General features: G+C 53.6%; 4 protein-coding genes across 5 annotated transcripts; 2 read left to right on the forward strand and 2 right to left on the reverse strand.

Moving 5' to 3' along the window:
- Positions 1-19,000: 19,000 nt before the first annotated feature.
- On the reverse strand, positions 19,001-48,014 carry CHMP4B (charged multivesicular body protein 4B). Its single transcript, XM_054391928.1, has 5 exons — positions 47,819-48,014; positions 25,044-25,221; positions 23,385-23,499; positions 22,584-22,710; positions 19,001-19,904 (listed from the first exon to the last, which is right to left on the reverse strand). The coding sequence occupies exons 1-5, from the start codon at positions 48,012-48,014 to the stop codon at positions 19,837-19,839; spliced, it is 684 nt and encodes a 227-aa protein (XP_054247903.1). The 3' UTR covers positions 19,001-19,836.
- An 8,120-nt stretch (positions 48,015-56,134) lies between these two features.
- ZNF341 (zinc finger protein 341) lies at positions 56,135-81,120 on the reverse strand. Of its 2 annotated transcripts, none has more exons than XM_054392038.1 (15): positions 81,090-81,120; positions 75,810-75,920; positions 73,927-74,114; positions 72,486-72,638; positions 71,320-71,559; positions 69,800-69,980; positions 68,581-68,665; positions 67,276-67,488; positions 66,335-66,509; positions 65,321-65,529; positions 63,416-63,512; positions 61,111-61,243; positions 59,499-59,610; positions 58,299-58,369; positions 56,135-56,640 (listed from the first exon to the last, which is right to left on the reverse strand). In XM_054392038.1, exons 1-15 carry the CDS (start codon positions 81,118-81,120, stop codon positions 56,135-56,137), a joined length of 2,505 nt encoding a protein of 834 aa, XP_054248013.1. The 2 variants fall into 2 exon arrangements, with proteins under 2 accessions (XP_054248013.1, XP_054248012.1); XM_054392037.1 differs by having other exon boundaries at positions 69,785-69,980.
- A 662-nt stretch (positions 81,121-81,782) lies between these two features.
- PXMP4 (peroxisomal membrane protein 4) lies at positions 81,783-85,183 on the forward strand. The gene is made up of 4 exons (XM_054392057.1): positions 81,783-81,910; positions 82,336-82,398; positions 82,977-83,175; positions 84,920-85,183. The coding sequence occupies exons 1-4, from the start codon at positions 81,795-81,797 to the stop codon at positions 85,181-85,183; spliced, it is 642 nt and encodes a 213-aa protein (XP_054248032.1). The 5' UTR covers positions 81,783-81,794.
- Positions 85,184-97,143: 11,960 nt separating this feature from the next.
- Positions 97,144-100,776, forward strand: E2F1 (E2F transcription factor 1). The gene is made up of 7 exons (XM_054392147.1): positions 97,144-97,344; positions 98,110-98,200; positions 98,781-99,000; positions 99,428-99,580; positions 99,736-99,850; positions 100,068-100,272; positions 100,526-100,776. Exons 1-7 carry the CDS (start codon positions 97,144-97,146, stop codon positions 100,774-100,776), a joined length of 1,236 nt encoding a protein of 411 aa, XP_054248122.1.
- The last annotated feature ends 5,476 nt before the right edge of the window (positions 100,777-106,252 follow it).

Genomic DNA, 106,252 nt, shown 5'->3' on the forward strand with positions numbered 1-106,252 from the left:
CAAGCAGGATGTGACCAATGATGTGACAGTGGCACAGACTGGGTGAGACCCTCCCAGCTCTGGCAGGAGGCTGCCTCACCTCACACCTGCCCTTTGCTCCAGCTTGCAATGGGATGTGATGGATAAGTGTTGAGGTCTGCCAGCTCCCAGGTCTGCCTGACACCAGGAGGTGGCTGCCCAGGGCAGGGGTGGAATTCCCATCCCTGGAGGTGTTCCAGAGAGGCAGAGCTGTGGTGCTGAGGGTCATGGCTTAGCACCAGCATTGGTAGAGTCTTGAAGGGCTTTTCCAACCCTAAAGACTCTGTGATCCTCTGAAACTTATCCAAAACCCCTCTTCCTCTGGCAGCAGCCTTCTGCTTGAGGATACTTGCACCAGACCAGGTTCTCAAGCAAGACCCCCACCATGACCCCTTCCATCCATCCCACACAGCCCCTTGACCAAGGAATGTCCCTGTGGGCAGCTCAGGGCCACCACCCCAGCAGCTGAGCTTTAAGCTTTCTCTTCTGAGAACAATTAAAGCCTGATTTATCTGCTCCAAACCAGCTGAGCTGATGGAAATTAAAGCCTGGAGCAATTCAGCTCAGGAGTTTTAGCAGGAGCTGAGCTCCTTGGCTGCTTTATGGCCATGCATAAAGAGGATGAGGATTTTTTTAATGCTGCTGCATTAAACTCCTGTGCTGGCTTGCCCAGGAGGGCAGTGATGCCATGGGGGTCACCCACCTGCTGGCAAGAGAAAGGAGCAGGAGGCAAGAGAAAGGAGCAGGAGGCAAGAGAAAGGAGCAGGAGGCAAGAGGTGCAGCACAGCACAGCAGAGCACAGCAGCCCCAAGGTGCTGCAGCAGCCTGGGCAGCACCACTGCAGCCTCCCCTCCCAAACCAGCACAGCTGCTCTGGGAGCACTGGGTGCTGCTGGCTGTCCCCAGGGCTGGCCTCTGAGCTGCCACATGGCTTCACAGCTGATAAGAACATGGGTTTGATGTCCCTGTCCTTCACTCCTTGCAAAGGAGCTGGGGCCAGCTGCTTCGTTTTTCCACCCCATGTTCTCAAAACACAGATAAACATATCTTGTTTCTTTACCCCTTCACAGAATCAGAGAATTGTTAGGGTTGGAAGGGAGCTCAAGGATCAGCCACTTCCAACCCCTCACACTAGATCAGGTTGACTCACAGCCACATCCAGCCTGGCTGCAAAAACCTCCAGGGATGAGGCTTCCACCACCTCCTTCCCTGGAGGTTGGATGTGGCTCTGAGCAACCTGATCTAGTGTGAAGGTAGAATGCCAGACTGGTGGGGGGTGGAAGGGACCTCTAAAGATCACCCAGCTGAACAGCCCTGCTAGAGGAGGATCACTGAGGGTAAAACACCCAGGAACATGCCCAGGTGGCTTTTGAATGCCTCCAGGGGAGACTCCACATCCTCTCTGGCAGCCTGCTCCAAGGGCTCCAGCACCCTCACTGGAAAGAAATTTTTCCTCATGTTCAGATGGGACCTCCTGGGTTCCAGTTTGTGCCCATTGCCCTTTGTCTCATTACTGGACACTACTGACAAGGGTCTGGCTCCATCCTCTTGCCCCCCAGCCTTTAGCTCTTGCTGAGCATTGCTCAGATCCCCTCTGGGGCTGCTCTTCTCCAGGCTCACCAGCCCCAGGGCTCTCAGCCTTTCCTCCTCACAGAGATGCTCCAGGCCCCTCAGCATCTCTGTAGCCTCTGCTGGACTCTCTCCAGCAGTTCCCTGTCTCTCTTGAACTGGGGACTCCAGAGCTGGACCCAGTACTGCAGATGTGGCCTCACCAGGGCAGAGTGAAGGTGGAGGAGAACCTTCTCTGACCTGCTGGTCACACTCTTCTGAAGTATTTTTCCTTTTCATTTTGGCCCCTTTGCTTCCCAGCAGTGACTTTCTGACAGCAGAGGAGGCTGCAAAGCCATCCCCTGTGCCCTGGCTGAAGCCTGGGAGGGTCACAGCCTTGAGACCATGCCCAAGCTCCTGCCCCAGCTCTGCACTTCTCCAAGCCATGAGCCTCCTTTCACCTCTCTCTTCATGTTTGTCTTGTCGTGGTTCTCATTTGTTAAGCATGAGCTGCAGCCTGGGTAATTACATTTGTCTTAATTAGTATGGATTGCCACACACTGCTGTGCTGGAGAGACTTCTGCAGCCAGCTCTCCCCACTGCTCCAACCTCACCTTCCCAGGGCTGCCAGCACAACCTGCTGAAGCCTTGCAGCCTGCTGCTGCTGGGCTGCTGGCAGAGAGAAGGTTAAACAGGGAAAGATTTTTTGCACATGGGCCCCCAAATCAGCTCTAAAGCTGGTGCAAAGCAGGATCCCCTTCTTACTGGTCTAACCTGGGGATTTTTTTTTTTCCTTTTCTTTTATCAGGAAAAAAAGGCCTCAGGAACAGAGAGGTTACCCCCATGGAGGAATGGTGCTGGATGTATCTGTGGTTCATGAGAACATTTCCAGCAGACCCTCTGCACTGCCTGCAGGTAGATCTCTCCCATCTGAGGAGCTGGCAGCTAAACCAACATCTTTAGAACAATCCCAGATCTCTCTGCTGAGGATCCACACATACCTGGCTTTGATGGTATTGATATTGAGGGCACATTTGGTAGTGGCACTGTCTCAGGACCACTTATTTCCAGCAAGTTTTTGTCTAGTTCTTCTTGTTCTAGTTCCTCTAATTCTGCCATGAGTTCATCCTAAGAGAAGAAAAAAAGACAAAAAGGAAGAAAGTTGAAGTCCTTTAGCTGGTCACAGAATGAAAGCAAGCACCTTAAATACACAGGAGCACAGCAAACTGAGCTGAGGAGTCTGAGTCTTCATCTGGATTCCTCTCCAGGAGCTCTTGGAGGGTGAGGAAAGCAGTGAAGGTAAGAAGAAAGTCCAAACCTTCTCAGATGAGGCCATGCAGAGCCTTCTCAGCATGAAGGCAGGGGCACAGCTGCTGGCAGCACTGAAGGAACAGCTACTAACAGGTTCCAGGAGAGGTTTGGGGTTTTTTTTGGACCTCTTCAGGAGTGAGCAACATCTGTGGGAGAAGTTAGAATCACAGAATTGTTTGGGTTGGGAAAGTCCTCTGAGATCATTGAGTCCAGCCATCAACCCAACCCCACCATGGCCACTAAACCATGGCCCCAAGTGCCATGGCCACAGCTTTCTTGAGCACCTCAGGGATGGGGACTCCACCATCTCCCTGGGCAGCCTCTGCCAATCCCTGACCACTCTTGCAGCAAAGGAATTTTTCTCATCTCCAACCTAAGCCTCCCCTGGCACAATTTCAGGCCATTTCCTCTCCTTCTATCACCTGAAACTAGGGAGAAGAGCCCTGCCCCTACCTCACTGCAACCTCCTTGCAGGGAGCTGTAGTGATCTGAGGCCTCCCCTCAGCCTCCTCTTCTCCACTCTAAACACCCCCAGCTCCTCAGCTGCTCCTCTCCACCTCTGCTCTCCAGACCCTTCCCCAGCTTGGTTACTTTTCACTGCAGAAGGCAATCAGTGCCAGGGCTGAATTGCAGGCTGAGCAAGGAGTGCAAGCAGTGAGACCAGGGGGAGGGGGCTGTAGTGTCTCAACCTGAACCCCATCAGACCCCAGCCAGAGCTTTCCATCTCTCAGCAGCACGAGTGCTAAATGTCCATTTCCATCCTCTCTCCCCAGAGAGGTTGTGGAGTCTCCTTCTCTGGAGCCCTTCAAGGCCCATCTGGATGTGTTCCTGTGTGACCTGAGCTAGACTGCATGGTCCTGCTCTGGCAGGGGGGTTGCACTGGATGATCTCTTTGGGTCCCTTCCAACCCCTGACATCCTGTGACCAAAAGCTGTGCTCCTCATGCAGTCAGGCAGCTGGGTTTGTGCCCTGCATCACCCACAGCATCCTCACCTTCCCCAGGCCCTGCTGCAGCACAGCCCCAGGGGAATGCTGCTGGGACACTGGGATGGATGTGCAGAGCTGGGGGTGATGGATGGGTGAGTGCTTGGCAGGAGGAAGAGGAAGCTGATTTCAATCAAGTGGTTAATGATTTTCTAGAGTCAGTGGCTTGTTGGCAGCACCTGGCAGTTCATCTGGAACAGCAGAGCTGCAGTGCTCAGCCCCAAAGCCAGCTGGAAATTCAGAGCCCAGAAGCAGCTCTGGGGCTGAAAAGGAGCAGGTCTGAGCCAAACTCTCCTCCTCCCTGCACCCCATCCACGCTCCACATGCTGCAGCCTTGCCATGCCCCAGCCCTGCTGGAGGAGGCTGATCTTCCACAGCCTCTTCATGGTGACATTAACCTGCTGGACATCCAAAAGACCTGGGGACAAATCTGCTTCAGGACTCAACACTCATTTTCACAGCCTCATAGAATGGGTTGGGTTGGAAGGGACCTTAAAGATCATTTAGTGACAACCCTCCCTGCCGTGGGCAGGGACACCTCTCACTAGAGCAGGCTGCTCAAACAGCAGAAGCAGGAGACCAGAGCCCCTGGGCACAGGGCAAACCCAACCCTGCCAGCCCCAGACACTTGGGAAGGAGCAGCCCTGGTCCCCAGAACCCCTCCCAGCCCCCTGTGTGAGCACACAGCCTCTTTGTCCTCCCATCCTTTTGCTCTTCTGATTTCACTTTGTGCTTGTGTCCCTTGGCTCCTGGCCAGGGGATCTGGATGGTACCAAGCAGGCTGCAAACCAAAGCAAGTCCTCAGGCACCCTGCCACAGGATTATGTGAGATTTGTCAATATTTGCCCAGGACTGAGGTGAAACTGAGCTGAGCAAGGCTGGGAACTAAGCTGGTGAAGGGCCTTGAACACAAGTCCTGTGAGAAACATCTGAGGGAGCTGGGGATGTTTAGTCTTTGGAGGAGGAGGCTGGGGGGGAGACCTCATTGCTCTCTGGAACTCCCTGAAAGGAGGTTACAGTGAGGTGGGGGTTGGGCTCTTCTCGCTTCCAGACAAGAGGAAATGGCCTCAAGTTGTGCCAGAGGAGATTCAGGTTGGACATTAGGAAAAAGTTCTTCCCAGAGAGGGTTCTCAGGCACTGTCCCAGGCTGCCCAGGTTGGTGGTGGAGTCCCCATCCTTGGAGGTGTTTCAAAGCTGCATGGATGTGGTGCTGAGGGAGGTGGTGCAGTGGCAGTGGCTTGGCAGCAGTGCTGGGATTGTGAGCTCTGGGGGAGTGCTTGATGAGCTCAAAGGTCTCCTCCAACCTCCCCAAGTTCTCTGGTTCTGTGATTCTAGGCAATGATTGTCAGGGAGTGGCTGACAGCCCTGGGGGTGAGACTGAAAAGCCTTCCTCTTCTTTTTCTCCCTCTCCTTTGTGTTTTACCTTTAGGTGAAGGGGCTGTGGATCACACCCTGCAAGTGATGATGGAGGCCACCAGCCCATCCTGTGCTCAGCAGGATCCATCCTGACAAGAGGCCAAGAGAGGGCTGGCACTGGGGGCACCACCACCTGCATTTCCTGCACCCCAACAGCAGGGGATGGAACCTGCTCACCCCTGGGCAGCTCCACACAAAGCCCTGCCTGCCCCCAGCAGTGATCAGGGGTTGGACAAGGTGACCTCTGAGGGTCCCTTCCAAGCTGATGCTTTCTATGATTCTGTGATCTCTGCAGCTCAGGCCTGCCCAGCTCCATGATCTGGTGTGAGGTGTCCCTGCCCATGGCAGGGGGGGTTGGAACTGGCTGAGCCTTGAGGTCCCTTCCAAGCCTGACAATTCTCTGATCTGCCTCTCAAGCAGCATGGGAGGAGTCAGACCAACCATAAAAGCAGCAGGTGAAAACCACAGCTTTAAAATTCCCACAATTCCTCCCCGAATTTGTCCTGAGTAAAGGCAAACTTACCTAAACCATCTGTTACAGCTGGGTTTGAGCTGCTCCTGCTCCCCTGGGGCAAGGGCCAAGAGCTGGCAGCAGCTGAGGCTCCCCAAGGTACCAGCTGGCCCTGCACAGATCCAGCACAGCCACCACCCCTCCTCACCTTACCAGGGAGCAAAGCCAGACCCTCCAGCACACAGGGGCTGGTGGAGGTGGTCAGATGCATGCCAGAAAGTGCTGGAAGTCACCAACACTTCAGCAGAGCCAAGAGCCCATGGTGCCCACTTTGACCTCAGGTGCTGCTCCCTGGTGAGGTCTTCTGACAAGGTTCAGTGCAGATGCCTGCAAAAATAAAAGTGGGGGCACATCTTGCAGCCCAGAAAGCCAATAACATCCTGGGCTGCAGCAGGAGAAGTGTGGCCAGCAGGGCCAGGGAGGGGATTCTCCCCCTCTGCTCCACTCTGCTCAGACCACACCTGGAGCTCTGGGTCCAGTTCTGGAGCCTCTGTTCCAGGAAGGATCTGGAGGTGCTGGAAGGTGTCCAGAGAAGGGCCAGGAGGATGAGCAGAGGGCTGGAGCTGCTCTGCTCTGGAGACAGCCTGAGAGAGTTGGGGTTGTGCAGTGTGGAGAGGAGAAGCCTCCGAGGAGACCTTCTGGTGGCCTTGCAGGATCTGAAGGGGGCTCCAAGAAAGCTGGGGAGGGACTTTGGAGGGTGTCAGGGAGTGACAGGGCTGGGGGGATGGAGCAAAACTAGAAGTGGGGAGATTCAGATTGGATGTGAGGAAGAAGTTCTTCCCCGTGAGGGTGGTGAGTTGGAGCTGTGGAAGTTTGGTGGCAGCAGCCCCTGGTGCTCATCAAGTGCTGCTCAGAATTGGGTCCTGCAGCAGAGCAGCAGCCCCAGCTTGCCTCCAGCCCCTGCCCTGCCTGGGTGCACCCCTGAACCCCTCTCACACCTCCAGCAGAGGCTTGGGTGCCCCATGGGAGGCAGCCAAGGGTCCTCCTTCCCCCAGCCCTGCACATGACTGCAGGACATCTGAGGTGAAGGAGAGCTGCTGCCAACCCTCAGAGCTGGTCCTTATCCCCATCCCAGCACTGCAGGATGTGGAGCTCCTCAAAAAAAAAAAAAAAAAAAAAAAAGAAAAAACTAGAAACCCCTGGGGTCCTGGGGCCAGCTGCTCCCCAGCAGCTTCATCCTGATGGCCACACACTTTTGAGAGGCTACCATGGCTCTGAGCCCCACTGCCCCCCAGCTGGCTGCTGGGTTCCCTTTCTGCACAACATCCTGACAGTGATCCAAAACATTTTGGTAAATAACAAGCCCCCACTCCTCCCCTTCCTCCCCCCCACAAAAAAAAAAAAAAAAAAAACAAACCAAAAAGCAGAAATCAGCTTTAATTATCACATCCAACCCTGCCTTAATTAGACAGCAGTGGCAGATGGCTGTGCCCCCACCCCGTGCTGTGCCACATGGGCACCTCCTGGCTCTGCAGGACACGTGGCAGCATTTCCTGCTGGGAATGTGTGTCCCATCCCTGGCACTTCCTCCCTGTTCCTGCAAGGGCTGAGGGAACAATTCCTGGGTGCTCCTGCACACGGGGTTCTGCCTGTGGATACCCAGCTGGGGCTGGGAGCTTTCTGTTTGACAGCATCCCAGCCTGGTGGGGGGTTGGAAGGGAGCTCTGGAGATCACCTACTCCAACCCCACTGCCAAAGCAGGGGCACCCACAGCAGGTCACACAAGGAATGTGTCCAGGTGGGTTTTGAAAGCCCAGAGGCTGCCCAGAGACTCCACAACTTCTCTGAGCAGCCTGCTCCAGGGCCCCAGCCCTTTCACAGCAAAGAAGTTTTTCCTCACATGGAAAAAAAAACCTTTTCCCTGTTCCCAAATGCCATCAGGCCCCTGTGGAAGCCACGACAAAGGTTTCTGTTCTGCACCTCTGCAGCCAGGGAGGAGCAGACTCAGGCAAGGACAAGGATGGACAGGCACTGCTGTCACCAGTGGGACTCCCAGACCCAGCAGGAGAGCTCTCTGGGATAAGGCAGGAAAAATGGTTCACAGAATCACACAATGGTAGGGGTTGGAAGAGACTTTTGGAGTTCATTGAGTCCAACCCCTCTGCCAGAACAGGGTCACCTCAGGCAGGCTGCACAGGAACACATCCAAAGGGGTTTTGGAAGCCTCCAGAGGAGACTCGCAGGGCTGCAGAAAGTCCCAGTGCAGCCAGAACCATCAGCTCAGCAATCCCTCCATCTGCCCTGATGCACACAGGAGCCCCAGAGCTGGGACACCCTGAGGATACCCAGAGGGACCAGCTCCATCCCTTCAGCAGACCCTCAGGGCCATGCAGCAGAGCTGCTGCCCTCCCAGGAGCTGGGGGGATGCTCAGCACAGCATTTATTGCCCCCAGTGCTCCACCTGAGCCAGCTCCACCTGATTTACCCCAGGAGAGGAGGCAAAGCCTCCCTCTTCCAGTCATGCCTCCAAGCCACACCACACCACAGAGAGCTCAGAGCCAAGCCCTGAGGCACAGAGCTGTACAAACCTCTGCCCCAGTCAAAGTGTCACCAAGGTGAGAGCCTCCTGCTGCCACAGGGTTTAAAACTGTTCCTTTGCAGCTGTAATGGCTCCAGATGCAGCCACATGCCACCAAGAAACCATATGGTGGCCTCCCAGCTTCTCATCCTCCAGCAGAGGTGAAGGAGGGAGAGGTCTGGGAGCACAGACTGAGTAATGGCAATGCCATGGGCACAGGAGGGATGTGCTGCCCATCAGGATGCTGATATTGAGGAGGAACTTCTGCACTGTGAGGGTGCCAGAGCCCTGGAGCAGGCTTCCCAGAGAGGTTGTGGAGTCTCCTTCCCTGGAGCCTTTCCAGCCCCATCTGGATGTGTGACCTGTGCTGGATTGCATGGTCCTGCTCTGGCAGGGGGGTTGGACTGGAAGATCTCCTTGGGTCCTTTCCAACCCCTAATATCCTGTGAGCCTGTGGAGCCTTCCAACCCCTAGTATCCTCTGAGCCTGTGAGCCTGTGTCATGGCAGGGGTTGGTCCTGTCCCAAAGGTACTGGTCACAGTTGTAACAATTACAGTGACCATAACCCATAAAAGACCACTGCAGACAACTGCCTCCCAGAGCAATTGCTCCACACCCACTGACCAATGCCCAGGCAGTGACCAGCTCCTCCTGACCAGCTCCCCCCAGTTTACATACTGGGCTTGATGTTGTGGAATATTCCTCTGGCTAGTTTGGGTCAGGTGTCCTGGCTGTGTCCCCTCCCAGCTTCTTGTGCCCCTCCAGGCTGCTGAGAAGTCCTTGAGTGAGCACAAACAGCACTGAGCAGCAGCTGAACAGCAGAGCCTTATCAGCCTTGTTCTCACAACCAACCCCAGACACAGCCCTGCACCAGCTACCAGGAGGAAAATTAACCCCAGCCCAGCCCAGGATAGCTACCTTCAGCCTCTCAGCTGCAGCTGCTGGGGCTGAGGACCCTTTGTGCAGAAGCTTCCCTGTGCTCACACCTCCTATGTCTGCTGGAACCCCACTGCCTTTTGCCCCTTCTCATAGAATCACAGAACTGTCAGGGTTGGAAGGGACCTCAAGGCTCAGCCAGTTCCAACCCCCTGCCATGGGCAGGGACACCTCACACCACAGCAGGTTGCTCACAGCCACATCCAGCCTGGCTGCAAAAACCTCCAGGGATGAGGCTTCCACCACCTCCCTGGGCAGCCTCTGCCAGGCTCTCACCACCCTCATGGGGAACAACTTCTTCCTAACATCCAATCTCAATCTCCCCATTTCTAGTTTTGTTCCATTCCCCCCACTCCTATCACTCCCTCACACCCTCAAAAGTCCCTCCCCAGCTTTCTTGGAGCCCCCTTCAGATCCTGGAAGGCCACAAGAAGGTCTCCTGGGAGCCTTCTCCTCTCCACACTGCACAACCCCAACTCTCTCAGGCTGTCTCCAGAGCAGAGCAGCTCCAGCCCTCTGCTCATCCTCGTGGTCCTTCTCTGGACACCTTCCAGCACCTCCAGATCCTTCCTGGAACAGAGGCTCCAGAACTGGACCCAGAGCTCCAGCTGTGGTCTGAGCAGAGTGGAGCAGAGGGGGAGAATCCCCTCCCTGGCCCTGCTGGCCACACTTCTCTTGCTGCAGCCCAGGCTCTGCTTGGCTCTCTGGGCTGCAAGTGCTCACTGCTGGCTCCTGCTGAGCTTCTCCTCCCCCAGCACCCCCAAGGCCTTTTCTTCAGGGCTGCTCTCCAGCCAGCACCTGCCCAGCCTGTATTGGTGCTTGGGATTGCCCTGACCCAGATGCAGGACCTTGCACTTGGTCTTGTTGAAGCCTGCCACATCCACAAGAGACCCAAGATCCCACCAGCCCCACACACATTCATCTCCTGCCCACTCCTCAGATGGCATTGGTGTGCCAAAGGGAGCAGCAGGTGGTCCCTGCCTGCTGGAAGGCTGCTCCTGGCTCTCCTGGTGATCCAGCTGCACAAACCCACCTGGGGTGCTTGCAGCCCACCAACAAACACCTCCCAACCTGCTCTGCTGAGAGTTTGGAGAGCAGTGTGAGCACCTCTTCTGCCTTGTCCTCAGGGGAACAGCAAAGCCCCAGCCCTGACATTCAAGAGCAGGCAAAGCACTCAGGATCTGGCCCACCATGATCTAGGACACCCCAGTCCTGTGGCTGCTTGGCCCCAGGGGCACTGCACAGGCAGGGAGGGAGATCCAAGCATCACCTCCATGCCTCAGGGGTGGGACAGGGAGGTGCTGGGCAGCCACAACCTGCCTGCCCCTGCCAGAAGGTGCCCTGCTGCCTGCTTCTGCCTGCTCCTGTCTGCTCCTACCTGCTACCTACTTCTGCCTATTCCTGCCTGCTCCTGTCTTCTCTTACCTGCTCCTGCCTGTTCCTGCCTGCATCTCCCTGCATCTCCCTACTCCTGCCTGCTCCTGTCTACTCCTCCTTGCTCCTGTCTTCTCTTACCTGCTCCTGCCTGCTCCTGCCTGTTCCTTTCTCTTAATCCCTGCTCCTGCCTACTCCTCTCTGCTCATGTCTTCTCTTACCTGCTCCTGCCTGCTTCTTCCTATTCCTGCCTGCTCCTGCCTATTCCTTTCTGCTCCTCTCTGCTCCTGTTTCCTCTTACCTACTCCTGCCTGTTCCTGCCTGCTCCTGTTTCCTCTTACCTGCTCCTGCCTGTTCCTGCCTGCTCCTGCCTGTTCCTGCCTGCATTGCCCTGCTCCTGTCTGCTCTGTCTTCTCCTGCCTGCTCTGCCTTCTCTGCCTGTTCCTATCTACTCCTGCCTGTTTCTGCCTGCTCAAGCCTATTCCTTCCTGCTCCTATCTGCTCCTGTCTGTTCCACCCTACCCTTGCCTGCTTCTGCCTACTTTTCCTGCCTGTTCCTTTCTCCTCCTACCTCCTTCTACCTCCTCCTGGGAACGCTGCCTGGGAATGCAGATGGAAGGAGCCAGAGTGACTGCGGTCCCAGCATGAGTCTCCTTCCCCTCCCACTCCGGACCAGTTTAACAGCCACTGAGGTGCGCAGAGGTGGAAACCCAGCAGAGGTGGAAACATAGCAGAGGTGGAAACCCAGCAGAGGTGGAAACCCAGCAGAGGTGGAAACATAGCAGAGGTGGAAACCCATCCGGCATTGCCCTCTGCTGGTGATCCCTCCTGGAGAGCCCTTTCCCTCCCCGGAACGTCCTGCGGAGCAGCCCCACTGCCTCTGGCTGCCCAGCCGGACACCCGCAGCACCCCCAGCGCCAGATCCCAGTGCCAGATCCCAGCGCCAGATCCCAGTGCTGGGAATGCTCTCGACCTTGCTCCCAGGACTGGCTGCAGGCTGCAGTTGTGGGTGTCACACACCTTAAATCCTGGGCTCAGTTTTGGGATCCTCACTCCAAGAAGGGCATTGAAGGGTTGGAGAGTGTCCAGAGAAGGGCAACAAAGCTGGGGAAGGGTCTGGAGAGCAGGGCTGGTGAGGAGCAGCTGAGGAGCTGGGGGTGTTCAGTCTGGAGAAGAGGAGGCTGAGGGAGACCTCATTGCTCTCTACAGCTCCCTGCAAGGAGGTTGCAGTGAGGTGGGGGTTGGGCTCTGCTCCCTAGTTTCAGGTGGTAGAAGGAGAGGAAATGGCCTGAAATTGTGCCAGGAGAGGGTTAGGTTGGAGATGAGGAAAAATTTCTTTGCTGCAAGAGTGGTCAGGGATTGGCACAGGCTGCCCAGGGAGGTGGTGGAGTCCCCATCCCTGGAGGTGTTCAAGAAAGCTGTGGCCATGGCACTTGGGGCCATGGTTGGATGGCCATGGTGGGGGTGGGTTGATGTTGGACTGGGTGAGCTTAGAGGACTGTTCCAACCCAAACAATTCTGTGTTTTTCCATAACTGCTAAGTAGTGCTGAGTCCCAAGGAGCAGATGCTCCACACTAGTTAGGCTTTGCAGCCTCCATCTCTGGAGGCTTTTAAGGCCAGGCTGGATGTGGCTCTGAACAAACTGCTGTAGGGTGAGGTGTCCCTGGCCATGGCAGGGAGTTGGAACTGGATGAGCCTTGAGGTCCCTTCCAACCCTAACAATTCTATGATTCTTAACCAGCTGCAGAAGATAAATCATTTCCTACTCCTCCCCATCAAGCTCCAAGGTAACAGGGGCAGGGAAACTTAAAAAACAAACCAGAACTCAAATATTTGGTGTCTGACTGCTTTTGAATATTCCCTATCAAAATATGTGTGAATAGATTTTTTTTTCCTTTGCTCTGTGTGCCCAGGAAAGCAGCAGAGCAACTGGAAAAGAGGACTGGAGTCTTCCAGGGACCACGCTTTATCCTTGGGGAAGTAGGGAGCTGGAAATTAAAATGGGGAAAAATTAGTTTGCAGCTGCAGTTGGCAGCCAGGGCCCCTGCCACAGCATGAAACTCTCAGTCTCTATTCCACAGATGTTTGAGACACTTCAGGAGTGACAGAAAAATTATTTGCTGGTTGCAGACCTCTTTTGGAGATGCTTTGCAGAGCAGGGAGCTAACTGAGCTGCAATCTGGGCACAGGATGAGGCTGGCAGGGCTGTGCTCAGCAGCAGCAGCAGCAGCATGCAGCCAGCCCAGGGCCTGCCCCTCTGTCCAGCAAGGCAGCTTTGCCTCCAAGTGTTCAAGAGGGATATTGCATGGACAGCCAGAGCTGCTCTCACCTCCTGCAGTGTGTGTGTGAGGACAGCAGAGAGGGGACAACCATGGAAGTGTGGAATCTGTTAGCTTGGAAGAGACCTTGCGGAGCATCCAGCCCAACATTTAACCCAGCACTGCCAGGGCACCCCCAAACCACGTCCCTCAGCACCACATCTCCACAGTCCCTTTGCAGTCCCTCCCAGGGATGAGGACTCCACCACCACCCTGAGCAGCCTGCCCCAGGGCTTGACCTCCCCTTCAGTGAAGAAATTGTTCCTCATGCCCAAAATTAGGGACAATTCAGGGCAGCAGGACAAGTTTTTTGGTTGTGCCCGTGCTTTATATCCCAGTCTAAACCCCACCAGTGCCTGGGACATTTGGGATCCTGAAGCCAAGGCCTTGCCTACCCAGGACCCAGTCAGTCCTAGAAGTCTCAGTTCCACCTAAACCCAAAGCCATCTTCTCCCTGAGTCCCTGGGACTGGCTGCCCCTGGCCAGGGACAAGAGCTGTGAGGGTTGCTGAGCTTGGAGAACTCACTGGAGGTGGGGAAGATCTGCCTGAGCCATTTGAACCTGCATGTCCTGTCCCTCCTCCCCACTGGATCCCCTCTGGATCCCTCTGCAGAATCATAGAATCATAGAATCACAGAATCATAGAATCACAGAATCACAGACTCATAGAATCAGTCAGGGTTGGAGGGGACCATAAGGCTCAGCCAGTTCCAACCCCCCTGCCATGGCCAGGGACACCTCACACCAGATCAGGCTGGCCAGAGCCTCATCCAGCCTGGCCTTAAACACCTCCAGGGATGGAGCCCCAACCACCTCCCTGGACAACCCATTCCAGGCTCTCACCACTCTCATGGGGAAGAACTTCTTCCTCACATCCACTCTGAATCTCCCCACTTCCAGCTTCATTCCATTCCCCCCAGTCCTGTCACTACCTGAACCTCCTCACAGCACATTCATGGATCCAGTCATGGAGAGGGGGGAACATCCCCCCCTTTACATCTGCAGGGAATGAGAGCAGGAGCAGGAGTGCAGGTGAGTAGCTGAGCAAAGGGCAGGAGAAACCCAGCAACATCAGAAGGGTGATGTGAAGTGACCCCAGATCCAGCTGGATCCAGCCAGCCAGCCCTGCCCCACAGCCATGGGACAGCCAGCAGGGCTTGCTCTTGGCCACAGCTCTGAGATGGCTTGCAGCAGGATGTCACTGGGTTGCCATCACACGGCAAAGGCAAAAGGAAACCTCCAATAATGCCTTAAAATGTGGCCTCAGGCTTCTGCCAGCTGAGCAGCTCAGGAGACAACCTGCAGAGCTGATACACATGGAGCCAGGGAAGGGAGGAGTGGGGATGAGGAGAAGGAGAGAAGGTTCCAGGAGATGCTAGAGTGGCCTTCCAGTACCTGAAGGGGGCTAGGAGAAAGCTGGGGAGGGCTTGCAGTGACAGGACAGGAGAGGCAATGGCTTTGAGCTGGGAGAGGGGAGATTGAGACTGGAGATGAGGAAGAAATTCTTTGCAGTGAGGGTGGAACAGGTTGCCCAGGGAAGTTGTGGATGCCTCCCGCCTGGAGGTGTTCCTTGAGCAACCTGGGCTGGTGGGAGGTGTCCCTGCCCATGGCAGGAGGTTGGAACTGGCTGAGCTCTAAGGTCCCTTCCCACCCAAACCCTTCTGTGATTCTTTGTCTTCTGCAGCAAGCGACATGTGACATGGTAATGGTTTTTACTGGGGTGAGCTGGGAGCCCCTCTGGAGCACTGGGGAGCACTGATCTCCACGGGGAGAGGGATGGGCTGCTGAGAGCCCAGAGGTCTGCAAAGCACCACTTAGAAGGCCCTTGCTGTCTGGAAATGAAGTCAAGAGAGCTCTTTGAGGGGCCACAGGGCTGAGCAGGAGCTGGAAGCCAGCAGGACTTGGACGCAGAGGAGCTTTCCAGATCAGCAGAGAGCAATTCTGTCCTGAGAAGCAAAAATAATGATCAAAATAACTGGCAGGGGAGAAGGGGAGAGTGGAGCATACAAATGTCAGCCTGCAGGGCCTTGGAGCAAAGCCCTCATGGAAGGGTTTAGCCTCTTTGTGGCACCTCTTGAGCAGGAGCTCAGCTAATGCCACTCAAAACGCTGTGATTGGAGGCTCCAGGAGGCTGATTTGGTTTAGTGAGCAGGGTGAGATGTAAAGAGAGATCACAGAAGCTCCCAGGATCACTGATTGCCAGCTTGGGAGGCACCCCCAGGATCAGCTGGTTCAGCCTTTCTAGGCAACAGTATAGCTGAAAGGAAATGGCTCAGCACCCTGGCCTGCAAACATCTGCAAAGGGATTAGGGAGCTGCAGATGGTGCTGGCATCACTGGGGATGAAGCCACATCACTCACCAGGCTGCCACACACTGAGGTACCCACAGAGGTGTGGTGAAGCCCACAGTGCTTCCCAGGGCACCAGCACCCCAGGGGAGCGTGGAGGGATGTGGAGCAGCCACAATGTGAGATGGTTCCTGGGGGGCTCCATGCCCAGCTGCCCCCCACAGTGAGCTGCTTTGCTCCTCCTGCACTGGAGCTGTGTGTGAGGCCACAGGCTCTGCAGCAAGGCCCTTGTGCCAGGGGAGTGCCAAAGTGTCCCCTGAGAGCCCATTACTGACATCCATTAACTAATGGGCTCATTTGCTTCCAGCTCATTAGTTAAGCAACTGCAGAGTGATTTGCCAGTGGCTAATGGAGCCCCTCTGGTTTGCTGCCTGGTTAACATCACACTGAAGGTTCCTGCACTTAAATGCATCTTGTGACAGTCCCAGAATGAGCACCTGTGGGGGAGAATACCAGGAGAAGCACAGAGAAAAAGCCACCTAGATGTCTGGAAGGGTAAAGGTGCAAGCAGAGTGAAGACCAATTTCATAGCTGGCAGCACTGGGCAGAGCCATGGAGTTCCATTATACTCCTGGGAGGGAGCAGCCCCCTGCCTGCTCTACAACCCAAAGTGCCCTCCAGCCCTGGGGCAGGATGTCCACTGAGGTTTCTCATCACCAGCACTGATTCAAAGCCACCCTTGGGGCCAGCTTTCAAGGGCTCTTCATGTGCTCACCCTGTTCCAAAGGTGATGCTTGGTGTGAGTGAGATGCTCCTGGGGAGCATTAAGAAGAGCGTGGCCAGCAGGTCAAGGGAGGTTCTCCTCACCCTCTACTCTGCCCTGGTGAGACAGCCTCTGGAGTGTTGTGTCTAGTTCTGGGCTCTCCAGTTCAAGAAGGACAGGGACATGCTAGAGAGAGTCCAACAGAGGCTATGAGGATGATGAAGGGACTGGAACATGTGTGATGAGGAAAGGGCTGAGACCTGGAGCTGCTTAGTCTGGGTATTAGGAGAAAATTCTTTGCTGCAAGGGTGGTCAGGGATTGGAACAGGCTGCCCAGGGAGGTGGTGGAGTCCCCATCCCTGGAGGTGTTGAAGAAACCTGTGGCCATGGCAGCTGGGGACATGGTTTGATGGCCACAGTGGTGTTGGCTTGATGGTTGGACTATGTGATCTTAGAGGGCATTTCCAACCCAAACAATTCTGTGATTCTATAAACTGGAGGGTTAAGAAACCACCTCACCATTCATTGACATAATCAGGAAAAAAAAGAAAAAAAAAAAGAAAAAAAAAGAAAAAAAAACCAAAAACCAAACATTTGTAAGAAAAGAGGTTTCTGGGTGTGAGGATGAAAGCAAACAGGACTCATGACACACACTCCTCACTGCCTCTCCCTGGTGCTGGGCAGCTCCTGTTCTGCCTTTAATTAAAGCACCTGGCTAAAGGAGCAGGGAAGAAGAGCACAGCCCAGGAAGCAGCTGGGCTGCCAGGTGCTGCCTCTGTCACTAACAGTTTCTGCCTTTCTACATCAGTAACCTTAAAAGCATTAACAGTGCTCAGGGGATTTCCTTTTCCTCCCCTAGCTACACTTCAGCACTTCTGTTAAGACACTTGGGAGGCTCACCCACAGCTCCTAGAATGCTACTGCTGTAAAATGCAACATCTGTGAGCACACAGCATGACAGCCACAACTTCCAGGACAAAAACTAAAGCCAAGGTTCCCAGCTCTGTCCCTAAGCCTGTTGCTTCCCCTGTTAATTCAGCTTTGATTTCTCCTTACTGTGAGGCTTTTGGCAGGGGAGACCAAAAGTGATCACAACAAGCAAAGAGCCACAGCAGCCCTCTGGCACTTTGTCTAAGCTGAGGCAGCTAAGCTACAGCCACAGAATCACAGGCTGGTGGGGGTTGGAAGGGACCTCTGAAGATCACCCAGTCCAAGCCCCCTGCCAATGCAGGATCACTCAGAGTAAATCACCCAGGAACACATCCAGGTGGGCTAGGAGTACCCTGAGAGAAGGAGACTCCACAACCTCTCCAGGGCTCCAGCACCCTCACACCCAAGTTTTGTGTTCAGATGGAACCTGCTGGGTCCCAGTTTGTGCCCACTGCCTCTTGTCCTGTCTCTGGGCACCCATCCTCTTGCCCCCCACCCTTTAGCTCTTGCTGATCATTGATCAGATCCCTTCTGGGGCTGCTCTTCTCCAGGCTCACCAGCCCCAGGGCTCTCAGCCTTTCCTCCTCACAGAGATGCTCCAGGCCCCTCACCCCCCTTTGCAGTCTGTGCTGGACTCCATCCAGTAGTTCCTTGTCTCTGTTGAACTGGAGAGCCCAGAACTGGACCCAGTACTCCAGATGGGGCCTCACTAGGGCAGAGTAGAAGTGGAGGAAAACCTCCCTTGAGCTGTTGCCCACACTCTTGTAGCACCTCAGGATTCCATTTGCCTTCTTGTCCACGAAGGTACATTGCTGGCTCATGGTGAACTTGTCCCCCAGCACTCCCAGGTCCTTCTCCCCAGAGCTGCTTCCCAGCAGGTCCCCCCTCACCTGTACTGCTGCAGGAGGTTGTTCCTCCCCAGGAGCAGGACTCTGCACTTGCCCTTGGTGAACTTCATGAGGCTTCCCTCTGCCCAACTCTCCAATCTGTCCAGGTGTTGTTTCATGGCAGCACAGTCTGATGAGGTGTCAGCCACTCCTCCCAGTTTGGTACCATCACCAAACTGGCTCTGTGCCTTCATCCAGGTCATTGATGATGAACAGGACTCGACCCAGCAATGACCCCTGTGGAACACCATTAGCTACAAGCCTCCAACTACACTCTGCCCCACTGACCACAACCCTCTGAGTTCTATGCTTCAATCACTTCTCAACCCACCTCACTGTCCAACCATCCCACCCACACTTGGCTCTGAAGATGCTGTAGGAGATGATGCTGAAAGCTCTGCTGAAGTCAAAACTAGACCACATCCACTGCCCTCCCTTCATCTATCCATCCAGTTATGAACATTGTCAAAGGTTGCCAGATTGGTCAGCCAACCCAAATTAGTGGAAATCATTCATGGAGAAAGAAAAGAGGCCAAACTGCACTTAGAGACATCACTCATGCAGAAAGAGTGATAGAATCATAGAATCACAGAATTGTCAGGGTTGGAAGGGACCTCAAGGCTCAGCCAGTTCCAACCCCCTGCCATGGGCAGGGACACCTCACACTACAGCAGGTTGCTCACAGCCACATCCAGCCTGGCTGCAAAAACCTCCAGGGATGAGGCTTCCACCACCTCCCTGGGCAACCTCTGCCAGGCTCTCACCACCCTCATGGGGAACAACTTCTTCCTAACATCCAATCTCAATCTCCCCATTTCTAGTTTTGCTCCATCCCCCCCACTCCTATCACTCCCTGACACCCTCAAAAGTCCCTCCCCAGCTTTCTTGGAGCCTCCCTTCAGATATTGGAAGGCCACAAGAAGGTCTCCTATGTCCTATGACATTCTGATGCCCCACGACCTCCTCCACCAGTGATGCCCTACGACATAAATCACAGCCAGAGCACCTCCAAACATCCCAAAGAAACTGACAAGAGAGCAGCCAGAGCTGAAAATTAATCAAGATATTTAATACAGTGCAATCCATAGTAGTTTCTTAATTAAAATAATTGTGTGCATGTATCTGAATGGGTTATCAACTATCACCAAAAAAAAAAAAAAAAAAAAAAGAAAAGGAAAAAACCCAAAGCTATCAACATTGTAGTGCTAGGTAGGAAAAAAATAAAATAAAACAAATGTACAACTGAAACTGAAACCTTCCCTCCCACTCCCTTCCTTCCCAGAGAGCTTTGACTGCCAATCAGCTCACCAGCTGCAATGGGGACAGTGACAAAAAGGCTGTGGGTGGTGACAGACATGAAGGTGGCCATGCATCAGGCCAGGGACATAAATAGAACTTGCCAAGAACTGAAAAATAAAGAAACCAAAACCTAAAAGCATTCTTGCACCTAAAGACAAGAAGAAGCCCCAGGGGTGGCTCAGGACTTTAAATGCTTTACGAGACTCCTAGACACACTGAAACTGACTTAAAAATGACAGAGGGTTGCTGGTTGGGTTTTGTTTTCAGCTGATTTCAATTCAACATGGCCCAAACTCTGCAGATGAAGATCCAGCAGTGGCAGCAGCACAGTCCAAAGGCTGAATGGTCAATTTCTTTCAGCAACCACCTCTTGTTTTGTTTTTTCTTTTGTTTTTGTTTTTTTTTTTACACAAATCCAACCGTATCACCTGCAGGCAAATCCTCCCCCTTGTGAGCAGGGAATCCCCCTGCTCCCCTTTTGTTTTTTTCTTTTTGTTGTTACCCTTCCTTTGGGCAGACCATGCTAATGCAGACAACAGCAATGCAGTTCCCCCCTTCCCCCACTGCTTTGGGTTAAAATTAAAGATAAAGACATTTTTGCTTATGCTTTCTCCTCAACACGAACACATTTGCACCCAGAACAGGTAATCAAAGTCTTGTTTTGTTTTGTGGTTGTTGGGGCTTGGGTTTGTTTTGTTTTGTTTTGTTGTTTTGCCAGCCACTCAATTGTTGTGGTTACATGGTTCCTGCCCAAGCTTCCAGCTCTTTCATGTCATCATCCTCTTCTTCCTCTTTCTTCTTGGCTGCAAAATATTAAAAGGAAAGAAGTTGAGAGGGAATCTTGACAGAACCCTGCCTTAGAATCATAGACTGGTTTGGATTGGAAGGGACCCTAAAGATCATCTAAATGTCAACCCTCCTGTCACAGGTAGGGACAACTCCCACTAGAGGTGCTCAGGGCCTTGATTCTTTGCAGGAGAGAATCACAGAATCACAAAATGTTAGGGATTGGAAGGGACCTCTGGAGATGATCCAGTCCTATACCCCTACCAGAGCAGGATCACCCAGGGCAGGTCACACAGGAACACATCCAGGTGGGTTTTGAAAGTCTCCAGAGAGGGAGACTCCAAAGCCTCTCTGGGCAGCCTGCTCCAGGGCTCCAGCACCCTTACAGTGGGTTTTTTTTTTCCCCTTGTGTTCACATGGAAAGCCTCTGTGGCACTGAGCTAAACAACACATTTCCAGCAGGAGCAGGGAGAGGATTGTCCCCTGGGACTCAGCTCTGGGGAGGCCACACCTTGAGTGTTGTGTCCAGTTTTGGGCACCTCAATCCAAGAGAGATGTGGAGGTGCTGGAGCCAGGGCAGAGGAGGGCAAGGAAGCTGGGAAGGGCCTGGAGAAGAAATCTGATGAAGAGCAACTGAAGGAGCTGGGGATGGTTAGAGTGAAAGAGAGGAGGCTGAGGGGAGACCTCCTTGCTGTCTACAACTCCCTGAAAGGAGGTTGGAGTGAGGCTGGTGTTGGCCTCTTCTCCCAAGTAACTACTGACAGGACAAGAGGAAATGGCCTCAAGCTGCACCAGGGGAGGTTTAGGTTGAATATTAGGAAAAATGCTTTTCATGAAAGGTTCTCAGGCACTGGAACAGGCTGCCCAGGGAGGTGGTAGAGCCCCCATCCATGGAGGTGTTCAACAAACAACTAGATGTGGCACTTGGGGGCATGGTCCAGTGGGCATGGAGGTGTTGGGTAGAAGGTTGGACTTGATGATCTTAAGAGGCTTTTTCCAACCTGAATGATTCTATGAGAATTTGGAGACCTCTAACTGCTGCGTTGGTTCAAACTTCAACCCCTTGGGAAGCAGCTCTGGGGAGGTGCTCCTCACCTCCTGCCACCCTCCCCACTAGCTGCTTGGTGGTGGATGTTCAGCAGCAGCAGGCTGCATGCTGCCTTCTTGTCATTTTTGGGGAGTAACTGCTGCTATTTGTCAAAAGCTGCCAAGTCCAGTTTTCTGGAGATGAAAACCATTAACTCAGCAGAAAGAAAGGAAAAAAAAAAAAAAGAGCTTTTAGCCCAGCAATAGCTGCAGTGATTGTGGAAAATAGCAAGGAAAAGATGTCATTGCCTCAGAGAGTGGTTTTGTTTCCAAGGGGGTAAAAGAGTCAAACAATTCACACTCATTCCAAAATAAACATCTCTGGAAGAGAACTGAGTCAGCTCTAAGGCAAACTCAAAGAGCCATCACTTGGCCAAGTTGGGAATTTGCTTTGCTATATTAAGCTCTCCCAAGCCCTGTTAAACAAAACCAGCTTTTGCCTGAATTTCTTCTAACAGCAACTTAGCTGACAGGCAACAGCAAAAACAACCAAAAAAAAAAATCTCATTTAGACTAAGTCAGGATGCAGAGAGCTGCTGAGATGGGGAAAAGCAGGGAAGCTGAGGCTCATTTTCCATTCAATGAATCCAAAGGAGGTAACAAAGTCAGCTCCAGCTCAGAGCACACATTATTGACTGCCAAAGTATTGAGCCTCTACCTGTCTTGTTAGGTAAAGCAGTGCCTCTGAAAGTCTGACCCATGAGGGACAGCAGTAAACTTTTAATCCCAGTGTACATCAAGTCAATTTGAAGTGGGAAAACAATTTAGGTTTAGAAACCAAACAAACCAACAAGCAAAAAGCAAACACAGAAAAAGGAAAACAAACAAACAACAACACAAAACCCCAAACCAAACCCAAACCAAACAAAACCAAACCAAACCCCCAAACAAACAAAAACCCCAAGCAAACAAACAAAATCCCCACCTGTCACCAACCCACAACCCCCAAGGTTTCCCAAGTGCTGCTCTGGGAAGCAGTTTTGTTTAAGGACCAAGCAGGTGCTCAACTTAAACCACAGAATCCTACAATGCTTTGGGTTGGAAGGGACTTTACAATTCATCTAACTGCAACCCCTCTGCCATGGGCAGGGATGCCTCTCAACTAGACTCAGCTGCTCAAGGCCTCAGCCAGCCTGCTCTTGAACAGGTCCAGGGATGAGGCATCCCCAGCCTCCCTGGGCAACCTGTTCCAAGGTCCCACCACCCTCATACTGAAGAACTTAAGCTCTATCCTGCTCCCCCTCAGTTTGAAACCATTCCTCCTTGTCCTATCCCTAGACACCTTTATGAGAAGTCCCTCCCCAGCCTTCCTGTAGGATCCCTTCAGCTATTGGAAGGCAGCTCTAAGGTCCTCCTGGAGTCTTCTCTTCTCCAGGCTGAACACCCCCAGCTCCCTCAGCCTGGCCTCATAGCAGAGGTGCTGCAGGCCTCAGGAACAGAGAGGTTACCCCCATGGAGGAATGGTGCTGGATGTATCTGTGGTTCATGAGAACATTTCCAGCAGACCCTCTGCACTGCCTGCAGGTAGATCTCTCCCATCTGAGGAGCTGGCAGCTAAACCAACATCTTTAGAACAATCCCAGATCTCTCTGCTGAGGGTCCACACATACCTGGCTTTGATGGTATTGATATTGAGGGCACATTTGGTAGTGGCACTGTCTCAGGACCACTTATTTCCAGCAAGTTTTTGTCTAGTTCTTCTTGTTCTAGTTCCTCTAATTCTGCCATGAGTTCATCCTAGGAGAAATAAAAAAGACAAAAAGGAAGAAAGTTGAAGTCATTTAGCTGGTCACAGAATGAAAGCAAGCACCTTAAATACACAGGAGCACAGCAAACTGAGCTGAGGAGTCTGAGTCTTCATCTGGATTCCTCTCCAGGAGCTCTTGGAGGGTGAGGAAAGCAGTGAAGGTAAGAAGAAAGTCCAAACAGGTTCCAGGAGAGGTTTGATATCCTACTACTACATCTAGACACACACAATATGTAGGTCTTGAAAGAAAGATCTCCCATGAGTCCCCATCCCTGAAAGGATTGGAAAGCTGTGTAGATGTGGTGCTGAGGGACATGGGTTAGAGGTGACCTGGCAGTGCTGCTTGGATTCAGTGATCTTGAAGCTTGAGAAGGGAAGACTTAGACTGGAGGTTAGGGAAAAATTCTTGGTGGGGAGACACTAGAACAGGCTGCCCAGGGAGGTTGTGGATGCTCCTTCCCTGGAGGTGTTCAAGGCCAGGCTGGATGAGGCCTTGGGCAATGAGGGCTGGTGGAAGGTATCCCTACCCCTGGTGGGGAGGCTGGAACAGGATGATCTTCAAGGTCCCTTCCAACCCAAACCATTCCATAAATCTATGAATCTCAGGGCTCCTTTCCAACCTCAGTGATGCTGTGAAATAAAGAGAGGCAAATTGCAAGCTTACCTCATCAAATTCCTCCCCAAATCCAACAGGTTTTGAGATGGCTGTTGAAATCTCATCTGCCAGCTCTTGCTGTTCTGCAATGTCCTGCATTAATTCATCTACTTTATCAATATCCCTGCAATAGAAAGGGAAGAATTCAATACAGTCAGGCACTTTCCCAAGCAACACTTCAGACTGGATCCTGGGGTTTGTAGGACTGCCACACCATGGGGACATTTACAAGGTCCTTTCCCAAGGTAATCAGCCTGGAGAAGAGAAGGCTCCAGGGAGACCTTAGAGCAGCCTTCCAGTACCTGAAGGGGCTGCAGGAGAGCTGGGGAGGGACTTTTTACAAGGGCTTGCATTGACAGGATGAGGGGCAGTGGATTGAAGCCTGAGGAGGGCAGATTTAGACTGAGATATGGAAGAAATTCTTTAGAGTGAGGGTGGGGAGACACTGGCACAGGTTGCCCAGGGAGGCTGTGGCTGCCTCCTCCCTGAAGGTGTTCAAGGCCAGGCTGGATGAGGCCTTGAGCAAGCTGGGCTGGTGGAAGGTGTCCCTGCCCATGGCAGGGGATTGGAACTGGCTGATCTTCAAGGTCCCCTCTAACCCAAACCATTCAGTGATTCTATGAATCCTTTCCATGCAAGCCTGAATTTTATCCCTCTGCTCTCCACAAAACTCTCCATGTGTTTTTTTTTTTTACTTTCCCTTACCAGCCCAGTTCACAGCACTTCCACCCTGAGACTCCAGCTGAAGAGGCTTTGTTCTGCTTTACTGCTATGAAGACTCATTTGCTCTCTTCCCTGCTCCAGCATTCTTACATCCACAATGTTTGCTTTTGGAGCCAGACTCCCACAATGCAGCTCACCTTTAATTACTGCTACAGACACAAGCTCCACTGCACAGACTGAGGTTTTAACTCTCCCCTTGAGGTTTAAAATTCTTGCTGCTGCTAGATGCAAGCTGTAAGTGATGCACCCTCCCATCTCCTTCAGACTACACTGGAGCTAGTCCTGTGATTCTGTGACTCTTTTGGACAAAGGCAGTGGCTCTGAGCCCTTTTAAATGGTGGCAAACTGGGAAAGCATCAATACCTGCAGGTTTTGTTCAATATTAAAGCATATCTAGCATTCTAGTTTCAGTCAGAGCCTTTTAAAACAAAAGATTTGGCCATTGTAGCTCTACTTTTGGTGGTGAGGCACCTGGAATTTAGCAGATAACCACATCACAGGCTGAGAGAGTTGGGGTTGGTCAGTTTGGAGAGGAGAAGGCTCCAAGGAGGCTTTATTGTGGCCTTCCATTATCTGAAGGGGGCTACAAGAAAGCTGTGGAGGGACATTTTTAGGGTGTAGGGTAGTGATAAGACTGGGGGGAATGGATCCAAGCTACAGGAGGGGAGGATTTAGATTAGAGGTCTGGAAGAAGTTCTTCCCCATGAGGGTGGTGAGACACTGGAACAGATTACACAGGGAGGTGGTGGAAGCTCCACCCCTGAAGTTTTTGCAGCCAGGCTGGATGTGGCTGTGAGCAACCTGCTCCAGTGTGAGGTGTCCCTGCCCATGGCAGGGGGTTGGAACTGGCTGATCCTTGAGGTCCCTCCCAACCCTGCCAGTTCTGTGGCTCTGTGATGACAAGCTGGAGGTCCCAGAGGAAGGCACAGAGGGAGAATAACTTACATGTTGTCATGAGCAGCTTTCATGGCTTTAGCAGCAAAGCCCATGTTCTTCAGCACTTCAGTGTTGGTGTTGGCATTCTCAAGGGCTTCCCTCTGAAATTCAATTGTGGACAAGGTGCCATCTATCTGTGCCAGCTGCTTCTCATACCTCTTCTTGCGCTTCAGGGCCTGCAGAGCAGCTGAAGAACAAAGCAAAGGGGAAGGGTTTGTGAGGTTTCGACCCAAAGCAGCAACTCCCGTTTTGTACCAGGCAAGCTGGGTTCTTTGCTGACCACTTTTCTTCTGAGAGAAACTAAGCTGCCCAAGCCTTGTGTTTGCCTCCTTCAACAGAACCACTGAAAGGTGGCCAGATGCCTACTGTCCACCACCTGCAAGCCAAGAAGCAACTGAAGTGAGTTCAATGAGTGGCTCAGGCAATCCTAGCTCACCACATACAACAAACAGCAGGCTGCAAGATGCAAAGATCCACATCTTTGTCCACCATCACCACCAATACATCCTTCTTCAGTGCAAGAGTTCTCAGGGATTGGCACAGGCTGCCCAGGGAGGTGGTGGAGTCCCCATCCCTAGAGGTGTTCAAGAAATGTGTGGCCATGGCACTCTGGGACATGGTTTAATGGCCATGGTGGTGTTGGGTTGGTGGTTGGACTCAATGATCTTAGAGAGCTTTTCCAACCCAAAGAATTCTAAGACAGGATGAGGGACAATGGCTTTGAGCTGGAAGAAGCTGGATTTAGATTAGCCATTAGGATGAAATTCTTCCCCATGAGGGTGGTAAGACACTGGAACAAGTTACACAAAGAAGTTGTGGAGGCTCCAGGACTGGAATGCTCAAAGCCAGGTTGGATGAGACCTTGAGAACCTGGTCTAGTGGAAGGTGTCCCTGCCCATGATGGGGTGGTGTTGGAACTAGATGATCTTTAAGATCCCTTCCAACCCAAACCATCCTATGAGTCTATGTGATAACAGTGTTCCTGCAACACAGGCAAAATCTCCTAAAAGCAGACTGATCCTGCAGGCACCTTGTGTACTCAGATGTCATCTTGGGAAGCTTGACAGCTCTTCAACATCCTGGGATCCAGAAGCCCAACATCCATCTCCAGTTCTACAACTGGTTATGAACATGCTGTGTGTGATGGCTTTCAAACCACACTCACCTGTGACACAACAAACAAGGACTAACTGAAGGTACAGCTGAGGCTGGCCAGCACACAGAGCAGCACAGGGCACAGCATCACAGAACTGTCAGGGTTGGAAGGGACCTCAAGGATCCTCCAGTCCCAACCCCCCTGCCATGGCCAGGGGCACCTCACACCACAGCAGGTTGCTCACAGCCACATCCAGCCTGGCTGCAAAAACCTCCAGGGATGAGGCTTCCACCACCTCCCTGGGCAACCTCTGCCAGGCTCTCACCACCCTCATGGGGAACAACTTTTTCCTAACATCCAATCTGAATCTCCCCACTTCTGGTTTTGCTCCATTCCCCCCAGTCCTGTCACTCCCTGACACCCTCAAAAGTCCCTCCCCAGCTTTCTTGCAGATCCTGCAGATCCTGGAAGGCCACAAGAAGGTCTCCTATGTCCTGTAACTTCCTGATTCCCTATGACTTCCTCCACAAGTGATGCCCTAGGACATAAATCACAGCCAGAGCACTCCAAGAAGTCCCTTCCCAGCTTTCTTGTAGGCCCCCTTAAGATCACCTCTCCTGCTCCAACAGAAGCCCAAGACCCAAACCAAGCCTCTGCACTGCCTTTCACTCCACCCACCAGTAATCTGCCACTCTTCTGGGGCCAGTCCAACAGCCAGGAGTGGGAACAGGACTGGGCTTTGGTGTAACACAAAGCACAGCACCTGCTCTGCAGAGTCAAGCACAACACCATCAGGAGCATTCCAGCTTTATGCTAGATGATGAAGCCAGGAGCAACACCCCACTGGGCTGCTCAGTCTGGTTCATTTTGTGCTGATTGTGATTTCATTAAGGACACTCAGCAAGATAAAACTGTGCCCAGGCTGTGAGTTTGTACAGCAGCAGCAGCAGCAGCTGCTGGGGAAGTGTCAGGCAGTGTCAGGACATTCTTTATGGAGGGGTTTGTGCACCATGGAGAACCAGCAGCAAAGCCAGAGCTTTCCAAAGCCTTACACAGCCCCACATAAAGCATCTCATCTGCCTGCTGGTCCCCACCACAGCCTGCTCTGAGAACACCTGAACCTTACCTACACTGCAGGCTTAGGTGGTTTTAAACTACACTGCTCAGCCACCAAACTGAGTCCTATAGCTGAGGAGAACATAGACATAGAACTGCTGGAGTGGGTCCAGAGGAGGCCACAAAGATGATCAGAGGGATGGAGAACCTCTCCTCTAAGGACAGGTTGAGAGAGTTGGGGATGTTCAGCCTGGAGAAGAGAAGGCTCCAGGGAGATCTTAGAGCAGCCTTCCAGAACCTGAAGGAGCCACAGGACAGCTGAGAAGGGACTTAGAGAGGGGCTGGGAGTGCCAGGACAAGGAGCAATGGCTTTGAGCTGGAAGAGGGGAGATTGAGACTGGAGATGAGGAAGAAATTCTTGAGAGTGAGGGTGGTGAGACACTGGCACAGGTTGCCCAGGGAGGTTGTGGATGTCCCCTCCCTGGAGGTGTCCAAGGCCAGGTTGGATGAGACCTTGAGCAAGCTGGGCTGGTGGGAGGTGTCCCTGCCCATGGCTGGGGGCTTGGAAGTAGATGATCTTGAAGGAAGTAGAAGATCTTGAAGGAAGTAGATGATCTTGAAAGAAGTAGATGATCTTGAAGGTCCCTTCCAACCCAAACCACTTCATGGTTCTAAGAATGACACTGGCTATTTTTTCTCAGGAAAAAAAAAAAAAACAAAAAAAAAAAACCACCTCAGTTTCCAGAATTTGAAGTAAATATGAGAGACAGCAGGGTCCAATTCTGTCCCCTGGCACTGCAACATGCAAGAGACAATGTGTGTTTGAAGTCCAAGTGTCACACAGCTCACCTCTGCTCCTTCATGAAGATTGCTATCACATCAGGGAGTGCTCAGGACACACACACCCTCTAATTACCCTCTAATGCTCCCAAGCCTGTAATTGCACAGGCAGGTAACATCATTTATAGTGCCCAGTCCTAAATCCTGTGCAGCTGCTTCAGCAGGACCTGCAGCCATCTATTAAGTTGGAACACCAATGTGCTCTGGTGGCCAAGAGAGCCAAAGGGATCCTGGGGGGCAGCAAGAAAGGTGTCCAGCAGGGCTGGGGAAGTTCTTCTCCCTCTCTACTCTACCCTGCTGAGACCACAGCTGCAATCCTGTGTCCAGTTCTGGGCTCCCCAGTTCAAGAGAGACAGAGACCTGCTGGAGAGAGTCCAAGGGAGAGCCAGGAGGATGCTTAGGGGACTTGAGCATCTCCCCTGTGAAGAGAGACTGAGAGCCCTGGGGCTGTTTAGTGTGGAGAAGAGAAGGCTGAGAGGGATCTGATCAATGTCTCTCAATAGCTGAGGGGTGGGTGTCAAGGGGAGGGGGCCAGGCTCTTTTGGGTGGTGCACAGTGATAAGCCAAGGAGCAATGGGTTCAAACTGGAACAGAGAAGATTTCATCTCAAGAGGAGGAGAAACTTCTTTGGTGTGAGGGTGACAGAGCCCTGGAGCAGGCTGCCCAGGGGGGTTGTGGAGTCTCCTTCTCTGGAGCCTTTCCAACCCCACCTGGATGCATTCCTGTGCAGACTCCCCTGGGTGATGCTGCTCTGGCAGGGGGGTTGGACCTGATGACCTCTGGAGGTCCCTTCCAGCCCCTGATGTACTGTAAGACTGTGAAGTTGAGAGAACTTCTCCTAGCCTAGTCAGACAGAGCCTGCTGGTGACCCAGAACCTGTTGCCACAGCGATCAGGAGCACATTTCTCTCCAAACAGCTGACCTAAGGGTTCCAACAGGGTGACAATTTCCTTATCTCAGAGGAAAAAGCCACACAAGGCAAGCAGATCAGTGGATCACAGCAGCTCCTGCACCGTGCCTGATACTCAGAGGCTCACCACAAATGTGACAAGTGCTCTCCCTGTGTCCTGGCTGTGTGCTTCTGCTGGAAATAACTGAATCATGGAACACTTTAGGGTGGGAGGGACTGTTAAAGGTCATCCACTCCAACCCCCCTGCAGTCAGAAGGGACAGCTGCAACTACAGCAAGTTGCTCAGACACCCAGACAACCTCACCTGGAATGGCTCCAGGCATGGGGCTTCTGCCACCTCCCTAGGCAACCTGGGCCAGGTTCTCATCACCCTCAGTGTCAAACATTTCTTCCTTCTCTCTAGTCTCACTCTCCCTCTTTCAGTTTCAAGCCACCCCACCTTGTCCTGTCACAACAGGCCCTGCTCAAAACCCTATCCCCAGCTTTCTTATCACCTCCTTTAAGCACTGAAAGGTCTCCCTGGAGCCTTCATTTCCCCAGGCTGAACAAACCCCAACTCTCTCAGCCTGGCCTCACAGCAGAGATCACCCCCTCCCTCTCCCACCCCCGGGTTTTTCCTTGTTATTTTTTTTACCTCAACCCTCCCACAGGTTGCACAGGAAGCAAATGCCAGCAGTTGCTGAACCATTTTACACCAAACTCAAAGGCTGCCCCTCCTGCCCTGCTGAACAACCCTGGACTGGAGAAACTCACACAAGGAGAGAAAAAAAGTGTTGGTGGGGTTAGATTTTACCACTAAAATAAAACCCCAAGCAGCTCTACAGAGGGACCTGGCCAGGCAGGATGGATGGGCCAAGGGCACTGTGTGAGACTCAACAAGTGCCAGGTCCTGCACCTGGGTCACAACAACCCCCTGAAGGCTCCAGGCTTGGAGCAGAGGGGCTGGAAACTGACCAGCAGAAAAGGACCTGGGGGGTGCTGGTTGACAGCAGCTGAACATCAGCCAGGGTGTGCCCAGGTGGCCAAGAGAGGCTGTGGCTGCCCCCTCCCTGGAGGTGTTCCAGGCCAGGTTGGATGAGGCCTTGAGCAACCTGGGCTGGGGGGAGATGCCCCTGCCCATGGCAGAGGGGTTGGAACTGAAGGTCCCTTCCAGCCCAAACCATTCTGTGAATCTAGGAATAAAAAGCAAAATTTTTTTCTGCTGTGTTCTGGAGGTTTGTTGGTTTGGGTTGGTTTCTGCTTGGATGGGTTTGGGTTTTGTTAGGGTGGTTTTTTTTTTTTGGTTTTGGGGGGAGAGGGTTGTTTGTTGTTGGGGTTGTTTTTTTTCTTTACAGCCTTCAACTGAGATATTCAAGGTGAAGCTTGACAGGGCTCTGGGCAACCTGATCTAGTTGAGGATGCCCCTGCTGGCTGCAGAGGAGGTTGGACTGGATGACCTTTGGAGGTCCCTTCCAACCCAGCCCATTCTGTGTTTCTATGATTCTATGATCATCAGCCTGAATTTCCTCTTTATTTGAATTCCTGTCTCCCCTAGAAATTCCACTTACCACTTGACTGTGGTGAATACCAAGCAGCCAGGGGTTTCATTACCATGCCCACCACAGCAGCACCACTGCTAAGCTGGAACTCCTGTTATGGTTTCCAATCATTCCTCCTCCTGACTAATGAACATTGAGGAGGGAAAAGAGTTGAGTCATTCAGCCAGGCTCTTCTCCTGTGTCAGCACTCACTCTGCAAAGCATGACTGCTCACCCAAATCATTTCACTTTGTTCTCCAGCAGTGCAATCTAAGAATTGAATTGCATCCCTTTTTCAAGTATTTCAAACCTGTAGCTGGCAAATCACTGACAGAGCTGCCTCACAAGCCTGCAGGTTCCCCTCACCAATATTTACAGCAGGCTGTTGGTGAAAGAAGGAAAATGTTCAGTGGTAAGAAGTAGCAAGGTAATAAAAATATTGTTTTATAAAGATAGGATCACACTCAGAGAGGAAGAAGTGGTTGTGAGCTTGCCAGTTAGAAAGCAGCAGCCCTCCTGCAAGTACAGCAACACCCACTGCTGCTGGGGACCCAAAGCCCTCTGCTGCTGGGGACCCAAAGCCCTCTGAAGCATTGGATGTTGGTTAGAAAAGTTCCAGCAAGCTTCTTACCATGCTTCTGAATGAATCATAGAATTGTTAGGCCTGGAAAGGACCTCAAGGCTCATCCAGTCCCAAGCCCCCTGCCATGGGCAGGGACACCTCACACCACAGCAGGTTGCTCACAGCCACATCCAGCCTGGCTGCAAAAACCTCCAGGGATGAGGCTTCCACCACCTCCCTGGGCAACCTCTGCCAGGCTCTCACCACCCTCATGGGGAACAACTTCTTCCTAACATCCAATCTCAATCTCCCCAGTTCCAGTTTTGTTCCATTCCCCCACGCCCCCCCCCCCACACCAAGTCCTGTCACTCCCTGACACCCTCAAAAGTCCCTCCCCAGCTTTCTTGGAGCCACCTTCAGATCCTGCAAGGCCACAAGAAGGTCTCCTCAGAGCCTTCTCTTCTCCACACTGCACAACCCCAACTCTCTCAGGCTGTCTCCAGAGCAGAGCAGCTCCAGCCCTCTGCTCATCCTCATGGCCCTTCTCTGGACACCTTCCAGCACCTCCAGATCCTTCCTGGAACAGAGGCTCCAGAACTGGACCCAGAGCTCCAGCTGTGGTCTGAGCAGAGTGGAGCAGAGGGGGAGAATCCCCTCCCTGGCCCTGCTGGCCACACTTCTCCTGCTGCAGCCCAGGCTCTGCTTGGCTCTCTGGGCTGCAAGTGCTCACTGCTGGCTCCTGCTGAGCTTCTCCTCCCCCAGCACCCCCAAGGCCTTTTCTTCAGGGCTGCTCTCCAGCCAGTCCCTGCCCAGCCTATATTGGTGCTTGGAATTGCCCTGACCCAGATGAACAGGCAGAAAATTGAGTTTTAGACAAATTGTAAGAAGCTTTCATGGAAGTTTGCACATGAGTTTTGTTCTCAGTTGTTTGAATGGCCAGGCAAATACTCTTATTTTTTTTTCTTACAGGAAGATCTCCTTTTCTTTGGTGCTTGTGCCCAAGATGAGTAGGCAGTACCACTGTGACAGGGCTGTGTGAAGGATGATAAAAGAAATCTATCTGTGCTATAAAAATAATTTCAGTCATTTCACTCTGTGGAGAAAGGGCTTTCCACCATCATTAGGTAACAGCTCCTCTAGGGGAAATAAAAAAAAAAAAACAAAACCAAACAAACAAGGGAAGCCATAATCAGCAAGTCTGACCCCAAATCCTTTCCTAGAGTTTGCTTCCTGTGTTCTTGGTTTGGAGTCTGATTTTGAACTGATAAGAACAGTTACAAGACTAAAGCTGAAGTTCTGACTTGAATCAACCTTTATCCCCTGAGCAACCTGCTCTAGTTGCAGCTGTCTCTGATGACTGCAGGGGGGTTGGACTAGATGACCTCTGAAGGTCCCTTCCAACTCCAACCACTCTGACTCTCTGGGCAGCTTCTAGACATGCAGAAGTCTTTTATGGGTTCTTGTGCATGCAGCAATTCTACTGAATTAATGCTTTTAATCATTAGCAGAAAAGCAAAGATCAACAGATAAAAACCAAGGAAGAACTTAAGACTGCTTCCTTCTTTGCAACTCCAGATATTCCTACAAAAACACATCTAGCAGGAGGAAGCAGGAGGACCAGTGACTTCAAGGAGCACTGGGAACAACTGGGAAAACTGACTCATACCAAAGTGCACGTTTGTGAAGCCACAGAATTTGTCCTGACTGGTAGCTCACAAGGCACATCTGTGCACAGAACCATGGAATTGTTCCAGTTGGAAAACCCCTCTAAGGTCATGCAGCCCAGCCACCAACCCAACCCCACCATGGCCATCCAACCATGGCCCCAAGTGCCATGGCCACAGCTTTCTTGAACACCTCCAGGGATGGGGACTCCACCACCTCCATGGGCAGCCTGTGCCAATCCCTGACCACTCTTGCAGCAAAGAAATTTTTCCTCATCTCCAACCTAACCCTCTCCTGGCACAATTTCAGGCCATTTCCTCTCCTTCTACCACCTGATCCTAGGGAGCAGAGCCCAACCCCCACCTCACTGCAACCTCCTTGCAGGGAGCAGTAGAGAGCAATGAGGTCTCCCTCAGCCTCCTCTTCTCCAGACTGAACACCCCCAGCTCCTCAGCTGCTCCTCCCCAGCCCTGTTCTCCAGACCCTTCCCCAGCTTTGTTGCCCTTCTCTGGACACTCTCCAACCCTTCAATGCCCTTCTTGGAGTGAGGATCCCAAAACTGAGCCCAGGATTCAAGGTGTGTGACACCCACAACTGCAGCCTGCAGCCAGTCCTGGGAGCAAGGTCGAGAGCATTCCCAGCACTGGGATCTGGCGCTGGGATCTGGCGCTGGGATCTGGCGCTGGGGGTGCTGCGGGTGTCCGGCTGGGCAGCCAGAGGCAGTGGGGCTGCTCCGCAGGACGTTCCGGGGAGGGAAAGGGCTCTCCAGGAGGGATCACCAGCAGAGGGCAATGCCGGATGGGTTTCCACCTCTGCTGGGTTTCCACCTCTGCTGGGTTTCCACCTCTGCTGGGTTTCCACCTCTGCTGGGTTTCCACCTCTGCGCACCTCAGTGGCTGTTAAACTGGTCCGGAGTGGGAGGGGAAGGAGACTCATGCTGGGACCGCAGTCACTCTGGCTCCTTCCATCTGCATTCCCAGGCAGCGTTCCCAGGAGGAGGTAGAAGGAGGTAGGAGGAGAAAGGAACAGGCAGGAAAAGTAGGCAGAAGCAGGCAAGGGTAGGGTGGAACAGACAGGAGCAAATAGGAGCAGGAAGGAATAGGCTTGAGCAGGCAGAAACAGGCAGGAGTAGATAGGAACAGGCAGGAGAAGGCAGGAGCAGGCAGGAGAAGACAGGAGCAGACAGGAGCAGGGCAATGCAGGCAGGAACAGGCAGGAGCAGGCAGGAACAGGCAGGAGCAGGTAAGAGGAAACAGGAGCAGGCAGGAACAGGCAGGAGTAGATAGGAACAGGCAGGAGAAGGCAGGAGCAGGCAGGAGCAGACAGGAGCAGGCAGGAGCAGGCAGGAGCAGGCAGGAGCAGGCAGGAGCAGGCAGGAGCAGGTAAGAGGAAACAGGAGCAGAGAGGAGCAGAAAGGAACAGGCAGGAGCAGGCAGGAATAGGAAGAAGCAGGCAGGAGCAGGTGCCATGGCCACACTTTCTCTGAACACCTCCAGGATGGGGACTCCACCACCTCCCTGAGCAGCCTCTGCCAATCCCTGACCACTCTCTCAAGAAAGAAATTTCTCCTAATCTCCAACCTAAACCTCCCCCTGGCACAATTTCAGGCCATTTCCTCTCCATCACCTGAAACTAGGGAGAAGAGCCTAACCCCCACCTCACTGCAACCTCCTTGCAGGGAGCAGTAGCGGTCTCCCCTCAGCCTCCTCTTCTCCAGACTGAAGAGCTGATTATCTAACTCCTGCTTCTCCAAACAGCCTGCTGAAAAAAAAAAAATAAATCACACTGATCCTCAAACCAGGCAGGCTTCTCATCCAGAAGAAGACACATGGGTTAATAGCTCTCATTACAGCAACTGAGGGGAAAAAATAACTCCAGCTCCCATCTAATTCTGCAATCTCTGGCAAATGAGAGCTGAAACAGCAGCAGCCCAGACTCCACTGCAAAAGGAGGGCAGCAGCTGGACTGATGTGGGATGAAACTGTTCCATAGAAACCTCCACCAAAGGTCAGCCACAACACAACAAACAGCACAAGATAGCAGAAAAGCCAGGAAGCAGAAAGCTTTCTCTCTCAAGACACCAGAGATAATCAACCCCACCATGGGTGAGTGCCTTGCACGTTATTTTGTATATTCAGCTGTGATGTGCTCCACAGAAAGAAGTGGCATTATTTTGGCTGCTCCTGAAGAACACCATCCCATCTTCCTGCTGCTTACCTCAGCAGCAAATTTAATCCCCACCAACACATCCTTACTGTCCTTGAAAGGGGAGAAACCAAAGGTAGGTGTGACTGGCTGCAGTAGAGTAGCTTGATGCCAGGCAGCCAACTGCTCAGCTCTCCTTCCACTGAGAATCAGCAAACTGCTGCAAATACCTCCACAAAACTTCCTAGGAAGTGAAAAAGTAACTTAAAATGAATCACTAAAAGAGCCTCCAATGCTGATAAAAAGCAGATTTGGATACAAATCCCACTGCCAAACTTCTTTCACATCATGGAGCACAGCCTTGAGTAAGTATCTTCCTGCTGGGATTTGCTAGCTCCAGAAACTGTTAACCAGCTGAACCCAAACCCAGCAGAAAAGCACCCAGAGAACATCTTGCCATCACAGATCTGCAGCTCAACCCAGAAGGGTGAGTCTGGGACAAGACTCTTCATTCTCTGTTCAGGGTCCTAGATATGGTAGATCTTCTCAGAGTACTTCCAAAACAGAATCACAGTATGGTAGGAGCTCATCCAAGTCTAACCCCCCTGCTGCAGCAGGGTCACCCACAACAGTTTGCCCAGCATCACAACATCCAAATGGATTTGGAGTCTCTCCAGAGAAGGAGACTCCACAACCTCTCTGGGATGCTTGTTCCAAGGCTCCAGCACCCTCACAGCAAAGAATTTTTTTTCTCCTGTTCAGATGGAACCTCCTGGGTTCCAGTTTGTGCCCACTGCCTCTTGTCCTGTCACTTGGCACCACTGGAAAGAGTCTGGCCCCATCCTCACAGCAGCCTCCTGCACTTTTCTTTCAGGAGGTGCTGTGCTTTTAGCAGGGAATTGTGATCAGAGTTCAGTCCTGGTCCTCCTCTTTCTGTGTCTGTTTACTGAACATCTAATGGAGTTCCCAAACCCCATCCTCAAAGGAAGACAACTATTCCCAGATCAGACTGACTAAAACTACTGCAATAAAGCATCCAAACTCAGGCAGAGAACACAAGAATGTTTCTCTCCTTTCTGTGTTTAAAACACAAGAATCCCCTTGGGCACAGTGCCCAAACAGTTCTGTGCACTGAACAGTTCTGAAGCACTTCTGGTCAGTAAATACAGACAGGCAAAACAGATAAAGAAAAATCATCCTGTGCAACAGCAAGCAGAGCTCTGATACACTCACCACCCAAACAACACAGCCACAAGCACCCTCAGACCACCACCCACTGTGCCCCTGCTCAGCAGCACCCTCAGACCACCACCCACTGTGTCCCTGCTCAGCAGCACCCTCAGACCACCACCCACTGTGTCGCTGCTCAGCAGCACCCTCAGACCATCACCCACTGTGTCCCTGCTCAGCAGCACCCTCAGACCACCACCCACTGTGCCCCTGCTCAGCAGCACCCTCAGACCACCACCCACTGTGTCTCTGCTCAGCAGCACCCTCACACCATCACCCACTGTGTCTCTGCTCAGCAGCACCCTCACACCATCACCCACTGTGTCCCTGCTCAGCAGCACCCTCACACCATCACCCACTGTGTCTCTGCTCAGCAGCACCCTCACACCATCACCCACTGTGTCTCTGCTCACTGCTCTGCCCAGCTGCACTTCACCCTTTGCAGCAGGAGCTGTGGATGCTGCTCCTCTAACCACACCCCAGAGGAGAGGAGGCTGTGCTTGAATGAGAAGACACTTCCCTGTCACACTCCCTTACTACTTGTCAGCCATAAGCAGACATCTCACATGGTGTGCAGAGTGTTTCTGAAGGTCAGAACCCCTGCCTGCAGTGCTGGTCATACCTCAGCCAGGGACCCACTCAGGTGTAAGTCACAGATGGAAGTAGAAGCAGAACCAGCAAGCTCAGAAACCTCCTCCTGGCCTGCATTGGAGGTGGGTAGTCAGACAGCAAGCAAGCCTTCAGCCTTGGAAGTGGGGTGGATTAGAAAGGATGTGGTCAGTAGGTCAAGAAAGGTTCTCCTGCCCCTCTACTCTGCCCTGGTGAGGCTGCATCTGGAATACTGTGACCAATTCTGGGTCCCTCAGTTCAAGAAGGACCTCAGGGAACTGCTTGAAAGAGTCCAGTGCAGAGCCACAGAGATGCTGCAGGCAGTGGAACATCTCCCTGTGAGCACAGGCTGAGGGAGCTGGGGCTTGGAGCAGAGGAGCCTGAGGGGTGACCTCACTGCTGGTGATACAGATGTGCAGGGCAGTGTGGGGAGGATGGAGCCAGGATCTGCTCAGGGATGTCCAAGGACAGGACAAGGGGCACTGGGGGCAAGCTGCAGCAGAGGAGGTGCCAGGGGAACAGAAGGAAAAACTTTTTTCCCTTTGAGGGTGACAGAGCCCTGGAGCAGGCTGCCCAGAGAGGTTGTGGAGTCTCCTTCTCTGGAGACTTTCAAAACCTGCCTGGATGTGTTCTGTGTGACCTGCCCGGGGTAGTCCTGCTCTGGCAGGGGGGTTGGACTGGATGAGCTTTGGAGGTCCCTTCCAACCTCTAACAGTCTGTGATTGTGTGTGATTCCTCCCCTTGGACATCAAGACAATGACCCTCTGGCCAATAGTCTCCTGTAGAACAATCTCTAGAGGAGTCTGGGACAATTCTGAAGGAAAAAAAAAATTAAAAAGGAAAAAAATGTCAACTTCAGTGAGATTTGAAGCCCCTATGAGAAATTCAGAAGAGAGCCCAATTACAGAGAAGTAACCAAGGAGTCTGTTCTACCCAGGAGCTGGATGGAGTCCAGGAAACACCAGAGCAGTCAAGCTCATCTAGGCCTAATGTTTCAAACCAAAACATAAAAGCTGATCCACTCTGGAGAATAAAAAAAAAAAAAAAAAAAAATCTGCACCCCTGTTTCACCTGAGAATTTTGTCCAGACACAGAAGGAGACAATTAGTCAGAACTCAACAGAAGATGAAAAATTTAGGATGGAAAAAAAAGGGGATAAAAAGCTGCTTCTTGGGATTCTCACAATTGCAAATACTCCCTGGGGGGTTTCTGCTCAATTCTGTGACTGCTGAAGGGATCTTGTTAAAGAGAATTCCAGTGAAAAATCTATAGTCCTCCTCTGGATCCCAGCCAGAAACGCATCAGGCTGAGGTTCAGCTCTACAAGAAGTAGTTCTTCTTCAAGTATCTCATAATGGTCTTTTCTCACAGGGAAGAAACACAACCAACTGAATTCCCCAAACTTGACAATATTTTGGTGATGAAGGCACAAAACTCAGAAGATTCTACCCTCAAGTGACCCATCTGGAGATCTTGTCTTCTTGGGGAATGACACCAGTGGGGGCCTGGGCAATGGATTATATCTTGCAGCTTTGGACAGGGGGATCAAGGCACCCTCAGCAAGTCTGGCAATGATGCTAAGCTGTGTGGTGTGGTAAACACACTGGAAGGAAGGGGTCCATCCAGAGGGACCTGGACAGGCTGGAGAGGAGGGCCCATACCAACCTCAACAAAGCCAAGTCCAAGGTCTTGCAGCTGGGTGAGGGCAAACCCAAGCACAGATACAGGCTGAGTGGAGAATGGATGCAGAGCAGTGCTGAGGAGAAGGACTTGGGGGTGCTAGGTGATGAGAAGCTCAACATGAGCCAGCATTGTGTGCTGCCAGCCCAGAGCCAGCCCTGTCCTGGGCCGAGCCCCAGCAGCGTGGGCAGCAGGGGCAGGGAGGGGATTCTGCCCCTCTGCTTCTCATCACCTGCAAGTTAGTTTGGAACTAGCAGGAGGAGCCCTTAAGGAAGATTCCCTAACCAGGCCTGAAGCTCAATGAGATACCAGAACCCAGCCCTCTAATATCTTTGGTTTTCTCCCTTGCTCTCTCCAAAGCCAGGGGCTGCACACATGCAGTTTCCCTTCTGACAGGGCCTGCCAGAGAAGAGGAAGAGAGGAAGGATGTGTTGCATCACTTAGAGTTGCCAAAACACATCAGGCAGAACCACAGGGGTTGTGTTTGTATTTATGCCACTTCTTAAAGCTGTTTTAAAAGGTGGGTTGGAGTCCCCTCATTCCTCCCCAACTGGGCTCTACTGCCAGCAATCTGTCTCTAAAATCCTTTGTTAAACATTGGCAGAGTAGAATTACAAGGGAGAAGTTTCCTCCTCTTTTTTAAGTTTAAAGAGTAATTATTCCCAAATCCCAGCATGGTGAGTGTTGGAAGGGACCTCTGGAAATCATCCAGTCCAATCCCCCTGCTAAAGCAGGGGCACCCACAGCAGATTGCCCAGGATCATAACATCCAAACAGGTCTGGAATCTTTCCAGAAGAGACTCCACAACCTCTCTGGGCAGCCTGCTCCAGGGCTCCAGCACACTCACAGCAAAGAAGTTTTTCCTCCTGTTCAGATGGAACTTCCTGGGTTCCTGCTGGTCCTTTGTCCTGTCACTGGGCAGCACTGACAGGAGTCTGTCCCCATCCTTTAGCTCTTGCTGAGCATTGCTCAGATCCCCTCTGGGGCTGCTCTTCTCCAGGCTCACCAGCCCCAGGGCTCTCAGCCTTTCCTCCTCAGAGATGCTCCAGGCCCCTCAGCAGCTTTGCAGCCCTGACTTTGTAGCCCCATCACCATCACTCTTCCCATACCAGGTGGTTAATGCTCAGCTCAGGGCAGATGAAGGCCTCAGGTCAGCACTGCTGTCAGTACTGCTGCACTGAAGCTCTGGCTTAGGGTAAAGCACCTGGATTTCAAAGATTTATTTTGCATTAGACTATGCTTGAAAGCACAGAGAAGGCAGACAAAAGCTACAAGAAGGTCTGGATAGTGTTTCCTGGCCTCCTGCTTCCTCTAAGGCAGCACTTCATGATGCCTGGATACAAAACCAGGTTCATGTTATTTGATTCCAGAGGGACAGATCACTTCTGCCAAACAACAAGCAGGCCTTCAAAACACATTCACAAGCAATGCATCCATGGCCAGGACCTTACACATATGGTCACAGGCCACAAAATGGTAAAGGAGGTTGGAAAGGACCTCTGAAGATCATTGAGTCCAACCCCCCCCTGCCAGAGCAGGATCACCTAAAGCAGCTCACACAGCAGAGGTCCAGGTGGGGCTTCAAAGTCTCCAGAGATGGAAACTCCACCACCTCTCTGGGCAGCCTGTGCCAGTGCTCTGCCACCCTCACAGTACAGAAGATCCTTCTCATGTTTAGATGGAACTACCTATGTTCAGGTTTATGTCCATTAGCCCTTGTCCTGTCACTGGGGAGCACTGAGAAGAGTCTGGCCCTATCTCATGAAGGGGAACTTCTTCACTGTGAGGGTCCCAGAGCACTGGAACAGGCTGCCCAGAGAGATTGTGGAATCTCCTTCTCTGGAGACTTTCAAGCCCCATCTGGATGTGTGACCTGTGCTGGATTCTATGGTCCTGCTCTGGCAGTGGGGTTGGACTGGAAGATCTCCAGAAGTCCCTTCCAACCCCTAACTTTCTCTGATCCTGTGATCTCCCTGACACCCACACCTTAGGTATCTGTAACCTCACCTTCACCTTATGGTTTTGCTCACTTGAATCTTCACCCACACCCAAGCCCAAGGGTGAAGCTTTCTTTTCCTTGTATTCCAGATCATTCCACTCAAACTTCTAACCAAACATGCCCATGCCATCAGGAGGCACACTACCACTTTCAATTCACCATCAGCTGGCCCCTGGCTGGGAGATCACAGGTCACCCTCAGATCTTATCACAGTTAGTAGCTCTAAGCTGAAGGAGCAGGGCACTGTTGCCAGGAGAGGCAGAACCTCCCTCTTCCTCCCAGCCACCCTCCTGACTCCCTCTTCTCCTGCCAGCTCTAGCATTTGTGTGGCTAAATGCAAAAAAAAAAAAAAAATTGGTTTTCTCCTTTTCTTTTTTTTTTTTTTTTTTTTTAAGAGCTAGGTTTTGGTTGGATCAGCAAACTAATCCAGGTCATGCAGTGCCCACAGGAATGCTAACACCAGCACAAGAGAAATGGGCAGGACAAGGCAGCCACATCACTGGAGATCAGCCTGTGCCAGTTCCCCCACCACGTACCAGGCAGGTTAGCTGAGCTGCTGCTGCTGGAAGGGGTGGTTCTGCCTCATCCCCAGACACAGCAACCCTCCAACAACAGCCAGATCGGATCAGCAGACTGCCTGACACTCCAAAAAGGTTGAGGGAGGGCAGCCAGTGGCTTCTCCACCCAATCAGCCAGCTGAACTGACCTACCTGTGGCAGCACTGTGACCTGTGCCAGCCAGAGGTGGGCATAAAATCAGGACTCCTGGCTTCAGCCTACACCCAGGCTTCTTGTTTGTTTGCTTTTGGTGCAGGGTGGAGCACAGAAGTGTTCCCTTTCCAGGAAAAGCCTGAATTATACAGCAGGAATTCAGCAGTGGCTTTACATCCATTTTCTGTATTCAGTCACCAGTGGAAGAGAAACTTTGACATCAGGGAAGCAAAACCACCAGCTGAAAAGACATCAGCTGCCAGAAGGCAGAGCTGATAGAAAAATCCATGAATTGCCAGTCTCCTGCTACAGCCTGAATATATTTACTGCATATTGGCACAGTACTAGCTCTTAACACCCATTGTGGTGTCTGTGGACTTAGTGTTGGTTAACAAAAAGGTAAAAATCTAGTGGCAGGCAGGAGCATAACTGCCTTGATTCACCCTGCATCTTTAGAAGTGCCACCCTAGGACAGTGGCAGGTTTCCCTCCCTGCTATAATCTTCAGATAAAGACAGAACTTGAGTTTTGAAGAGCTCTTAAAAGCCACGAGACAGAGATTTTGAGAATCACAGAATGGTTTGGGTTGGAAGGGAACTTGAAGGACCTCCAAAGCTCATCCAGTCCAACCCCCTCTGCAGTAAGCAGAGGCATCCTCAACTAGATCAGGTTGCCCAGAGCCTTGTTGAGCTTCACCTTGAGGGATGGAGCCTCAAACACCTCCCTGGGCAACCTGTTCCAGTGTTCCACCACCCTCATGGTGAAGAATTTGTTCCTAACATCCACTCTAAATGTGCTCTTCTCTAGTTTGAGACCAGTGCTCCTTGTCCTGTCACTGCAGGCCTTTGCCAACAGTTTCTCTCCAGTTCTGGAACTGTTATACACCCAAAGTGGTCAGAGATCAAGGAATTATCTCCTTATTGCTTCGTGTGTGTCCTCTGTGATATTCCTCTGGCAGTTTGGCTTTGTGCCACCAGGTAAGAGCCACAAGGAAAGAAGTGAAACTGGAGCAGCTTAAGATCAGCTTGAGCTACCCTGAAACTGAATCCTGAGCCCCAGGAACTTGACATTCCTTGGGAAGCTCTAGCAGCTTGGTTTGCTTCATGAAGTTTAAGTGCCTGATAAATTATTCCAGGCTTGAAATGATGTCATATGGACAAACTGGAGCGGAATAAAAGGATGCAGCAGCAGCACAGGACTTCCAAACCGCCCAGCTCACAGCTGTGCACTTCCTTTGTTACAGCAAAAATTTCTCTTCAGGACAGATTTAAAATCCCAGTTAGATCCTGGCTGAGTGGTGTTCAAAGTGCTGCTTCACTGGGAGGAGTAAATCCACTAACTCATGAGCTAGGATAAAAGTGTTGAGGGGAGGGGAGGTGGGGAAGAGGAGAGAAGCAGCAGGACACAGGGTGTTTTCAGAACAGGCTGAGCTTCTCCATGAGAACACAAAACAAAACCCAAGCATAACCCAACTCCTCCCCAGAAGAGGGATTGTTTACCTGCATCTTTTCCAGAAACCTTTCTAGAGATGATCAGTCTTCTCCTTGGCAGAGTATCACCCCATGGACACACAGATTAAAGTCCTAAGTGCTGATCTCTGGTCCAGCTGGAGAGCAGGGACAGTGGTGTCCCTCAGGGGTCTCCACTGGGACCTGTGCTGGTTAATATTGTTATCAATGCTACAGACAGCAGGATCGAGGCACCATCAGCAGGTGTGCAGATGACACCCAGCTGAGTGGTGCTGTCAATACACCAGAGGGACAGGATGGCATCCAGAGGGATCTGGACAAGCTGGAGAGGTGGGACCCAGGTGAACTTCATGAGGTTCAGTAAGAGCAAGTGCAGAGTTCTGCACCTGGGCTGGAACAATCCTCACTATCAATACAGACATGGGGGTGATGAGGTGAGAGAAAGCAGCCCTGAGGAAAAGGCTTTGGGGGTGCTGGTGGATGAGAAGCTGGCCAGGAGCAGGCAGTGTGAGCTTGCAGCACAGAAGGCAAATCACAGCCTGGCTGCATCCAAAGCAGCATTGCCAGCAGAGCCAGACAGGTGATTCTGCCACTTGGCTCTGCTCTGGGGAGACCTCCCCTGGAGTGCTGTGTGCAGGTCTGGAGCCCTCAATGTAGGAAGGACATGGACCTGATGGAGAGGGTCCAGAGGAGGCTATGAAAATGCTCAGGGGGTTGGAGCAGCTCTGCTATGAGGACAGGCTGAGGGAGCTGGGGGTGTTCAGCCTGGAGAAGAGAAGGCTCCAGGGAGACCTAATAGCAGCCTGCCAGTACCTGAAGGGGGCTAAAAGAAAGATGGAGAAAGACTGTTTGCAAAGGCCTGCAGGGACAGGACCAGGGGCAATGGCTTCAAACTAGAGCAGAGCAGATTTAGATTGGATGTGAGGAACAAGTTCTGCACCATGAGGGTGGTGGAACACTGGAACAGGTTGCCCAGGGAGGTGGTTGAGGTCCCATCCCTGGAGATATTGAAGGTGAGGCTGGACAGGGCTCTGGGCAACCTGATCTAGTTGGGGATGTTCCTGCTGAGTGCAGGAGGGTTGGACTGGATGAGCTTTGGAGGTTCCTTCCAACCCAGACCATTCCGTGATTCTGTGATCTCCCTCCTCCACATTCTAGAAGCAGCACAGGTGCCTTGGCACTAACTTAACACTTAGAGACTGTTCCCTCTCCCCTTGCAGGAGCTACTTTGGCATTATGGAGTAGTGAGGAGAAATGGGTGGAATGGAATCAAAACCACAAATTACTACTTATTAAAATAATTTGAGTTCCTTTAGAAGGCACAGGAATGACAGAACTGCCAAGTCTGTGCAGCAAGAAGAGAACAGAAAGACCCTGAGAAAAAGAACTTTCAATCCAAAATTGAAATCATCCCTTGCCAAGAAACAACAGAGACTAAGGAAACTTATACCTGAGAGTAACTGCTTGGAACCTCAGGACTTCATGAGGAGTTCTCTGGGTGTACAGCTGGAGATCCTAAATGCAGACTGCATAAAAATATCCATGTAAACCAAGTTCATCAATTCATAAAAACCTGGCTGTGCTTGGGGCAGGCACAGGGAGCAGAGGGCTCTAAGTTTCTGTGCTTTCATTAGACTCCACAAGTGCTGGAGGCCTGAGTCAATGAGCCTTTAGAAACCCCTCTGGCTTGGCACCCAAACAATCAGGCAGTGTGCTGGAGAGCAGAGAGAATTTCCTTTTGTCACCCTCAGCGTGCCAGACACCCATCTTTCCTCTGGGGAAACAAAAAAACCACATCATCCCAGGTTTTCCAAGGTGACCTTAAGCTTCCAGGTAAACTCCCTGCCCCACTGCTGTCTGTTCTCCTGCCAGCTTCATTCAGCCCAGCAGCTTCCACTGCTGTCAGCAAAGCTGTCCAGTGGAGCCCTACATGTGGGCACCACCCATGGCAGCTTCACCATGGGACACACAGAGATCTCCAGAGGAACACAACTCAGGTCTTGGAGAGCCAGAGGAGGGGAAATTTAGGTTAGATGTTAGGAAGAAGTTCTTCCCCATAAGGGTGGTGAGACACTGGAACAGGCTGCCCAAAGAGGTGGTGGAAGCCTCATCCCTGGAAGTTTTTAAGGCCAGGCTGGATGTGGCTGTGAGCAACCTGCTGTGGTGTGAGGTGTCCCTGCCCATGGCAGGGGGGTTGGAACTGGATGATCCTTGAGGTCCCTTCCAACCCTGACAATTCTGTGAACTAAGAAAGCTTCAGGATTCCTCAAGCTGTAGTTTTCAGAAGTTAATCCAACACTTAAAAACCCCTCTGGTTAATTAGCTTTTGTTGGGGTTTATTTATCTCATTTCAATTTGATCAAAGTATTTCTATTAACAAGACAAACTTCCACATATAAAACTAAGGTGGTTTTATTGCCACTTAAATTATAGACTTAAGTGACTTTGCAGCAAAATGTCATCACTTCTAGAGTAGAAAGCAGCCTGAAGTCAGAGTGAGAGAAAATCCATATAACTGTGTCTAAAAAATACCCCCCAAAAATGCATATAAAAGATTCAAACAACTGCATTTAAAACGTCAGAATGGGGAAAAAAAAATCCAAGCAGCTGCATATTAAAAAATTCCAAGCAACTGCATATTAAAAAAATATCCAAATTAAAAAAAATCCAAGAAACTGCATGTCAAAAAAAAAAAATCCCAATTAAAAAATCCAGACAACTCCATACTAAGAAAAATCCAAACAACTGCTTGCTAAAAAAAAAAAAACAATCCAATCAACTGCATATTAAAAAAAAAAATTCAAACTATTACATGTTAAAAACAAATCCAAACAACTGCTTCCTAATAAAATCCAAATTCAAACTCCCAAACAACTGCATATTAAACCCAAGCAATTTGTTACAGCTCAGCTGATGCTGTCCTCTTGAAGGCAGAGTAAACAAGCAGTCCCTTAGTCTGTCCTGAGGGGAACTCACTTCCCAGCAAGCCAGCAGATAACCAGCTGTCCTTCCTTGCAGCCCAATAAATAAAAGTTGGCCTCTTAGTTTCAGAAGTTGTCTGGAAATGAAAAAAAAAAAAAAAAAAAAAAAAAGGAGGTTTTGTTTTCCACCAGAAAACCAACCCTAGCCCTTCTCCTTTTCACAGCTCCTTAATTACTCCTGAGGATCCTGTTTTTTTGCGAGACCTCAATTAGCCTGACCCAGAATCCTGCTGGTGAACAGGCAGGTTTTTCTCCTTCCTCCACCCCCAAGGAAATTTAATCTCTCCCACTACAAGCTCTCCAGAGCACACTGATGGGCAGCACGCACAGAAAGGCATGGAGAGAGGTGACAATAGGGCAGAGCAAGATAAAACACCTGAACGAACAGCAGCAGCAGGAGAGGTTTAGGAGAAGCTAAACACGACCAGCATTAAGACAGAGGATGCAGGAACTGCTGGAGACAAAAGTAGTTTAGTTCTCCTTTTTAGTTCATTACCAAACTAGGCCAAAAATTGCAGAAGAAACTCAGACTTAAAATACTCAGACTCAGTATTAAAACTGCTGCAATAAATTTGATTTAGAGACTAACTAAGCCTGAAGTCATAGCCTGTTGAGGTTCTTCAGAAGACACCTGGGGCAGCAAGTGAGGCCTCTGCCACCCTGCTGCTGCCTACAAATCTCGACAGGGCTCTGGGCAACCTGATCTAGTTGAGGACGCCCCTGCTTACTGCAGAGGGAGTTGGCACTAGATGACCTTTGGAGGTCCCTTCCAACCCAGACCATTCTATGAAACCCAGGAAGCCCTCCTGAGCCTGCTTCCTTCACACCATCAATTCAAACACAGCACAAATGAGAGCCCTGCTGCAGCACACTGCTCTGAAGCGTGGAAGGAGGCTTGAAATGCTGCCTGCTGCACTGATACCAAGCAGAAACTGTTATCAGCAATTAATGCAAATTAGCCCTTGCTACTTGTGTGTTAGCAACTCCCAGTGCCACAGCCAGAGCCACACCTCCTGCCTCAAACCCTGTAACCTGGCACAGAAAGGGCAACGTCAACACAGAGATCTAGGACCACGTTTTTCTGAGCACACCACTTCTAACGACTGCTGTAAAAGAAGCAGGAAGCTCATCAGAGCACAGGAACACATCAGCTGTCAGCCCACCTCTGGGCTTCAGGCTGACAGAGTATGAATGTACAGCACTGAAAATACACAGCTGGGCCTGGCTGAAGAGGGATGGAGATACACTGCAGAGAGTCCAGTGGAGGCTATGAGGGTGATGAAGGGACTGGAAGATCTGCCTGATGAGAAAAGGCTGAGAGACCTGGGGCTGTTCAGTCTGTAGAAGGCTGAGAGGGGATCTTATTAATGCTATTTACCTGAAGGGTGGGTATCAAGAAGAAGGGGCCAGGCTCTTTTCAGTGGTGCCCGATGTCCTAGCACAGGACAACTGACACAAAGTGGAATATAGGAGGTTCCACCTCAATATGAGGAGAAACTTCTTTATTGTGAGGGTGACGGAGCCCTGAGGCAGGCTGCCCAGAGAGGTTTTTGGGTGTCCTTCTCTGGAGACTTGCAAAACTCATCTGAATGCTTTTCTGTGTGATCTGCCCTAGGTGATCCTGCTCTGGGAGGGGGGTTGGACTCAATGATCTCCGGAGGCCCTTTCCAATCCCCACCATCCTATGCCTTCATGATTCTATGACCTCCCCAGGCAGGACAAGTTCCACCTGGCCAAGACTGATTTCTAACAGTCATTTACAAGCCACCTCGCAGTACAATTATACTTAACGAAATGCTCGAATTAAGCAGGGTGTAGGTAAAGAGTTTTGTGTTTAGAAGGGAAAAAAAAAAAAAAAGCCCAACGTTGTAGAGCGAGGCCTTGCTCCACACCGAGACACTGCTTCAACAGTGAACTCCTGTAGGCAACCAGCTCCACCCCAGTTGCTGCCCTGATGTTTCCCCAACCTCTCCCTAGGCCGAATGCGAACCAAACAGAAAATTGCCGAGCAGCATCGTGACCTCCCGATCACGCGGGAGTGACGCGGCACCACGATAGCGGTAAGGGCTGCCCTTCCCGGGGAGGGAAAGCCCGCTCCGGTATAAACCCAGCGGGGGAAAGCCCAGGGGAGACAGCAGTAAGCTCTAAAACACAGCACACGTCCATGCCTGTGCTACACGCAGGTCACGCCCCGGCCCGCCCCGCTCCCGGATAGCCGGGCCCGCCGGACCTGTTGCCAAGGAAGAAGCAGCCGGGCTCGGCACAGCTTCCCCCCGGCCTCTCCCAGCCTCCCCCGGCCCACCCCGGCTGCTCACCCCGCTTGTTCTTGGTGCCGTGCTTGCGGGCGGCCGCTAGCTCCTGCTCGATCTTCTTCTCCAGGAACTCCTGCTTCTTGCTGAGCATCTCCTCCGTATCGCGGAGCCGATGGATCGCCTCCTGCGGGGACGGGCCCTTCCCGGCGCCCTTCCCGCCGGCGCCCGTCCCGAACAGCTTCCCCAGGAGCCCCGACATGGCTGTGCCGGCTCGGGCCGGGCCGCCGAGGCCGCGATATTAGGTGCGGGCGGTGAGGACGGCCGTGGAGCACCGGTGTCCGCTCCTCTCACTCCGTATTCCCCTAACAGACCGTCGGGCCGTCCGCCGGCACAGCTCGGGCCGTCGCCGTCGCCGCCGCTCGCAGGACTCCCCGCACCCCGCCCGCTTGCAGCCCGCCCCGCCCCGGCCGCCCCCGCGCTGCATACAGCTCCCGGCGTGCACCGCGGCCCCACGCCGCACCGGCAGGCGGCAAGTGCCCGCGAGGGCTGCTGGGAGATGTAGTCTCTGTCAGAGCGGTACGCGGGGCACGACGGGAAGGGCGGGGGGCACAAGCCGAGCGGAGCCTGGGAGTGGCGTCACGCGGCGCGCTGACGTCACGGGCCCGGTGACGTCACGAGAAGGGGCTGGGCGGGGGCGGGGCCATGGCGGCCGCGGAGGGGCTGCCTCAGGCCTGAAGACACAGCCCCGCGGCTTGGGGGGGCGGCCCGCGGGAGGGCAGGTGGAGGAGCTCGCTACCTCTGCCTCCTTCACGGGCCTGGCCACGGAGAGATCCGTGCCCTCGGGGACGTGGGGCCGCCTGTGCTGGGTCTGGCGGTGAAACGCGGAAGGAGCGTGAATAGGCGAGGAGGGTGGAGCTGGAACCATGGCTGGGGCGAGGCTCGTGCGGGTGGCTGGAAGAGACGGGCACGGCTGGGCAAAGGAGGCGGGGAGCCTGCCCTCTGCAGCCATCCCCCGGCTGGAGCCGGCGCTGGAGTCTCCGTTCCCCGCCGGGAGCAGGCCTGGTTGCCAATCCCAGGGAGCCAACCCCCTCCCTTAGTGCTGGGCCTTTAAACTTCCCTTTCCCAACGTGCCAGCTCGCCAAAACACAGCATTTAAATGCCGAGTTGTGGTTGCTTAATCGCTGGTGACTAGTTGTGAGCTCATTTCCTGACACTGGAGCCCCAGGTTCTGCTCTGTGGAGGCAGTGTGGATGTAGCTCCATGCTGTGTGCTCGCCCCCTGTGTACAGAGTCCGAAGTTTGAAAGAGGAAGTGAATTCTTTAAGTGCCTCAGCCTGCTATCAACCTTTACTGGACACTTTCATAGAATCATGGAATTGTTTTGCTTGGAAAAGGCCTTTTAAGATTGAGTTCAACCATCAACCCAATGCCACCATGGCCCCAAGTGCCATGGCCACACGTTTCTGGAGCATCTCCAGGGATGGGGACTCCACCACCTCCCTGGGCAGCGTGTTCCAAACCCTGACCACTCTTGCATCAAAGAAATTCTTTCCTAATCTCCAACCTAACCCTCCCCTGGCACAAATTCAGGCCATTTCCTCTCCTTCTATCACCCTAGGGAGACTACCTACCCACCCCCACCTCACTCCAACCTCCTTTCAGGGAGTTGTAAAGAGCAATGAAGTCTCCCTTCAGCCTCCTTTCCTCCAGACTAAACAACCCTGACTTTAAGTTTCCTTGTGCTTGCCTCTCTCACCTGTAAATGTATAAATACCCTCCCCCCCTCACAGTGGTGGTGTAAAAGCAAGTTAATTATCAGCAGACTGGGGCAATAGCAGTGTTTACCCCTGGAAATCAGCCAGGAAAATCAGTCGTGCCTTTTGATCAGGGTTGGGCGAGTTGGTGTGCTGTAAAACAGGCAAAGAGGAAGAGCAAAGAGCAAAAAGGAGCCAAAGAGCTCCTTACATGGCAAGAGCCTCTTTGTGCCCTCAGCAAGATGGAAAAGCACTGCAGTGGTTAGTTCAAAACAGCCTCCTCATGTACGAGGTGGGAGTTGAGCGACAAAGCTGCCTCATGGATCCTGCCTCACTCTGCCTTGTTGATGGTGTAGTGGCAGATACAGAAGAAAGACCAAAAAAAGCACAAGAAAAATCCTCTGAGGCTTACAGAAGCCACTCTCAGGGCAGGAAAGCACCCACAGCTGACAGCATCAGGGGCTGGGAGAGTACAAAGGGCAGCAGAGCTTTTACCTACCCTTCTCCTACTCTCACACAAGCATCTCCTGTCAGAAGTGGAGCATGAGCACCACAAACCTTTCTTCTGATCCAGTACTGCCTCCAATTCTCCCAGAGGATGGCCCTGGGGTAGTCCAAGGAACTTTCCAAAACCACTGAGATGCTTCTGACAGTGGTTTTGTCAAGAAAACAAATGCAGCCAGCTTGGAAGGATGGAACCAGCCCTATGGAAAGGTGCTGGCACAAAATCAGTGCTCTAAGCAGCTAAGATCCACCTTGGCCCACGCTGCAGCTTAGCAGTAAGTAAAGCCCCACTAGAGAGCCAGAAAGGAGGTAAAGTTCTGGGTAGGATTCTTCCCCTTTGGCCAGGAGAAAATAAAAGATCTTGTGCACATCTCAACTGACACCAGATGTGCAGAGTTTAAGCAGCTGGACAAGGCTGGGAGAAGAGGAAGAAAGGTTTCTGAAGCTTGTGGCCTGTTGTGAGAAGGCACCTTCCATGCACAACTGATCCCCATAGTACTGAGAATAGTACTGAGAACTGCACCTAACTCAAGACGTCTCAGCATCCAGGCTCCTAATTAAGTTCTTTCCATGACATTTCCTTCCATGTCAGCAGGCAGTATGGCTACAGAGGCTTTCCCATTGGTTTCAATCACTGCATTTCTTTTTCATTTCCAGAAAGAGCAGCCAGGCTCTGCCCAGCTCTGCAGGCCTGCCAAGACCTGTGCAGCCAGCCCAGCTGGGGAGCAGGGGCCAGCAGCCACCACACTTGCAGGCAGTGACCCATCCTCCCCTCTGCCAGTCCCCCTGGCAGACGTGCAACAGGACTCACATCTAGAGAGCTTCCAAAGGCAAGGGCTGCACAACCAGCCAGCATGCCTTCCCTTCTGCTCAGGAAGAAGAGAAGCTTCAGTTACCTTGCACATAACCACTCTGAGGTTTACTCTAGGAGGACAATCACTATGCTCAAGATAAAAGCTGACAGACCTTGTTTCACACAGTGCAGCACCTGTGTGCAGCTCTTGTGTGTCACAGCCACAGCCAAGGCTGTTCTGTGGTTCTGCTCCCACCCCTGAACTACCCTCACAGGATCACAGAATGGCAGGGGTTGGAAGGCACCTCCAGAAATCATCGAGTCCAGCACTGCTGCTAAGGAAGTTTCACCTGGAGAAGCTCACACAGGAACATGTCCAGGCAGGTTTGGAATGTCTCCAGAGATGGAGACTCCACCACCTCTCTGGGCTGCCTGCTCCAGGGCTCTATCACCCTTAAATTCAAGAAGTTCCTCCTCATGTTTAGATGGAACTTCTCATGTTCAAGTTTGTGCCCATTACCCCTTGTCCTGTCACTGGGCACCACTGAAAAAAAACCTCGTCCCATCCTCCTGACACCCACCCTTGAAGTATTGATCAGCAGTGATCAGATCCCCTCTTAGTCTGCTCTTCTCCAGACTAAACAGCCCCAATCCTCTCAGTCTTTCCTCATCACAGAGAAGTTCCTTTCCCCTCAGCATCTTTGTAGCCCTTTGCTGTGCCTTTTCCAACAAGTCCCTGATCCTCTTGAACTGGGGAACCCAGAACTGGACACAATATTCCAGATGTGGCCTCACCAGGGCAGAGCAGAGGGGGAGGAGGAGAACCTCCCCTGACCTGCAGGCTGCACTCTTCGTCATGTACCTCAGGATGCCATTTGCCTTCTTGGCCACAAGGGCACATTGCTGGTTCATGGTCATCCTGTTTTCCAGCAGGATTTCCAGGTTCTTTTTCCCAGAGTTGCTCTCCAACAGGTCAGTCCCAACCTGTACTGATCCATGGGGTTGTTCTTCCCCAGCTGCAGGACTCTACCCTTGCCCTTGTTGAGCTTCATTCGATTTCTCAGCCAGTGGAAACAAGCTTCCAGCTGGCCTGGTGCAGGGCTGGTGGGAAGCAAGCTCCAGGAAGGAAGAGCCATGTCTCCAGACAGTGCCTGGGAGCTGAAGGGGAGCTGCACCTACACATCTTGTCTCAAAATAAACCCAACTGCAGTGCTGCAGCCAGTGCTGAGACCACGTAATGACACCGTGCAGTGTGGGGACAGAGGGCAGCAGAACAGGAAAAGTATATTTAGCAAACTACTTCCTGCTCTTGCTCCCCTCCTGCCAGACCTAAGCACTTCAAACAAACATTGTGGGCAACCAAACCCTGCCCTTCAGAGCAGCCCAGACCTTTCACAGACACACAGAAGCAGGAAGGACTGGCTGGAGGTCTCAGCCCAGCTGCCTCCTCCCAAGCATGTAAGGAATTCAGAGTGTCACCAGGTACTGAGGTCTCACAGCCTCTGTCCCCTCCTTCCTGTGACCACTCTCTTGGTAGAGATTTTTCTCTTATCATCAGAAGTTGCCATGCCCCAGCATGTCCCTGTTTGCCTCTTCTCCCATCCCTGTTGCCTGAGGGGTCAGGCTCCACCTTCTCCGTTCCTACCCCTTAGGCAGTAGCAAGGCCTCTCCTTGCCCTCTCCTTGCCCTCTTCCAAAGCCTGAATCCCCTCAGCTCCCAGCCTCCCCTCTGAGCCCTGTGCTCCGTTTCCTCACACCCACCCACAGCAGGAGGCACAGAAGCATCACCAGCAAAAGTCAAACGGGGGAAAAAATGAGTGAAGAAAGTGAGAACAAAGCCAAGTGGTGGTGGGACCCATCCTGACAGAACCATGTGACAGCATGCCAGGGGTGACAGTGTAACCCATCCTGAGCCTGGGTGCAGTCTGGGAGCAGATGCCACCAGGAGATGCCCCAATGGCATGGCACCAGCATGCTGGGTCTGCAGCTGCTGTTACAAGATCTGAGCATGAAGAGCACCTTGAGGCCATGCAATGGGCTGGAGCTCAAGCTGATGGCAGGCAGGAATCAGGGTCAGGCTGGTCAGACCAGGATCACTGGCCTGGCTGATCCAGTGCCCAGGAACACCTACCACTTCCCAGGTGGCAAGGTGGGAGCCAGGACTGACTGAACTCATGCTCTGCTCTTCACCAGCCCCAGAGAATCAGACTGGAAGCACAGTGTTGTCCATCTGCAGACAGCCCTATTACAGGAAGGATTTGGGTGTGCTGGAAGGTGTCCAGAGAAGGGCCAAGAGGATGAGCAGAGGGCTGGAGTTCCTCTCCTATGAGGACAGCTTGAGAGAGTTGGGGCTGTTCAGTCTGGAGAGGAGAAGGCTCTGAGGAGACCTTCCTGTGGCCTTCCAGGATCTGAAGGGGGCTACAAGAAAGCTGGGGAGGGACTTTTGAGGGTGTCAGGGAGTGATAGGACTGGGGGGAATGGAACAAAAATAGAAATGGGGAGACTGAGATTGGATGTTAGGAAGAAGTTCTTCCCCATGAGGGTGGTGAGAGCCTGGCAGAGGTTGCCCAGGGAGGTGGTGGAAGCCTCATCCCTGGAGGTTTTTGCAGCCAGGCTGGAGGTGGCTGTGAGCAACCTGCTGTGGTGTGAGGTGTCCCTGCCCATGGTGGGGGGCATTGGAACTGGCTGAGCCTTGAGGTCCCTTCCATCCTGACAATTCTGTGATTCTATGAACTGAGCAGCTCATCACACATACCAGGGAAAGCTCAGCTGAGCTGGCCTACATATGGAGCAGGAAGAAAGCATGGGAGAGCAGAGCGTGGGGACAGTATGGCCCAGGAGGATCTAGAAAGTGATTCACAGACTCACAGGTGGAAGGGACTCTCAAAGGTCATCTTGTCCAACCCCTCTGCAGTCAGCAGGGACACCTCCAACTAGATCAGGCGCTCAGGGCCACATCAAGTCTGATCTTGATTGTCTCCAGGGATGGGGCCTTAACCACTTCCCTGGGCAGCCTGCTCCAGTGCCTCACAACCCTCACTGTGAACAACTTCCTCCTGATGTCCAACCTAAATCTCCCCTGCTCCAGTTTCAAACCATTGCCCCTTGTCCTATCACTCCAAGTCCTATGAAACAGTCCCTTCCCAGCCTTCCTGTAGGTCCCCTGCAGATATTGAAATGCTGCTCTAAGGTCTTCTTGGAGACTTCTCCAGGCTGAACAGCCCCAGCTCTCTCAGCCTGTCTTCCTAGGAGAGGTACTCCAGCCCTCTGATTATCTTCATGGCCCTCCTCTGGACCCACTCCATCAGGTCCATGTCCTTTCTTCACTGAGGGCCCCAGAGCTGGACACAGCACTGCAGGTGAGGTCTCAGCAGAGCAGAGCAGAGGGGCAGAATCACCTCACCCCATCTGCTGGCCACACTGCTTTTGGTGCAGCCCAGAATGCTGGCTCATGTCCAGCTTCCCATCACCATCCAAGTCCTGTTCTGCAGAGGTGCTCTCAATTTCCCCTTCACCTCTTTTCCCCAACAGCCCCAAGGCAGCCTGTAGCAGCACAAAAGCAGTGTCTGAGCATGGTGCAGGCAGAAGGATCCTGGCAGGGCAGGAGAAGGAAGCAGCACATTTGCTGTCCCTCCCTTCCCGCTCTGAGCTCCAGACCTGCCCATGCAGCTCCTTTACCAACATTGCACAATATTAGTTTTCAGTTCCTGGTGCTGCCATGCTGGTTTGGCAAACGAGAGAGGAGAAACCAAGCAGAGGAGAAATTGTCCCAGTCACACCTGACTTTCTTGCCCCCTAAACACACCAACTCCCCACCTGCCCGTGACCACTGAAACTCCTAACAACTGGCCCAGAGACCTGAGCCAAGGGAATGCACAGGCTGGGAAGCAGCTGACAGAGAAAAGCAGCACAGAAGTAGCCTGCAGCACCTAGTCTGGAGCCAACACTGGAACACTGTCTCATGGAGGCATCACAGGTTTCCTGACTGACCCTGGACAGGTCACTCCACCCTGTACACAGAAGGTGTCATGTTTAACTGTCACAAGGATTGACTCAGTGATGTCTGAGGCACTCGGAGATCACAGGAGGTTAGGGGTTGGAAGAAACCTCTGAAGATCATAGAGTCCAACTCCCCTGCCAGAGCAGGACCACAGAATCCAGCACAGGTCACACAGAAATGCATCCAGATGGGGCTGGAAAGTCTCCAGAGAAGGAGACTCCACAACCTCTCTGGGCAGCCTGTTCCAGTGCTCTGTGACCTTCACAGTGAAGAAGTTCCTCCTCATGTTGAGATGGAACCTCCTGTGCTGGAGTTTCTATCCATTGTCCCTTGTCCTATCACAGGGTGCAAGTGAGCAGAGCCTGTCCCCTCCCTCAGATATTTATAGACATTTATTAAATTCCCTCTCAGTCTTCTCTTCCCCAGACTAAACAGCCTCAGGTCTCTCAGCCTCTCCTTATAGGGCAGTGCTCCAGCCCTTCATCATCCTCACAGCTCTCCCTTGGACTCTCTGCAGCTGATCCCTGTCCCTTTTGAACTGGGTAGCCCAGAACTGGATGCAATACTCCAGGTGAGGTCTCACCAGGGCAGAGTAGAGGGGGAGGAGAACCTCCTTCAATCTGCTGGGAGGAGAAAATCCCTCGATCCTCAGCTATGAAGAAAAATCATGAAAAGGACAAACCCTGTGGAGAAAATACCAGCCAGGGAGGAGACATCTCACACTCCCACCACTGACTGCACACAGCACAGGAGATCCGTGGTATTTATAACACATTAGTACAGACAAGGTGATCTTTCTACTGATAGAGACAGAGAGGAGAAAGATACCTGAGATGAGTCTATATCAGGGGATTTTGAACAGTGTTCCCAAAGGATCTCAGGATGAACTTGCTTCCACTAGGAAGGATCGTTTGCTCTCGGAAAGGCCACCCAAATACTGGGCAATACAGCTTTTAGGCCAGAAAAACCACAGATGGGACAGGCTGTGATTTGCAAAGCCACCTGATTGCAGCAACTCTGTTGCAAGTTTGCACCCTCCTTTTCTTACCCTGATTCAGGGAGCTTGAGTCTTTCTTGCCCTGGGCTGAGCAGCGACGCAGAGGGACAAGAAATAACAGAGCCATTCTCTTCAGTGCCTCGTAGCCACTGGTGGCTTCCAAGCAGTCCTCTGCCCAAGGATGGGAAGAACAAGTGGAGACGAAAGCCATTCTCTCCCATATCCATCTGACCTCCCCACAACAGCTTTGGTCTTTCCCACTGGGCTACGTTTCGGCACTGAGCCTGCCAGCCCCGGCAGCAGCCCTCAGCCACACAGTGGCTCTACAGGCGGTCACTCCGTGGTCTGGATGTACACAGGGACGGCCAGCATGGCGCAGGGGCCGTCCGAGGGGCTCTGCAGCTCAGCCAGGCCCAGGTTGGAGGCGATGCTGTTGGGCTGCCCGAGGTCCGGGTCGGCAGCTCCCGACCCCCCTACCACGATGGACAGGACCGCGTCCGACTCCTGGAAGGGCTCTTTGCTGGGGACTCCTTCGGGGGGGCTCTCCCCGGCCGCACTGTCCTTGAGCTCAGCCAGCCCCAGCTGGCCGGGGAGGGCCAGGCCTGCCTTGCGCCCCCGCGCCACACGCTTCTTCTGGGGCTTCCTGAGCTGCAGGTCCTTGTCCTTGGGGGAGCCCAGCCGGCACTTGTGGTCCTTCAGGTACTTGTGGCGGGTGAAGCCCTTGCCGCAGGTGGGGCAGCGGTACTTGTAGTTGCCGGTGTGCGAGCGCTGGTGCTCCACCATGTGGGCACGGCGGCTGAAGGACTTGTTGCAGTACTGGCACTTGTGGATCTTCATCCCTGCGGGGAGCGGTGGGGAGAGAGAGAGAGAGAGAGCTCAGTCAGAGAGCCTGCAGCCTACTGCTGGCCTTCAGGAAAGGTCTGCACCGTGATAAGGAGGTGCAGGATGGCTTCACCTCTACCTTCCAAGGAGATGTTCACTGGTACACAGAGAATGGCTTAGGTTGGAGGGGACCTCAGAGATCATCTACTCCATCCTCCATGCCATGGGCAGGGACACCTCTCAATTAGATCAGGTTGCTCAAGGCCTCATCCAACCTGGTCTTGAACAGCCTCGCTGGACAACCCATTTCAGAGTCTCACCACCCTCATGCTGAAGAACTTCTTCCTAAGATCCAGTCAAACCCTGCTCTGCCTCAGCTTCGAACCATTCTCCCTTGTTCTGTCTCCAGACACCCTCATGGAAAGGCCCTCTTCAGCCTTCCTGTAGGCTCCCCTCAGGTATTGGAAGGCAGCTTTAAGGTCCGCCTGGAGTCTTCTCTTCTCCAGGCTGAACACCCCCAACCCTCTCAGCCTGTCCTTATAGCAGAGGTGCTCCAGCTCTTGGATCATCTTTGTGGCCCTCCTCTGAACTCACTCCCTGATGAAAGCCTCAAACAGCCACCTCCTCATTCAAGAAGCCCCCAGCTTGCTAAGTAAAACAACTCAAAACCCTAAGGAGATATGAGGCCTTGAGCACCCTGGTCTAGTGGAACATGTCCTTGCCCATGGCAGGGGTGCTGGAACTAGATGATCTTGAAGGTCCCTTCCAACCCAAACCATCCTATGATAAATGGATTGTGCCAGGCAAATGTGCAAGAAAAGGACGAGCAGCTACACCTTGAATCACTGTGTTTAGGAGGGGCTAGCAGAAGAGTTCTTAGGTTTAAAATATCACCAGGAAAATCTGTCAGGTGACTGTGATCAAAATGCAAACCAGTGTCAAACTTTGATGTTTCTCAAGTGTATTTGGTAAGTAAAAAAAAAGTTTCACTTTGTTTTTTTCTCCCAAGTGTGAAATCATCCACTGCACTGTCAGCACAGTCCCAGCTGACCACTCTCTGCAGGGCTTTGCACACCACAGGCATGAGAAAAGACTTTCAGTTCTACCCCCAGAGACCGAAGTCTGAACATTCCCTAGGGCCTGGGAACAAATTATTTGTCATGATTAGGAGTGGGAGCATCGTTTTGGAACACAAGGAGAAAGGAATCAAATCCCATGAGATCTCCTTTTGAATGTGAGACGGTTTTGGGGAGAAGCAGGCAGAGCTCTCTGGATACTCATTTAACAGCAAACACATCCAGCTCTGCCTACAGATTGAAACTACCCTAGCAAACAACCCACAGCTCAGACACAGCTCACTTAGGCCTGCAGCTGAGGCAAAGAACCTAGAATGAAGAAGCATTAAGAACTGAGGCCTCTATGTGGGAAACACTGTGCCACAGCAAACTAGACTGAGGCTGTGTTAGCTGAGCAGTGGGAGGAGGGAAAGCAGCTGTCAGGATCATCCTGCACTCATGAGGGTATAAAGCAGAAGCCCTTTTACAGTTTACTGTCTCTTGTACCTCAGGCTTGCTCCTCCAACATGTTCCTGCAGCTCCACAGCACCCCCAGCCCCTTTGCTCCCAAGCAGCTGCAGCAGCAGCAGCAGCAGCAGCCTGGGCAGAGCTGCACTTACCCGAGTGGGACAGGATGTGAGCCTTCAGCTTGTCAGGCCTGTTGAACTCCTTATTGCAGCCTGTGTGGCTTCTGTAAGGACAATACATGCTGGTGAGCAGCCTGAACCAGCTGAAGAACCACCTATAAACACATCCTGAACCAGAAAGAGACCCAGAACCCTTTTTAGCAGCACTACTTCAGCCCTTCTGGAGAGGGGTCAGAAACACAAAGGCTGCTGCTGGGACCTGTGGCTTCTGCTAGACTACACACAGTCTGTGTCTGCTAAAAGCAGCAGGTTCAAGATCCCAGGTGATGACAAAAGTATTTTGGAAGGAACTACAGGTCTGCTGAGCAGCAGCTGAGGGAACTGGAGTTGTTCTGCCTGGAGAAAAGGAGAATGAAAGGTGACCTTCTTGCTCTCTACAACTTCCTGAAGGGAGGTGGGCAAGCCTCTTCTCCCAGGTAGCAAGTGAGAGGACAAGAGAAAAAGATCTCACGTTGCACTTGGGCAGGTTTAGGTTGGACATTAGAAGAAATTCTTCTAATTCTTCATTCTTCACTGAAAGATTTCTCAACCACTGGAACAGGCTGCCCAGGGAGGTGTTTGAATCCCCATCCCTGCAGGTGTTTCACAGAGGCAGAGCTGTGGTGCTGAGGGCCATGGTTTAGCAGCAGCCTTGGCACAGTTAGAGAATGGCTGGATTTGAGGATTTTAAAGGTCTTTTCCAACCAAAGTGATTCAATGGTTCCACCAGGTGGTTGGAGTAGGGAGAAGTCAGTCTTGGCTATCTCAGAAGACCCATGGCTGTGCCACGGATTTGGGATGCACCTACTGAACCTGGCTTTCTCTGACTCCTACCTCAGCTCCTGCTGCCAAGTGCTTTCTGAGACATGGCAGCTGGGGAGGACCCATCATTCTGGCAACCCTGTGCTCCTGGTCCCAGTGCTCCCCAGTGCAACTCCCCATGTAGGCAGGCCTTTACAAGCCTTGATGGACTGAGATGAAGTGATGTGGCCCCACAGGAGGTCAGTGACAGAGAACTGGGACTTCTGGGTTCCCAGTACAACAGCACACTTCGTTCCTGCCTCCCCAAGAAGCAGCGAATGGGCAGATGCCACACATGTACCCTCAGGTACCTGGGAGGGGGCATTTCTTCCATCCCAAGGCCCATGCCAACCCCACTGGGACATGCCACCAAGGTGGAGACAGGTTACATACGAGAAGGGGCATTTGTATTTCTTGAAAGGCTCGTGGATCAGCATGTGGCGCTTCAGCTTGTCCTTGCGGTTGAAAGCTGCATCACACACCGAGCACTTGAAGGGCTTCTCCCCTGGAGAAAGAGACCAAGAGTCACCAAGAGTCCAGTCACACAGGGCTGGCCCAGTCACCACAGGGCTGGCCCCTCTCATGTGGCAGCTGGGCCACTCTGCACCTCTGCAAACTCCTCCCAGCTTCCCTACCCTGCCTGGGTAAATGGATGGAGGCAATCCACACCACCCACGCTGCTCCTGCTCTCCAGGGCCAGCTTTCTCACCTTCTGCAACCACAGGCAGTGGGGAAGCTACCTCTGTCCCACTTCAGACTGGTGCAGTTCTGGGCATGAGGCCAAATCAAAACCATTTATAAAGGTTTTGAAAAGGAATTGGCTGGATGGTTGCAGTCAAAGGGTGATGGTCAACAGCTCAGCGTCTAAGTGGAGAGCAGTGATGAGTGGTGCTCCTAAAAGGTCAATGTTGGGACCAACTTTCTTTAACATCTTTGGCAGCAACATGGACAGTGGGGTGAAGGCACCCTCAGCAAGTTTGCTGAGGGCACTAAGCTGTGTGATGCAATTGACACACTGAAGGGAAGGGATCCATCCAGAGGGACCTGGACAGGCTGGAGAGGAGGGCCCATGACAACTTCATGAAGTTCAAAAAAGGCAAGTGAAGGTCCTGCAGCTGAGTCAGGGCAATCTCAAGCACAGATACAGGCTGAGTGGAGAATGGATGCAGAGCAGTGCTGAGGAGAAGGACTTGGGGGTGCTAGGTGATGAGAAGCTCAACATGAGCCAGCATTGTGTGCTGCCAGCCCAGAGCCAGCCCTGTCCTGGGCCGAGCCCCAGCAGCGTGGGCAGCAGGGGCAGGGAGGGAATTCTGCCCCTCCGCTCCACTCTGCTAAGATCCTACTTGGAGTCCTATGTCCAACTCTGGAGCCTGCAACATGAGAATGACATGGAACTGTTAGAGTGGGTCCACAGGAGGCCACAAGGAGATCCAAGGGCTGGAGCACCTTCCCCATGAAGACAGACTGAGAGAGTTGGGGCTGTTCGGCTTGGAGAAGAAAAGACTCCAGGGAGACCTTAGAACAGCCTTCCAGGATTTGAAGGCAGCCACAGGAGAGCTGGGGACTTTTTCCAAAGTCATGGAGTGAAAGGATGAGGGGAAGCAGCTTCAAACTGGAAAAAGCTTGGTTTAGATTAGACATGAGGAAGAAATTCTTCCCCATGAGGGTGGTGAGACACTGGAAGAGGTTGCACAGGGAAGCTGTGGATGCTCCCTCCCTGGAGGTGTTCAAGGCCAGGTTAGATGAGGCCTTGAGCAACCTGGGCTAGTGGGAGGTGTCCCTCCCATGGCAGGGGGGTTGGAACTGGATGATCTCGAAGGTCCCTTCCAACCCAAACCATTCCACGATCTCCTGAACCTCTGTTACTAAAACTAACTCACGGATTGCACTGGGCTGGGAGGGACCCTCCAAGGTCATCTTATCCAACTCCTAGAGTCAGCTCTGTGACTCTGCTTAGCAGGACAAGAGGCAGGCCATGGCAAGGGGGCAGCAGGGGCAGCCATACCCGAGTGGATGTGGGCGTGCAGCTTGAGGTAGTGCTCCCGGCGGAAGAACTTCTTGCAGATCTGGCACTTGAACTTGCTGCCCCCTCCGTGCGTGGGGATGTGGCGCCGCAGGTACCGCTCGCAGGGGAACACCTGCAAAGGCACAGAGCCCAGCCTGAGGGCCAGCAGCACGCCAGGCACGCTGCTGAGCCTGCAGCTGTGGCCTCTAGAGGATGTCTAAGAGGCTTGTGGTGATGGATTTCACTAGAAAGGGCACACTGAGAGAAGCGTCAGGTTTGGACATGGAAAATACAGACAGGGCTTTAATTAATTAAAAAGCAAGCAAACAAACAAACCCAACCTCAAAATAAGAGGGAAAGAGGGAAAGAGGGAAAGAGGGAAAGAGGGAAAGAGGGAAAGAGGGAAAGAGGGAAAGAGGGAAAGAGGGAAAGAGGGAAAGAGGGAAAGAGGGAAAGAGGGAAAGAGGGAAAGAGGGAAAGAGGGAAAGAGTGAAAGAGGGCAAAGAGGGAAAGAGGGAAAGAGGGGAAAGAGGGAAAGAGGGAAAGAGGGAAAGAGGAAAAGAGGAAAAGAGGGAAAGAGGAAAAGAGGAAAAGAGGAAAAGAGGAAAAGAGGAAAAGAGGAAAAGAGGAAAAGAGGAAAAGAGGAAAAGAGGAAAAGAGGAAAAGAGGAAAAGAGGAAAAGAGGAAAAAAGGAAAAAAGGAAAAAAGGAAAAAGGAAAAAAGGAAAAAAGGAAAAAAGGAAAAAAGGAAAAAAGGAAAGAGGAAAAGAGGAAAAAAGGAAAAAAGGACCCAAAGATAAACCATGAAATTCCAAACCAACAAAAAAAAATCTAACAGGAAGAAAAGCAAACAAAAAGCTCCAGCAAAACAAAATACTCAGTCAAGCAAAAAAAAAAAAAAAACCAAACAAACAAAACAAAAACCTCAAGCAAGAAAAATAAATCAAGAAAAATAAAAAACTCAAGCAAAAACAAGAACCCCTTAAGCAAACACAAAAACCCCTCAAGCAAACAAAAAAAAAAACCCTCGAGCAAACAAAACACCTGAAACAAAATATCCTTCAGACAAACTAAAAAAAAAAAAACACAAAAATGAAAACCTCAAACAAACAAAATCCTTGAAAAAACTCTTCAAACAACAGCAACAAAAAAAAACCCCAACCCTCAAACAAACATAAACTCCCTGAAACACAAAAAACCCAAACCCTCAAACGCACATAAAAATATCCTTCAGAAACAAGCGCAGAGTCCTGCATCTGGGGAGGAATAATGAACTGCACCAGTACAGGTTGGGAGGTAATCTACTGGAGGGCAGCCCTGTGGAGAAGGACCTGGGAGTCCTGGTGGATAACAAGTTATCCATGGGACAGCAGTGTGCCCTGGGGGCCAAGAAGGCCAATGGGATCCTAGGGTGTATTAAGAGTATGTCCAGCACATCCAGGGAGGTTCTCCTCCCCCTCTACTCTACCCTAGTGAGATCTCATCTTGAGTACTGTGTTCAGTTCTGGGCTCCCCAGTTTAGGAGGGACAAGGACCTGCTGGAGAGGGTCCAGCAGAGGGCTATGAGGATGAGTAGGGGACTGGAGCACTGCCTGGGGAGGAGAGGCTGAGGGACCTGGGGCTGTTCAGTCTGGAAAAGAGAAGACTGAGAGGGGATTTAATAAATGTTTATAAATATCTGAGGGGTGGGGGTCAGGAGGGAGGGGTCAGGCTCTGCTCACTTGCTCACTGTGATACGACAAGGAGCAATGGATGAAAGCAGCAGCACAGGAGGTTCCACCTCAACACAAGGAGGAACTTCTTTACTGTAAGGGTCACAGAGCCCTGGAACAGGCTTCCCAGAGAGGTTGTGGAGTGTCCTTCTCTGAAGCCTTTTCAGCCCTGTCTGGATGTGTTCCTGTGAAACCTGTGCTGGATTCTGTGGTCCTGCTCTGGCAGGGGGGTTGGACTTGATGATCTATTTGGGTCCCTTCCAACCCCTGACGTCCTGTGATCAGGTAGGCAGGGAGAGGAAAGGAGGAGGTAGGCAGGGAGAGGAAAGGAGGAGGTAGGCAGGGAGAGGAAAGGAGGAGGTAGGAAGGGAGAGGAAAGGAGGAGGTAGGAAGGGAGAGGAAAGGAGGAGGTAGGAAGGGAGAGGAAAGGAGGAGGTAGGAAGGGAGAGGAAAGGAGGTAGGAAGGGAGAGGAAAGGAGGTAGGAAGGGAGAGGAAAGGAGGTAGGAAGGGAGAGGAAAGAAGAAGGTTTCCTGCCCCCATGAAGAGCCCTAGCCAGGTGTCCAGGACAAGCTCCACAGCAGTCTCCCACTCACCTTCTGGCAGTGAGGGCAGGGGAAGTTGTGTGTGGCTGTCTGCAGATGGTGCTCCAGGGCCTCTGGGGTGGAGTATTTATTGACACACTTGACACACCTGAGTGCAGAGAGAAAGGACACAGCCTGAGAGCAAGGCTGTGGCCAGCAAGCCCCACTCCATGGGCAGCACTGCCCAGCACATTCCCCAGCCACCTCCCAGGATGATTTCTGACAGGCTCAGGTTGGTACAGACAATGCCACCACCACCCAGGTGCTCCCAAACCTCAGCAACCCACAGAGCCAGCTCACACTCACACTGCATCCTTCAGAGGGGGAGATGCTACAAAACTGGCTGCCTCTAAATTACTCCTGCTCTTCCACACAGACTCCCATGGAAGCATCCAGACCTCAGCATGTGCTGATGTGTTCACAGAACCACAGAATCATTTTGGCTGGAAGAGACCTCTAAGGTCATCCAGTCCAACCATTCTCTAATTCTACCAAGGCTGCTGCTAAACCATGGCCCTCAGCACCAGAGCTCTGCCTCTCTGGAACACCTGCAGGGATGGGGATCCAACCACCTCCCTGGGCACCCTGTGCCAGTGTTTGAAGACATTTTCTTTTGTCCTGTCACTTGTGACTGGAGAGAAGAGACCAAGCCCACCTGGCTCTGACCCTTCAGAGAGTTGTAGAGAGCCAGAAGGTCTCCCCTCAGCCTCCTTTTCTCCAGGCTGAACACCCCCAGCTCCTTCAGCTGCTTCTCTCTAGACCCTTCACCAGTGTTGTTCTCCTTCTCTGAACCTGCTCCAGCACCTCAATGTCTCTCCTGTAGCAAGGGTAATGTGTCTCCTCATGCAGACAAGCCCTGACTTCACCTTACTTGGAACACCTCCTTCCATCCTCACTGCACAGAGAGAGCAGCTCCCAGTGAAGGAGCTGGGAGCAGGGTCAGAGTGTAACAGCAGTTACCCATGGCTGGGGCAGCCAGAGAGTGGCATCCTTCCGCCTGGGTTCTCCAGCATCTAACAAAGATTTAACTCATGCCACCACCTGGGCTCTCTCCACCCAGTTCAGCTGATCTCACACATCCTGGCAGTATTTCTGCTGGAGACCTCTGCCAAAGCTGACTGCTGAAGGACCATGGGGACATGCACCACCAGCAGTGAGCACAGAGGCACCCACACCAACTATCTGCTCTGAAACCATTTTCCTTTGGTCAGTCTGAACTCTCCTCAGATGTAAGCAGGGCTCTGATGTCAAAGAACCCCACTAGCAAGCTGTAGGATGGAGTTCCACCATACAAGAACTAAAAATCATGCAAGAAATAGCAGAAACTTATTCCATGAAGCTTCTAAGTGACCTCATTGTCTTCTGGGCTTCCTACTCCTCCTCTATAGGCATTTCAAAAGCTCCAGAAGCTCTTCTCACCTACTTCACCTCCTTCTTCACCTACTTCACTTGATTTCCCCCTGCACCAGCAGAATGGCTTTCTCAGGTAGACCCTTGCACAGCAAAGGTACTAAAAGTTTTTTTGGGCCCAGCTTCTCCGGCCCACACTCCCATTCCTGCAGGTGTTTAAGACTCCTAGGAAACAGCTGGGAATGTGGCTTTCCTGGGTCTCTGGCCCAGCCCAGTGCAGGCTCAGCTGTGCCCATCTCACTCTTGGCTGGTACTAAGAGGACTCTTGCAGTGATGAGCTCTTCCCACGTAGCTGATCCCAGCCTTGGGAAGATTCCAGTCTCCTCAAAAGGCTCCTTGCATTCCAAGTGCTTGGCCCTAGCAGCCTGGCAGAAGGGCCTCTATTTTCCACCAAAAGAGCTGCAGGCACTCAACATGCAGCCCCCTCTGATGTCCCCACCACTCAGCCAAACAGACTCTGCACCCACTGACTCCCACAAGCCCTGGGAGCACCCATGGCTACTGTACTTGTACACGGCCACGTCCTTCTTGGGGCTGTGCTGGGGCAGCAGGCTGTGGGAGTACTGGTGGACACCCAGCTCGTACAGGGAGGGGAAGTCCTTGCTGCAGAGGTGGCAGCGATAGCTCAGCTCCTCCTGGTGGCTCTTGATGTGCTCAAGGAAGGACTCCAGCTTCTGGAAGGTCTGAGCACAGGTCTTCACCACACATTTGTACACCTGGCAGAAGAAGGAAGAGCAACTGGAGTGGCACACCATGGAAAGAGGGAAAATCCTCTGCCAACAGTGGCCTTCTGTTTTGGAAATCCTTGCCACTGGGTCACCTACAGAAAGGGACCACTGTCCCTTGAGCCACTGTGCTGGGACACAGCTGAGCTGAGGTTAGCAACAAAGCAGCACTGTGCTTCCCAGAGCATCCCACTGTGCTTCCCAGAGCATCCCACCGTGCCCACAGCCATAGCAGAGCTCACTCAGGGCTCAGCAGTGAAACCCTGCCCTGTGCTGCAGCAGGACACAACGTGGTAGTAAAACATCCCCTCCCTCTGCTGCCCTCCTCAGAAGGCAGAGGACAGTGCTGAGCACCTCAGCATCAACATGGTGACAGCTCCAGGGGAAGGCAATGGCAGAACCTGCCAGGAGCTGAAAGCTCTGCAAACACAGATGGTCAGGGCATTCCCTTAGAAAGGAAAGGGGGAGGAAACCTGAAACCACTCGAGTGGGTGAGACCACAACACTCCAGCAGTGAGTGTCCCACGACCTCAGAGCTGCCACCTACACTGGAAACTTCGGACTTTGCCTCTTTCCTTCTCAAGCCACCCAAACCTGCTCAGCTGACTTCTCACTCAGCAGGGTGGCAGCAGCAGAGCTTTTCAAAGCACACAGCTGCAATCCAGTCCCGCCAAGCAGAGAGCTGAGCTGCACTGGAAGCATTGGCAGCTCTACAGAAGCCAGACCCTGCAGCCAGTGCACTATGTGAAGCCCATCCCAATCTTGTCACCAACACAGGGCATCCTCTGTCCCCTACCTGCTCGTTCTTGTGCTGTGTCATGTGTGATTTGAGCTGGAAATAGGTGTTGAATTTACTGGGGCAGAACTGGCACTGGTAAGAGCTATCAATCAAGACCACCTGCTTGGTTTCCAGTTTGCCTGCCTCACTCTCTTCCAAGGGGCTCAAGTCTTGGGGTGGTGGTGCTGGATTCCTTGAGGGCTGCTGAGTCAAATCTGGAGAAGGGGAGAGAGAAAGTCACAGCCTGCCACGAGATAGCTCTGAGAGCTGCTCTGCAAGCACCATGCTGCTGAGACACAGCAGGCCTGGCACTGGCTTCAGGCTCTTCCTTCCTTCCTTTCAAAGTCAGACCCTTTAGATCAGGCAAATCTCCCTAACAAGGTAGTTTTACATTTGTCTACAGATCATTAAGGGCTCCAACTACTCCAGCTCCTTCTCCTCAAACCATTCTTCTTTTTCAGGGACATAACTGTGCTCTGTGGAGCAGAACAGCCTTCCACCAGTGAACCAGAACCAGATAGGAGACAAGAGCAGCAGCTCCAGCAGCAGCTCACAGTCCATGATGTCTGCAGAAGGCAGCTCCAGTGGGGCCTTGTCCTAGATGTGACATTGTCACTGCACTCCCTCCCCTCCTACCAGGACCAAGGCCACCAGCAGAAGGGGCATCCAGAAGCTCTTCTCTGCCTCAGTGACTTGCACACTGCAAACAAGCCTGCACTAAATCTCCACTGGACCTGTCTGTGTGGCACAAGCACTGCCAAAGCTGCACCTGCAGGGAGTCAGATGGAGGAGGACACTTCATCCTGTCTGCAATTCCTGCCAGCTGGTGTGGAGCAAATATGACTCAAGCCTCTAAAGCCCACAGGAGGCATGCAGACAGCACACACAGCCTCTGTCTCCCCCTGCTCCCTGCCTGGAGGTGCAGGGATGTGCAGACTCCCCCGCTCAAGCCCAGGCACATGGCATCCCCAGGCAGCAAACCTGTGCTCTCCTCATCCTCTGGCTGGTTGGGGTTCAAGGCCATGACCTGCAGGGTGATGGAGTTGCGGGAGATGGTGCAGCCCAGGCCTGGGGGCCACACTTTGTGGGTCTGCATGTGCTTCTTCACGTTGGACTTCTGGGCAAAGGCTCGCCCACACACGATGCACTGGAAGGGCTTCTCACCTGTGTGACTGGAGGCAGAAGGCACCACATCAGCAGAGAGAAGAGGCAGCCCCTAGGCATGGACTGTGGGCCAGCCAAAGGAGGGCTCTGAGATGTGATTAACTGGAGTAAGAGAGCTGGGAGAGGCCTGGGGAAACAGGCCCCGTGCACAGAGCAAACGCTTCTGGCCTGGGATGATGAGAAGTGGGAGAGGAAGAGAGCTCTGCAGCAAAAGCAGCACTATGGCTGCCAGGGTCTCTCTGTGTATCTTGGGCACCCCATCCCTTTCTCAGCTTTTTCTTCCCTATCAACCCTGCACATTTCTCTTTGACCTTGCAGCCCCTTTTCTCCCCGGATTTGCTCTCCCTTGTCCACAGCAAAAAGGTTTTTCTACCCTGCCTTTCTGTTGCAGGAGAAAGAGGGGACACATGAAGTGTGTCATGTGAGGAATCCAGGCTGGGAAGGGGTGCAAAATGACCACTTGCTCCTTCTCCTCTGTCCTGAGTCTGGCAGACTCTGCTGGGGGAAACTTTGGAGACTTCGACTGCCTCTTGCCAGAGGGGAGAGGAGAAGGGAGCGCAGAGGAGAAGGCAGCGCAGAGGAGAAGGGAGCGCAGCGGAGAAGGCAGCGCAGAGGAGAAGGGAGCGCAGAGGAGAAGGCAGCGCAGAGGAGAAGGCAGCGCAGAGGAGAAGGCAGCGCAGCGGAGAAGGCAGCGCAGCGGAGAAGGCAGCGCAGAGGAGAAGGCAGCGCAGAGGAGAAGGCAGCGCAGCGGAGAAGGCAGCGCAGCGGAGAAGGCAGCGCAGCGGAGAAGGCAGCGCAGCGGAGAAGGCAGCGCAGCGGAGAAGGCAGCGCAGCGGAGAAGGCAGCGCAGCGGAGAAGGCAGCGCAGCGGAGAAGGCAGCGCAGAGGAGAAGGCAGCGCAGAGGAGAAGGCAGCGCAGCGGAGAAGGGAGCGCAGCGGAGAAGGCATCTTGGAGTGAGAGGCATGAAAGGTCACCTTCCAGTGCAAGGGATGAGGGATCACCTCCCAGTACAGCACAGATTCTGGGCCTACTGGGCTGTGCAGACTCCCTCCCTGGAGCTGTGCCCACCTCCACCCCAGCCACTCTGCTGTGCCCATTACCTTCTGATGTGCTGCTGCAGGTCAAAGTTCTTGGTGAAGGCCTTATCACAGTAAGTACATTTCAGCTTGGGGGACTTGGGTTTGCCTGAAAGAGCAAGAGCACACCCGGGAATGAGATCGTGCAGCACAGGGCCCTCACCCCAAGGAATGTCTATTCAGGAACAACAAGAAAGGGCTTCTGAAAGGATAAGGTCTACCTGGCCAGACTGGAGAGAGGTTATGGGCACAAACTTGTTAAATGTAGGCTGAGCCAACTCTAGAGGTACTGAGGAGAGCAGCAGTGGAGGGAGCAGGACATCCCCTTCAGACATTAACCTCTCCAGGGACCCCCTCCAGCTGTGCTGCAAAGGACTTGAATGGCACAGCATTAGTGAGAGGAAGGGCCCTGGTTCTGCCTCTCTCCTGTGAACTCCTCAAAGGTCAGACAGCAGCCACAGCTCATGCATGGTCCTCCCATCCGGCAGATCAGTCACACCTTCTGTCTGCTGTGATAAACCAATGGAAGGCAGCAGATCTGTGGGCTGCTCCAGGAAACTCTGGCCTAGAGCTGCAGCCTGCATGGTCACTGACACCTCAGCAAACAAGGTTAACCTCTAGCATCTGTATGGTTGTAACTCCAGAGGCCCAGCCTGCCTGGGCAGGAAGGCCACTGTGGCTTTCTTCCACCCCTGTCACTCAGAAAGTGCTTGCATCACACCAGCACTGGGCTGGATCTGCCACTCCTCCATTCTGGAATGGGCACATCTCTGTCCTGCTTCAGCTGGGAGGTTTTCTTCACAGGTATTGAAACACATGGCAGGGTCTGCTGAGACCTTGAGAAGGGAGGCTTGGAGGCCAGGACACATCTAGCCCCACAGCCTCGAGCTGGGCAGTCTTCCCTGGGTTAAACCAGCCCCAGCTCCAACACCTGACTTTGCAGGACCTCCCCACCTCAGGTGTGATCCAACAAGCATGTGGCTGCAGGGATTCAGCACAGGCTTGCCCATGCAGCAGCTCAGTGACACTCCCTTCACATGCTCTCAGAGGGGACAGACGAGAAGCACTCCTGACAGCTTCATGAGGGCACCGAGTTCCTCTCCAGAGCTGCACACACAGCCAGTGCCACCCCTCCGGGCCTGCAGAGCCCATGGCTCAATGCTCCCCAGCACAGTGGCCTAGAAGCCAGTGCAGTGGCAGTGCAGTGGCAGTGCAGTGGGGCACTCACCTTCCTGCAGCCCGCTCTCCATTTTGCAGCGTCGGCTTTTGGCAGCGGAGGTGGCATCGAAGCCAACCACGGTGCCCCCTCCAGCACTGCTCAAAGGGGTGGCAGTGCCAGTGCTCTCTGACTTGAAGCCCTGCTTCCCAGGGCTGTAGACAGGAGGAGAAGGGTACACAGGGCTTTCCACGCACTGGCTTGGTACCTGCAAGAGTGCAGCTGGTCAGTGGAAGCAGCTTTGCTACACTGTGCCCTCACCTCTGTGCCCAGCACTTCCCACCCCAGGCCAGCAGTCTGGCTGCTTTCTGCCTCCTGCCACACTGGATCAAATGTGTGTCTCACCAGTCCAACAGCATGTCTGCAACTAAAACTGCATAGAATTGTTTGGTTGGAACAGCCCTCTAAGATCATTGAGTCCAACCACCAAACCATCACCACCATGGCCATCAAACCATGTCCCCGAGTGCCATGGCCACACCTTTCCTGAGCACCTCCAGGGATGGGAACTCCACCACCTCCCTGGGCAGCCTGTGCCAATCCCTGACCACTCTTGCAGCAAAGATATTTTTCCTCATCTCCAACCTAACTGTCTCTGGCACAATTTCAGGCAATTTCCTCTCTTTCTATCACCTGATACTAACCCTCACCTCACTCCAACGTCTTTTACAAAGAGTTGTAGAGAGCAAGGAGGTCTCCCTTTAGCCTCCTCTTCTCCAGACTAAACACCCCCAAGTCCCTCAGCTGCTCCTCCCCAGCCCTGCTCTCCAGACCCTTCCCCAGCTTTGTTGCCCAGCTCTGGACATACTCCAGCCCTCAATGTCCTTCTTGGAGTGAGGGCCCAAAACTGGACCCAGTGTGGCCTCACCAGTGCTGAGTACAGGGAGACAATCCCTGCCCTGCTCCTGCTGGCCACACCATTGCTGATCCAGGCCAAGATGCTGTTGGCCTTCTTGGCTACCTGGGTATACTGCTGGATCATGTTCATAGAGCTCCCACCAGCATCCCCAGGTCCTTTTCTGCCTGGCAGCTTACACCTGCACAGCATGAAATTCTCCTACTGAACATCACAAAGCATCCAGCAGCTACTACAGCAACAAGAGGACAGCAAAGAAACATCCTGAAGGAGCCACCTAGTCCCAGGGCTCTCAGCCTTTCCTCCTGTGCTCCAGGCCCCTCAGCATCTTTGTAGCCTCCACTGGTCTTTCTCCAGTAGTTCCTTGTCTCTCTTGAACTGGGGAGCCCAGAACTGGACACAGATGTGGCCTCACTAGGGCAGAGCAGAGGAGGATAAGAACCTCCCTTGACCTGCTGGCCACACTTTTCTGAACGTACCCCAGGATTCCATTTGCCTTCTTGGCCACAAGGGCACGTTGCTGGCTCATACTGAACTTGCTGCCCACCAGCACTGCCAGGTCCTTCTTCCCAGAGCTGCTTTCCCTGTACCTCCCTCCAGGCTGCACCTCCCCAGTGCTCCCAGCCTTGCTGGCTAGCAGCAGAGCAGGCGGCCAGCCCCGCCCCGGCCCCGGCCCCGGCCCCGGCCGTACCTCCATGGGCGGGTAGGGCTGCATGCCCAGCGTCTGGATCTCCACGGCACCGCTGGCTGCCATGGCAGCAGGAGCGTTGTACACTTCCACCACCCCACCGCCCCCCGCGCTGGGCTGCCCGGGACCCCCCATGCTCGGCGGGGGAGGTGGCGGAGGCTGAGGAGGGGGTGGCGGTGGGGGAGGCGGTGGTGGGGGCGGCTGGGAGAGGTAACCAGCCCCGGGGTGCATACTCAGGCTGCTCTGAAACCAGAAGAGGAGAGACAGACAAGGTGTTGACCATGCAGCAGCGATGAGCGGGGGGTGGGTTGTTCCCTCACACACCTTTCCATACCCCTACACAACCCAGCACCTGCAGAACAGTGACAATGTCTGGTCATAAGGCTGGAACAGGCTGTGCTGCCTTCCAGAGGCTTGCCGACAGACATTGTCTCCTCCAAAACCCAAGCACTGAGGCCCCACTGCTTTATTTTTCACTTTAGATTTAAAGTTTCTAATGCTTCTAGCTGAAAAAAAAAAAAAAAAAAAAAAAACAACCAAAACCAAAACATTTTCAGAGCATGGACTGCATACAGCCTGGCCAGCTCCAAGGCAACCATCCCAGGATGAAGGAGATCCATGGAGCAAACTGACAAGGGCTCTGGAAGCCAACCACTCTATGAAGGCTCAGCAGAAGGCTGGAGTGGCCATGTTACAAAGATCTGAGCATCCAGGAGCACAGACACCAGAAGAGAGCAGGCCCTGGAGCTCTCCTGTTGTTTTTAGAATCACAGAATCATTTTGGCTGGAAAAGCTCTTCCAGATCATCCAGCCCAACAGTTCTCTAACTACCAAGCCTGGAGCTAAACCAGGTCCCTCAGCACCACATCTTTGCAAGGGTGGGGATGCAACCACCTGCCTGGGGAGGCTGTTCCAGTGTCTGAGAACCCTTCCTGTGAAGGGTTTCTCCTCACGTTCAACTTAAACCTCCCTTGGTGTAACTTGTGGCCACTTCCTCTTGTCCTGTCAGAGAGGAATGACCTCTCACTCCTCCCCAGGCACACTGGGAGGGCGCCCAGGATTCAGTGCTGAAGCAGATCTCTAGAGTCTGATCCACCCAGCAGGACTCTCCTGCTGTCCAAGCACAGCCCCGTGCAGCAGGACTCCCTGGGCCCATCGGTGTCCCTTACCTGCGCCGGGGGCTGCACGGTGGGCATGGGCTGGTCCAAGGATGTGAAAGCAGACATGGCTGACATCAGCACCTCATCACTCACCAAGATGTTCCCCTGCACCAGGGTCTGGATCAGAGGGGATGGGGGAACAGCTATGTATGTAGAAATTTGCTGAAGGGAAAGATAAAAAAGAAAGCACTGTTGACCAGCAACAGGACAGACACCAGCAAGGGGACAAAACAAAGAACAAAACCCAATGACACTGCAATTTACTGGGCCTCAGACACTCAGCTCTCACAGCCCCTGCTCAGCAGAGGAGCCACAGGAATTACCTGCAGCTAGAAACTGTCTACATGCTGAGGCCATGGTAGTTTCTAGCCCTTACAACAAGGTAGCTCCAGAAGTGTTCTTCAGAAGAGCAGGTAAAAAATGTGACAGCAGGTTGGGAAGTGGCCACTGGCTACAATTTAAAGGAGGAGTTATTGAACAAGATCTGCAGGACAATCTGGGGTTATTGAACAAGATCTACAGGACAATCTGGGGTTATTGAACAAGATCTACAGGACAATCTGGGGTTATTGAACAAGATCTGCAGGACAATCTGGGGTTATTGAACAAGATCTGCAGGACAATCTGGGCTTATTGAACAAGATCTGCAGGACAATCTGGGCTTATTGAACAAGATCTGCAGGACAAACTGGCCATGGACAAGTTCTGGCCTCTCCCAGTTGCTTCCTTCAGGTAGGGAAAATGGAGAGCTGAGGGAGGCTGTTCTGGCTGCAGATACTGAGCATCTGGCTCATCTCTTCAGACTTAAGGGAGGAAGGCTCTCCTCATGTTCTAGGGGGAAACACCCCAAGTTTGCAGCTCTGGGCAGCACCATCCACTGGCACTGGATTAACTTGAAAGGAACAGTTGGCCTGAAAGCACTTTGGAAACCACCACGATTGCAGGCACAGTACATGTCACGCACAAAGGACTTGCTCCTGAGAAGTCAGCTGGGAAGGAGTCACTCCAGAAAGGACATTCCCTTAGCACTCATCACACCATGGCACATGGACTTCCTTGTAGGAAACCAAAAGGAAGGATGAAGTTTCCAGACATTGCCCTCCACATCAGCCCAGGGGTCAGCAAGAGCCTCCAGGCATGAGGTCAGCCTGCCAGGCTGTGCCCCTGGGGCTCTTGGGTAGAGCCAAGATCTGGCTGTAGCACAGACACAACATGAAACCCCTCCTTGCCTTGAAAAAGGGCTGTCAGACACTCATGCTGGAGGATCCCTTGCTGCAGAGGACCAGGCAGCTTTAACCACAAGGTCAAAAGCCAACAGGACCACAAGTGAGCCTCCTAGAACAGATGTCAGTGATGGGGCACCACTGGATCTGAAAGCATCACCCAGAGGTGCCCCCAGTCCCAAAACCATGGTGACAGAGCAGCAGAGGCTCTGCCTGCTGCCCAGTACCTGGCGGCTGGCACTGGGAGCCGGCTGCCCCGTGGTGATGGAGGGGCTGTACACACTGTTGGTGGCCAGGGAGACTGTGGAGAGGGAAGGAGCATTGCCCTGGCACTGCTCTCTCTTGTGGATCATGAAGGCAGGCAGGGAGTTGAACTGCTTCTTGCACTTCCCACAGAGGAACACATCTTCATCATCTGCAACGAAAGGGACAGGGTCAGTGCTCCAGGCTGTCCTCTGTGTTCCCCAGTGCTGCACCTAACAACCACAGCTGCAGGAAAACAGACACCTTCTGGATCTTAGCACCTCAAGGACATCATCATCATCATCATCATGAGGTATCAGCTGCAAGGGCCAAACTGTCCCTCCTGCCTAGTCCCAGCACTCCCTAAAGCCAACTGATGCAACTGAGTCCATCTCAGCCCTATTCCTATATACAAAACCTGGTCTACCCCTGGGACAAACTGAATCCTTTTGTCTGTCTTCTCATCCCAGACATGACCAACCAACCCAGCCTTGCTGCTGTAGCACCTCTGCTCTCACACCAAACAGCTTCTTCCATAGCCCCTGTGTCACACCAGCCAAGGCAGGTTTTATGACTCAGGTTGCCCAAAGGAAGAGAACTAACTTGGAGCAGGGGACACGGATAATGGCAGCTTGTGTCTGCAAGCCACCCTGCCACCAGACCAGAGGCATCTTTGGTGCCTCTGCTTGATGTTAGAAGCAAAAAAAGAGACAACCCAGTTACTATGTCCTAGATGAGATCTGCAGCACTGGCAAACCACACCAGCACAGACCATTCTGAGCTCAGCCCAGTCAGACTCCCAGGGCTCTACCTCCTGTCTGAGTCACTGCCTGAAGCAGGACGTTTTTGGGGACACAGGCTGCACCTCCTCCAGGGGATAACCTAGCATCTACCCAGCGAGTCCTAGGCAAGCCCTGTGAGTGTTGATGGGCACAGAAATGCCCAGCTCCCACATTCATTCCCACTGCACGACTGGAGCAGCTGCACAGGCCCAGGGGATAAGGAAATGCTCATTACATGGAAAATGTGAACAGTGACAAGCAGGAGTGGCAGAGAGAACTGCTGCTGCCCCCCTTCATGCCTTTTTGTGAACACATGAGCAGGTTCATGGTCATGACTGTTTCCATCTCTGCTTGCTTGGGCACTGCCCCTTCCACAGAATCACAGAATAGTAGGGGTTGGAAGGGACATCTGGAGATCATCGAATCCAGCACTGCTGCCAAGGAAGGCTCACCTGGAGAAGCTCACACAGGAACATGTCCAGGCAGGTTTGGAATGTCTCCAGAGAGGGAGACTCCACCACCTCTCTGGGCTGCCTGCTCCAGGGCTCTGTCACCCCTACATTCAAGAAGTTCCTCCTCATGTTTAGATGGAACTTCTCATGTTCAAGTTTGTGCCCATTACCCCTTGTCCTGTCACTGGGCACCACTGACAAAAGCCTGGTCCCGTCCTCCTGACACCCACCCTTGAAGTATTGATCACCACTGATGAGATCCCTCCTCAGGCTGCTCTTTCTCAGACTAAAAAGCCCAAATCCTCTCAGTTATTCCTCATCAGAGAGATGTTCCCTTCCCCTCAGTATCTTTGTAGCCCTTTGCTGTACCCTCTCCAGCAAGTCCCTGGCCCTTTTGAACAGAGGAGCCCAGAACTGGACGCAGTACTCCAGATGTGGCCTTACCAGGGCAGAATAGAGAGGGAGAAGAACCTCCCTTGACCTTCTGGCCACACTTTTCTTGCTGCACCCCTTCTCCTCAGGACTCACAGCACTGGCAGATGACTGATGCCAGAGTCACAAGCACAGGCTGTGGGAAGAGATCTGCAGCCCTCCTACCCCTCCTCTCTCCCTCCCAGTGCTCCCAGCACTCACCCATGGACTGGATGCCACTGGAGGAGTTGACATTCTGAGCAGATGGGTCTGTCACACCTCCCTGACCATCCAGCAAGGACTGCACAGCCAGCACAGTCTGATTGTCCATTCCTGCAAGGAGACACAAGCAGGGATGGTCCCTGGAGCACAGCTGGACACTGGCAGCTCGCTCGTGAGTCACGGAGGGAAACTGCTCTCTGCCTGCTGCTGGCTTCTCCCAGAGCCACACTCACCTTCTCACCCCCCTCTACACCTCACTGAAGAGACATCCACCTGCCCCTGTACATGCTGTGACACAGGAAGGAAAGGGAAGGAGGAGAAGGAAAGCCAAAAGAGAGCTTGGTTTGAGGCATTTGGTGTAGAGAGGAAGGATGCTTACGAAGTGCAGGTATGGAAAGAGCTAAGAATCACAGAATCACAGAGTGGTAGGGGTTGGAAGGGACCTCTGGAGATTATCAAGTCCAAGCTCCCTGCCAAAGCAGGATCACCCAGGGCAGGTCACACAGGAACACGTCCAGATGGGGCTTGAAAGTCTCCAGAGAAGGAGACTCCACAACCTCTCTGGGCAGCCTGCTCCAGGGCTCTGGGACCCTCACAGCAGAGAAGTTTCTCCTCATGTTGAGGGGGAGCCTCTTGGGTTCCAGTTTGTTTTCATTTCTCCTTGTCCTATTACTGAGCACCACTGAATAGAGGCTGGCACCTTCATCTTGACACCCACCCCTCAGATATAATAAGATCCCCTCTCAGCCTCCTCTTCTCACAACTGCACAGAAGAAGGAGGAGACATTTGGGATGTCACAGGCCAGATGGGGCAGCAGCCTGGGTGGATGTGCCTGTGACAGTGACACAGCCCACACAAGCACTGAGCAGGGTGAAGACAAAACCCTTGGTGTGCAGCAACTCCATCTCAGCAGCAGTCAGAAATACCTCCCTGTTTCCAGGGCCAGCATTCCCAGACACAGGGCTATGAACTCCAGCAGGATTCAGATCCAGCTTTTAAGAAGGAAACAGGAAGTGTGGGTGTCCCTGAGAGAGATGCTTTGGGAGGACCTGCTCAGCCACCAGCTGCCACCCTGGTTCTGGGACACACCAGAGAGCAAGACCATGGCTGCCCCCCACTCCCAGGACTGTGCTCCTCCACAGCCTCCTCTCCAGCAAGAGCTGCCAGCTGCTCTCTCTCATTTCCATTCACAGAATCATTTATTCTGGACATTTTAAAATCATTTTAGAAATCTAAATAATTCTACAAATATTTCCTATAGAAACTGGAAAAGGCCTTTAAGGTCGTCGAGTCCAACCATTAACCCAACACTGCCAAGTGTTGAGGAAAAACTCGAAGGGTGCTGGAGCCCTGGAGCAGGCTGCCCACAGAGGTTGTGGAGTCTCCTTCTGTGGGGACTTTGGAGACCCACCTGGATGTGTTCCTGTGTGACCTGCCCCAGGTGACCCTGCTCTGGCAGGGAGGTTGGACTGGATGATCTCTGGAGGTCCCCAACCACTCTATGAAGTGCACTGCTAAACCATGTCCCTCAGCACCACATCCACAGAGCCTTTCAGTCCCTCCAGGGGTGGTGGATTCAGGACGTTTCCTTCCTGCTGGGGACTGCCCATCTAATCCACAGCATTTTAAAGATTCCCTAAATACTCATTTCTCCTGCATCTCCAGTGTGAAGCAAGGTACAGTCAGACTCTGCGAACACCACTGCCAATCCATGGCAGCAAGAGGAGGCTGCAGACACTGCACATGCCCCTGGGGGAGAAGAGAGCACTGTTCTCTACCTGCTGGGGAGCAGAGGGCACCAGCAGCTACTGGCAAGCAGGAGATCACCCTACCTGACACACTGGCAAGAAACCAGCCCTTTCACACACACCCCAGGGAGGCAGAGCCAAGCTGCAGGTCCAGTTCTGCAAGCCTGTGCTTGGCCAGAGAAGCTGCCACCAGCCCTGCAGGACAGCCCCACCAGCAGAACGCCGCTGGAGCACCCCTGGGTGGATCTTCTGGCAGCCACACAAGCCCTGCTTTAAAACACACCTCCTCTTGGACAAAGAACCTCCTGGGCAACTGCAGAGGCACACCAAACCAAGGGAGTGAAATGGAGCAGCCCTTCTTCAGCATGAGGAAGCTACCAGGACAGGAAAGGAAAAAGAGGGAGCAAAAATCCAGGTGAAGCGTCTCAAGCAGAGTTTGCATCAGGAATTCCACTCCTGAAGTGCCTGGCACTGGGCAGCTGGGTTTTCTTCTGGCACACAGCAGATCTTCCATGTAATAAAGGCAGATGAGTGCCTCAACCCTGCTACCCTGAGGAGAAGCCAAGGCCTGAAGGCAGGCAACAGTGATGCAGCAATATTGTCAGGGTTGTGTTCAGCCTCCTGCTGGAGACAGGGGGTCCAGGATAACAGAAAGAGCATAGAACCACAGCATGGTCTGGGTTGGAAGGCACCTCAAAGATCATCTAGTTCCACAGGCAGGGACTCCTACCACTATACCAGGGTGCTCAAGGCTCCATCCAGCTTGGCCTTGAACAATTCCAGGGATGGAGCATCTACCACTTCTCTTCAACAACCAGGCTGCACTTCATTCCTCTGGCAATTCACACAAGTGTCCACGAGTCCCAGCAGTGTCACAACACAGAGGGAAATCCCCCAGTCCAATAACCCAGGCAGAGTCTCTCTGCAGTCACTGGGGTCACAGAGATGCCATTCACAGCCATCCACAGGCTCCAAGAGAAAGCTTTGGATTGATCATGAACCCATTACAGCCAGCAGCAGTCTGCAAGGTGTTCTTCACAGCCATGAAACCTCAAAACCAAACCCTCTCTTCTCCTCTCTCCAGGCTTTCCCCAGAGCCTGACCAAAGCAAGGCCACATGGGGAAGCCAGGACAACACTACAGGACTACTGATTTGTGCTCTTCCCTTTCAGACTTCTCCCAGCTAGAGATGGAACGAGATTGTTGAGGTGCTACTTCCCCCTCAAGCCCTGAGTTCTGAGTCTTTTTTTCTGACCAGCTTGCTTCAGTGACAGGGACAAGACACTCTGCCCCTTGGCTGCCACACACCTCTGCCAAATCACCACTGGCTGGTAACCCAATCAAGAAACAAAACAAGAGCTCAGCTGCTGAAAGCTGCCAATTGTTGTGAAGCTAAAACAAACAAACAAGCAAAGCACCACCAGGTTTATTTTCTTCACTTGGCTCAAATCTTTTGATCTCACAGGATCAGGGAATTATTGAGGCTGGAATAGACCTCAGAGATCATCAGGCTCAGCCTATGACCCAAGACCAGCACATCGACCAGACCATGGCACTAAGTGCCACATCCAATCTTCCCCTAAACACCTCCAGGGATGGTGATTCCACCACCTCCCTGGACAGTCCATTCCAGTGTCTGATTTCCCTTTCCATGAGGAAGAGCTTCATAACATCCAACCTAAACCTCCCCTGGCACAGCTTCAGGCCATGACAAGTTGCCTGGGAGCAGAGCCTGACCCCCACTTGGCTACAACTTCCCTTCAGGTAGTTGTAGAGTGTGATAAGGTCCCCCCTGAGCCTCCTCTTCCCCAGGCTAAACAACCCCAGCTTCCTCAGCCTCTCCTCATAAGCAACTGACCTGTCAGTCAGAGAGAAATGTTTCTTCTCTGCTCTCTTCCCACTGCTGCCATCACAGGTGCTGTCTGCAAAGCACAGGGTGATGTCCCCATGCAGGGCCTCCCTCCCAGCCAGCAGCATCCTCCCACATCAAGGGAAATCGTGGGTAATCCAGTTTAGGGAATAAATGCCTTGTGAAATAGTTTTTCCTCCAAATGGGCTGACCCTCAGCACAGGTCAGAGTGCCACAGCTTAGCACATCCATAGAATCACAGAATGGTAGGGGTTGGGTAGGACCTCCAGAGACCATCGAGTACAAACCCCCCTGCAAAGCAGGATCAGCCAGGGCAGGTCACACAGGAACACATCCAGGTGGGACTTGACATTCTCAAGGGAAGGACACTCCACAACCTCTCTGGGCAGCCTGTTCCAGGGTCCCAGCACCCTCACAGTAATTTTTTTTTCTCATGTTGAGATGGAATTTCCTGTGGCTGAGTTTACATCCATTGCCCCTTGTCCTATCACTGGGTAGCACTGCAAAGAGCCTGGCTCCATCCTCCTGGCAGCCACCCTTCAGACATTTGTTGACATTTACAAGGTCTCCTCTCAGCCTTCTCTTCTCCAGACCAAACAGCCCCAGGTCTCTCAGCCTTTCCTCATCACACAGATGTTCCAGTCCCTTCCTCATCCTCACAGCCTCCCTCAGGCTTCCTCCAGTGGCTCCCTGTCACTCCTCTAGAATTAGGGAGCCCAGAACTGAACACAATACTCCAGATGTTGGTGTAACCAGGACTGAGTAGAGACCAAAAGTCCCCTCCGATGGCACCTGCCTGCTGCACAGTGTCCCAGCGCTCAGCTGTGACATGCGAGCAGGAGTCACTCCCCTGCACCAGGGACAGCAGGCAGGCACTGCCCTGCTTTTGACGGGCAACACAGACACCTGGCACCCACAGCATGAGAGGCCAGCACCCACCAAGCGTGACCACCCCCGGGGCACATCGGTGGTGCTGGCAGCCGGAGCCCCGGGGATGGGGAGCTGTGGGACCCAGCATGTCCCAGCCAGCTGGGCACAGGGGCACAGGAGTGGTCGGGGTGCCCTTGGGACTGCTCGTCGCGTTTAAGGGGCACAGAGACGAGGGCGAACGGAGTCCACCGGAAACAGCGGCTGGGAGATCAGGGGCTGCGATGGGGACCGGGAGGTGGCGGGGTGCACCGGGCACAGGGCTAACGGGGGCTGCCCGGTGCATGGAGCACTGGGATGGGTGGCGTGGGGATGCCCTAAGGCAAAGGAAGAGGATGGCACAGGCCCAGGTTACCGGCAGGTGCCAGGGATGGCCCAGACAACCGAGGACAGCGCGACGAGCCCCGGGCTGGCAGCGGGGGATGCCCGGTGCGGTCCCGCCCCGCCCCCGCCGTTCGCGCCGCCCGCTTGCCCCGGGGCCGCGCCGGTGCGCGCCGCCGCGGGGGTGGGAGTGTGGAGTGGAAGGGGAGAGGGGCGCGGCCCCCGCGCTGCCGGAAGGCCCCCGCACCGCACCGCACCGCACCGGGCCAGGCCTCTGCGGGGTGGCCCCGCCGTGGCCCCTCATCCCGCCCGGCGGCGGCGGCAGCGCGGTGCGGCGGAGGTGGGCGCGGAGGGGGGAACGAGAAAAGGCGCATCCCCGGTGTCGGCCCGGCTGGGCTCGGCGGCCCCGTTACCTTCCAGCGCCTCGAAGATCGCCTGCGCCATCTTGGAGCCGGGGCGGCCGCGACCCGCCAGCCGGAGCGGGCACCGGGAGCGGCGGCGGCGCCCGCCGCCAGGGGGCGCCCTCCGCCCGCCACGGGGCTCCGGGAGGGCGGGAGGGGACCGGGGTTAGGGGGACCAGGAGGGGGCGGCCCCCGGGGCCGGCCCGCTGCTCAGGGCAGTGACCGTACGGCAGAGCTTGCCGGGGGATTCACATTTAACTCGGACCGCGGCAGAGCGCCTCGGGGGCCCAAGGAGGCCGGGCCTCGCCGAGGAGGGCGGGAACCACCTGGCGGCTACACCTGCCCCTCGTGGGCCCCCGACACAGCACCTGCGAGGACCCGCAGAGCCCTTGCCCCGCGGCTCTGCCATGGGACGGCCGCGCCCCCAGTCCCATGACCCTTGGCCTGGCCTGGCCGAGCCGTCCCGCAAGGGCCCCCAGCAGCGAGCACTGTTCCGCCGATGGCCTCAGCGAGAGGGAGTGGGCGGAACGCCACGCGCGCCCCCCATTGGCTGCGGGACTGATGCTCACCACCACTGAGTGGTTAAGATAGCGTGGGCTATTGGCCAGGAGCGTTGATGGGCAATCGGAGGAGCCTATGGGCGCAGCGGGATGGGCCTCGCCCCCGGAAGCGGTGGCACGGTCGGCAGCCCGGGTCGGTGCCGGCGGGGGGTTCGCCATGGCTGATGGTAGGGATGCGCTTCGCGCTGTGCTCCGCGCCGCCAACACCCTCCTGCAGCAGCGCCGCTACCACGCCGCGCTCGCCGTCCTCAAGGGCTTCCGCAACGGGGCCGTGTGAGTGCGGCGGGGGTGACTGAGGGAGGGAGGGAGGGATGGGGTGGCAGGGCCGGTCGCAGGGTAGCGTCTCGGTGCCCTGAGGCCTAGTCGCCGGCATGGCCGCCATGTGCCCGGCTTGTGCCCGCCTTGCTGGCAGGGAGACGGGGCTGCTGCGATAGAGGTTCGGGAGCGGTGTTGCCGTCGCCCTCTGCGTTAGGCGAGGAGTTTAACCAAGTCTGGGATCCCCGCTGGGTCTGGCATCTCGGGAGGCACCTTCTAGGCCCGTGGCCTGGGCGCACTCTGGCTTGGTGTGATACTGCTACTGGGGTGATTGTAAGTACGATGTATCTGCAGGAGTAGAAACTTCTGGCTGCCAGCAGAACAGAAATACAGCAATGTCATAGTGTAATGCAAAACTCTGAAATCTCTCTTCGCTTTTGCAGTTATGGAGCAAAAGTTCGTGCCCCACATGCCCTGGTGATGACTTTCCTGTTCAAGAGTGGAAGGTAAAAACCCTAGTACTGTAATTCTCTGTTGGAATTGGAACGTTTTCATCCAGGCATTTGATTTTTCGTGTTCCCAGGGGTCTTGAAAAGCATAAATATACAGGAGTTATGGTCACGGGTTGTTGTTCTGATAGCTGAGAAGGTCGACTCTAATGCACACACAGTCATGGGGGTCAGCCACTCATGGAATGGTTGGTGAGAACCAGTAGCCAGAGGAGCAATAAGCAGATGCAAACAGCAGCACCCTGCTCTCTGCTCAAATAAGGGGAGCCAGGCTCTAGCAGTGCAATTTGTGGCTTTCCCTGCTTATGCCAGAGGTTTGCACTTAGGCAAAAAAATAATACAGATAAGCTGCTTTTTGTTGAATTCATAGAACTGGACAGAAGCACAGCCTACAGTCTAAGCAGGGCTGTGGTCTGGCCAGAGGTGGAAGTATTTCTCCTTTCTCACAAGATGTTCTGTAGTTTGCCCAAGCTATCAGGTGAGATGGGTAGGCCAGGAAGGCGTAGTGTCCAGGCTGAGGGGCTGCAGTGTTTTTAGCCTTTTTGCTCTCCTAATTCTCTGTTTCTTTTCTTCAGTTTAAGAGAGAAACTGAAATCCATTGCTCAAGCCACATACACTCATTCCCGGAACCTGGCGTATTTTGTGTTCACCTACAAGGGGCTGATGGCGTTGCAGTCCCGACTGCAAGGGAAAAAAATCCCCTTTCATTCTTTCTTTGCAGCCTGCATTGGGGGTTGGCTGGTGTTCGGTGACAACAACCCCATCAACAGCCAGGTAAATATGTTGATTGCAAGTTTCCTTGACAAACAATCCCTGCAGATGGGTGACTGTGTGCCAGGAAGTGGTTGGGACAGCCTGGTATGTTTCTGGTGGTTTTGCCATGCATATCTTTTATGATATTCTTCTTGGCACAAGTTCTTGTTTTGGCTGCTCTGCACTCAAATCCTGGAGGTGGTTGGGTGTCTCTGTGAATGGTGTTTGGGTGTTAGAAGCCCAGGTTTATCTCCAGGTTTCCCAGGTTTGCCTGGGAAAGCAGGGAAGTCATAGACTTATAGCATGGTTTGGGCTGAAAGGGATCTTAAAGATATCTCATTCCAATCGCCCTGTCATGGGCAGGGACACTTCCCACTAGACCCAGTTCCTCAAGACCTCACGCAAGCCAAAGCTGCTGGGTTACCCAAGCTGACATCAGACCTTTGGTAACTGACTGCAGACACTCCTGACCTGCCTTCTTGCAGGATTAAACCCTTCAGCTTGAACCTAGAGCTGCTGAGCTACATTTAACTCAACTGGTTCAGCTGCCAGAAGCTGCTCAAGGGATGTTTGGTTTACAGCTGGTTGTTGACACACAGCCACAGTTTAATCAGAACTGTTTTGCTTATGCAATGCCCTGCAGAGCCTACCCTCAGTCTGGCTTTAGAACGTGTCCAGACTGGGTTTGTAGCTACTTGGCAGGTTAGCAGAGCTGCTCTATGACTCTTGTCAGCAGCAGCATCTGAGCATCAAAGACAGAAGTTGTGCAACTGCACGGATGTGTTGCGTTGAGTGTAAGTTGTTGATCACTAAGTTAGAGCACCAGCAGAGAATCAGGACTTTGAGGGCACAGAGATCCAGGCCAAGGCCAGCAGTGTGAGATTCAAGAAGGCCGAGTGCTGGGTCCTCCATTTGGGTCACAACAACCCCATCAATGCTCCAGCTTTGGGGCAGAGTGGCTGGAAATTGCCTGGTGAAAAAGGACCTGGGGGTGTTGTTTCACAGCTGGCTGAACATGAGCCAGAGTGTGCACAGGTGGCCAACAGCATCCTGGCCTGGATCAGCAATAGTGTGGCCAGCAGGAGCAGGGCTGTGACTGCCACCCTGTAATCAGCACTGGTGAGGCCATACCTTGAATCCTGGATTCAGTTGGGCCTCTCACTCCAAGGAGGACATTGAGTTGCTGGTGCATGTTCAGAGAAGGGCAACAAAGCTGGGGAAGGGCCTGGAGAACAGGGCTGGGGAGGAGCAGCTGAGGGAGCTGGGGGTGTTTAGCCTGGAAAAGAGGAGTCAGAGGGGAGACCTCATTGCTCTCTACAGCTCCCTGCAAGGAGGTTGCAGTGAGGTGGGGGTTGGGCTCCTCTGCCAAGTAACAAGAGGAAATGGCCTCAAGTTGCACTAGGGCAGGTTTAGGTTGGACATGAGAAGAAACTTCTTCACTGAAAGGGTTCCCCACCACTGCAACAGGCTGCCCAGGGAGGTGGTTGAATCCCCATCCCTGGAAGTGTTCCAGAGGGGCAGAGATTTGGTGCTGAGGGATGTGGTTCAGCAGAGCCACGGTCGAGTTAGAGAAGGGTTGGACTGGATGATCTTTAAAGGCTTTTCCAACCAAAACAATTACATGTCCTCTAGTGACAGAAACTGCTTGAGATGGGAACCTACAACCTGTTTGCTGTAAAGCTGGGTGAATTGTTTGCACCCCTCCTGCCTGGCTTGTCTGGTCAGGGTCCTGCTGCAGCGCCCTCTGGTTTTTCTCCCCCTGCAGATCATCATGTACCTGCTGTCCCGTATCCTCTTCGGCTTGTCCCGCCTGGCAGTGGAGAAGGGCTACATCCCCCAGCCGAAGCAGGATCCCTTCCCTCTCGTCTCTGCTCTGATATGGGGGACAGTTCTGTGGCTCTTCGAATACCACCGGCAAACTCTGCAGCCTTCTCTGCGCTCCTCCATGACCTACCTGTACGACGACAGCGACGTGTGGCACGACGTCTCTGACTTTCTCCTTTACAACAGAAGGACAGACAGCAAGTAGGTGGCTCACCATAAAAGAGCTTTTTCCCCCTTCCAGCAGCAAAGGGAAGAGGTGGTTCTGTTGCTCCTGACTGGTGATTTATTTTTAATTGACATCTCTCAAGCAGAATTGCCTTCTGTGGCCTGGCCAAAATGTTCCCATCTGTCTGCTCTTGGCTCTGTTTAGAGCGAGGAAATATCCACAGAGACTTGGTGCAGTCTATTTAAGAGAGGCCTTATTTTTCCCTGTGGTGTGGCTTTGAGGTTCTTGGGGTTGAAGAAACTAAATACAGTTATAAAATGGCACTGGGGAGTTTGTCTAACCATGAAAAAAGTGTTTTGGGGATCACCCCAATGCTCGCAGGGCAGAAGTGTTTTCCTGTGCTGGGAGAGGGGGAGCTGCTCAGGGCTGGATACAGGGACATTGTTTCTTTCTTCCTTCCTGTGGATGACTGGAGGTCTCCTGTAAGCTATGACAAGAAGTTGTGTGCTCCTTAAGGGACTTCCTCAGCAGTGTTCCCTCAGGGAGGCAATGAGATGTTTGAGGATGAAACTGTGCAGATCGTCTGCTTCCCACCTGGTAAACCAGGCTTGGAAGGACTGGTTTTGCTTGGTTTCATTCATGCACTTTGGGCTGAATCTGCTCCTCTGCAGAGTGCAGCAATGAATGCCCTGTCATTATTTTCAACTTATTTGTAGAGGTTTGTGTTTTGTTTTGTTTTGTTTTGTTTTTAAAGCTACTTGAACTAAATACCAGAGAGAGTTACACAACTTGGGCTGCTTTGGAAACAGGCTGTGGCATATTGCACGCCCTCAGAGCCTGCTGGGTGCTTCACACACACAAACCAGCAATGCTTGTAGCAAGCACTTTTCTTTGGGTGGAGGATAAGCACCTGGGGTTCCCTTGGGTCCAGAATCTGCCCTCCACAGCCTGTGTGTCTGTAATCAAACTTGAGTGTACCTGCAGTTTGTACAGATGTGTTGCTGAACCAGCTTGAGGCCACAGCTCAACGTAGGAATGGTTCTTCCCCTTTAAAACCAGGCTGCTGAGCCCTGCTGGGCTGTAACAGGAGGTTGAGTGGAAAGCTGAGAGAGAAAACTGTTTAAATGAATCAATCCAAACTGTTAATAATAGTGCAAAGCACTTACTACCATATAACACTAAATGAAGTACATTAAAATAATTCCTGACATGCTGCTCTATGTGGTGATACTTGGAAGAAAGTCACGAAGTTGCTGTGCTAACCATTCCCTTTCAGCTCAGTCGGGCACTATTGTTTGCTCTCCCTGCATCCATCTGCTTCTCTTTGCACCCATCTGCTTTTCCATCCTGACCTGACCATGTAATTTCATAACCCTGCTGATGCTGTTCATCATCTTTTGCAGTTTCTTTACACCTCAGGCTCTAGCACTTTGTCATATTCAATGGTACAACTGAACAGAAGACTGAAACGTGCAGGCAGCTTCTGAGTAGAAAACAATCCTCAGTTTCTTCTTTTTTTTTACTATTCTGCATATTCCAAGTGCTGCCTTGCTCTTTATTTTTCCACTCTCTGTGTCAGCAGGAGGGAGGGTGAAATGTTCCCCTTTCCACAGTCTGGTGCTGCAATGTTTGGGATTGAATTGCATCCCACCTGGCTCAGGTGGAGTGGGATAAGAGGCTTCTGGCTCTTAAACTGAATCTAACACTGAGTCCAGCTGCAGTCCCTAGGAGATCTTAGTGTAGAGACAGAAGCTGCTTTGTGCTCATGCCATGCAGATCCATGACAAACTCATGTTTGGTGCCAAGACCCAAGATGCTGCTTTGTCATAACAACTGTGGGCAGTTCTTGGGATACCTTTACCTTTTACCTTCATCTGCTGTTGCAGTCTGATCTGAGTCCTTCAATTTGAACACCCTGCAGGATGTAATCAGCTAGACCCCAGGAAAGCTGGAGAAGCTAGGAAATGGTTTTGTTTCTTTGCAGTTAAATATTTTGCTTGGTGTAGATAAAGATTCAAGTTGAGGAAAAAAAAAATACTGAAGCTCCAGGTGAGGTCTTATTTGTACCACTGCTGGCAGCACTCATGCAGCACTTTCTTTTTGGGTCAGAAGCCTCAATGTTGAATGTTAGTATTCTGCTAACATTGCTGAATTCCAGCAAGCTTTGATGAATGTCAGAAAACCCCTTCCACAATCTGACTTGAGAATTTCTCACTGAAATAATCTATTAGCCTCACAAATCCTTGACTCTTTGTCATTATTGTAGCCATTATCGTGCAGGCTGATTGTATGAGCCCTGTGTCTGTGAGAGATTTTTGAAGCCTTTCCATTTCTAGCTGGCATTCCTCTCTCTGAGAAAGGCTTGGGATTCCCTTAGAGGCAAAATCCTTTTCTTCTGGAACTAAGCCCTGGAACAGGCTGCCCAGGAAAGGAGTTGAATCATCATCCCTGGAGGGATTTAAAAGCCATGTAGATGTGGTGCTGAGTTTAGTGCTGGGTTAATGGCTGGACTCAATGACCTGGTGAGTGCTCTTGAGACTAAGTTGCGTGAGGAGCAGCTGAGGCAACTGGGGATTTTTAGTCTGGAGAAAAGGAGGCTGAGAGGAGACCTCATTGATCTCTACAACTACCTGAACAGAGGTTGGAGCCATGTGGGGGTTGGTCTCTCCTCCCAGGTAACAAGTGATGGGACAAGAGGAAATTGCATAAAGTTACACCAGGGGAGGTTTAGCCTGGACCTTAGGAAAAACTTCTATAGTAAAGGGTTCTCAGACTGGAACAGGCTGCCCAGGAGGTGGGATGTATTTAAAAGCCTTCTAGACAGGGTGCTCAAGGATATGGTGTAGTAGTGCCCTGAATAGAGTAAGGTAATGGTTGGACTTGATGATCATGAAGGTCTTTTCCTAGCAAAGTAGGCTCCAAGGAGACCTTATTATGGCCTTCTAGGGTCTTAAGGGGGCCTACAAGAAAGCTGGGGAGGGACTTTTTAGAATGTCAGGTAGTGATAGGACTTGGGGGGGAATGGAGCAAAACCAGAAGTGGGTAGATTCAGACTAGATGTTAGGAAGAAGTTGTTCCCCATGAGGGTGGTGAGAGCCTGGCAGAGGTTGCCCAGGGAGGTGGTGGAAGCCTCATCCCTGGAGGTTTTTGCAGCCAGGCTGGATGTGGCTGTGAGCAACCTGCTGTGGTGTGAGGTGTCCCTGCCCATGGCAGGGGGGTTGGGACTGGAGGATCCTTGAGGTCCCTTCCAACCCTGACAATTCTGTGGTTCTGTGATCTTAATGGTCTTTTCCAACCTAAATGGTCCTGATTCCACTGCTAGTTCTACCACTGCGACCATGTGGCTGCTGGTGAAGCACTTCTCTGGCTACATGAAGGGCAAGGGACCTGCTCTGTCCTTCTGCCCTGACTTCTGCCATAGTGTCTCTGTCCTTTCTAGAAGGCCAAACCAAGGCAACAGCAACATTTTAGTATCACCCTGGCAGCAGCACCCTGGGTTCTCGGCACCCTGGGTTCTCAGCACCCTTTTACTCTTGGGCATCTATCACCAACCTCACTTTCTAAGCAAGTGCCCAAGCCTCCAGCCATCTGTACTTCACCTCCAGGTCCCAGCTGCCATCCCTGGAAGCCAAGCTGCAGCTCATCCCTGCAGTGGGTCCCTGCAGCAGCAGCCCTGAGCCAGGCGGTCACGGACGGTTGGCTCTCCTGCTGCGGGGGCAGGATGTTAAGCTGCAAGTCACTTCTTTCCCCAGGGAAGTAATTGGAGCAGTTCTTCAGCAGCATTGAGGCCACATTGCTGTTCCTGTGAGCAGATAGATAGCTGGGGATGAGCCCCTTATGCCACCAAGGTGTTGGAACAATGCGGGCGTGTAGTAAGGAAGTGAACTAGAAGTAATTTGTCTGAGTCAGACTTTCCCGATACAGAAGTTACACTCCCTGCCCTCCCCCAGTGCATTGTGTGGGGAACTAAGTCCCCTGTTTGTCTTCCTTTTTTATTAGCATTAAACCCCAAAGAAATAAAGGGGACAGTTGGAAGCCACCTGCGAGTCAGTCGACTGCTGAAGGACCACAAAGCAGGGGCCACTGTCTCCCCCCCGACCCTGATCTCTTGTGAGTGTTAAGATGAACGTGGCTCTATTTTGTCTAAATCAGCTTTATTTTCCCTTGTTTTCTTCCTCAACACCTGACTGGGGATGCTGAGTGCCTTTAAAGAAGAGCAGAGTGCCTCACTGCCCAGCTCAACCCCCAAAGTTCTCAGATAAAAAGTGTCCATTGGACAACGATGCTTCTCCTTCTGATTTGTTTTTTTTTTTTTTTTTTAGTCCCTTTTTTTGGAGGCACTTTTAAAGGTTAATGACTCCAAGTGATCAAAAGTTTTCAGCAGACTGACTGTCCTGAGCTATTAATCATTTATTTTGTGAAGGAACAAAGGGAGCTGAGGGTTATTTCCAGCTGCCCCAGCATACCCACTGTGCTTTACTCCTCCAGGACAGCTTGTGTGTGTGTGTGTGTGCTGCTGAGGAAGCCTTTCCAGGACAGTTACATTATTTAACAAAGGTAAAAATTAAATGGGTGCCTGACATTTGGTTCAGCTCAGAGTTGTTTTGTTGTTTTTTTTTTTTTTTTGTCCTTGCAGCCAAGGGGAGGATATTGCTGAAAGAAAAGTCCATGCCTGGTCCAATTAGTGGCATAGAGAAGGGCTTACAGAAGGTGTGAACCTGGGTTGGCAGTGTACTTTGTCCTTGCCACCAGAGGATCATAGAATGGTCTGGGTTGGAAGGGATTTCCCAAGGTTATCCAGTCCAACCCTCTCTGCAGCCAGCAGGGGCATCCTCAACTAGATCAGGTTGCCCAGAGCCCTGCCAAGCCTCACTTTGAACATCTCCATCTCCTTGTCTGTGCAGTAGCCACTCATGTTTAGGGGAGACCTTATTACCATGGACCAGTACAGAAAGGGAGGCTCCCAGGAAACTCCCTTTTTACAAGGAGTCCTGTGGAAAAAAAAAAAAAAAAGACAAGGGATGATGAGGACAAGTTACTGCTTGGGACATTCCCATTGCAGTCCAGAAGAAAATATTTCCCCATGAGAACAGTTGGACATTGGAATCATCTCCCAAGAGAAGCAGTGGATTGGCCTGCACTGGGCAGTTGCAAAACTCAGCTTGGCAGGGTGCTGGGCCAGCTGATTTCAACTCTCCTGTTACCTAGAAAGGTTGGACCAGATGATCCTTGGGGTCCCTGCCAAGCTGGCATTCTGGGATTCTGTGTGATGTGTTCATGGCAGCGGGATCAGGGTGGAGAGAGGCTGCAGAAGTGCTTTGTTATGGCTGCTATGAGGCTTTCTTGCCCTGGTGGAGTAGTTCAAGCTCTGCTTGGGTAGGGGTAGCAGTGCAGGGTTGACTGGAGATAAGGAAGAAATTCTTGACAGTGAGAGCAGTGAGACACTGGCACAGGTTGCCCAGGGAGGCTGTGGATGTCCACCTCCCTGGAGGTGTTCAAAGCCAGGTTGGATGAGGCCTTGAGCAACCTGGGCTGGTGGGAGGTGTCCCTGCCCAGGGCAGAGGGGGTGGAATTACATGATCTTTAAGGTCCCTTCCAGCCCAAACCATTCTGTGGTTCTATGATGACCTCTGACTGGTAAAACAGATGAAAAGTGGTGCCTGTGGGGACCCCCTGTGTCTGCAGAGGGTCCTGGGAGCCATCATGAATAGGTGGTGCTGGTGGGGCCACCAGAAGCCTGTGCAGATACCTCCACACAGGAGAACCTGCTGTAACTCAACCTCATTTTCACTCCATCAGCATAAACATGACCTTTGGCTAATACCTGCATGCTGCTTCCTCTGTGCCAGGTTGTGTTTGACTTCCTGGGGCCTGCCAACCTGAACAGAACATGTTGGGTTTGCTGGGGATGCTTTTGAAAGGCAGCTGATAAGGGAGGAGAGAAAATGAGGCAGAATGCTGTTTGGTGTAGTGCCTGTCTGCTGCTGTTAATGGTTTAGGGGTGCTAATCTGAAATTTCCAACCATAGCAGGTCCCTGGAGGAGGTGGGGTTACTTAGAAGAATTTTCAGCTCATTTTCTGAGGAAGCTGCTGAGGAGGAGGGGGAAACACAAACTAATTTATTACCTCTGCTTGTGGCATATATTTTGTGGTTGTAATTGCTGTGGAATTCAGGCCCTGATTTGGGGACAGCAGAAGGAATTTAAACTCAGGTAACTTAGAATCATAGAACGTTAGAGGTTGGAAGGGACCTCTGGAGATCATCAAGTCCAACCCCCCTGCCAAAGCAGGATCACCCAGGGCAGGTCACACAGGAATGTCTCCAGGTGGGTTTTGAAAGTCTCCAAGGAAGGAGACTCCACAAGCTTTCTGGGCAGCCTGCTCCATGGCTCCAGCACCCTCACAGCAAAGAGGTTTCTTCTCATGTTGAGGTGGAAATTCCTGGCTTCCAGCTTGTACCCACTGTTCCTTGTCCTGTCACTGGGCACCACCAAAAAGAGCCTGGCACTTTCATATTGACAGATAGGCATTGATCAGATCCCCTCTCAGCCTTCCATTCTCCAGACTAAACAACCCCAGGTGTCTCAGTCTCTCTTCACAGGGGAGATGTTCCAGTGCCTTCATCATCCTTGTAGCTTCCATTGGACTCTCTCCAGCAGATCCCTGTCTCTCTTGAATTGGGGGCCTCAAAACTGGACACAGTATTCCAGATGTGGTCTCAACCAGGGCAGAGTAGAGAGGGAGGAGAACCTCCCTAGACCTACTGGACCTGCTGTTATTACATTAGTAGGAATACCTCAGGCTTGGGGATGAGGGGGAATTAAAAGGGGTGAAAGAGGGGGCAGTGAGTTGCTGAAGCAGCTCTGTCCCCTGTGAACTGCCACCTCCTGCAGTCACTGCAGCACAGTGGTCCAAGCCTTGATGCCAAAGTCACCTGCAAATTGTTTCTGTACAATCACTCTCTGACTATCCAAACACTGTGCTTCCTAGAAGAAGAATAAAAACCTAATCTTTTTTTTTGTCTGTTGGTTTTACTGTCATCATTGTGAAGCTGAAACAGAGGAAGTAATGTAGTTAACCACACTGCTGGTCCTGTATGTGAAAAGCTCCTGCACAGAGTATGTTTTGGGCAGCAGTTGTGCCCTTCTCTTGCCAGCTTGGAGGCAACAGCCAGTGCTGCTTGGCCAACACCATCAGTGTTGTGTGAACCTCGTGAGGTTCAAGGAGGCCAAGTGCACCTGGATCAGGGCAAGTCTCACTGTCAGTCCAGGCTGGAGGATGAAAAGATGGAGAGCAGCCCTGTGGAGGACTTTGGGGTGGTAGAGGGTGAAAAGCCGGAGAAGAGCTGACAGAGTGGTCACAGCCCAGAGCCAGCCCTTTCCTGGGCTGATCCCCAGCAGTGTAGGCAGCAGGGGCAGGGAGGGGATTCTGCCCCTCTGCTGAGATCCCACCTGCAGTGCTGGGGCAGCTCTGGAGTGCTCAGCACAGCACAGACAGGGACCTGGTAGAGCAGGGCAAGAGAAGGCCACAGCAATGAGAGGGCTGGAAGGGCTCTGCTGTGAGGCCAGGCTGAGAGAGTTGGGGTGGTTCAGTCTGGAGAAGAAAAGGCTCCAGGGACACCTTCTGGTGGCCTTCCAGTTCCTAAAGGGGCTGATCAGAAAGCTGGGAACAGACTTTGGACCAGGGCCTGTTGTGGTGGGACACGGGGTGGTGGTTTGAACCTAGAAGAGGGATGTTTAAACTAAATAGAAGGCCAAGAGTTTTTTTCCACTGAGGGTGGTGAGAGCCTGTCCCAAGTTGCCCAGAGAGGTGGGAGATGCCCCATCCCTGGAACTATTCCAGGTCAGGTTGGATACCCATGGGGTATTCCTGGGAGCATGGTTACAAGGACAGACTGCTCCTTGGTGCCTTGCAGTCCATCAGGACCACAAGCAAGTGGTTGCAGAGAACATGGAACTGTTCAAAGTCAGCTGGAGGGAGGTCTCTCAGGTACTCCTCCTCATGCATGTAGAGTCTTGGCTTCATTCTGTGTGCCTGCTCCTGGCCCAAAGACTCCTCCTTAGGGCAGACACCCTGTGGTACAACCACCTGCCAGATCAGGGCATAGGTACAAGGCATTGGACAAGAGTCTGAACCTGCCTGGCTTGGTAGCTAAACAAAGTAAGGGCATATCACAGAACCATTGAATCCCAGCGTGGTGGGGGTTGGAAAGGACTTCTGAAGTCATCCAATCCAATTCCCCTGCTAAAGCAGGGTCACCCACAGGAGCTTGCCCAGGATCACAATGTATAGGCAACTTTGGAGTCTCTCCAGAGAAGGAAACTCCACAACCTCTCTAAGCAGCCTGTTCCACCTCACAGCTAAGAAATTGCTCCTCGTGTTCATATGGAACCTCCTGGGTTCTGAAAAGAGTCTGTCCCCATCCTCTTGTCCCCCACCCTTTAGCTCTTGCTGAGCATTGAGCAGATCCTCTCTGGGGCTGCTCTTCTCCAGGCTCACCAGCCCCAGGGCTCTCAGCCTTTCCTCCTCACAGAGATGCTCCAGGCCCCTCAGCAGCTTTGCAGCCTCTGCTGGACTCTCTCCAGTAGTTTCCTGTCTCGTGAACGGGGGAGCCCAGAGCTGGACACAGTACTCTAGGTGTGGCCTTGCTAGGGCAGAGTAGAGGGAGAGGAAAACCTCCCTTGACCTGCTGGCCACACTCTTCTGAATGCAGGAGACCATCTGGGTTTTTTTGGCCACAAGGGCACATTGCTGGCTCCAGCTCCATCTGCAGCCCCACTCTGTGCTTTCCCTTCCACGCAGGGACCAGCAGCTACCCTTCAGCCTGCACCTGTCCCGATGGGGAGAGGCAGCCAAAGCATTCCCAAACTCGGTGAATGCCGTGGGGTAAATCCTGCTGGGGTGCAAGGCGTGGGAATTGCCTTGCTGCTCCTCCCCGTGACCAAGCGGGGCCATGGAGACAGGACTTTATCTTTGTGCAGCACCCGCCAGACAGCTAATCTGCAGAGCAAGTCTCCACTCCTCAGCAGGGCTGGCGAGACTGGGAGGAGGCTGCAGCTGTGCAGGAGATGGAATTCATCTGCCTTCCCTCGTGTGCACGCAAGAAAAGCCCCTGCCCTTCCTTCTCCCACCAGCATTTGCCTTTCATTTGTCTTCAGAACTGCCCTTTTTTTTTCAGCACCGCCAGCACTGAAAGCCTTGGGAGAAGCTGCAGCGCAGCCAGGGGGAGAGAGGGGGGCAGAGCACAACCTGCTCCCCTTGAATAAACTCCTGCATGAATTAGGGAGGGTGGAGAGAAAAAAAAAAACAAACCACCCCACGACACAAAACCCAGCCTTTGTGAGCCGAGCGGGAGCAGCTGGTGCAGCAGCTGTGTCCCAAACCCTGCCTCACCCCAGGAAGCGCCTGCCCGAGGCTCCCCGGGGCCGGGGGGAGCGCTACCAGCCCCTCGCTCCCGCCTGTCTCTGGGGGAGGGGGGGGGGGGGGGTTGCCTTTTTTTTTTTTTTTTTCCCCAGGTGGAAGAAACGTGAAGGATGGTGCAAACATCTGGTCTGGTCTAACTGTTGCTTGTGATTCCCAGGACTGATGGTGCGGTGCGACGCGAGGGCTCTGCAGAGCAAGCCCTCGATCATTAGAAGGGCCGGTCGCTAATTAGCTGCATTCATGGGCGGGAAGCACGGCAGCGTTTCGGTTTGCTCTTGGCCGGTGAAGAAATGAGGCATGGGCCGGGGGGTGGGGTATGACTGGTCAGGGACACTCGGGATGTTAGTGGTGGATTTCAAAGCAAGCAAGGATGTGGGGAAGTGATGGCACCGCTCCGTGCTGGCTGTCCTGCAGGGAGCTGCAGCCACTGCCAAGGTAGCCATCAGAAGCTCCCTTAAAGCCCAAAATTTGTTGTGCCAGCTCAGGGGCCCTGCGTGTCCCTGCCTGTGAGGACTTCACTCATCACTGCAAGTGCCTCCTGCATCCCACGCAGGAAGGCTGCTGGGAAAAACATCCCATCTCCTGCATCCCAGGTAGGTCAGGCTCGGCAGGTTGAGGTTGGCAGTGGGGCTGGGACAGGAGCCAGCACTGCTCCACAACCCTGCCTGGCAACAGCAAGGGGTTGGGGGCTACGATGCTTGTCCACGAGGCTGCCTAGGGACACTTGGGGCAGCTCACAGAATCAGAGAATAGAGTCATACAATTGTTTTGGTTGGAGAAGACCTTTAAGATCATCCAGTCCAAGCACTATCTAACTCCACCAAGGCTGGTGCTAAACCATGTCCCTCAGCACCACAGCTCTGCCTCTTCAAAACACCTCCAAGGATGGGAATTCAGCCACCTCCCTGGGCAGCCTTTTCCACTGTTTGGTAGCTCCTGGAGGGATTAAACTCTGGGCTTGGCTCAGAGGGGTTTGGGTGCCTGGTCAAGACCCATGCTCCACGCTTTGCCCATCAACTCCATGTCTGGGCCCTGGGCATAGCCTAGTCTTTAAATGCTGGGGTTTATCAGGAGGATGTTTATGTTTCTTTTCCTCTTTAATTTTGCCTTCTCGTGCAGCAGGAGGGTTATCAGTGTCCTACACAGGGGACATGCTGGTGGTGGGAGCCACCTATACCATGTCTCATGGGTGGATTATCATCTGTCTCAGCATGGCAGGGACACTCCTGGCTCCAGCTGCAATACCCTCTGCCCCTGCCTCACCCAGGCCACACACTTCCACCACCACAGATAACTGCTAGCACAGTCAAGTGCAGAGTTTGCTTTCAGCAGAGCTCTGACTCTGTGCTGCCCTGCAAAGGGTTATCAGCTGGTGCTGAGGCAAAGGTCCACAGCTGGTCACTGTCTGGAAACATGCCGTGAATCATCCAGAGCAGATTGCAGCATCCCAATCATTCTGTGCATGCTGGAACCCTCCAGCACCATCACAGCCCAAAGCCTCTATACTTGCCCAGTAGCTTCATCCACAAGCTGAGGGCAAGCTTTGCAGTGAGGGAGATGGGACAGCTCTGAACTCCTGCAGAGAGGACCTGGGAGTCCTGCTTCTCCATGAGCCAGCAATGTGCTCTCACAGAAAAGGCCATGGGATGCATTCAGAAGAGCATGGCTGACAAGTCCAGGGAGGTTTTCCTCCCCCCTCACTCTGCCCTAGTGAAGCCATGTCTGGAATAGTGTCCAGTTCTGGGCTTTTCAGCCAGAGGGACAGGAGACTAGTGGAGAAAGGCCAGCAAAGGCTACAAAGATGCTGAGGGGCCTGGAGCATCTGAGGAGGAAAGGCTGAAAGCCTTGGGGCTGTTTAGCCTGGAGAAGAGCAGCCCCAGAGGGGATCTGCTCAATGCCCAGCAAGAGCTAAAGGGTGGGAGGGCAAGAGAATGGGGCCAGAGTCTTGTCACTGGTGTTCAGCGACAGGACAAGGGGCAATGGGCACAAAGTTGAACCCAGGAGGTTCCATCTGAACAGGAAGAGAAAATTCTTTGCTGTGAGGGTGCCGTAGCCCTGAAGCAGACTGTCCAGAGAGGCTGTCGAGTTTCCTTCTCTGGAGAAATCCTGTAAGGTAAAGCAAAGACCAGGACTAGGGCCGGAGCCCCCCACGTCGCCCCGTCAGTCGCCCCTCCACCCCTAAACCCAGCCCCGCTCCGCCCCCCCGATTGGCCTCTTGCCTCTGCTTGGCGCCGCCGATTGGCCTTCTGTCAGCGCGTCCCGCGCCGCTGCTCTGCACCAATAGACGCGCGGACACCGCCCGGTCGCTTCGTGGTCGTCGCCCAATGAAACGGCGCCTCAGCGGCGCCCGGAGGAGGGTGCAGCCAATGAGCTATCGGCGGGGAGGCTCGCGCCGCTTTCGCGGCAAAAAGGATTTGGCGCGCAAAGGCGCGGGGGCCGGCGCGACGAACAATAACGGCGGCGGGCGCGGAGCCGAGCGGAGCCCAGCGGCCCCGCGCCCCGCTATGGGCCGAGCCCTTGCCCGCGCTCTGCCCGCCGCTCCTCCCGCCGCTCCGAGCCCGGCGGCCATGTGAGCCATGGCGGCGGCGGCGGCGGCGGGAGGCGCGGCGGGGCTGGCGGCGCTGCTGGGCAGCGCCTCCCCGCACCTCCTCATCGTCTCCGCCGCCGAGGAACCCGCGGCCGGCGGACACACCGACGCTGACCTTTTGCTTTTCGCCACGCCGCAACCCGCCCGGCCCGGAGCCGCGCCGAGACGGCCTGCGCTGGGCCGCCCGCCGGTAACTCCCGGGGCCGGGGCGGGAAGAGGGCGATAGTGGGTGCGGGGGCCGCCGGATCCCGGGACCCTTAGGACTGCGGCCGGGCCGGGCCGGACTATGTACCGGGCCAGGGTGCACACCGAGTAGTGCAGTAGTGGGCCGCGTTAGCCGTGCAGTGCTGGGCCGTGCCCAGTTCCGAGCCGATCCCTATGCTCGGCCGTGCCCTGTGCCGGGCCATGCAGTACCGGGTCGTGCAAAGCGGGGCTGTAGAGCAGCTGGGCTGTGCCAAGCTGGGCTGTGTGTCAGGCCAGGCTATATCCTGTGCCAGGCAGTACCGTTCCGTACTGCTGCCCCGTGCTGTGCTGTGCTCTGCTGTGCCATGTCGTGCTGTCGATACCGTGCTGGCCGCGCTATGCCCTACACCGTGCTGTACCACCCGTGCCGTGCCACGCCGTGCCACGCAGCACACCTGCCAAGCGCAGCCCTGGCCCAGCAGCCGCTCCGGAAGCCGCCCGCCCGGGCGCTGGGCCCAGCTTACCCTCCCCTTCCTGCGCCCTTTGGGGTGCTCTGCGCGGCGTGGCAGGGCCCCCCACCATGGGGCCAGGTCCCCCGCCCTGCTCCTCCTGTTAGCCTGGCCCTGCCGGGACCAGGGGCTTGTGTACCTTGCGGTGCTGTGCCCCCTGAGGCGGGGGCGGTCCCTGGGTGGGTTGCTCACGGTCACCCTCCAGTGCTGCGTGGGGCCTTGGTGGTGGTGGCCGTTCCTCCGATGCCCCCTGTCCTTTGCAGGTGAAGAGGAAGCTGAACCTGGAGACGGATCACCAGTACATAGCCGAGAGTCTGCCAGCAGGCCGGGGCAAGGCCAGGAACGCGGCCAAAGGTACCAGCTCTGTTGCCCCTGATCTCCTGAGCCAGCCCAGCCCAGAGCAGGGGGTTTGGCACCTGCCTCTGCTGCCCACAGGCTGAGTTGTGCCTCTGGGCTCATCCCTGGTAGCCTCTCCTTGTCTCTTCACGTTCTTTTGGCTGTTCCTGGAGCTGAGCTGTTCCTGACCACTCTCTCCAGCCTGTGTTGCTGTCCCCTGGGCTGATGGCATGGTTGTCCTGCCCACCTGCTGAACACTAGTGTGGTTCTGTCTCTCTGAACACCACCAGCATGGTGGTGGTGCAGTGTCCCAAGTGAAGCCTCCCTCCTCTCCCCCCCTGAGCCCAGCCTGGCACCTTGCTGTCAGGACTGAGCTTGTGGTGACAGCTAAGTGCAGAGCCCACAACAGGTCCTGTAGCATGCTTCCTGTGAAGGATGTGGGATCCTGCCCCATCGCCCAAGAAAGCAGATGGCTTTCAGGGTGCTGGTGCTGGTCCACAAGTCAACCTGCAAGCATGGCGAAGTGTTTTGGGACCTCTCAGGTCCAGCAGTGGGTTTCCCTTGTGGCTAAACCATGCTTGTCCTTGGTGGCTGGCAGGGGCAAAGTCTCCAGGGGAGAAGTCCCGCTATGAAACCTCACTGAACCTCACCACCAAGCGCTTCCTGGAGCTGCTGAGCCAGTCACCCGATGGCGTGGTGGACCTCAACTGGGCGGCTGAGGTCCTTAAGGTGCAGAAGAGGCGCATCTACGACATCACCAATGTCTTGGAGGGCATCCAGCTCATCACCAAGAAGTCCAAGAACAACATCCAGTGGCTGTATGTTCCTGGGCTGGGCTCATGGGGCTGTGCCTGGCTGTCTCCTGAGATGGGGGAGCTGCCTGGGTGGGGCTCAGGGTGGAGCAGGGTCTTGCTGGGATGGAGAAGCTCAGAGTGATGTCACTGGAGCATCTGCTCAGAGGTTGAGTGGTGGCTTCATGTGGTCAGCAGCCCTGGGCAAGGGCTATGCTCAATTGCAGGTGACTCCTGAGCAGCATTGATATTCCTGTTGGTGTCAAGTCCCCATTGGGCTCCCTGACCCAGTGCAGGGCTGCGTCCAGGCTCAGGGAAGGGACCCCAGGGTCGATCCCCACAAGGTCGATTCCCTGGATTACGGGGTGGGATTTAGCCTGTCCCAGATGGGGACAGTCACGTGGGGCAGAGGGACCTGTGGGGTTTGCTTCCTGATGGCCACTCTGCTCCCTAGGGGCAACCAGGCCACTGTGGGGGCCCCCAGCCGGCACCGGCTGCTGGAGAAGGAGCTGCGGGAGCTGCAGGCGGCCGAGCGGCAGCTGGACGACCTCATCCAGATGTGCTCGGTGCAGCTGCGCCTGCTCACCGAGGACCCTGCCAACCAGCAATATCCTTTGGTGCGGGGCGGGGTGGGGTTTGCTGGGTGGGGGGCACACAGCGGAGCTCCGAGGTGGGCCCGGCTGTGCTGCAGGGAGGGCGTTGCACAGCCCCGGCAGCTGCCACATGGAGGTGTCCCCATGTCTGCTCCTTGACCTGCCACACCGCAGCCTACGTCACCTGCCAGGATCTCCGCAGCGTTGTGGACCCCTCAGAGCAAATGGTGATGGTTATCAAAGCCCCCCCAGAGACCCAGCTGCAGGTCTCAGACCCAGCAGAGGTAAGCTGGGGCCACTTTCTGCTCCCTGTGGCTGCAGAACCCTCAGCAAAGCCCAGCCCAGGCTCCCTGGGCTTCCTTATGCCCCCTCATCTCACTCCTCTCCCTGGGCATCCTTGTGCCCCTTCATATCCTCTCCCTAGGCATCCTTGTTTCCCCTCATATCCTTTCCTTGGGCATCCTTGTGTCCTCTCATCTCATTCCTCTCCCCCTCCCTCAGGCTTTCCAGGTCTCTGTGCAAAGCACTCAGGGCCCCATCGACGTCTTCCTCTGCCCCGAGGACAGCTCGGGGGTCTGTAGCCCCGTCAAGAGCCCCTTCAAAGCCCCCACAGAGGAGTCATCTCCCAGCCATTCACAGCCCAGAGCCTCCCCACTCCTGCACCCTGCCCAGGACGTGAACATGTCGCTGCTGCCCGGAGAACAAGGTGGGCACTGGGGCTGGGGACAGGAGGGGGCTGGGGACAGTGGTGCTGGCCCAGGGCCTCCAGCCATGGTTGTGTTTGCAGCTGTGTCCCCTCTACCACCAGCACAGGCTGGGGTGGTGCTGAGGCAGCTCAGCAGCACAGGGAGGTGGGGAAGGCAGATTCTGCATCATCAAAAAGCCTGCTTTTTTTTTTGGGGGGGGGGGGTGTTTGGGGGCAAGCATGGTGGGACTTACAGCACCTCCCACCCCCACAGAAGCACTGCTGCCAGGGACCAGCACGATGGCCGGCAAAAGCCCGGCAGAGGATGTGAGCCTCTCACCACTGGCCTCCATGGATGCCCTCCTGGAGCAGAGCAGGGAGGACTTTGCCGGCTTCTTGGCGGACGAGTTCATCAACCTGTCGCCTCCCCAGGCACAGGACTACCACTTCGGGCTGGAGGAGGGCGAGGGCATCAGCGAGCTTTTCGACTGTGACTTTGGGGACTTCACGCCCTTGGACTTCTGAGGCTCTGCCCTGGTGCTCGCAGGGGAGCTGCCCAGCCGGGGAGGGGCACCCCTGGGCCGACAGGACCGGACCCGCGGTCCCGCCCCGGCTGCAGCAGCCTCTGCTCCTGTCCCCATCCCTTCTTGCAATATTTTCTTCTTACCCCTCCAGCGCCCTCCCCCTAGCCTGCTGGGGGCCAGCAGAGTCCCTGGCTCCAGCCTCATGAGAGACATGCCAGGGTTGGGGGGGGTCCCATCTGGAAGGATCCCCCACCCCAGGGCCCTGATGACAGAGGGGGGCTGCCCGGGGCTCCCCCGCCGGGTGCCGTTACAGAGCTTTAAGCAGTCCTGTGTATAGATTTGGGTTAATTTATTATTGTCCCCTGGGGACAGCGTTTTAATTCCAGGGGAGGGAGGGGGGCTGGGGAGAGGGGGGCTGTGCAGCAGAGTTGGGGTGCTAAGAGGTGGTGTTGTGCTGGGAAGGGGGTAGTGGAGATGGGGGTGGGTGCTGGGTCAGGGCTGTCTCCCCCTGCCCTGGGGGCTGCCCCCAGCCCAGCTGAGCATGGGGTATTTATTTATTATTTATGGTGTGTGGGGGGCCCTCCCAGGACATGGGAGGGAGGCAGAAGGGAACAGAGGGACAGTGCTGGTTGAGGGGGACATGAAGGGGCTCACTGGCACATCCTGGCTTTGCTTGTGGCCAAATTGGAGCTGCTGGCAAGGCCCACCACAGTGGCAGGTGGCTGTGGGAGGTGGGGACAGGGCTGGATGGGGCTGGCAGCCCTGGGACCATGTACATGTCCCCTTTGGGGGACACACAGGGGTGTCCTGTGGGGGGGGGGGGTGTATCTGCAGGTGAGAACCCAACGCTGTCTCCAGGCTTTTTGGTTTTGGTTTTTTTTTTCTCCCTTCCTCACGTGGCCGTTCAGCCTTTGGGCTCTGTCTCCCCCTCCCTGGCTCAGTGGGGCTGGGAGGTGGGGGCAGTGCCTTGGGGTCCTCCAGCCGGGGCTGGAGACGCACTTTCACTTTTACTGCCTTTTAACAAGCTTGTGTTCCTCTGAGCTTCATGTTTAATAAAGGTTTCTACTGACTGGCCTCTGGCCCGGGGCTGGGGGCAGTGGGAGGGGCTGGAAGCTTTGGGGGGAGATGGAACCCAACCCTGAGTAACCCAGGGGAGGGTTGGGGTTATTTTGTAGGGCTTTTTCTATTCTGAATTTGAAATGCATGAGCCTGGGGCTGCAGGAAGTGCTTTGGTCTTTGGGGATAGCTTGTCTTTTTTTCCCTTCTACAATTTCACCTGTTCCCATGTATGGAACTGGGGCTGAGCCTGCCACCCTCTGCCATAGGTCTGGATTAGGGGAGGGTAGCTTTTGGCAGCCCCTGTCCCCACTCAGCTGCTTCTCTGCCTGCAGCTGCAGCTCCTGTGCATGGAGGAGGAAGGCAGCGTGGGACTGATGTGAAACCAGTCCATGCATTCACAGCACCAGCAGGCTCCCAGTGTCTTCCCAGCTTCCCTGTTTGTCCCAGCACCTCTTGTCCCTGCTTGAAGGCAGCTGCAGGCACAGGTCTGCAGGCCAAAGTTCAAGGTTGCCCTGCCCTAACCCTGAGTGCCCCAATCCCCTCTGCAGCACACTGTCCCCTTCCCAGCGAGCAAGGGACATGGAGAACACTCAGGAAGGGTTGCTTGGGGATTCTGGGCACCTCCTGGCAGCCTGGTGTGTGCCTGCCAGTGCAGTGGCAGGCAGAGAAGTGCCACTTCCTTCCCGTGTTTGTGCTCTCGCTCCCCTCCTCCCTGTCCAGCCTCCTGCCTGCTTCTCCTTTAAACAGCCTGATCAATATTTCACCCCAGACTGCACTGTGGAAGCTCACCCAGCTCCTGCTCCAGCTTTTACAGGGAATGGAGCATGGATTCCAGCTGAGCTGCCTGTGGGTGCTGGGATAGCATGGATCAGGAGCCCATCACTGTTGCCCAGCCCAACCTCCACACTCAGGCCTCCATCCCTGCACTGCAGCAGTTCCCAGCTCATTGTGCTGGCCCAGGATTGTCCCTGCTGCAGGACACATGCAGATGCTGATGTGCCAGCCGTGGGTGGCAAACCCCACAGCTCAGCTCAGCCCAGCCCCAGCCATGGTGCCAACTCCTCTCAGTGTCCCACTCCCAGCCTTCCTCCCTGTAGTCCCCAGGGCTGGGAGCAGGGTCAGCCAGGGCCCTGGTGAGGAGGGGAATGTGCTGTGCCACCTCAAAACCCAGCAACCAGGAGGGCAGTGGCACACACAGACTGGCTGGCCCCCTGGGAGGGAGTGGGGATGAGCTTGCTGTCACCCCATCAAATGGGGAACTAAACTGAGACGAGCAATTCTGCTGCTCTGGTTGATGAAGTTCCTATACCCCCAGCACCACAGGCAGGAGGATGGGGAGAGCAGGGGGGGGTGTTTATGGCCCCCCAGTGCCCTGCCTGCCACATGCCTCTTTACAAGGTCAATGTTTGTCACCTCAGGTGACAAAGCTTTTATGATTTACTGTGAGGTGCCCAGCCCAGCCCTGTGCCAACAGATCCTTGTTGCAAGATCCAGCCTTCCCTCTCCACTCCCCTTTCAGTTTCGTTTTGGTGGTGGTGACCTGCACTGCTGCCCAAAGGCTGACACCCTGCCCAGGCAGAAGCAGGCACTGGCTTTCGTGGGAGCCAGTGGGCACAGAGAGAGGGGAGAGGACTGGCATCAACCTCCTGAGCTCTGCAGGGCTGCTCCTGTGAGCAAGCTGACCCTTCCTGGCAGCACAGCTTTTCCCCTGAGCAAAGGTGAAGCTCTCTGATGACATCCACCATCACATTCCCCTCAGGGAATCACATCACCCTCAGGGGATGCTGAACCTTTGGGACTCCTCATCCTCATGGAAGCAGGCCCCCAGCAGGGACAGGACCACAGTCCCCACTCCGGCACTGCAGCCCATCTTGGGGGGAACACGTTGGCAGCTCCACGTGAGCCAGAGCACCCTAAAAATAACTGCTCTGTCTCCTGGGGATGATTCATGATGCAGCTGAAGGGCTTCCCTCCTGCTATTTTGGATCACAGAATGGGATGGATTGGAAGGGACCCTTAAAGCTCATCCAGTTCAGCCCCCTTGCAGTCAGCAGGGACAGCTGCAACTAGAGCAGGTTGCTCAGAGCCCCAAACACCCTGACCCGGAATGGTTCCAGGAATGGGGCATCTCCCACCTTTCTGGGCAGCATGGGCATCCCAAATCTCTGGATAAAGAGCTGATGGTAGCTCATGCAGGGCTCTCATTTCACTTTAGGAAGGGGCCCTGGCTGCTGCCTGGTTTTTATGAGCTCTCTGCACCTCAGATGCTTTTCTTCACTGAGTGAAGCAGACACAGTGTGGGAGATGGGCACTCTGCACACATCCTGTGTGCACTGAGAGTCCTCAGCTCCTGTATGCTCCCATCTCCCATTCCCTGGCAGTAACTCTGCAGGGATGGTGCCCATCTGACTCTAGGGGTGCCCAGTGCCATCAGGCCACACTGATGGCCCCACTGGCACCAGCAAATGCTGGGCATCTGCAGGCTGTGCTGTGCCAGATGCAGACGTGGTGCTGAGCCCAGGTGGACAGTGGGGGTCCTGTTCCTGTGCTGTGAAGTTTGGGCTCTGAGGAGTCAGGAAAGCCCAGCAGTGAGCCAAGGCTGGCAGTGGCTGGGGCACAGTTTTAGCTACTGACACAGCAGAAAGTTTGCCAGAATTTATGCCTTGAATCTAAACCCCTTGGGAGGATTTGGGCAGGTTTTGGGCTCTCTATAGGCTGCACCCCTGCCAGCACTGCCTGCTGCCCACCTTGCTTCTGCCCACCTTGCTTCTGCCCACCCCACTTCCCAAACACACTTCTTCCTCAAGGAATAACTCAGGGAGGTGAACCACAGCATCAGTTATTCATTATGAGAGGCTGGTAAGGGGTTGCTTTGTTTAATTCCCACCTGGCTGTGCCTCTGTGCCCCTCCACTTGAAGAGCAGAGCCAAGCACTGGCATCATATCAGAGCCAGGGCCAAGGCCATGTCACCCTTCCCTGTCAGGATGCACTTTGGAAGGGGCCCATGCAAGGAGCTGCCTCCTGCCACCAGCAGCTCTGTCCTGGACCTTGCCATCAGCTGCTCCTTCCCATGCTGCCCTTATGCTGACCCTGAGGTGTCCCAACAGGGACCAAGCACAGATTTTAACAACATGGAGTGCAGAAGGGCCCCCCCCAGGGCTTTGCTTTGATTGACAGCAGAGCCCCTCCGTCACCCAAGCCCCTTCCCATGCTCCCTGCCAAGGTAAGCCTCTGCCCCTTGCCTATTTCTGTGGTAGCTGCCTGCACGATAGTTTGATTTGATGATGTCTGTGCTCAACAGCTCCAGCTTTCAGGCCTCTTTCTGCCTCCCTGGGGGCAGAAGACAGCCTTGTCCTGCGTGGGCTGGGTGCACACAGTCCCTGGAGTGCTCAGACACCCCCTGCCAGGTCCCAGGTGCACTTTTTCCACATCTTTTCCCTTGCACACACCCGGAGCAGCTGGGAGACAGTAAAAATAAGCAGGATGCATCCTTGCATCCTCGGGGGAGGAGGAGAGCAAGCAAGCTACACGTGCTGCAGCTCAGTCACGTTGGGCTTGGGAAGCATCTTGGGGTGGAGACCTGGGTGAAGAGAAGCCAAGCTCAGCAAAACCGCCTGGCTTCACCAGGTCCACGTGAAGGGAGAGGTGGTGCAGATGGAGACAAGCCTGCCTGGGATTTTGTGTCCAAGCAAAACGGCTGTGTACCCCTTTCTGTCAGTAAAATCCCAGGATTCTCTGAGAGGGGTGGGGAGGACTCCCCCAGCCCAAGGTCACTGCCCTGCTGATACCCTGGAGTGGTGTGAAGCTCTACCCAGGCATGGCTTTATCTAGTTTGTTTGTCTAACTTTCTGTTTGTTGTTTGTGGAAACCTTTGAGGACAGGCTGGTGCAGACATGGATGTCCAGCCTATTCCTCTCCACACACACAAGCCTCTGGGTGCCTCTGCTGGGCTGGGATGAAGGCAGCTCCTGCCTCCTACTCCCCAGCCAGCCTCCTACAGCCCTTCTTGGGGCAAGACCTCTTGTGTCCACTTGAGTTCCTCGGGACCCAAGCATCACTGGTATGACCTACACATGCCCACCATGTCACTCTGGAGGGAACTAGCTCTGAGCAAAGAATGCCAGAATCATGGAGCTGGCACAGGGAAACTGGCACCACTGGAAAGTCATTTGGAACCACACTGAGTGGTGGGACGACAACCCCAAGGCCAGTGGCAAGCACAGCAGGGCCACCTATGGCCAAACTAGGGCCACTCGGTGCCAGCTGGAGCAACCAGAACCAGAGTGAGGGCAGCAATGCCCACACTGGGAGCAACTGTGGCCACACAGGGGCAATGAGGGCTACCCCAGGCCAACGGCCTCCACACTGGGACCACTCATGGCCATCCTGGGGCCAAGCTAGAGCCAACTGGGGCAAC

Source organism: Indicator indicator, chromosome 24, assembly GCF_027791375.1.
Source record: "Indicator indicator isolate 239-I01 chromosome 24, UM_Iind_1.1, whole genome shotgun sequence".
Lineage (NCBI taxonomy): Eukaryota > Metazoa > Chordata > Aves > Piciformes > Indicatoridae > Indicator > Indicator indicator.

Bases quoted from the DNA above. Each gene is read 5' to 3' on its own strand.
- CHMP4B (XM_054391928.1), bottom strand. From the start codon at position 48,014: ATGTCGGGGCTCCTGGGGAAGCTGTTCGGGACGGGCGCCGGCGGGAAG. The intron at 23,500-25,043 runs GTAAGTTATTCT...TTTCTATTGCAG, and splicing joins AAAGCTGCTCATGACAACAT to GGATATTGATAAAGTAGATG. The intron at 22,711-23,384 runs GTAAGCTTGCAA...TATTTCTCCTAG, and splicing joins TTGGGGAGGAATTTGATGAG to GATGAACTCATGGCAGAATT.
- PXMP4 (XM_054392057.1), top strand. From the start codon at position 81,795: ATGGCTGATGGTAGGGATGCGCTTCGCGCTGTGCTCCGCGCCGCCAAC. The intron at 82,399-82,976 runs GTAAAAACCCTA...TCTTTTCTTCAG, and splicing joins TTCCTGTTCAAGAGTGGAAG to TTTAAGAGAGAAACTGAAAT. The intron at 83,176-84,919 runs GTAAATATGTTG...CTCCCCCTGCAG, and splicing joins ACAACCCCATCAACAGCCAG to ATCATCATGTACCTGCTGTC.
- ZNF341 (XM_054392037.1), bottom strand. From the start codon at position 81,120: ATGGCGCAGGCGATCTTCGAGGCGCTGGAAG. The intron at 69,981-71,319 runs GTACGGCCGGGG...GCACTCTTGCAG, and splicing joins AGCCCTACCCGCCCATGGAG to GTACCAAGCCAGTGCGTGGA. The intron at 58,370-59,498 runs GTATGTAACCTG...TTGTCCTTACAG, and splicing joins AAATACAAATGCCCCTTCTC to AAGCCACACAGGCTGCAATA.
- E2F1 (XM_054392147.1), top strand. From the start codon at position 97,144: ATGGCGGCGGCGGCGGCGGCGGGAGGCGCGGCGGGGCTGGCGGCGCTG. The intron at 97,345-98,109 runs GTAACTCCCGGG...TGTCCTTTGCAG, and splicing joins CTGCGCTGGGCCGCCCGCCG to GTGAAGAGGAAGCTGAACCT. The intron at 100,273-100,525 runs GTGGGCACTGGG...CCACCCCCACAG, and splicing joins GCTGCTGCCCGGAGAACAAG to AAGCACTGCTGCCAGGGACC.